The sequence below is a fragment of the Phyllostomus hastatus genome, unplaced genomic scaffold (assembly GCF_019186645.2).
Source record: "Phyllostomus hastatus isolate PE091 unplaced genomic scaffold, TTU_PhHast_1.1 phas_scaffold_1066, whole genome shotgun sequence".
Lineage (NCBI taxonomy): Eukaryota > Metazoa > Chordata > Mammalia > Chiroptera > Phyllostomidae > Phyllostomus > Phyllostomus hastatus.
The window spans coordinates 4,307,648-4,429,543 of record NW_025334004.1 but is presented as its reverse complement, the minus strand read 5'-3'; the positions used below and the strand labels follow the sequence as shown (position 1 = coordinate 4,429,543).

Here is a 121,896-nt window from a genome sequence, read left to right as displayed (position 1 = left end):
CTTACTCTGCCCACACGCCACCATGAAAGGAAATGTTGGGAATTCTAGTTCACCACTAACAGGGGAACCCTAGGTTCAGAGCAGACATGGGAATGCTCGCAATTCTGTGCGTCTTCTGAGTAATTAGATGCTGTTTTTAAAATTCACTTGAAGTGAAGCACAACAAAATGCTTAATGAACAAGTTTTTCTCTGAAACTGCTGGAGAAGGTAAAAGTTTTGTTTAGGGAAGGAGAAGGTGAATGGGGATAGCTTGTTCACAAGGGAAAAAATAAGCTAATGAGAAGAAATCACATCTCGCTAATCTGGAGAACCACGGCTAAGAAGAGAATGGGAGAGGAACGAGAGATTATAGTCCTGGGAAAGAAGCAGGAGAGAGGAGAATGGGGAGTGTTACAGCTGAAAGTTAAGTGGTAAAAGGTTGTGGCCATTAAATATAAACTAGCCCTTGTTCTGTGGGGAAGGAAGAAGGAAGAAAGGTCAGGTTTTTGAGAGGATGCTGCCCCAACCTACAATGGGTGCCTGTGGTGTACTTACAATGCTCTTTCTTCATCTATTTCATGTAGATGTAGATTTCCTGCTAAGTGAGGATTAATTATTGAATTTAAAGAACTCATCCCAAGTCCTCCCATTTTTACTGTCATGGTTCAACTTTTACTTTATAAATAATAGAATTAGTTAATAACACATAACACTTTATTTTATCAAGTTTTAACTATATCTCTTGACTTCCCTTTTTGTAAGATGAGGTATTTTTCAGTCTCTAGCCTTTCCTTAACCTCTTTCTCCCTTTTCTTTTCCAGCTCAAATATTGTCAAAGTTGGAAAGATTTATGTTCTGTTCTTTAACCATAATTACTGATCCAAAAAGCTAAAAAATAATAAATGGCATTTATAATATGCAAAGATTATTTAACCTACATGCAATGAATCATCTAATTACATTTCTGTCACTAGGTAAGTTAATTTGACCTCCGAAAGCAGACACCAAAATAGTGTTAATTATAAAAGATTTATTAGGGCAACATCTGTGAGAGAAAATGGAAGGGGGCAGGGAGAAGTTCAGGGAGCCATCAGATTATGATGCAGGAGAAAGAAGAAAAGTTACGTGGAAGCATCTTAGACCTTAACATCGTTATCAGGAAAATATGGCAAGCTTGGTGGGGAATCCTCGAGCCCAAGTCAGAGGAGTCCTGCCTCTCCTGGGTTGGGGCCTGAATTCATATTCCTGCCACGCTGGGAAGCCTGGCCTCAGTGCAAATGCAATGATGGATGTTGGCAGGTAGCAGACAGGACCCTCAGTCAGTTATAATCCTTGTTGCTGGAGATCTGAGAGGTGCATCTCCTGACCACCCATGTTAGGGTTACAAATTACTATCCTTGAACTACTCAAAGGATAGAAATAGATAGATAGGATAGAGACTACTCTAATTTTCCAGGCCAGTGGATTCTCACTTCTTATAATCTACTGATTATAAAAGAACATGCCACATTTTAATGTTTTATATTTCTGTCCTGTTCTTTAATCTCAACAAACACATTCTGTAAAAGAACCACCCTTGGGCCTGCTGTGTCCTGGTTGATGTCATGTAGGCACAATCACATCATGACCAGATAAACTGTCAAATAGGGAAGAGTGATGCAGAACCAGAAGAAGAAAGTGGTTAGTTGTGAAATCTTAAGCCACATCACCAACCTGGGTCACAACTTTTTTTGGTTAAAGTTGGCTGGAGCAGGCATTATCTCGGGGTTCTCCTGGCTCTAAAGTTCTGTGGGTCTGTGCATTTTTTCTTAAACTGAGATAATCTTCACAGACTCAATCTAGAAAGGTGCAGTGACTGCTTATATTACCTTTGAAACTCTGGCAGATGGTGCATGATGAACTGCTAAGACTAGGTCTGCACCAAGAGAGGACAGAAAATATGTTTAAGAGCTCCATTTCTCTGAAGTCAGTTTTCCTGCCAGCTGATTCACTTGTTGAAAGGATTTCTGTTAGCTTTTGTGGGGCCGGTAAGCATAGCTTTACTGTTCAACAAAATGGTTTCCAAGATCACTTTGGGGACTGGGGAAAGAGGCACTCCTCTCTAACAGAAGGGTGAAATTACCCCAAAGGGCAACTACAACCACTTCCCTGGGCATATTTTTGGTTTGTCTAAAAAAGATTAGATCTCTGAGGTCCCTAAAAACAGACTAAAATATATAAACTTCAGGCCATAAGTCTTCAGTTAAATGGAGGAAATACATATCTAAGACTAAGGACTATCTAAAGATGAAATTATCATTTATGAAGATAATTCAAGCCATCAAAACTTGAAGTTTTGACGGTTAATTGACAAAGGTGAACTCTGAGGTCTTTTTTAAACCCGAGAGTCTATGAATTATTTCTAAATAATTATAAATTTTTGGAAGATAAGTAAAATTATGGACAAAATTTAAAGTTATTATAAACATTACTTTTAGTTCAGTATTTATAGTTGTTTGTCATATGCTAATTTTACACCTTCTTAGCATGTTATGACTTCTTATATATTTCATTATTTTAATATCTAGTAAATTTTAAAATCATTTCATAGACTTCAAAGTCTAATGTTTAGATATAGAGGCTTAGAGTTATATCTTTGTCTTGATACCATAACTGTATTTTACTGCATGTCAAATGTCTACCTGGGAACATAACCTTGATCAGAACATTATACCCAATGTGGGAAAATGGTTTCTGCAAAATAAAACATTCTAGTCTTGAATTTCTAAAATACTTAAGTAAAGATCACTCCCTTCCCTGTTTTTCCTTCTTGAATAAACAAATAAAATGAGCAAAATAAACAAAACAGGGACTTAAGTAAAACAAACATTAAAAAAAATTTAATTCATGAGCTACATTGCAGTATATATGTATGTCTGAATGTGCATAGAAAAGCTATCTGGAAAGGTACAAATCAAATTAGTAACAGTTTACCTGGGGGTGTAGAACTGGGGTAGGGTCAGGGGAATGCACTTATTTTTAAATTCATACACTTCTGCATTGTTTGGAAGTTTACAATGATAATGCACTACTTTTATAATAATCAAAACCATAATGGAAATAAAAAAATAAAAATAGCAACAAAAATGAAAACACACACACATTAGTTTTAAGAGCTACACTAGAGGTATAGAGAATTAAATAACATGGCACACTTTTCCACTAATACTGGTGGTAAACATAAGAAAAGAAATAACATTAGAGAAGCCACTTTTAACAACATCCCAATTTAAAAAGTCCCTTGGGATTAAAGCCCTTCAACAGCAATCCTTCAAGGTGGATATTAAAACTAAAAGCTGGGCTTACCTATTCCTGCAGGATCTATAGGAAAACATGTCAATCTGAAAACTTCAGACAAAAGTAAAAGCTTCACAGAAGTAAGCTGGAATTCTAAAACAGTTAACCAAAGGCCAGAAATTAGGGGTATGAGAACTCTACCCAGTCCAGACCCAAAGCTAAATCACTAGACTAGGGACTTTTACTTTATACATTTGCTTATCTTTCCAATTTCTTAATTGGTCTGCTTTCTATCTCAATGATTATAACCTAAAAATACTGCAGTTCTAATTGGGAAAATTAAAATGGCATCTTCAGTTTAAGTTTATTCTTCCAGTTAAAGAACCAAAGAAACTTGAGACTAATGATTTTCCATTCTTCATTTTTTCCTCATAACTGTTTCTAGCTACTTACTGAACATTTTGGGAGATAATACTGCTGATTTTTCATGGGTCCCTAAAGTCCTGTATTTGAGGAAATCTTTTTTCTCATGTTCTAGTTTTTTTTATTGCAGTCATCAGAGATGACAAACTTTTTATTATGAACTTTGTTCTTCCAACAAAGAGGATTCTTTAGGGTAATCGTTAAATATCCTCAACAAACTTGGAACATCTGTAGCTAGAAGATTCCATCTTTTGTATGTTACATAATTAAGAACATCTATAGCTGGAAGATTCCATCTTTTGTATGCTACATAATTTTGCACCCCTGAAACAGTGTTCCTGACCTAGGAGTCAAAGATTTATGTAGGATTATTCTCACTGCATGAGTGAGTAATATGGGAAATTTGACAAAACTTAATCAGAACATTATTATAAATAGCAGAGATAAAGGGTATATAGTCAAAATGGCGATGCCATTTTTAAGTTACAACAGCTGGAATGTTGCTGTTTCTTAATGAACTATAGTATTTTAATTAAAAAAGTATAAAACAGAAAATGAGTCATCACAATGTATATAAAGTGTTTAACACGATGGCTGGTACACACTGACCATTCACTAAAAAATGACCCTGTAATGAATGGGTTAAAATAATAAACAAAAATATAAGAACCCAAAATAGAAGAAGAGCTTTAAAACTGCTTTCCTAGCGTTATGCAGTTAAATGGAAAGTCGAAGTTCACATAGAGCAGAAAGGAATTCTGCGTTTTCGGGATCTATCTTTTGGGCCTTCTCATAGTATTCAGCAGCTTGCCTCTTTTCTCCCTCCAGCTTGTACACGAACCCCAGGGCACTTAAGCTCTGCACATCTGAAGCATTGTGACTAAGTCTCTTGGTAGCCAGTTTCTTCAGAGCACTTGTCAGTTTGGTACGTAGGGATGACCTGTCTTTGACCTTTAAGGCTTCTAAGTAATGGTGGATGGCAGTATTTTCTGATTTACAGTGAAACTCCTGAAAACGGCCATAGTGGTAGTGGATCTGATGTTTGTGATCATCGGTGATGTTCTCCAGACGGAGGGCTTTCTGGAAAATGTCCTCAGCATTGCTATACTGGCCTCCCTCGGCATACATGTTGGCCAGGTCTGTGTAGGCAAATGCAAACATAGAGTCTCGCTCCACAGCTGCCTTGAAGTGAAATATAGCAGATGCAATCAGCCCGTCGACTTTCAGTTTGTCTTTTCCTTTAGGTCTGTTGCGTGTGGCCTTCTTGATTTGGATCATTTGTGCCCTGTAGCAAAGTCCCATTTGGTGATGCAGGAAAGAAGAGGTTGGTGTCACCTCCAAGGCCTTTTTCAAAAGTTCCAGAGCTTTGTCCCAGGAATTTTTTCTCCTGTAGAATTTGGCTGCATAACGGAGGACATAAGGTTCAGAAGATATCTGGTCCAGGATTTCTTCAATATACTTTTCCCCTTCAGCTTCTGCATGTACATCTTGAAGCTTCAGTGCCAGAAAAACCTTAATGTAGGTGTTATCTGGATTCAGCGTAACAGCCTTCCTCAGAGGGCCCAGAGAAAAGCTCTTTACAGACCCCTCTCTGTCAGAATCATCCAGCCGATACACTGTAATGGCATAGCCGATGTTAAATTCTGGATTGTCTGGTTCCACTTCCAGAGCCTTCTCAAAAGCTGCTTTAGCCTTTTGGTAATACTTTCCCCCAAACTTCAGAAGTGCCCACCCTTTCTCACAGTCAATCTCAGGACACTCCAATTTGTAGTTAAAAGGACTAGACATTTTCTTGCAGACGTCCCCTACCTTGTCTGCATACTTCTGCGCTTCTTGAAGCTGGTCCATGTGGTAATAAACCCAGGCATAATTTCCCCAAGTGACCAGACTTCGTACTTCTTCTTTGTCTGAGTGTTCCCGCTGGATTATTTCTTCTGCTTGCTCCAAGCACTCTAGGGCATCTTTATTTTGGCCTTTTAGGTGTTTCACATAGGCCAGTAAGTTATAAAGAGTGAGTCTGGATTTTGTGGTAAGAAATTCAAGCTGTTGCCCAATTGTATCTTCCACTTCAAACAGATCAATGTCTTCCTTAAGTAAATTCCATGTGAAGTGACATTCTAACTCCAACAGAATGGCCTTCAAGGAGTCCTTAGGAATCTCGCTGTCAAAGATAAAATCCTTTTTAATTTTTGAATAAAGGAAACAACCCACTTTAAAACATTAAATACTGTTCTTTGCTTAATAACCAATTTTATCTTTTATTTGATCTTATAGCTCAACACAGGCTCCTGTAACTTCATACTAGTTTCCTCTGTGTACCATTCTGCCCTAGAATATTTCATTAAATTCTCATTATTTATTGCAAATTTCTGGAGATGACAGCATTTTCTGCATTACAGGATATCTATTCCCTTTTGGCAGTCACTATCCCACAAGGACCGCCTGCTTTTAGAGACAGGAACTTAAATGCTTGATTTACTAGCCTTGAACATTAAGAACAATAAATATATACACAGTCAATAATTATAAAAACTTCATTTCTGTGTTATGAGTAGTGAAGGGAGAGAAAAGAGAGGATAAGAAATAAGATGTACACTGTGGGAGACAGAGAAACTACAGAAATATATTATTTATGAAGAAGAAAGAAAGAGAAAGGGAGGGAGGGAAGCCTGCAGAGAGAAAAGGCACGGAAACAGAAAGGAACAGGTATGTCAAGAGATGGGGGAAAGAATGTTTGAGAGAAAGACAGTAATAGATATAGAGAAAAATGCGGAAAACGCAAAAGAAAAGTTAGTAGGTTTTCATGTGAGTGCCACGTCCTTCTGATGTCTTAGGGTTGAAGACAACAATAAAGGCTGACACCTATTATTTACTTATCATTTCCTTCAATATTCAAGTATCTGTTGAGCGCCCTTTGTGCAAGGCCCAGTGTAAAGCAAACAGTCAATCATAACTCAGCACTTTGATAAAGTTCCATGGAAGTGATCCAGAAAGGGGCCGCAGTCTAGCGGTGTGGCCGTCTGCGGCTGGTACTTGGGGAGGGCCCCTTCTTTTGGTTTTCCTTTGTGGAACAACCTCTCACCCTACTCTGAGTCCATGTGATTTGAGACACTCTGGTCCATGTGAAGGCACAGATATTCCAGCCATCTCTTGGTCCCAGTGATTTATTTGAAGAATGAAAAATAGAACTTTGCTAAAATGGGACTTTGCCGAAATAATCTCTCTCGTAAAAATTTTAAGCCGATATAATCTTGGAGTGGCCATCTTTCCAAACTCTTAGGAAGAGCCTGCCAGAGAAAGAACCTAACTCAGAGGAGAGCAGAGCTTAGACAGGAAAAAAGACAGATGGCTGATGACACCGACTGAATACCCAGATTCAGCCTTGCCTGGATCACCGTATCTACCCTGGGCTTCTATTTACTTAGAAAGCAAGTGATCTCTCTCTCTCTCTTCTTGCTCAAGGCACTTTGAATTGAGTTTCCACTGCAACTGACAAAGTCCTCATTAATATGCCTAGTTGTATTTGTTTGTTTCTTTGGCTAACGGTGATGGTGAGGCAATCAGGAAATAAAGCTGCTATTGGTCGTACTTACAGGTCACAAGAAATGTACAAAAATTACTTAGAGTTACTCTCAAAGAGGGAAATGTTCTCATTATGGGATGAACAGGGTATAGTGTGCATTTCCTTTTCTGCTGCACACAGGACCTCCCCTTGTATGTACAATGTGAATATGTATTTGTATAAATGCTTATGGGAGCCGCAGTCATATTTCTGTGAATGACCATTTATTGATAACCTCATATCGTACACGTGAGGCAGCATTCTAGTTGTAGTGGATATAGCAGTGAGCAAGACAGAAAGAGGTGCTTTCTTCATGGTACCTCCATTCTGGAGGAGACCATGGAACAGAAGGTATTTATGGAAAATAAACATGTATACAAATCAATGGACAACATAATTCCAGATAGTAATAAGTGTTAAGAAGGAAAAAAAATCAGAGAAATGGGATTACATGCTGGGGCTGGTGCGGGTACTTTAGTTATGACTGTCAAGGAGCAGCCCTTGTAAAAAGGAGGTAACTAAGTAAGATCTCAGCAATGGAAAGGAGGCAGTCATGGAAGACCTGAGGGCAGAATGGTCTAAGCCAGTCCTTCTCCACCAGGGTGATCTTGCCTCCCAGGGGGCTTTTGGTCATGTGTAGAGACAATTTTGATTGTCACCACAGAAGAAATGGCTACTATCATCTACAGCACAGGTGGCAAACACAAGGCCTGTGGGCTGAATCCAGCCATCCCCCTTGTTTTATCCTGCCCGGCACCTTGTTTCTACCCAGCAGCAGTGCCGAGTTCCTTGCCCCTAGTTAAGGGGTAGTTACATCTATACAGTCCTAAAATTACATTCAGCCCTTTGAAGGAAACCACCAGGCTGATGTGGTCCCTGGTGAAAATGAGTTTGACACCCCTGATCTACAGGATCAAGGCCAGAGATACTGCTAAATACCCTGCAATGGACAGGTCAGCCCCAGTGACCAAGAATGATCCAGTCCAAAATGTCAATAATGCTGAGGTTAGAAACTGCAGTTTGGGCTGAGGTATCTCAGCAAGTGCAAAGGCTGATGTGGGAACAAATCCAGAGTGTTCGGGGGAATGGAAGAAAGTGCAGCTAAAGCATAAACAAAAAGGAGAGTAGCAGGAGATGAGGAGGTAGTAGTAGGCAGGGGCAGATGATTTAAATTTCACTCTAATTGTAATGGGACACCAATGGAAACAAATTTTTAAGTAGGGAAATGAAAATGTTTGGTTTAGGCTTCAAAAAATCCTTCTGGATGCTCTTTGGAGAATGGATGATAGAGGGCCAAGAGAGGAAGTTGGGAAACTAGTAGGAAAGCTATTTATTCAACAAATTTTTATCGGGAGCCTGCTCTACACAGGGAACTGTTCTAAGTGTTGGGGATACAGCAGTGAACAAAACAGAAAAAAATATACTGACTTTGTGAAGTTCACATTTTCAACAGAGGGTGGGGTGTCCCATAAAAAGACCAAAAAATAAATGATAATATAGAGTATGTGAGATGGTAATATATGTGAAGGAGAAAAATAAAGCAGGAGAGGGAAGTGGGTGGCTGGCAGATTGTCCGGGAGGTAGTTAAAATTTACACAGCATGGCCAGTGGAAATCTCCCTAAAAGAGACATGGAGGTAGCTGTTCAAGGACTCCAAGGAGAGATGATACAAGCTTAGACTCAGGTTGTAGTAGTGGGTTAGTGAGGACTGGATGGTTATATTTTAGAGGCAGAGCTAATGAGTCTTTCTGATGGACTGGGTGTGGTGAGGGCCATGAGGGGAAGAGGGAAGCAAGGATGATTCCTATGCTTTTGACTTCAGGAGCTGAGTGGATAAATCAAGAGGATGATTGGGAATGTCAATTCTGAGATGTCTATTAGATAGTTAAGTGAAAACATCAAGTATGAAGCTGGATACTAATGAGGAAAATTCTGGAGATGAGGAGGAGTGAAGTTAGAACTTGGGACATAAAACTTTGTCATGGGCATGCAGATGAACTTTAAAACCACAAGATCCCAAATGAGATTATGTTAGGAATGAGCACAGACAGAGAAGAATGTCAAAAACTCAGCTGTCAAGCAGAGTAGAAGGACCAGGAAAGAATAATCAGTGAGGGAGCAGGAATGTCATGAAAGCCTGAGGAAGAAAAGGTTCATTTCAAGAAAGAGAAACGAATATGTGTAAAATGTGTAAAATGACTCTAAGAGGTTAGAACAGAAGAGATCACTTTTTTGGCAGGAGTAAAGTTGTGGGGGACCTAGCTAAGTGTTTTTCTGGAATGGTAGGGATGAAAACACGGCTAGAGTTGGGCGAGGGAGTAACGAGAGGTGACAAAGTGGGGAATATGGGCCCCCCTTAACAAGGAATTTTACTATGAGGGGAGTAGAGAAATACCGCTACAGCTGGAGGGAGGCTGGGAGAACTGTAAAAAAATTTAATCATGCTATTTTTAATGCCTCAATCATATACCAATGGGAATGATCTAGTATTGACAGAGACAACAATGCGTCTGGGAGAGGGGGGGATAATTACAAGAAAGGTGGAATAGAAAGCAGAAGTGAAGCTATTTATTGTTTATACTCAAATCTTTATCTCCAGACCCAACTCATAACCATGGTTGCTACGCCCTTCATCATCTGGCCCATGTCTACTTCTCAGGCCTCATTTCATACCACTTTCCTCTCATGCACTGCACTCCAGCCACACCAGCCTTTAAGAGATCTTTATGGTTTATTATTTCTTATGCCAAGTATGTACCTACCTCAGCACAGCTGTACCTTCTTTTTATTCCCTTATTCTATGAACTTTTCCTAAGAGAATTCTAGGGCTTACTTATTCTCCTAATTCTGGTCTTTGGCTCAAATCTCAGCTCTCTGAAGAGGCCTACCCCTGCCTATCTTGGATAAAGCTGCACCGCCACCTTGCCAGTCATCCTCAAGTCTAGCCTATCACATTTTTCTGTTCTTCATAGCACTTATATAAATATTTGCTGGGGGCTGAAAAGGAGGAGAGTGCTTTGAATAAAATAAGAGATTAAATTGAGTTGGACTGAGTCTTTAGGAATTGGAAAGGGGCTATCCTAGTAGCCAAAAGAAACAAAAAATTAGAGGACTGGATTAATTGTATAATTATTAGTAGTGGTTATAAAAATAAAACCATTTCATATTTATAATTGAATGTACTACACTGCAAAACGTTTTTCAACTTTTATAAATACTAAATGTGAACATTAATAGTTGACTTAATATATTATATTTAGTAGACATTTAAATTCATTTATTGTTAATTTCAATTTTTAAATTTTTTCATATTTATTCTCTTTCTGTTTGTGTATGTAAGCACACACATACCATACACACAGGCCCCACATGTTAGTGACTGCAGGCTCTAGACTAGAACTTTCCAATAGAACTTCTACCATGATGGCCATGTCCTTATCTGTGTCATACAATATGGCAGACACTAGTCACACAAAGCCACTGGTCGCTTGAAATGCAGCGAGTACAATGCAGAAAATGAATTTTTAGGTTTATTTACTTGAACTAACTTTAACAGTCACACGACACTGGTGGCTACTGTATGAGACAAGAGACACTGGGCCTTGGGGCTTAATGGATAAAAAGGCCTCATGCCCAACAGGTCAGAATTCTCATTTAATTTGAAATTCTATTTTATTCAAGGTGAAGAGGTAGATATATTTGAAAAGAACTTTATGTCTATGACCTGGGTTCACTGCAAATTCAATACAATGGTATAAAAATATACCATTTATAATACAAGATCTGGCAGAAGTAACACCTGCTTGAGTGTGGTTGATATGGTAATAATATGGGTGTAATAATTTACAGTTTTAATTTGAACATGTCACCTAAAATGTCACATGGTGTGCTTGAGTGCCATACTGTTATGTTACAGAATTATATGCTTATGATTTTGTAATAAAAGATTTTGTAATAAAAAAGGGGGTGTTATTTGTGCAGGATATTAGATACTATCTAGAATCATATGAGTACTCAAAGAAACATAAATAACTAAAGCCACCATTCACTGATGGTTTACTACGTGCTAGGCAGTGTGCCAGCACTTCACATAAATTACATTTTATTTTTATAAAAATCTTTTATTATTTTCACAATTTTATGGCTAAGGACTGGCAGACAGTTTAAATAACATGTCGGGTGGGAGGTGGAATGGGTGGGGTGGAGGGAGTAGAGAGGGGAAAATGGAGACAACTGTACTTGAACAACAATTTTAAAAAGTGAAAAAAAATCCTGAAAACTTGTGAGAAATAATATATGATTGTTATCTGAAAATAAATAACATATCTAAGGTTACACAGTTATAAAGTGGTTGATTCAAAAGCTATGCCTTTCAACCATTATAGTATGCTACCTCTAATATACAAACTGGAGGGTTGGTTTTTATTGTTTTTGTTTTTAAAACCAGTTTGCTTCGAGACAAGATATATCTCATGTATGTAAAGTTTGCTTGCCTCAGGAAGACCCCAAGAGAAAACAGGAAGGGACTTCAGAGCAGCTTAAAGAACAGGTAGACGGTTTGTGTGACTGACCACTGGGAAAAACATACCAGATATTTTAAGGTCTCAGATTAAGAAGGCAATTTCACATATGAGCCCTAGAAGTCGTAACATTCTACTTTGCTGGAAGTGTTTTGAGATGGAGCTACTTCTCACCAGGATGTGCTTCACAGAGTATTTTAGACAGAGACTGGCACAGAGATTTATTTAGGAATAATTAGTGACTCAAACAAGAGAGCTGGGTAATAACATGTTAAAAGTGATCCAAATTAAGTATAAGAATCTTAGTTAACAAAGATATAGGTATCATTATTATTAAAATAAGTAAATTAAAATATTTCCCCCACAATCCAATTAATGACTTTCTATTGTATATGAGAATATTCTTCCAAAGTAGTTATTCTATCTCTAACCTATTCCCTGAATTCTAGACTTATCTAATTTTTTAGTTCACATATTCAGTTAGAAGTCCAATTGGCACCTCACATAAACATATCCAATAAAGAAATTTGGGTCCCTTGAGTCTGTTTCCCTTTCAGCCTTTCCCACCTTGTTGGGCATCTCTTAATTCCACAGGTCAAATACCTTGAGTAATCGTTGATTCCTCTTCTCTCACCCCTTCACCCAAATCCAGTAGGAAGTCCTGTTAATTCTACCACCCATATACATCTCAAATCCACCCACTTTTCTCCATTTCCACTGCTATTTACCGTCTAATCCAAAATTACCTTTCCTTTGCATGGGGGCGAGAATCTGGTCTCCCTGCTTCTACTCTAGGTCCCCATATAGTATTTGTAAACTTTTCAAAATATGAACCAGATGATGTCTTAAAATCTCCAAATGGCTTCCCAGCACCCTTAGATACTCATCCAGGCACGTCCTGCAAGTCCCCAAAGGAGCTAGCCCCGTCTTCCCATCCAACATTTTCTCCTACCAATCTGCCCTCCTCATTCACCATTTTAAACATACTGACCTGCTCCTATCCTGAGCATACCAAATACAAGGACTTTTATACCTATTGTTTTTATTCTGTTTAGAGTGCTCTGGTCCTAAATCTCTGAGCGACTCCTTCTTTCCTGTTACTCAGCTCAAATATTCCCTATTTAAGAGGCTGCCTGATGCAAAGCTACCTAAAACAGACTTCTCCATTCTAGATACCTCTCTTAGGCCATTACACCGTTTTACTTTCCTTATAGCTCTTGCTACTTTCTGAGTTATGTTGATTATTTACTCACTCATCTGTTTGTCTATTTCCTCCATTTAAATGTAAGCCCCATGAGAATAGAGACCTTATTCTGATTTTTTCACCTCTGTGTCCCTACCATCTGTTATTCCAGGCATATGATAGAAGCTCAATAAATACATACATACATAAATAAATAAATAAATAAATATTTGTTGAACGAATGAATGAAGTTATATACTGGTAGCTTCTGGCATGTCCAATCCAGAGGTGTAGGCTTAGCACAAAAAGCACCTGAATTTCAGATGAAGGAATTCCTGACAGTTCTTCCCTTCCTGCTAATGGCTCCAAACCCTTCCCCACTTCAGTCTTCCATCTCCTGCCTGTCTTTTTATCTTGGCACGCTCTCTGTCTGGCTCCATGTTTGGATTTTGAGAATAGATTTTGAACTGTTTCCTGTGGTTCTCAGTGGGAAACAAGGCATGATTCCCCTTGGTGTTTGGCCCTTTTTCTGGTGTAATTGCACCAAAATCCTGGGTAAGACTTACCATGTCCTTACCAGCCTGCCTAGATCCACCACAGAGTAAAATGAACACTGGCCTCCAACCTGAGGGTTTCTACCAGCGCAGCCCAAAGACGATGCAGAGGGCTGCCAGGGGTATCATGACTGTGGACGTGAGGTCTGAAAGGGGCGTTCAGTCAGCCACTGAAGTGCTCTGCCCACTGGCTGGCCATAAGAAGTTTTACTTTTTAAACTCTGTCTACTTAATTTTTTTTACTTTGGAAAGCCAGTAGAGACAGGCTATTATATCTAAAAAAGCTACATTTAACTTTCAGTAATTTTTTTCCCAGGAAGATGCAGTCTTTCGTCATCCTTGGGAGACACTTCCCAATGGGGTCCACCCCTCTACCACCAACACCCTACATATATACATACACGGTGCACCCCCTTTTCCTCCTTGTTTCTTCGGGCCCTTCCTGATACCTCCCTCCCTTCTTACAAATGTTACAGGTTAGGGGCTTATTATTATTGTTGTTGTTGCTGCTATTACTTCTAATAATAGTCAAATACTATTTGCTAAGCAGTCAATTAAGCCTTTCCACAGTCCTAAGAGATGGATGCCATTCATTTTTTACAGATAAACAGATTCACAGATTTTTAAAAACTTTGTCTTGCGTCACCCAACTAGTGGAACAAAGGGTTATTTATTATCTGCTTCAGGAGCTCAAGATCTTAACCTCTCAGTCCTCAGATTATTGAATGCAAATGGCTCATTAACCACGGATGCTAGCCCTGGGGAGAGCAAAAAGGGTGAGAAAAAGGCGCCATCACCGTAACTTAGTAAAGGAGACGGATAAAGAAACCCTCATAAAACAGTGGATTTGGTGGAACAATAAAAATCTGTACATAATCAAAGGTAGCTCACGGAAGGGAAGGACTCAGGCCCAGAAATCAGAAAGGCAAAATGGCAGTAGTGGACAAATATGCAGCCTGGAGCTGCGGCCAAACTGCGTGTGCCAAAATGAGGGAATGGCAGCTGCGGAGTTGGGATGCGGAGCAAGGCAGGGGCCTATGGAGACCTGTGCCACGTAGACACCCCGCAGAACGGCCCTCCGTCACCTCACCGCGGTGGCCGCAGGGAGAGAACAAGCTTCCTGAGCAAGTCGCCTGGACACACGGCCCAAAGCCCGGACCACGGACGCCTAGGACCATCGGGACTCCGGGTAAGGGTCCGTTAGGACACCCTCCCCGACAGGCCTGATTTCAGACGCGCCGGACCTGGAGAGGGCTCCTGGGGAGCATCCCAACCCAGCCGCCTGGCTGCTGCGCTACTTGGTGCGTGGGGCTTGGCCTGGAGACGGGGCGGCAGCACAGCGTCGTCTGGGAAACGGAATAAAAGGAGCACAGCGGGGTGAAACAAAGGCCTGCAAGGAGTTTGGGTGGAGAAGTGGGGAAACCCCTTACCTCATGGTGGCTGGGCTCCGAGGGTCTTCCTGGCTCAGGGCAGTCCGCAGTCCCCTCGGGCTTTCTCCTTGGCCCGGATGCTGCGCTGCTGAGCGAGGGGGGCGGTGGGCGCTGGGCTGCAGAGCTTGTGCGTGTGCGCAGCGGGGCTGATGGGCGGGCTACCCACCAGGTCTGCAGGGCTTGGCTTGTGCCTGGGCGTTTGTCTTTGTTAAAGGCAGGACTGGAGCGGGGAAAAGGAAACTCCAATGTGAATCTGACCCCGAAAAGGCGGAGTCCAGCTCCAGGAAACGGAAACTTGCTGGAAGGGATGAGTGGGAATGTCCCCACCCCCGTTCTGTTGCGGGACTCAGGGGCCGCAGGGGCATCTTTGTAGACCAGTAGGCGGTTTAGAGTTGGATTTGCTGCTGGGCCTCTAGACCTTGGTTTCCCCGAGTCCCCGTGCCACTCAATTAACCTTTTTTTTTTTAAAAAAAAACATTATTTGAATACAATGAGAGGAGATAATTCACTGTTATTTTTGTCGTAAGAGTGGCAGTGATACTCTTTCCAGCTTTATGCATCCTAAGCCGAAACTGAAGTCTCTGCTTCCAGTCTTCCTTCAGTAAACAACATTGTAGTGATGTGCATCTGTGCCATTATTTCCACTGGGTAAATTTAGATAAATTTTTGGGCCAAAATGTATATGTATTTTAAATGTTGGTGGGTACTGCCAAATAGCTTTGTAGAGAGGTTTATACACCCCCACTCACGATTGTGTAGCGTTTGCCTTCTGTGTCCTTGCCTGAAGTGCTTCCTGTAATAGGTTCGTAAAGATGGGGGTGGTATTGGCAACCTAAGCAGAAAATGCCCAATATCCATACACTAAAATTTTTGTCCCTTTTGACTTCAATCACTCATTTAATAAATGTTATTTAAAAACTGCTAAGAGCCACACATTGTTCAGGCACTGTTGATAATGGCAATGAATAGAACAGACAAGGGATCTACCATTGTGTAATTAGACTTCATCTAGTGTGTGAGATGAAGATAAAGAACAAATAGCATTATATGGCAAAAAAAAAAAGCAAAGAGCATAAAGAGTGTAGGAGTTCAGGGTATTTTGCTGCTGTTCATATGTGGGCGAGGGAAAGTTTCACTGAGAAAGTGTGGTTGAGCAAATGAGTGGTGAATGAGTGGATGTGGGGGTGGGGAAGTATGTGCCAGGCAGGGAAACAGTAAGCAGAACAGCCTGGCGGTAGGAGCATAGTTGGCCAGCTCAGATGGTGCGCTTCCAGTGGAGGAAGCATTTCCAGTGGAAATGTTGTAAGATACAAGGTCAGAGAGGCAATGTGTGTGTGGTGGCTTGTAGGCTATTGTAATATTTATCTTAAGTAGGAAACCACATTTTAGAAAAGATACTGAATGGTTTCAGTAGAAAAATAAACCCAGAATTTTCTTCTTACCAAGAATGTAGGAAAATTTAATAGAGTTCCCATGTTTGAAACAATCTCCAGTGTCTGGATCACGTTTTTTCTTCCTTGTTCCTGTTCGTTTCCCTTCCTTTCTATCAGCTGTATGCGGGACAAGAGAAGGTCTCTGCTTGTTAAGGTTTAAATGGATAATGAGTAACAATCATTGGTAAAAATCAAAGGAAAAAACCCCTCCTAGTTGTCTACTTATATGTTTTAGAAATTCAAATTCAGAAAGACAAAAGCCATCTACAAAAATTTTAAAGAAATATGCATTTTCAGTATTGAAGAGAAGCAAAGACCTGACTATTGAGTGGGTGTTGAACATGCTGAAATCACTAGCTGGAATTTTACTATCAATCTTTGTTTTGTCTTTTCACAGACTTTCGGATTGAGTGGGTTCTTGGGCAAACCAATAGTGTATTGTCTTTTGAATTTCTTCTTATGAACATGTAAAATCCAGCAATTAGAGAAAAAGGGAAATGAAAAGTAAAATGTGGTAGCTGATGTAAATCTGCTTGGGAAACTGAAACTTAAGTAACAGGTAGTAACTCTCTGAGTTTCAGAATAAACACTGTTTCAGTAACTCTTCCAGGAGATGGGTGTCAGTCAGAGTTTCTCAGCCTTGGTACTACTGACGTGTGGGCTGGATAACTCTCTCTTGTGGCAAACAGTCCCATGCATTGAAGATGTTTATGCAGTATCCTTGCATATACCCATTAGATGTCAGTAGAACGCTGCAGTATGATCATCAAAATTGTCTCCAGCTGTTGCCAAAAGCAATTTCTTTTTGCCCTGAGGGGCAGAATTCTACTCTTCCTTCATACAAGGCAAGTTGAAAATTGCCCTTATGTATATGCCTAATTTTTAAAAAAATTATTGGTTCACAGCACAGCCTGCAAAAGACAGGAGGTAGACTTCAGTAAGAGAGGAAAAGTTGAATAGAGGTGATGTTGGAAACGGTACTGGAATTCAGGAAAAGGCCTGGATGAAAGAAAGGATGGACATCAAGGAAAATGTCAGCGAAGGCATACCCCCTTCTGTATGGGACTCCAGAGTGGAGGTGTCTATCACATTTGGTCTGTCTGGGGACAAGATACAGAGCTGTGGTCACACACCAAGGGTGGGTAATCCAAGCTGCAGTATATAGGCTAGAGATCCTGAGTCCCAATGCAGTTTCACCTCCAGCAGCATCATGAGATTGGAGACATTGGTGGGCAGAGTGATGATTGCCAAGGAGCTGGAGCCTACGATAGCATGTGGATAGCAATTGTAGCAAAAACCTGGGCTGGGATAACTATCACAGTAGTGAATGGCAGGAGCTGTGGCAAGCCCTGATTGCTGAGCACTTAGAGAAATTCTTGTGTGGAGGGAACTCTAAATAAGGACAACTGAGGTGGTCAGTCATCTACATGGGAGTGACAAGTGCCTAAAATTCAGCTATCCATTTAAAGAGTCCTCTTGGTTATAATGCCTGGATCTCCTCATGTGTAAATCTGGCAATAGTATTTTCAATACCAAAGAGCATCTGTTTTTCTGGATTTGCTGCTTGTTGTTGCTCTCTGCAAGCATCCAGGCTATCCCATACTTTAATTCTACTGAGCTCTGGGAAGTATAGAGGTGTATTGCAGAGTTGTGAAGGATGAGAGAAAGAGATGGTATTAGGTGATAAAACACACTAAGTAACCGTGATCTCTGGAGATTGTCAAACACATATCACACGAATATATTACATAATCTAGAGACTTGTTTTGCATTAATGAACTCTGCTTTCTGGATACAAAGGATGCACAGCAATACCTAGGAAGAGTTGCCTAATAGTCAAGAGAATCAACCAATTGAACAATTATTTACTTTTAATATTTCTGACTCTGGGAGAGTTGATAGTGGTTAGACTTAGCACCACACAGCCTCCTTTCCCAAGCACAAGCATTTTAAGGTATTGTTTTGGTTAAATTTAATAGATGTCTTGTTTTAGTGATAAGAAAGTTGGGAAAGTTATTTCTATATAACTCTATACTTCCCCTCAGTAATATAGATTTTGCTCACTCCAGTTCCTATAAAATTTCAGTAGTAATTCAAAACCCAGCCCAGTATTCCTGAAAATTCCTTGGGGAGTTGTATTCTCATGGATTTAGGGGTCCCCACCAAGGAAACAGCCTAAAAGCTGGTTAATATACAAAAGGATTATCCCCTAGAGCAGGGGTGTATGACCCATGGCCCATGGGCCACGTGCAGCCCAGGATGGCTATGAATACAGCCCAACACAAGATCATAAATTTACTTAAAATATTACTTCATTTTATTACTAAGTTTTATACTAAGTTTTATTACTTAGGTAGGTACATTTTCTATATTAGTGATCACAAACTTGGGACCTGCTCAATGGTTTTAAAAGATTATTGAAAGGGCCACTGAACAATTAGAGTTATTATGTGAGGATTTTCTTGCTTATCTGTGATGGTGGATATCATGAAAATTATGCATGGACCCTTTTTTTTTTTTTTTTTTGCTCATCAGTTTTTGTTAGTGTTTGTGTACTTAATGTGTGGCCCAAGACAATTCTTCTTCCAGTGTGGCCCAGAGACACCAAAAAGTTTGGACACCCCTGCCCTAGAGTCTCTGGAGGAAGTGTGGCTGTGTCGGCGCTAATTTTGTAATAGGATGCATCTGGAAAACTTAAAATATTTTAATAAAATATTATTAAAACCAGAGTTTTAATAATATTAAAACACGTGCCTGCTTGGAGCCAGGGAGATGGGCATGACTCTAACCCGTGATGCAATGTAGCCAGAGGGGCTTCCTGTGCTTGTGAGAGCAGCTTGGAGGTGGCTGCTGCGACTAACAATGACTAACAATGGCAGGTGAGAAAGAGAAGAGACCAGACCAGTGGTAGTGTGGGAGGAGTCAGAAATGGGGTTACAGGGTTACAGGGGAGGTTCCAGGCTGGGATTTAAACAAGCAGGCGGGCCACCATGAGGTTGGGGACAATGCAAGCACAGATTACTGACAGGAACCGGGGGAAGTGAGCTGCAGACTTCTGGTTTTTTCTTCTGTGAGGTGGCACTTTGGACTGGCATGCCCCGAGACTGGCCTAACTGGGCAAAGGGGGGAGGGTAGGACTGTGTTTGTGGGTGTATCTTTGTTTCTAAGGGGAGTGAGATGTAATGGCAGAATTTGACCATTAGTCTAAACCTGTATAACTTTTAATTTAAAAATTCCTTTCCTTTTTACCAAACTCTGACATTGAGAACCACAGTTCCTAGTATGGTGGCGGGCATAAAGAACCTAGAGTAACAAAAGACCCCTCAGGGGCAGAGGGGTGTTTCTGTAACAATTTCAGTCCAACGAAACCTATTTCACACTTCTGACATACAGAACTTTCAGATAATAAATCTGTGTGTTTTTACGCCACCAAGTTTGTGATGATTTGTTATAGCCACAATAGGAAATTAATATATCCTCCCCAAACCCATACAGCAATGAGAAAACAATAACATTGCTTCCTTCTCAAAAAAGATTTTTTAAATTTTATTTTAGAGAAAGGGAGGGAGAGAAACAGCAATGTGTGAGAGAAACATCTATCTGTGGCTCTTCACCTGCCCCCAACCAGGAAACTGGCCCTCAGCCCGGGCCCTGTGCCCTATGGTGTGTGGAATGGCACCCAGCCCACTGAGCCACACCCGTTGGGGCAACATTGCTTTCTTATTTTTCTTTTTAAAAGTATTTTTTGTTGTACATTGACCTTTAACAAAATGTCACAATCAAAGGTGATCGCCATGAATGACTTCTCAGATCATTTAGCAACTGTTGCATATTTTTTGATATAACTATATCAATATCAGCAAATGACTGAATACATAGAGCATCAAATAAACTGGCCCAAAACAAGAGGAAGTGTTTGCAATGTTAACAATGAACCAAATTTCAAGCGTTTTCATGGAGATGGCTGACCTTTAATCTAAACTGTCCTTGTTTTACCGTCTGTGTCTCACTAGATTGTAAACTACATGAGGTTTCAGCAAAATGTCCGGTTTGTTCACCATAGGAAAGCACGATTTTCCACCCCCCAAATATGGGACATTATTTTGACCTAAGGCAGTTGAAAGCAGATATAAGAAAAGCTCTCTCTGCCCATCACTCATCTGCCTAAAAGGAATACATAAGTCATGAAGGTGACCCACCTCTCCCACGAGGAAAGACAAAAGTCTATCACCTGAGACACCCCAGTCACTATGAAAGGAATCTGCATACCAAACCCTCTTAACTAGCGTCTAGCTGTCTTCCAGTAGTTTTCCCCAAATATTTACCCTCCTACAATTTGCCAACCTAGAAACTCAAACTTCTTTTCCTTTGACTTAGTATTTCTTTGAAAATTTCTTGTTCTTTTGTTAAGATGCTATATAAGCCCAAGTTTAACCACATCTTTGAGTTACTCATCACTGGGTATTGCCATGTATATGTGAGATGCACATGTTAATACACTTTTGTTTTCCTCTTGTTTTTCTGCTTTTTGTTAAGTCTAACTATGGGGCTGCAGCCAATGAACCTAAGATGGGTAGAGGAATAATAATTTTTCCTCCCCTATGTCCCCGTAGTATGTTTGGTATCTAGCACTGAAAACCATTCACAAAATGAATTAATCATTTTACTTTATGTATTTTATTTGCTACAAATCTATGTAACAAATTGTTACTTCTACTATGTAACATTCACAGAGGAATGGTTTATGTCTGTCTTCCTCTCTCTCATACACAGAAGCATATATATCCTGTTTCACTATTTTCTGAATACAACTCATACTGGATCAGGTGTGAGTAATTGCTCAAAAAATGCATGTTTCTGGAGGCAGCACACAGAAGAGATGGTTAGTACATGTTAACCTAAAATCAGATGGAATGTGAAACCATTCATATTTCAGCATCTAAGGAACATGTCCCACAGAGTTCTCAGAGGCAGCAGCCAGCTTCAGGGCCCGCTCGTACCACTCCAGGGCTTCGTGCATTTCTCCTTTCAATTTGCAGACAAACCCGAGGATGCTCAAGCTTTCTACGTCTGCTTCATTTCTTCGAAGTTTCTTTAAAACCAGTTTCTCCAAAGCACTGAGACTTCTATTGCTTGTAAATGATGAGTTTTCTTTGTTTATTGCTTTTAAATAATAGATAATAGCATCAGCTTCAGATTTCCTGTGGAATTCATTAAATCGGCCATAGTGGAAATACATATCTTGCAGTTTTTCTTTTTCAATTGATTTCATGCTGAACACTGTTTTATAAGCATCTTCAGCTTTTCTGTAGTTTCCTGCTTCCAGGTACATATCTGCTAAGTGAACATAAGCAATTTCCATGGTTGGCTTTTGTTCCAGAGCAAATTCTAAATGAGATATAGCTAATTTTATTATTCTGTCAATACATTCTCTATCCCGCCCTCTAGGCTGCCTGTTGGTACCTTTCTTCATTTGAAAAACTTGTGATCTATAGCAAAGCCCTATCTGGTGATGCAGGAAGGCAGAGGAGGGTGTTGCCCGCAAAGCCATTTTTAAGAGGTGAAGAGCTTTATCTACAGAGCCTTTTCTTCGGTAAAACTTGGCTGCATATCGATAGACGTAGGTTTGAGAAGACATGCTGGTCAGTGCTTCTTCAATGTACTTCTCTCCCTCAGCTTCTTGTCCAATGTCCTGAAGCTTCAAAGCAAGGAGTGCTTTCATATATGCATCCTCTGGATTTAGCTCGATGGCCCGTTTGAGGGTTTGCAGACAAAATGCCTCACCAGGATGTGGCACTTTGATGAATCCATCCAGACGATAGACAGCAATTGCATACCCAGTGTTGAATTCTGGGTGTTCAGGGTCCACTTCCAGAGCCTTTTCAAAGCAGGCTTTAGCCCGTTCATAGTTCTTTCCTCCACACTTCAGCAAGGCCCATCCTTCCTCACAGTCCATGTGTGGACTCTCCACTGTGTAGCACAAGGGGCTGGCAAACTCCTTGCAAGTGCTTTCCACCTTGTCCAAATACATCTGGGCTTCCTCCAGTTGGCCCATGTGGTAGTACAGCCAGGCGTAGTTGCCCCAGGTAACCAGTCTTCTCACGTGTGCTTGGCCATCCTGTTCTGTCTGGACCAAGTCTTCAGCCTGTTTCAAGCTCTGCAGGGCTTCCTTATTCTGGCCTTTCAGGTGTTGCACATAGGCCAGGAGGTTGTGTACTGACACATTAAACTTTGTGTCTAGGAACTCAATTTCATCGAAGACCCTGTTTTCTAAATCAGCGATTTCAACATCTTCAATGAGAAACTTCCATGTAAAATGGCATCTCAGCTGCTCCAGCCTATCTTTGAGCTGATCTTCCTCAGAAGTCTTACTGTGAAAACACAAGGAAATTTTTTGTGTTAATTGAGGCACCACAAATGGAAATAAGTCAGATAAATCACTTCACATTTATAGGTTAGCCTGGAAAAGGACACAGCTGCCTCATTTTTTCTTTTTCTTTTTTTTTAGAGTTCCTCTATAGTTAACCCTTGAGCAACACAGGTAGAACTTGTAGGCTCACTTATATATATCTGGATTTGTTTCAGTATAGTCAGTCCTTCCTATCAGGGGTTTCACATACAGGGATCCAACCAATTGTGGTTGAACACACCACTGTGTTTGATCTGTGGTTGGTTGAATCCGTGGATATGAGGGCTGACTGTTGACTTTAAGGTTATCGTGAGTTTTCGACTGTGTAGGGGTGGGGGTTGGGGCTGGGCTTCGCATCCCTATCTTCTGCCTGTTCAAGGGTCAACTGTATTTCTAAGACCTGCATGGAGTTTGAATGCAATTTACTTGGCTCCATAGGCTGGCTCCAGCACTTTTTCTCCAAGTAACCTCTTTGTGCCTCAATGTCCTATTTGTAAAATAGGGATAATAATAGTTCTTATGACACTGGGTTTGGTGAGGAATAATAAGCCACATGTGCAAAGCACGTAGCGCACATTACGTGTTATATACTCGTTTCCTGGCCCTGACCAGGTAGCTCCAATGATTACAACATTGGCTGGATACACCAATGTTGCTGGTTCAATCTCTGATCAGGGCACATACAAGAAGCCACCAATGAATGCATAAATAAGTGGAACAGCAAACTGATGTCTCTCTCTCTCTCTCTCTCTCTCTCTCTCTCCCTCTCTCTCCAAATCAATAAATAAATGTTTTAAAACAGAGTTTTCTATTTTCCTACTAATTCAATTTGAACAGAATGCAGGTAGAAGTGCAGCACCTCAGGACCTTAGTCTGCAGATTATTCAAGAAGATAGGACCACTAAAAAGAGATAATTTTGACTAAGTACTTTTCCCACTAATTATTTGAAAATAATCATAATTACACAGAGAGCAAAGGGAACACATAGTTTTAGTGCACACTTCAGCAAGTTTCTTCTAATGATTACATCTTACACAATTATAGTATAATATCAAAGTTAGGAAATTGAAATTGGTATAATATGTGCATAGTTCTATGTCATTTTATCACATGAATGAATCCCGGGAACCACCACCACCATCAAGATACAGAGCTCTCTGATCATCACAGATGTCTCCCTTCTACTGTCCCTTTACAGTCACATCTGTCTTCTCCTTCCCTGTTGAGAAATCCACAACCTCTGATAACCACTAATTTGTTCTTTATTTCTGTAATGTTGTCATTTCAAGAGTGTCACATAGATGGAATCACGTAGTGCATTACATTGGAGATTGTCTTTTTTTCCCTTATCATTGACACTTTAGTTGTTTCCAGTTTGAGCCTGTTATAAATAAATGTTCTATGAATACTTTCTATAGGCTTTTGTCTATACAAACAAACAAACAAAATACATTTTTATTTCTCAGGGGAAAATCACCATGGGTGCAACAGCAAAGTCATATGATATGTGTGTGCTCACATTTTCCAGAAATGGCTAAACTTGGTGGACTTAAAGGGATAGACTGACAGCAATATGGCCATAGTAGGGGACTTGAGCACCCCACTGACCACACTGGATACATCTTCCAGACAAAAAATCAGCAAGAAAACAGGGACCCTAACAACACACTAGATCTCATAGGTTTAACTGATATTTACAGAACATGTCAATCCAAAGCAGCACAATGTACATTTTTTTTCAAGTGCACATGGAACGTTCTCACACAGAGACCACATGTTAGGACACAAATAAGTCTTCATGAATTCAACAAGATTGAAATTATATCCAGCAGCTTCTCCGGTCATAATGGCATGAAACTAGAAATCAAGTATGGAAAAAAAGAACATTCAAACACATTGAGTTGAAATAACATCTTATTAAACAATGAATGGGTTACCAATGAGATCAAAGAACAAGGAAAACATGCCTGGAAACAAAGGAAATGAACACACACACAACAACCCAAAATACACAGGACACAGTAAGAGTAGTCCTCAGAGGGAAGTTCATAGACCTGAAGAAGCAAGAAAAATATAATATAAACAATCTAACCCAACACTTAAAACAACTGGAAAAAGAACAACAAAAGCCATGGGTAAGTAGGAAGGAAATAATAAAAATCAGAGGAAAAATAAATGACATAGAGACAAAAAACAAAAGAAAACATCAATGAAAGTAAGAGCTGGTTCTTTAAAAATATAAACAAGATTGATGAAGCCAGTCTCATCAAGAAACAAAGAGAGAAGACCAGTACATCAAATCAGAAATGAAAGCAGCAATGTAACAACTGACATCACAGAAAGGACTGGACGATAACACTAAAACAATTATATGCCCACAAAATGCACAACGTGGGAAAATGGACAAATTCCTAGCAACATACGATCTTCCAAAAGTCAATCAGGAGAATCAGAAAACCTGAATAGACAGATAATAAGTAATGAAATTGAAGCAGGAGTCAAAAACTCCCAGCAAACAAAAGTCATGGGCCGAATGGCTTCACAGGTGAATTTTATCAAATATTCAAAGAAGAATTAAAACCTTTCCTCAAAAGATTACAAAAAAATTCAGAAGGAGGGAAGACGTCCAAGCTCTTTTTACAAGGCTGGCATTGTCCTAATTCTAAAATCAGATAAAGATACTACAAAGAAAGAAAATCATAGGCCAATACCCTTGATGAGCATAGATGTGAGAGAGAAAAATCAATTGATTGTCTCCCTTCTACGCTGTGACAGGGATGGAACCCACAGCCTTTTTGTGTGCGGGAATGTACAACATGACCAAGTGGGATTTATCAGGGGGCTGCAAGTTTGCTTTAACATTAACAAATTGAAAAATGTAGTACATCACATTAAAAAAAGTAGGATAAAAAATCACATGCCCCTATCAGTACATGCAGAAAACGTATTCAATAAATTCCAGCACCCATTTTTGACAAAACTCTCAGCAAAGTGGGAATAGAAGTATCATACCTCAAAATAATAAAGGTCATGTATGAAAAACTTACAGTAAAATCATCCTTAATGGCCAAAAAATTAAAAGTATTTCCCCTAAGACAAAAAAACAAGACAGACATGTCTCACAACAAAGAAAGGCTCAGGACCAGATGGCTTCACTAGTAAATTCCACCATACATTTTAAGTGTCAGGAGCTCAGATGAGTTGGGAGGGAGAGACAGTTGAACTTCCAGGGGTCAGAGTAGACAATTAAAGCACCCAGCCCAAAATGAAAGTGTTTTGCCTTCAATTGTTACTGTGATGGTATCAATGAGAGTGCACAATGGAGAATATGCCAAATCCCCTGTTCCATCTCCCTACCCCAGCCTCCAGCATGGTACACAGGCTGAAGTTCAGGTAGATCAGCACAGATGTGACTGAGAGGCCTGAACAAAACTTTCTGGCAGTTAATGGACCCTGAAGTCTGAGGAAGGGTGGGGTTAAGTGCTAGGAGTGGAAAAGTACTGGGTTCTGAGCATAGTGGGGTAAAGAGTCTTCAAGTTTTCCCTCTCCTCTCCCCTCTATGGAAGTCTCAGCAGAAGTGTCTGAAGAGTAGCTCTGATCAAGGCCTCAAACAAAGGAGCCAAGGAGTGAGGGTGCCTGTCCTAGGATGCAGAAAAGTGAGAGGCATGTGAAGCCAGAGAGGACCTGCGTCACTGACTAACCTCCCTTCAGACACAGCAGTCCATTGGCTGTGCACCAAGTGTGCTGTGTGAAAGCCTTCCCCTGTGACACCAGTCAGGAGAACCCTTGTAATTTCCTATGGTCGGGCCTAAAATAATTCACATGGGGACTTTCAACCAGGACTTGGACTCTTCTTTAAAAAAAAACACACACCAAAACTCTCCAAAAAATTAAATAGAGAGAACGCTATGCTTTCACACTCACAAATTCTAGGAGGCCAGCATTACTCTGATACCAAATGAAGATAAGAAGCAAATTAAACTATGACCAATTTCTCATACAAATGTTCATGCAAAATCCTCAACAAAACACTGGCACACTGAATTTAACAGCTTAATAAAAGGATTATACACCCTGACCAAATAGGATTTATTCCTGGAATGGAGGAATGGCTTCAATGTATGAAAATCAGTCAGTTTAATATACATTAACAGAATGAATGGAAAAAAACAACATCAGCATCTCAGTTAACGCAGAAAAAGCATTTGACAAAAATTCACTACCCTTTTATAATGCAAGCACTCAAAATACTATAATAGTGTGGCAGGATGGCCCGGACCGCCGCCATCTTAGGTAGACCGCCCTCTTAAGCCGGAGCAGGAATTGTTTTGTCAGCGCGCTAACTTCCGCATTCTGCTTCTGAAATCCGCTTCCCGCCAGAAACAGCGCTCCTCCCCTCTCCAGCTGCCGCCTTTACAGCAAGTATATAAGCAAGCCCCAGATTGGGCTGGGGCCCAGAATTTGGAGACTGCCTCCTCTGGGTGCGCATGCGTGAATAAATCTCCACTTCGTAAACTGAAGCTGAGTTGCTTTTCTGTAACAACAGAGGGAAACTACCACAACATAACAAATGCCATCTATTACAAGTCCACGGCTAGCATCACACTCAGTGGTGAGGGGTTGAAAACTTCTGTAAGATGAGGAACAAGGTAAGGATGTTTGTTTGTGTCACTTTTATTCAACACAGCCCTGGAAGTTCTAGTCAGAGCAATGAGTCAAGAAAAAATATACACATCTACATTGGAATGGAAGAAGTAAGTATATATCTGTTCAAAAACTGTGTGATTTTGTACATGGAGAATCCTAAATATTACACACAAAAACTGTTAGAACTGATAAAAAACTTTTAGCAAAATAGTAGTATACAAAATCACGCAAAAATCACTTGTTTCTATACACTAGCAAGAACTATGTAGAAAGGAAAACAGTTCTATTTACAACAGCATCAGAAAGAATAAAATATTAAGAAATAAACTTTTGTAAGGAGGCAAAGACACTACACTGAACACTACAACACATTACTGAAGAAAATGAAGAAAGATGCAAATAAAAGGAAAGGCAGATGGGAAGATGTAAATTGTTAAGATGTAAATACCACACAAAGCAATCTACACATTCAATGCAATTCCCATAAAAGTTCCAATGATTTTTTTTTTTTTTGCAGAAATAGAAAAATGCATTTTAAAATTAATCTGGAATTTACTCTGGCTGCTGTGGTTCAGTGGATTGAGTGCCAGCCTGCAAACCAAAGGGCCACTGGTTCAATTCCCAGTCCAGGCATATGCCTGGGTTGCAGACCAGATCCCCAGTATGGGGTGAGTGAGAAGCAACTGTACATTGCTGTTTCTCTTCTGCTCTTTCTCCCTTCCTTCCCCTGTCTTTAAAAATAAGTAAATAAATAAAATCTTGAAAAAAAATTAAAATTCACATGGAATCTCAAGGAATCTCAAATAGGCCTAGCAATCTTGAAAAAACAAAACAAAACACAAAGTTGGAGGTCTAACACTTTCTTGATTTCAAAACTTACTACAAGCTATAGTAATCAAAATAGTGTGGAACTGGCATATATACAGGCATATATAGAAGTGGAATGGAAGAGAGAACCCAGAGATACACCTTCACATATGGTTGTATTAGCAGCGAGTGCTACCATAACAAAGTACCATAGACAAGGTGGTCTAACCAAAAGAAATGTCCATTTTCATAGTTGTGGAGACTGGAAATCCTAGATCAAAGTGCCCACTTTGGTTCTGGGTGAGAACTCTCTTTTGGCCTCTGCACATGGCCTTTCCTCCATGGTGCATGGTGTGGGTAAAAGACTGCTCTTCCTATTCTTACAGGGACCCCCAACCCTGTAGGAATAAGGATCTACCCTTATGACCTCACTTAGCCTTTTTTTACAGGCCCTATTTCCAAATCAAGTTACATTGGGATTAGGGCTTCAAAGTAGGGATCGAGGGGATACAATTTAGTCCATAAGAACAGTCAAATGATTTTGGACACATGTGCCAAGACCACTTAATGGAGAGAAAAAATCAGTGTTTCAACAAATGTGTTGGGAAAAGTGGATCTTCACGTGCAGAAGGATGAAATTGGACCCTTACTTCACAGCAAAAGGAACAACAAAAGGCACTCAGAAGCGATCAAAGACCTAAATGTAAGGTCAAAAACTATGAAAATATTAGAAGAAAGCACAGGGGAAAAGCTCCAGGACATTGTATTTGGCAATGATGTCTTGCATATGATACCAAAAGCACAGGCAACAAAAGTAGAAATAGATAAGTTGGACATCCTCAAAACTGAAAACTTTTATGCATCAAAGGACACTATTTATGGAGAAAAAAACTCACAGAATGGGAAAAATTTATTTGCAAATCATGTCTGGTAAGGGATTGATATCCAGACTATATAAGCAGCACTTACAAATCAAGAACAGCAGCAACCAAAAAGAAACACCTGATTTAAAAAAATGGGCAAAGGATGAGAGTGGACAATTTCTCCAAAGAAGAAATTGTCCAAGAAGCACATGAAAAGATGTTTGACATCACCAATCATTAGTGAAATGCAACTCAAAACCACCATACAACACCACTTCACACTCATTAGGATGGCTACTGTTAAAATAAGAAGAGCAGAAAATAAAGTCTTGGTGAGGGTATGGAGACAGTAGAACCCTTGTGCGCGGTGGGGATGTGAAATGGGGCAGTTGCTGTGGAAAATGGTGGTGACTCCTCAGGAAATTAAGCATGCAATTACCATGGGATTCAGTCATTCCAGTCCTGGAAATACACCCAAAATAAGTGACAATAGAAACTCAAACAGGTATCTGAATACTTGTATTCCTAACAGCATTACTCACAATAGACAAAAGGTGGAAGCAACGCAAATGTCCTTCAGTGGATGAATGGACAAACAAAATGCGGTGTATACATACAAGGCAATATTATTCAACCTTCAAAGGCCTCTCACTGGGCATTTTCTGAAACTTCTGCCTCTTCAAAATTTTACCTATTTGAGCACTGAGGGGGAATTTGCAGATCAATATTGATTTTAATGTCTTTCCTTTTTAATCTGCTGATATCAGGAATTACTGGAATGTAGATTCAGTGTGGACAGTATAGAAATTCCCACATTAGGTCCTTTAGCTAAGGAGCATAGGGATGTTCTCCAGTGCAGAACTCCAGCCAAGCCCCTGGGACAGGAGGAAATCAGGGACCCTGCAGACCACCTGGCTGTTGATCTTAAATGCAGTCTCACTGGATTGGCCTCCCATAGCAACTCAGCCATGCAGAGAGGGAGACAGGAAGCCTACAGAAGGCTTGTTTTCTAGGCAGTGAGCTTTCCCACCACATCCCCACAATGTTTCCCCCACACATCTGACGACCTCTCCACTGTGGGTCCCTTGGCTGTGTAGTCCTGCAGCTCCTCCATGGTGAGGAGCCTCTAAAAGCAGTGTCTCTATCCCAACCATCTGGGTCTTGCCTCCTTATGTCAGACAGAGGTGAGTTTGGTGGAAAGTAACATCAGAGATTGGGATCATCTTCTTCTGCAAAATTCCTTTGCCCTTTCCCTCCTCTTCTTAGGCTTTAACATGAGGTAAGCTTCCTCAGGACGATGCTAACAAAAATGAAAATGCCTGAAGTAATAAAACAGTTTATGTGTGTGTATGAATGTGCACACTCAGTGCACACACAAATGCCCAAACAGAAGTGTGAGAAAGCTTGACATCATGGAAACTAAGTCTGTTCAGACAGTAACGATGAACATTTTGTTCAAAAAGTTAGAAAGACAGAGAAGCAAGCAACCCTTACCTCATTGTTGCTGTGAATCAGGCAGCAGTAGCACTGTGCTTGCTTTGCTGGAAGGTCTGCTCTGAGATCTGCAAGCTTGTGTAGGAGATTTTCCAAAGTATTTATGCCCCAGGGCAGGGCTATATAAGGAAGGGAAACAGCAACTAATCAGGAAACTTGTGGGCGTGTCATTGCAAGAACAACTAGGAAACAGAAACTGGAAAGTGAAACTCACCATGGTCACAGTTCCTGCCCCCTGCAGGGACAAACAGAAACAACCATTGTTTTCTTTTGAGGAGAAGATGAGGAACAGTTTTTGTGATACCCGAATTCCTCTCTCAGCTTCTATACCAAGCAGAACTAGAGAGGTCTGGGAGCTAGAAGTTGTCAGCTATGCCCTGTCTGCTGACCCTGGAGCCAGGGACCCCTTGACAATTGGCTGTGTGAACTTGCCAAGGTCATGCTCAGATTTGTGCCTGTGTGCTCATCTGGAAACAGAATTTGCTCATTTTATAGTATACAATTCTGCCAGTCTCTAAACTGGGGCCTTAACCCAGCTTCCCTCCTATTTTCTGAGAGTGAAGTTGTATCTTAATTATTCTGTGCCTTTGCATACCCTTCTGGAGAATCAACGACAATAAGAGGCCCGTAACCTCTTGATTATACTCAGGCACAGAGAAATGCATGTGCTGTCATATTGAGACTTTAAACAAAACGTTAGTCCTGAATGATAGTATTTTCTTATTTTTAATGCTCAGTGTTGTAGTTATATAATGTGTCCTTGTTCAGCAAATGTGGTGGCACATTGTGTAAGAGTGCTGTCCAGCCCTCCAGGTGCCCGTGGCACTGGGGCTTGGATGTCATCTTCTGTACCTGTGGTGTTTGTAGTGAGAGGTGGAGAAAAATAAGTGCTGAGACTGGGATCCTGGGTACAGGTTAGTCTGCTATTTCTGCTGCCTGCCCAGGTCCTCTTTCTCCCTATTTTTGATTGGACATTGCCTCACTCTCCTGATACTTTAGAAAAGTGGAGTTTCCGCAGCAGGTTTGCAACACAAACTAATACTACACCACAGCTGATCTTGTCACAGGGAAGTGCTTATTGCGCGTGGGTCACCGGCCAGCAGTGACCATGGAACGCTGTGGATGGCTCGACGATAACAACACATGCACAGAGACAAGCTAGTTTCTGTGGGGAAGTAGGGACAGAATGGCCACCCCCCCTAGTGGGGAGCTCGCCGATTTATAGTCCATACCTGCTTTTATTGGGCTCATTTTGCATAATAATTCAGGTAAAGTACAGTACTCATTAGGGGAAGTAAGGAACTATAGAAAACAAAGAACTCTGCCGGTCTATTGAGTTGGGGGTCAAAGAGCTGTAAGACTGAGGAACAAACTAACTTCCTCCTAAGACCCTTCTCATTCAACTGAGAGCATTCTAAACAAAGAAGGTTTCACAGTAATTTACATATTCTTTCTTAGGCCTGATCACCCTGGGGAATCCGCACTTCTCAGTACTGAGCTGCACCACCCTGTCATTGTTTCAGGCTTAGGTGGAGCAAGGGAACTAAGGCAACCAAGAGATAAGGAGATTTTCTCCCAGACGATGAGAACTCAGACTTTACCAAAGCCGAGGAGCGAGGGTCCATCACCCCCTTTTGCTGCAGCCCCCCAAGTCCTTCTTTTGGGGGGCCTCCCAAAGTGATCGTGCCAGGCTTAGGTCGTTCCCCCCATGGGGAATCTTACCCGTCTTTGGCTAACCGACCAAGCTTTTTGGGGTTCAGTTATGAATAAAGCAGCAGAAGCAGCATTCCTGCCAGGAAGATAAGCTTTTATCTCCTTGCTGGCTTACAGTTCCAAGGGCGTTCCCTTAGCTTTAGCCTAGGCAGGGGTTTCAGCCTCTGATACCAGTCAGGGCGGTTCCCAACAAGTGCTTATTGAGAGGAGACAATCAGACTTGCCTTTCTGGAAAGCAGACACTGGCTAGTGTTGGACCTGTAGCATACACATGTGGGTACAGTGGTCAGCCATGTTCTTCCACGTGGCCTGAAAACAATAAGAACAAGGGAAGTTTAGCCACAGAGAACACCATCAAGAGATCGAGCTGAACAAATAGAGAATTTGAGACAAAAGATGAAAAGTCCTGATGGCATCTCATGTCCACAGCTTCACCATTAAGAGTCAAAGGAGGAGGACCAAGTGACGTGTCTTGAGGTTTCCAGGTGAGTCCTGAGTTGTATGAAAGCTGATTACCAATGGCTGGACCGGGGGCCATACTGAGGGGCGTGCCTAGTGCTGCAAAAGCCCAGTAAGTGGCCAGGGTTGGGAAGCAGATCTGCCTCAGACCCTAAAGGAGAACTTCAGCTCCTTGGTGCTCATAGTAAAGGCTGGTGGCTGGATTCCAGAGGATGGCACAGAGAAAAAGCACTTGAGGGAGGTAGCCCCATTTTCAGTTAGCCTAATATATGTGGAAGGAACCTAGCATAATATAAATGTATAATATCATATAAGGCACTCCTAATTAAGTGACCAGGATACTGTCACTTTGGGTTTCAGCTTGAAAGAAATAAACAATCCACCTAGATCAGAAATGAGGGAAATATACTAAATATCATGAGAACCCCTGTTTTAAAATTTTTCAAAAAATTTTATTTATTGATTATAGGGAGGCAGATGAAGGTAGAAAGACAGAGAGGTGTCAATTTGCTGTTTCACTCATCTAAGCATTCAATGGTTGATTCTTGTATTTGCCCTTGTTAGGTAGCAGCTAGGAATTAGCAGCCAGAGGGGAAATAAAGGCAGGGCCATTGCCATTATATAACAAAGAACTTTATATAGGAGGCTAGAGGCAATAGAAAGACATGTGTCCCTAATTAACTCAGCAGCCCTGATCTCTGTTTGATAAGACAGCCAGGTGTCCTGATCAGTAGAAGCAAAATAGCACAGGAGGAGGGGAGAATCCTTGAGACTATGCTGAGAATAAGGACTTCTGTAACAACCTTATTAAGATTGTGGGTGCTCTTGACATCCTGTGGGAAGTGCACAGGAGGAAGAGGGGGACCTATGCTGGGAAAGTGAGCATTTGTAAGAATTTCACTAAGACACAGGGCCCTTATTAACTTTGTAGCTGTTCATTATTCTCAAGATATAGAACCAGGAGAGGGAAGGGGAACTGAGAAACTGACTAAAGCATATAACCCTTGAACCCCTAAAGTACGGTATACTTAGGTTAGCTAAGTACCAATGTGTAGCCTCGGATCAAGTGTATAGAACAAACTCATTAACAAACTCACTGACAACTTTATTTCCTCTCTACATGGCATTTAGACTCACTGGGTATTTTGTGCTTGTGTGTGTTTCATAAATAAATCTGCTATCTCATTTCCATTACATGTGTTTGTCTCTCACACAAATTCATGCCTTGTGAGTAAGACAAGAACCGAGGTGTGAGCGTGGGCGTCTCTGTCCCCTCCATTACACCCTGACCAGGGATCAAACCTGCAACCTTGGTGCATTGGGATGACACTCCAACCAACTGAGCTGCTCAGCCAGAGCCCCAGAGAATTTGTTCACCTCTGATCCCTTGGTCAGAAGGTTAAGAGCATGCTTCTGTGGTTTGGCACAGGGAGGCCTGTATTGCTCAGACATGGAAACGCACATTCCAAATCAAATTCTGACTTCATGTAAGGTAGCAGCCAGAAATCAATGGCCAGAGGGGAAATAACGTAGGGTCCCTGTCCAGTGCAATCTAATGAACTTAAAACAGGGGGCTAGGAACAAAAGGAGGACATATCTCATCCACTGACCCAGCAGTCCTGAGCGTGGTCTGATAAGATTGCTAGGAGTTCAGAAAGTCACACACGACACTGTGATAGCACAAGAGGGAAGCTGATGAAATTCTGTGTACATCACTTCCATGGGAAAGAAAGGCTTCGTGACTGTATTAATCCCAAGGTCTGGAAGGGGGAGAAGGGTGTGGAAGTCTAGAAGCTGGCTGAAGTATAAAAAACACTGAACCCCACTAGTCGGCACACTCAGAATACCTATGTGCCCACTGGTAGCCTTTGTTTGAGTGTATAGAATAAACTTATTGACAAACTTACTACCTTAGTACAGTTATATTTTATAATTAAATTTGCTATCTCATTCCACTTACTGTGTTTGCCTGTCATGTGAATTTGTGTCTTGCTAGCAAGTCAAGAACCGAGGAGGAGAAGTCCCTGACTCCGAGTCTCCCTGGTAACATAAACTTTCACTGTGGTTCACAGAACTTGAGTTTAAACATTAGGAACTACCTGGCACATACATAGAAGCACGCAAACAAGAGGTAATGGTGATGGTGATGATGATCTTAAGTCTTCAAGTAAAAGTAAATGCTCTCTTTAAAAAAAGCTACCTATAGTTTGTCATTTACAATAAGAATAAGAAGAGGAACAGCTGCAAGAATATTTCTGTCTTACAAACACTTAATCAGACATAGTACCAGATCTAAAAAGTTTCTGCTCAGTCCCCCTGCCCAGTCCATCTCTCACCTCAGCCCTCACCAATTACAAGTTTCCCCTGAGACATTGTTACTGAGCATACTGGGCTCCTCTGGTGCAGCCCAGTGAATGTCCACCAAGGCATTCTATGAGCAAAGGAGGGTTCTTACTTCCAGCAGTAAGGACAGCACTGGGGATAGCTCTCAAAGCAGTGTTTCCCCGAGTAGACAAGGGGAATCACCTTTCCTGGGACTGGGGACACATATGCATCAGGAGGGACAGGCCACTACATGCCGAGGCTGAGTGATTCCAGCACAGGGGCAGTCTGGTGCTCAGCTTCCAGGATGCGTCCTTGTTCTGGAAGACAGCTCAACAAAGACTGGCAGTTTCACAACTCAGCAACAGCTTTACCCCTACTCTGCTTACCCCGCCCCGAACCAGTCAGGAAGTTCTGCACACAAACTTCTGAATAAATAAAACAGGTTTATCCATGCATTCAGGGAAATGTTCAGGCCACATCACCGCTATGTGCCTCGCCTTCCCCATCTGATTAATAACTGATTAGGGACAGCTATGGGATCTCACCGCTACTTCACACTAGACTCACTGAGGGAAGTTTTTAGAGTAATACCAACGAGGCCCCATCCCAGAGTAATTCAAATCATCTCTGGAAATGGGCCCCCCAACCTCAATGTTGGAAAGAAAGGTGATTTTGAAGTTCATGATGGGTGACATTAGCGCCTTGCTACATGGAACTTGAATACCAATCTCATTTTTTCAACTGTTGGAATGTTTGGATTCTTGGGAAAATCTATAAATAGTGTTGTCTTTTGAATTCCTACTGTAAATATGTAAAACATAGCAATAGAGAAAAAAAAGTGAAACATCCAACTGATTTAAAATCAGCTTGAAACACTGAATATTCAGTAATAATAAGTGGTGCAGGAGATGGGTATCAGTCACAGTTTTTCCTCAGCCTTGGTACCATTGACTTTGGATAACTCTGTTGCGGGAAGCTGTCCTGAGCATTGTATAATGCTTACCACAGCATCACTAAGTATGTCCACTAGATGTCAGGAGCACCCTGTGGGTGCGACCATCAAAACTGTCTCCAGCCCAAGCTGGTGTGGATCAGTTGGTTGGATCATAATCCCTTAAATAAAAAGCTCATGGGTTTGCTTCCCTGCCAGACATGTACATAGGTTGCAGGTTCGTTACCCAGTCAGGGCTCATACAAGAGGCAATTGGTGGATGTTTCTCACATCAGTGTTTCTCTACTTCTCTCTTTCATTTCCTTCCACTTTCACTTAAATCAACAGGCATGACCTCGGGTGAAAAATAAATAAACACTTTCTCCAGATGTTGCCAAATGCACCTTGTTTTTGCCCTGAGTGGCAAAATTCTCCTCTTGTCTCTCACCTCCCCCAGCCCCAGTTGAAAATCCTTGCTACAAATAATACCTTCATGCATATGATGAATTTTATTTTTAATTAGTTTTCACAGCAGAGCCTGCAAGAGATAGCAGATGGATTTCAGGTAGCAGAGGAAAAGTTGAATAGAGATGAAGAGAAGCTGGGATGCCAAGGCAATGCCAGTTCAGTGCTAGCTTTCAAGGCTTGTAAGGACAGGATACTGATCTTTCTTGGGGGGCAATGTTGTAGGCTGCATATGGAAACCCTTTGTGATTGACAGCTTGAGAACCCCAAGGCCTTCCAGGATATCCATGAGCACACCTGCCAGTGTACTGCAGGAGCAGCATCAAGTCCTGGATGACCCAGTGCCTCTTCCAAGTGATGCCTTCCTTGGAGGAGAAGCAGCTCCAGGTGTGCTCCCTTTTCAAAACTTTGCTTCACACCATTTGCTTTTACAACAGACATACATTAGTACTTGTTTGCAAATTGAAAGTTTCAAAGAGAGTTTTCACCTTTGTGAAAAAGGGCAAAAAGAATAATGCTCATTGTTTATTTTGCACAGAGCCTCTCTAGGGGCTGTGCCCTACCCCAGCCACTGAGCTCCTTCCCCAGGAGCTACACTCCGCAGCTCAGCTTGAAACTGCCACAGCTGTGAGTTGTCTGTGAGCCTCTGTGCTTCAGCTCCATTACATTTGCAAAATACCTCCTAAGGTAATTGCCTGTTTGATTTAGGGCATTTTGCCTTACAAAAAGATTTCATAGAAATGCTTTCCTGCTCAATGGGGGTGAAATAAAATACATGTTTCTGAAAGTAGCACACAGAAAATATCGTTAGTACATGTTAAGCTAAAGTCAGACACAATGTGAAAGCAGTGTGTATTTCAGCGTTAAGGAACAGGTCCCACAGAGTTCTCAGAGCCAGCAGCCAGCCTCAGGGCCTGCTCTTACCACTCCAGGGCTTCATGCATTTTTCCTTTCAATTTGCAGACAAACCCGAGGATGCTCAAGCTTTCTACATCTGCTCCATTTCTTCGAAGTTTCCTTAAAACCAACTTCTCCACAGCATTGAGACTTTCATTGCTTGTAAATGATGAGTTTCCTTTGTTTATTGCTTTTAAATAATGGATAACTGCATTGACTTCAGATTTCATGTGAAATTCTTGAAATCGGCCATAGCGGAAATGAATATCTTGGTGTAGATGATCATGAAAGATCCCCATGCTCAACAGCTTCTGAAAAATATCCTCAGCCTTTCTGTGGTGGCCCATTTCTGCATACATCTCAGCCAGGTCGATATACACCGTGTGAAATCTGGGCCTTAACTCCAAAGCCTTTTCAAATTCACAGATAGCCTTCTGAACTAATCTGTGGATATTTTCTTCATCCCTTCCTCTGGGCCTCCAGTTGTTAGCTTTCTTTATTTGAATCATTTGTGCCTTGTAGCAAAGCCCTACCTGGTGATGCACGAAGGCAGAGGAGGGTGTTTTCTCCAAAGCCATTTTTAAGAAGTGAAGAGCTTTATCTACAGAGCCTTTTCTTCGGTAAAACTTGGCTGCATATCGATAGACGTAGGTTTGAAAAGACATGCTGGTCAGTGCTTCTTCAATGTATTTCTCTCCCTCAGCTTCTTGTCCACTATCCTGAAGCTTCACAGCAAGGAGTGCCTTCATATATGCATCCTCTGGATTTAGCGTGATGGCCCGTTTGAGGGTTTGCAGACAAAATGCCTCACCAGGATGTGGCACTTTGATGAATCCATCCAGACGATAGACAGCAATTGCATACCCAGTGTTGAATTCTGGATTTTCAGGGTCCACTTCCAGAGCCTTTTCAAAGCAGGCTTTAGCCCGTTCATAGCTCTTTCCTCCACACTTCAGCAAGGCCCATCCTTCCTCACAGTCCATGTGTGGACTCTCCACTGTGTAGCAGGAGGGGCTGGCAAACTCCTTGCAAGTGCTTTCCACCTTGTCCAAATACATCTGGGCTTCCTCCAGTTGGCCCATGTGGTAGTACAGCCAGGCGTAGTTGCCCCAGGTAACCAGTCTTCTCACGTGTGCTTGGCCATCCTGTTCTGTCTGGACCAAGTCTTCAGCCTGTTTCAAGCTCTGCAGGGCTTCCTTATTCTGGCCTTTCAGGTGTTGCACATAGGCCAGGAGGTTGTGTACTGACACATTAAACTTTGTGTCTAGGAACTCAATTTCATCGAAGACCCTGTTTTCTAAATCAGTCATTTCAGCATCTTTAATTTGCAACTTCCATGTAAAATGGCATCTCAGCTGCTCCAGCCTATCTTTGAGCTGATCTTCCTCAGTATTCTTACTGTGAAAATACAAGCAGATTTTCTGTGTTAAGTGAGGCACTGCCAATGGAAATAAGCCAGATTGATTACTTTACATTTATAGCTTAGCCTAGAAAGGGACACAGCTACATTGATGTTTTTTCTTTCTTTCTCTTTTAGAGTTGCTCTATAGTTAACCCTTGAGCAACATGAATTTATATTGACTATGCCCATTTATATCTACTTGGATTAGTTTCTATATAATCAGTCCTTCCTATCAGGGGTTTCACCTACAAGGTACCAACCAGTTATGGTTTGAAAATACTACTGTGTTTGATCTGTGGTTGGTTGAATCTATGAATACAAAGGGCTGACTGCTGACTTTAAGGTTATAGTGAGTTTTCGACTGTGTGGGGATGGGGGTGGGAGCTGGGCTTGGCATGCCTACCTTTTGTCTTGTTCAAGGATCAACTATATTTCTAAGACCTGCATGGAGTTTGAATGCAATGTGCTTGGCCCCATAGGCTGGCTCCAGCACTTTCTCTCCAAATAACCTCTTCGTGCCTCAATGTCCTATTTGTAAAATAGGGATAATAATAGTTCTTAGGACACCAGGTTTGGTGACGAGTAATAAGCCACATGTGCAAAGCACTTAGAGCACATTATGTGCTATATAAGAGTTTCCTGGCCCTGACCAGGTAGCTCTAATGATTAGAACATTGGCTGGATACACCAAGGTTGCTGGTTCAATCTCTGGTCAGGGCACATACAAAAAGCAATTGATGAATGCATAAATAAGTGAAACAGCAACTCAATGGTGCCCACGCACTCTCTGTCTCTTTTTCTCTCTCTCTCAAAATCAATAAAAACAATTTTTAAAAAAGAGTTTTCTGTTTTCCAACTAATTGAATTTGGACAGAATGCAGGTAAAAGTGTAGTACCTCAGGACCTTAGTCTGCAGATTATTCAGGTAGATAAGACCACTAAAAAGAGATAATTTTGACTAAGTACTTTTTCCACTAATTACTTGAAAACAATCATAATTTCACAGAGAGCAAAGGGAACACATAGTTTTAGTGCACCCTTCAGCAAGTTTCTTCCAATGATTACATCTTACACAACTATAGTACAATATCAAAGTTAGGGAATTGAAATTGGTATAATATGTGCATAGTTCTATGTCATTTCATCACATGAATGAATCCCGGGAACCACCACCACCATCAAGATACAGAGCTCTCTGATCATCACAGATATCTCCCTTCTACTGTCCCTTTACAGTCACATCTGTCTTCTCCTTCCCTGTTGAGAAATCCACAACCTCTGATAACCACTAATTTGTTCTTTATTTCTGTAATACTGTCATTTCAAGAGTGTCACATAGATGGAATCATGTAATACATTACATTGGAGATTGTCTTTTTTCCCTTATCATTGACACTTGAATTGCTCCAAGTTTGGGCCTGTTATAAATAAATGTTCTATGTATACTTTTCTATAGGCTTTTGTCTGTACAAACATACAAACAAAGTACATTTTTATTTCTCAGGGGAAAATGAACAGGGGTGCAACAGCAAAGTCATAGGAAAGGTGTGTGCTCACATTTTCCAGAAATGGCTAAACTTGGTGGACTTAAAGGGAGAGACTGACAGCAATATGGCCATAGTAGGGGACTTGAGCACCCACTGACTACACTGGATACATCTCCCAGACAAAAAATCAGCAAGAATACAGGGATCCTAAACAACACACTAGATTTCATAGATTTAATTGATATTTACAGAACATGTCAATCCAAAGCAGCAGAATGTACATTCCTTTTTTTTTTTTAAAAAAAGATTTTATTTATTTATTTTTAGAGAGAGGGGAAGGGGAAGAAAAAGAGAGCGAAAGAAACATCAATGTATGGTTGCCTCAGGGTGTCCCTCACAGGGGACCAGACCCACAACCAGGAATGTGCTCCGACTGGGAATTGAACCAGCCACCCTTTGCTTCGCAGTGTAGTGCTCAATCCACTGAGCTGTGCCTGCCAGGCAGAATGTACATTGTTTTCAAGTGCACACGGAACATTCTCACACAGAGACCACATGTTAGGACATAAAATAAGTCTTAACGAATTCAACAAGATTGAAATCATATCCAGCAGCTTCTACAGTCATAATGGCATGAAACTAGAAATCAAGTATGGAAGAAAAAATCAAAAACATTTAAACACATTGAGTCGAAATAGCATCTTATTAAACAATGAATGGGTTACCAATGAGATCAACGAAGAAAGAAAACATGCCTGGAAACAAAGGAAATGAACACATACACGACAACCCAAAATACACGGGACACAGTGAGAGCAGTCCTCAGAGGGAAGTTCATAGACCTGAAGAAGCAAGAAAAATATCATATAAACAGTCTAAGCCAACACTTAAAAGAACTGGGAAAACAACAAGAAGAAAAGCCATGGGTAAGTAAAAGGAAGGAAATAATAAAAATCAGAGCAAAAGTAAATGACATAGACACCCAAAAAAACAAAAACAAAACATCAGTGAAAGCAAGAGCTGGTTCTTTAAAAATATAAACAAGATTGATGAACCTTTAGCCAGTCTCATCAAGAAACAAAGAGAGACAACCAGTACATCAAATCAGGAATAAAAACAGCAATGTAACAACTGACATCACAGAAGTAGAAAGCATTGGAAGATAAAACTATAAACAATTGTATGCCCATAAAATGCACAATGTGGGCAAAATGGACAAATTCCTAGCAACATACGATCTTCCAAAAGTCAATCAGGAGAATCAGAAAACCTGAATAGACAGATAATAAGTAATGAAATTGAAGCAGGAGTCAAAAAACTCCCAGCAAACAAAAGTCATGGGCCGAATGGCTTCACAGGTGAACTTTATCAAATGTTCAAAGAAGAATTAAAACCTCTCCTCAAAAGATTCTAAAAAAATTCAAAAGGAGGGAAGACGTCCAAGCTCTTTTTACAAGACTGGCATTGTCCTAATTCTAAAATCAGATAAACATACTACAAAGAAAGAAAATCATAGGCCAAAACCTTTGATGAGCATAGATGTGAGAGAGAAAAATCTATTGATGATCTCCCTTCTACGCTGTGACAGGGATAGAACCCAAAGCCTTTTTGTGTGTGGGAATGTACAACATGACAAGTAGGATTTATCATGGGGCTGCAAGTTTGGTTTCACATTCACAAATCAAAAAATATAGTACATCACATAAAGAAAATGTAACATAAAAAATCACATGCCCCTATCTATAGATGCACAAAACGTATTCAATAAAATCCACAACAAAGAAAGGCTCAGGACCAGATGGCTTCACTAGTAAATTCCACCATACATTTTAAGTGTCAGGAGCTCAGATGAGTTGGGAGGGAGAGACAGTTGAACTTCCAGGGGTCAGAGTAGACAATTAAAGCACCCAGCCCAAAATGAAAGTGTTTTGCCTTTAATTGTGACTGTGATGGTATCAATGAGAGTGCACAATGGAGAATATGCCAAATCCCCTGTTCCATCTCCCTACCCCAGCCTCCAGCATGGTACACAGGCTGAAGTTCAGGTAGATCAGCACAGATGTGACTGAGAGGCCTGAACAAAACTTTCTGGCAGTTAATGGACCCTGAAGTCTGAGGAAGGGTGGGGTTAAGTGCTAGGAGTGGAAAAGTACTGGGTACTGACCATAGTGGGGTAAAGAGTCTTCAAGTTTTCCCTCTCCTCTCCCCTCTATGGAAGTCTCAGCAGAAGTGTCTGAAGAGTAGCTCTGATCAAGGCCTCAAACAAAGGAGCCAAGGAATGAGGGTGCCTGTCCTAGGATGCAGAAAAGTGAGAGGCATGTCAAACCAGAGAGGACCTGCATCACTGACTAACCTCCCTTCAGACACAGCAGTCCATTGGCTGTGCACCAAGTGTGCTATGTGAAAAGCAGCCTTCCCCTGTGACACCAGTCAGGAGAACCCTTGCAATTTCCTATGGTCGGGCCTAAAATAATTCACATGGGGATTTTCAACCAGGACTTGGACTCTTCTTTAAAAAAAAACACACACCAAAACTCTCCAAAAAATTAAATAGAGAGAACGCTATGCTTTCACACTCACAAATTCTAGGAGGCCAGCATTACTCTGATACCAAGGCCAAATGAAGATAATAAGAAACAAATTAACCTACGACCAATTTCTCATACAAATGTTCATGCAAAATCTTCAACAAAATACTGGCACACTGAATTTAACAGCTTAAGAAAAGGATTTTACACCCTGACCAAGTAGGATTTATTCCTGGAATGGAGGAATGGCTTCAATGTATGAAAATCAGTCAGTTTAATATACCCCATTAACAGAATGAATGAAAAAAATCAATATCAGCACCTCAGTTAATGTAGAAAAAGCATTTGAGAAAAATTCACTACCCTTTCATAATGCAAGCACTCAAAATACTATAATAGAAGGAAACTACCACAACATAATTAATGCCATCTATTGCAAGTCCACAGCAAGCATCACACTCATTGGTGAGGGGTTGAAAGCTTCTCCTGTAAGGTGAGGAACAAGGTAAGGATGTTTGTTTGTGTCACTTTTATTCAACACAGCCTTCAAGTCCTAATCAGAGCAATTAGTCAAGAAAAAATATGTGCATCTACACTGGAAAGGAAGAAGTAAATATATATCAGTCCAAAAACAGTGTGATTTTGTACATGGACAATCCTAAACATTACACACAAAAACGGTTAGAACTGATAAAAAACTTATAGCAAAACTTTATACAAAATCAGCACGCCAAAATCACTTTTGTTTCTGTACACTAGCAAGAACCATCTAGAAAGGAAAACAGTTCCATTTACAACAGCATCAGAAAGAATAACATATTAAGAAATAAACTTTTGTAAGGAGGCAAAGACATACACTGAACACTACAACACATTACTGAAGAAAATGAAGATGCAAATAAAAGAAAAGGCAGATGGGAAGATGTAAATTGTTAAGAGGTAAATACCACACAAAGCAATCTACACATTCAATGCAATTCCCATAAAAGTTCCAATGATTTTTTTTTTTTGCAGAAATAGAAAAATGCATTTTAAAATTAATCTGGAATTTACTCTGGCTGCTGTGGTTCAGTGGATTGAGTGCCACCCTGCAAACCAAAGGGTCTCTGGTTCAATTCCCAGTCCGGGCACATGCCTGGGTTGCAGGTCAGGTCCCCATGTGAGGTGAGTGAGAAGCAACTGAACATTGCTGTTTCTCTTCCACTCTTTCTCCCTCCCTTCCCCAGTCTCTAAAAATAAATAAATAAATAAATAAATAAATAAATAAATAAATAAACAAATACATAAAATTTTGAAAAAATTTCACTTGGAATCTCAAGGAATCTCAAATAGACCAAGCCATCTTGAAAAAAACAAAGTTGGAGGTCTAACACTTTCTTGATTTCAAAACTTACTGCAAGTTTTAGTAATCAAAATAGTGTGGCACTGGCATATAGACAGACATATATAGAAGTAGAATGGAAGAGAGAACCCAGAAATACACCTTCACATATGGTTGTATTAGCAGCAAGTGCTACCATAACAAAGTACCACAGACAAGATGGCATAACTAAAACAAATTTCCATTTTCATAGTTCTGGAGACTGGAAATCCTGGATTAAAGTGCCCACTTTGGTTCTGGGTGACAACTCTCTTTCTGGCCTCTGCACATGGCCTTTCCTCCATGGTGCATGGTGTGGGTAAAAGACTGCTCTTCCTCTTCTTACAGGGACACCAACCCTGTAGGAATAAGGATCTACCCTTATGACTTCACTTAGCCTTTTTTTACAGGCCCTATTTTCAAGTCCAGTTACATTGGGATTAGGGCTTCAAAATAGGGATGGGGGGGATACAGTTTAGTCCATAAGAACAGTCAAATGATTTTTGACACATGTGCCAAGACCACTTAATGAAGAGAAAAAATCAGTGTTTCGACAAATGTGTTGGAAAAAGTTTGGATATTCACATGGAAAAGAATGAAGTTGGACTGTAACAGGACATAAATGAGCGATAGCCACTCCCAGATAGCAGTCGCCTCAAGGTCACGCGCCAACCTCCGCACTCTCCCTCTGGTCTCAAGGTCTCGAGCTAACCCCCAAATCCTGCTTCTGTAAGCCCAGGCTTCCCACCAACGACTGCGCTCCTACCCACTCCTCCTTCCACCTTTGCAGCAGGAATATAAGCAAGCCCCCTCCTGAGCTCGGGGCCCAGAATTTGGAGACTTCCTCCTCTGGGTCCGCATGCATGAATAAAACTGCACTTCTCAAACCCTGACGCTGTCTGAGTCACTTTCCTGTAACATTTTGGTTCCCTGAGTAGGAAACAACTCACACGAGCAGGCTGTTGCCTCCAGGAAAGGCGGCTATGGGGAGGCTGGTGGGGCCCTGAGGTGATGAGGAGGTGCGTGTCCTGGTGATTTCGAGTCCTGAACATCCCAGGCTCCTTGGGCTCGGCTCCCGGACCACTCCTTGACCCAGGGCTGGTGGGGTGTGAATTGGTGAAATCTGGGAAGGTACCTATCTGGTAAGTGACTGGGGACCTGTGCCGGAGACCAAGCCATCCTTGTGGTGGAAAGAGGGACTGATCACCCCTCAGGCCAGAATGCCCAGGTAGGGTTCCCACTGTTCAGGCAGGTGGAACGTGATAATCTCTGTGTGTCTGTGTCGATGATTGTGCCTGTTGCTCCCCTGGCAAAAGCCTACGGAGTGTGAGTGAGCTCTAACCTGCAGTTCCTTGGTCTGTCATACGGCAGAACAGCTGGGAGTTTAACCCGAATTCTATCTGGGCAGCCTTAGCTAAGACACACCCAAGTCCCTCATGACATGGGAAGCCAGCCTGGTGACCCAAGAGTGCCTTCCCTTGTCTGTCAGCGCTGATTAGGAGAATTCATCATGGGGGGCATGTCTCTGCCATGAGACCAGATCTGAAAGAGCAAGTCTCTGCCATTGGTGTTGTTTCTGATCAGAAACCCTCTGTACTTGAAGACTTGTTTAAGGTCACCTGTAAGACCTAGGAAAGGTCGCTGTAACCGGTTGGCGAGAATGCCTTTGACATTCGGGACCCAGGAAGAGTCATTTGGGGCTGATGAGTGCTTCAGGCAGAGGCAAAGCAGCATGTCTCTGCCAAGAGACCGGGCCTGAAGGAGCATGTCTCTGCGAGGCACCAATGGACGCATTGGTGCAAGAGAATGCTTCTACGTGTGTTGTTCTGGAACTCTGTGTTTTGGAATTTGCTCTGTACCTGGTCTGAAAAGGAAATTGAGGATTCCAGGGAAGGTTGAAACTTCACAGTCTGTAGGAAAGTAAATGGGAAAGTATAAAAGATATAAATGAAGAATGTGTATGAAAGAAAGATTAGAAAGTTTGTGAATGTTGCAGAAGGTCTGTGGGAAACTGTAAAGATAAATAGAAAAGTGAAAGTTTTAGGAAGGAATTATGTAGTGAAAGTTAGTGATGGAATGTATAAGGCATGGAAATGCTCAGTATTGGACATCAGAATGGCGCAGCTAACTGTCTTGAAAGTTTGTTTTCATTTGAAAGTTGAAACTGGGTTTGTAATATCATCAAAGATGTACAATTTACAGGTATGGAGGACCTGTCAAATTCCCATTGTTGAATGTCATTGCAGGAAAGACCTTGCAACTAAATGTCTTCCCAAAAGACAGTCTCACAGGCACAGAGACTGGTTTGGAGGTTATTGTGTGAATTAAATCTGTGTGTCCTTCTGTTTTCTTAGGACGTATGCCTATGACTTCATTACCTGAGTGATTGGTTGGAATATAAGCCCCACTTAAGGAGCCCATTTTTTCATCATCGCCCCCTGAAACTCAACAGTTTGGCTGAACTAACTGGTTGGGTTGGTGAGCAGCTCGGACAATCTGTGGGCTTCACTTTAGAACTGATTTTCCCTTTTCTGTCTTGATGGCTTGGACAAAAAGGGTTCAAATATCTGAAAGGAGAGATATCCTAATATATTCCCCTCAGCCTGAGTGAAGTATAATGGGCCACAGGAGATTTGGATAGGTATAGCATGCCTTGTACACCTTCCTCCAGATAAGCCATTCTTTACTTAAGTTCCTGCCTTTGTCATTTAGTGGTTATGATTTAATTGTGCCTTCCAACTCTTTCCAAATCTGTCATCTTCAGAATATGACCAGGATGCCAACGGTCCAGTAATGCCAGCCTTTGGACACCAAGCCTGTGACTTCCTGGTGACAGCCAACTGACCAGGATTCTGTAAGGTCCTTCCCATTGCAGGAAGGACCCCATCTGTGCTGACCGCCGCCCCCCCCTTCAAGGAACCCCTGACCCACGGGTAGGTAGGACAACGTCCATGTCCAGCCAGAAGTAGTTACAAGAAGATGAGACCTTCGTCCATTGTCGTTTAAAAGAATTTAAAGTGGGTATATATCTGAAATGAGAGATTGTTACAGGGTGCAGCCAAGATGGGGGATCCCAAATGGGCATTTAAAATGGGGTCCAGAACTCAAGGCATCCAGGAGATTTTAAGATGTCTTCACCCCTTCCCCCACAGGTGTGAGTTGGGGGAAGGGACACATGGAGCAAGAACATGCAGGGCTGTTTTGTACAGCAACAGCTTACAGCTAATCCATGGCATAGTCATTTGACATACCTATAGCCTTTGGCTGGTCACTTAGATATGCTGAATAGCTGTGGCCATGCTCTGGGCCAGGGAGATGGAAAGAGACGACCCCCCACCCAAGATGTGACTGGGGGGCAGGTCCCCTGAGTTATAGTGCCTGTGTGGGAGCTCAAAGAAGACTGGCTCCATGTGGCACCTTCCAGCCAACCCATTTTCACCTTTGAATGGGAAGACCCACACACTGCGGTCAAGACTCCATTGACCTGGACTAAACTGCCTCAGAGGTTAAAGACCTCCCCAACCTTATTTAGGGAAAACCTAGCAGGACACCTGAAGCCCCTTGCCAAGGGGGGCCGGACCTGACGATTCTGTAGTACATGGATGACCTCCTCCTGGTGGCCCCATCCCAGGAACAGTGCTGGGAGGGAATGCATATGCTTCTGAAGTGCCTGGCTGAACTATTTTACTGAAGTCAAGCCTAGCCGAGGGTTAAAATACCTCCTGGTAATTGTGTGTACCTTCTCTGGATGGGTTGAAGCTTTCCCCACCAAGATGTAGAAAAGCCAGGAAGTCACCCCAGCCCTCCTGAGAGAGGTCATCCCAAGGTACAGATTGCCTCTAACCATTGGAAGTGACAACGGGTCGGCCTTTGTCTCACAAATCGTCTAAGAAACAGCCAAGCTTCTGAAGATCTCGTGGAAGCTACACACCGCCTATCGACCCCAGAGCTCTGGGAAGGTAGAACGGATGGACCGGACTCTCAAAGAAATCTTAGCTAAATTTTACCAGGAAACTGGACTGCCCTGGATGGACTTGCTACTGATAGCTTTGCTTAGAGTTAGAAACACCTCTAACCCCTCAGGATATACTCAATACAAGTTAGTTTTGGGGAGACCTCCCCCAATTCTCAGTATACAAAAGGGGGGACTCCAGTTGCAAGGTGAATTAGGACAGACAAAATATCTTCACAAGCTTGGGGAAAACATTAGAAAAATAAACGGGGACTGTTTGGGCCAGGGTCCCCTACCCCGAGGGGGGCCAGCACACTCCTTTAAACCAGGAAGTAGTATATAGGTAAAAGATTAGAAAAAGAACCACTCCAACCTGTGTGGACGAGGCCACATTTGGTGTTACTAACCACCCCGACTGCCCTTAAAGTTGCAGGAGTCACCCCTTGGATCCACTATAGCCAGGCCAAAGCAGCAGCAGATCCTGAGGGCCCGAGGATTAGGCCTGCACCTAGAATACCCACGCTGAGGCTCCGGAGGACGCCAACCAGTAGAGAAGACACCAAGGAATGGACCATTGTTCTTTGGGGTACCTGATTTTGATTGTCACCTTTGCAGGAGTATTGGGAATTGGACTAGTGACTGTGGCCCCTGTAGAATGGAATCCTGTGGAGCGAATCACCCCAGGAGTAGTTTATCTCTGTTTGGTCTCTGCATTTGGATTTATTGTATGCTTCGCTTGACCAATGCAGCCCCTGTCTCAGCCCCAGCCTGCAAATGCAATACCCCTGGACGCAGGATTATGCTCAGCGGTGGGGTGGTCTCTTACTATCTCCGAGGGTCAGCTTTGAGCTCCTCCACTGACATGCCATTAGGTTGCGTTCAGCCACAGAAATCCCTCTGCACTTGGGGAGGGAAGGTATACCGGACTGGAGTGATATCCAGGACCATAGGATACCAGACACGAAGATGTCAGGCATATGAGACCCTGCATCCTCCGGACCTTAGTCCAGCACCTGGGGGCCACGGTGACTCGTAGGGCAGCTGCCAAAGTGTTAGCTCTCCAGTGGTACCAACACCAGTATCAGCAGTTTCAACCTTCCCCAGCACCTCAGCCGTATAGCCAGGTATATGGTGATGCTAAAGGGGTAAAAGCACCTTATAGCATCAAAAAAGGGGACTGTGACAGCACATAGCTGAGCAGTAGCCATTCTTAGATAGGAGCTGGACAGCAGCCATTCTCAAACAGCAGCTATTCCCAGAAAGCAGTTATCTCAAGATCATACACTAACCCCTGCTTTCAGCAGCTGCCCTCCTTCCCCCTCCTCCTTCTGCCTTTGTAACAAGAATATAAGCCAGCCTCAGCCTGAGCTCAGGGCCCAGAATTTGGAATGTCTCCTCTGGGTCCACATGTGTGAAAAAACTCCCCTTCACAAACCCCGAAGCCGTTTGAGTCCTCTTTTCTGTAACACCCCCACACATCTGACAACCTCTCCACTGTGGTCTCTTGGGTGTGCAGTCCTGCAGCTCCTCCATGGCCAGGAGCCTCTAAAATCAGTGTCTCTATCCTGACCAACTGGGCCTTTGCCTCCTCATGTCAGACAGAGGTGAGTTTGGTGGAAAGTAACATCAGAGATTGGGATCATCTTCTCCTGCAAAATAACTTTGCCCTTTCCCTCCTCTTCTTAGGCTTTAACATGAGGTAAGCTTCCGCAGGACGAAGCTAACAAAAATGAAAATGCCTGAAGTAATAAAACAGTTTATGTGTGTGTATGAATGTGCACACTCAGTGCACACACAAATGCCCAAACAGAAGTGTGAGAAAGCTTGACATCATGGAAACTAAGTCTGTTCAGACAGTAACGATGAACATTCTGTTCAAAAAGTTAGAAAGACAGAGAAGCAAGCAACCCTTACCTCATTGTTGCTGTGAATCAAGCAGCAGTTGCACTGTGCTTGCTTTGCTGGATGGACCTCTCTGAGATCTGCCAGCCTGCCTTGTAGATTTTCAGATAAACTTAAGCCCCAGGACAGGGATATATAAAGGAGGGAAACAGAAACTAATTAGGAAAACTTTGGGCGGGTCATTACAAGAACAACTTAGAAATCAAGGTGGAAAACAAAACTGGAAAGTGAAACTTACCAGAGGTGGGGTTCCTGCTCACTGCATGGACAAACTGAAACAATGTTTTCTTTTGAGGAGATGATGGTGAAGAACAGTTTTCATGATAGGCATATTGCTCTCACAGCATCTATTCCAAGCAGGTTATAGAAGCCTGGGAGCTAGGAGATGCCAGTTATGCCCAATCTGCTGACCCTGGAGCCAGGGACCCTGTGACAATTGGCTGTGTGAACTTGCCAAGGTCATGCTCAGATCTGTGCCTGTGTGCTCACCTGATGCGTGGGTCACTGGCCAGCAGTGATCAGGGAACAATGCGGATGGCTCGACGAAAACATGTGAGAAAAAACATGCACAGAGACAAACTAGTTTCTGTGGAGAAGTAGGAACGAAATGGCCACCCCCCCTAGTGGGGAGCACTCCGATTCACCATTCATACCTGCTTTTATTAGGCTCATTTTGCATAATAATTCAGGTAAAGCACAGTACTCATTAGGGGGAAGTAAGGAACCATAGAAAACAAGGAAGTCTGAGGGTCTATTTTGAGTCGGTGTCAAACAGCTGTAAGACTTTGAGGAACAAACTAACTTCCTCCTTGGACCCTTCTCATTCAATGAAGAGCATTCTAAACAAAGCAGGCTTCACAGGATTTTACATATTCTTTCTTAGGCCTGATCAACCGGGTAATCCGCCCTTTTCAGCACAGAGCTGCACCACCCTGTCATTGTTTCAGGCTTAGGTGGAGCATGGGAACTAAGGCAACCAAGAGATAAGGGGATTTTCTCCCAGATGATGAGGACTCAGGCTATGTCAAAGCCGAGGAGCGAGGATCCATCACCCCCTTTTGCTGCAGTCCCCAAAGTCCTTCTTTTGGGGGGCCTCCCAAGTGATCGTGCCTGTCTAAGGTTGTTTCTCCCTTGGGGAATCTTACCCGTCTTTGGCTAATTGACCAAGCTTTGGGGTTCAGTTATGAATGAAGCAAAGGAACAGCACTCCTGCCAGGGAGATAAGCTTCTGTCTCCTTGTTGGCTTATGGTTCCAAGGACGTTCCCTTAGTCTTAGCCTAGGTGGGGGTTTCATCTTCTGATACCAGTCAGGGTGGTTCCCAACACACATCTGGAAACAGAATTTGCTCATTTTATGGTATACAATTCTGCCAGTCTCTAAACTGGAGACTTAAGCCAACTTTGATCCCATTTTCTCAGAGTGAAGCTATGTCTTCTTAATCATTCTGTGCCTTTGCACAGAATGGAGATTCAATGACAATAAGAGGCCCATAACCTATTCCTGAGTATAATGAGGGACAGAGAAATGTATGTGCTCCCATCTGGAGACTTGAAACAAAAAATTAGACTTGCTTTTCTGGAAGGCTGACACTGGCAAGTGTTGGACCTGTAGCACCTTGATTGGGAATCAGCCCACAATATTGATTCATCAGGCGATGCTGAGACAAACGGAGCTGTTCAGCCAGGGACCCAGGAGAATTTCTTGATCTCTGATCCCTGTGCAGAGGCAAAAAGCAAGGTGCTGTTGTTTGCCAGAGGGAGTCCTCTATTGCTCTAATATGCATTCCCACATTCTGAGTGAAATTGTAACTTAATGTTAGGTAGAAGCCAGGAAAGAGTGGCCAGAGGGGAAATAAAGCAGGGTGTGGCATTCACAGAATCACATGCATAACTGTGATGGCACAAGAGGAGGGGGCCCTTCAAATTCTGTGTGCGTCACTCCCATGGGAGAGAATGCTCTGCAACTGTAAGAAAGGTCTGGAAGGTGGAGAAGGAAGTGGAAACCTAGAAGATGACTAAGGTATATAACCCCAGAACCCCAATAGTTGGAGCACTCAGATTAGCTGAGTGCCCACTTGTAGCCTCGGTTAAGGGTATAGAATAAATTCACTAACAAACTTACTACCTGAATTCTGCTATATTTTATAAGTACACTTGCTATTTCATTCCACATGATGTGTCTGTTTCTCTCTTGAATTCATTTCTTGCTAGCAAGGCAAGAGCTGAGGCCAGGAAGCCCCTGACTCGGGTTTCTCTGGTAACATTAACATTAACATCAACTCTAATTGACAGAGCTTGAGTTTAATCATTAGGAACTCCCTGGCACATATAAGCATGCAAATAAGAGGTGATCAGATGATGATGATGATGATGATGATGATTTTAATTCTTCAAGTGAAAGTAATATTTTCTTTAAAAATAAAGGTCTCTATACTTTGTCTCTTAAAAAAAGGAACAGAGGAGGAATGGAAGAAGAGCAAGGATATTTTTTGCCTTAGAAACGCTTAATCGAACTCACTGCTAGATCTAAGAAATTTCTGCTCAGTCCCCCTGCCCAGTCCATCTCTCATCTCAGCCCTCACCAGTTACAAGTTTCCCCTGAGACATTGTTACTGAGCATACTGGGCTCCTCTGGTGCAGCCCAGTGAATGTCCACCAAGGCAGTCTATGAGCAAAGGAGGGTTCTTACTTCCAGCAGTAAGGACAGCACTGGGGATAGCTCTCAAAGCAGTGTTTCCCCGAGTAGACAAGGGGAATCACTGTTCCTGGGACTGGGGACACATATGCATCAGGAGGGACAGGCCACTACATGCCGAGGCTGAGTGATTCCAGCACAGGGGCAGTCTGGTGCTCAGCTTCCAGGATGCATCCTTGTTCTGGAAGACAGCTCAACAAAGACTGGCAGTTTCACAACTCAGCAACAGCTTTACCCCTACTCTGCTTACCCTGTCCCGAACCAGTCAGGAAGTTTGAACACAAATTTCTGAATAAATAAAACAGTTTTATCCATGTATTCTGGTAAATGTTCAGGCCACATCACCGCTATGTGCCTCACCTCCCCTATCTGATTGGAACAGGCTGTGGGATCTTACCATTCCTGCACAGGAGAATTATCTGGGTGTAGGGGGAGGTTTAGAGTAGTGCTAACTAGGCCCAATCTCTGACCAATTGGAATCATCTCTTGAAATCGGCCCCACAACCTCAATGTTGGAAAGAAACCCTCAGGTGATTTTGAAGTACATGATGGCAGACACCAGGGCCTTGCTGATTCCTGGTGTCTATTGTGTGAGGGAGATTCCCTGCGTGAGTGATTGAGACTCAATTCCTGGACATGCTTCCCTTTCTCTGAGGCCCAGGTCCGGTATCTCCACCACTCTTCCTCCTTTCCCGAGGTGCACAGTGTCTCTTTCATATCCATGGGTTGGGGTGGGAAAAGAATGGAATCCTGAGTGTTCTCACCCCTACGTACAAAGTTTGCACTTAGCTTTGTGGTTATTCCCAAATATTTCCCATCATATCCATGTAGAAACACCAGACTTAAAAACACCAGACGTCCCTCCTTATGAATCATCTGATGATTTTCATATCTTCTCATGGGTCTCAAGGGTCCACTCAGCCCATCTTGACCCACAGTTGGGCTCACTGAAATATACCCAAGCACTGAGTGAATTTTCATCAGTACTTCTATATTTCAGGCATATTTTGAAGCATTAATAGACTTAAGAGAAGTTGCAGGAAGAGTCTGCCCTCAAATCCAGCCCCACAAGAGTGACAACTTATATAATTACTGCACAACATCAAAATCAGGAAAATGTCATTACTGCTGTGTGTATATGTTACAGATGAAATTGATCCTAAGTTTATAGTATAAATTCAAGTTTATAACATTTTTACTTAAGGTAATTAATCTCACATCTGTGTATCATTTCTCCCAAACTGAATATCTCTTTTGTTTTTTTATGATTAATACGATAAAACTTTAATCTGAATTTCTCTTTTGTGATACCAACATTCACATGATCTACTCCAGCACACACTAAGAAAACTCTCAAAATAACAAAATCAACCAAACACTTTCAAAATCATTGCTGAGTAGAATTTAAGATTTTTGCTACTTTTTTTTTTTTCAGTGGGGGCTCCTAAATTAATATGCTTCTAGAGATTTTGAGTCAAATTATAATATATGAAAAATCAGCCTCAATACTTCCTCTCTGTATGGTTTTATCCTCTATCCCATATACATTTTCATTTATTTGTTTGATCAATTTATTTGTTTTGATTTAGTATTTAGATATTGTTTTGATCCATCCTAACATTTTATTATGAACATTGTAAAACAGAAGTGGAGAGAATTTCACAACAAACACTAATATACTCACCAACTAGACTCTACAATAACATTTTACTATTTTCCTTTATCATATATCTAGTCATCCATCAACTTCTCTATCTATCCTTGAACTCATTTTTTTGTTGATACTTAAGAAGGCAGTCAGTATAATTAATCGATAAAATATTTCAGCATGCATAATGTCATGACTTTAGTCACACCTTGTTTACAAGGAAAAGACAATAGTCCTGCTCTAGTAGATTTCTACCAGTTCAATCCAGTGACCCTGAGGGTTGGGGTCAGGGCGTTTTGCTATCATAAATATGTGAGTGAGGGAAGGTTTCAGTAAGAAAGTGTCAACTGAGCAAAGATCTGGACAAGGTGAAGGAGTGAACATGCAGATACGGGGCTAAGGAAGAGGGTTCCCTGTGGGGAAAGAGGAAGTCGAAGGCCTGGGGGTGGGAGCAGGCTGGCCTGTGCAGACAGTGTGGTTGGGTGAGGAGAGCAAGGCCGAGGCACAAGGTTTCAGGTCAGGAAGCCTCCTGGACGAGGTAGGCTATTGTGGTCCCCGTCACAATGTTTACATTGAGAGGGAAGACACATTTTAGAAAAGGTAATGAAGAGCTTGTTCTGGTAGAAAAACAAATCCAGAGTTGTCTCCTTCCTTGCTAAGGAGGTAGAAACATTTAAAAGAACGGCAGTGTTTGGAACAGTCTCCAGTGTCTGGGTCATGTTTTGTCTTCCTCATTCCTACTTCTTTCCCCTCCTTTCTCAGCTGTGTCTGGGCCAAGAGACAGGCTTTGATGATTAAGGTCTAAATGGAGAACAGGTAACAATCAATGGTAAAAATTAGGTGGAAAGAAACCCCTCCTGGCTCTCTACTTACATTGTTCAGAAATTCAAAGTTGCAAAGAAAATGGACATCTATGAAAATGAGAGGAAAATGCACTCTCAGGACTGAGAAGAAAGACCTGGCTGTTTTGTGGGTTTTGATCATGTTGCAATTCCTACATGGATCTGAACACCAATCATCTTTTCTCTGACTGTTGGATTGGATAGATTCTTGGGAAAATCAACAGTATATATTATCTTTTGAAGTTTTACAATAAACATGTAAAACAGAGCAAGTAGAGAACAATAAAAACAAAAGATGCACAAGGCAAGTGATTTAAAACCAGCTTGGAACACTGAATCTTCAGTAATAATAAGTGGTGCAGGAGATGGGTATCAGTCCCAGTTTCTCCTCAGCCTTGGTACCATTAACTTTGGATAACTCCTTTGTCCTGAGCATTGTAAATGCTTATCCAGCATCATTAAGTATGTCCACTAGGTCTCAGCAGCACACTGTGGCTGTGACCATGAAAACTGTCCAGCCCAGGCTCCTTGGATCAGTTGGTTGGAGCATCATCCCTTAAATAAATAGGTCATGGGTTCACTTCCCTGCCAGGCACATACCTTGGTTGCAGTTTTCTTACCCAGTCAGGGCTCGTGCATGAGGCAACTGCTGGATATTTCTCTCTCACATCAATGTTTCTCTACTTCTCTCTTTCACTTCCTTCCATTTTGACAAAAACCAATGTGCATGACCTCAGGTGAAAACAAATAAACTCTCCCCAGATGTTGACAAATGCACCTTGTTTTTGCCCTGAGTGGCAAAATTCTCCTCTTGTCTCTCACTTCCCCCCTAACACCACTTCAAAATCCCTGCTACAAATAATACCCTCATGTATATGACGATTTTATTTTTAATTAGTTTTCACAACAGAGCCTGTAAGAGATAGCAGATGGATTTCAGGTAGCAGAGGAAAAATTGAATAGAGATGAAGAGAAGCTGGGGATGCCAAGGCAATGCCCATTCAGTGCTAGCTTTCAAGGCTTGTAAGGACAGGATACTGATCTTTCTTGGAGGGCAGTGATGTAGGCTGCATATGGAAACCCTTTGTGATTGACAGCTTGAGGACCCCAAGGCCTCCCAGGATATCCATGAGCACACCTGCCAGTGTACTGCAGGAGCAGCATCAAGCCCTGGATTTCCCCCTGGCTCATGTGGCTCAGTGGATTGAGCACCAGCCTGCGAACTGAAAGGTCCCTGATTCAGTTCCCACTCAGGGCACATGTCTGGGTTGCAGGCCAGGTCCCCACTTGGGGACATGACAGAGTTAACTGGTCAAAATATCTCCTGTTCTTTCTTCCTCCCTTCCTACCTCTCTAAAAATAAATAAATAAAATCTTAAAAGAAAAAAGGTGTGGATGACCCAGCTCCTCCTCCAAGATGCCCTGCTGAGGTGTTCTGCCAGCAAAATGCAGAAGTACTGATTGGAGAATTGATTTGGACCCTAGCTCCTGGGGTCCGCCATTATTATGGAAGAGATACAAGACATTCATTCAGACTACTGAGTCTGTGGAGGAAAAGGGACAGCATGGCTTTTTCTCTCGAGGGGAGCAAAAGCTGTGGCCTCTGCCATGACAGGCCCTTATTGGGTTTCTCAGCACATAAAGTGATGGTCCTCATTTACTATGCACAGGTTTGCTTCAGGTGGTTACGTTTTACAGAAAAGAAAGGAGCCAATGCCACTATTCACATTACAGAGGAAGGATATTTGCAAATGAAAAGGGAAAAGTGGTGGAACCAGTTACACTCCACACTGGAAAGTTTTAGCTTGGATTTTAGGAAGTTACAGTAAGCACTTGCTGTCTCAATTCAGGGTGAGGGAGTTTTAGCAAAAGCAAGTCTCAAAGCAGCTTAGGTACTTTGCAGGCCTGATTGCCCCATGGGGCATGGGTCTTGTGCATCGGACTTTGCTTTCCACTGGGAGCTGGGCTCATGCCACGCAGAACGGCCTCCTACAGAGAATCACATGCCTTTCAATTTTTGCTTGTTGTTGCCACTGTTTATAGACATCCCCCTTATTGGAGACCTCCATCCCAATATCGAAGTGGTGCTTCTCAGTCCAAACACCATTTCTTTGAGCCAAACAATGAATCAAGGAGGTATAGCAGATGTTAAGGATTCCTTAGCTCAGGAGGTGCTTTGCCCAGGCTATTGCTGCAAATGAAGAAGACACTGGTATAATTCTGGAAGGGTTATAACATCTCTGACCATATCAAGAGTTTTGCTTCTGTTGCTGACTCCCGTGAGGGTGGGTTTGTGTACATTTTAGGACCCTGTGGGTCTCTGCAGTGAAGTGTCCTGAGAGTCTGGGAGTTCCTGCTTCCCCTTTGTTTCCCATGGTTTATCTGCATGCAAATGTGGGACCGCCCAGTCTGCCAGCTGCTGCCTTGCTGGCCAGCTGCAGCCTTGTGTGCTCTGTTCCACAATCAGCCACCTGGCTGGGTCCACCAGTCGCCACCTTGTCTGCCCCGGTCCCCTAGCCGCTGCCTTTCTGTGAGTTCCCTCTGCTCCAGTTGCCCTCTCCGCCCCTCCTACTGGTCTGGATGAATGTGTCTTCTTTAACTCCTTGGTTGTCAGACTTCCATACAGTTGGGTTTTCTATCAGTTCTGGTTGTTTTTTGTTTTTAAATTGTTGTTGTCCTTCTTTTGGTTGTGGGAGGAGGCACAGTGCGTCTACCTGCGCCTTCATCTTGGCTGGAAGTAACTATTCACCTTTGATTTGGGGTTTGTATTTTCTGTGAATCCAAACGTACAAATTAAGTGGCTGTGGTCTCATATGTGCCTCTTAATGGCACACATTGCCATCTAGCAAAGTACTTAACCCAGGAGGCTAAAAGCAAAGGAAGACATATCTCACCCTTGGACCCACTAGTCCTGAGTCTGGTTCATTTGATAAGACTGCCAGGCATTCCCAACAACACCAGCAAAACTATAACCCTGCAAGGTTGGGGGGCCTTGGAAGTCTGTGTATATCATCGCACCTAGCTAGGAAAAGGAGAACCTTAAGATTGTGTGTTCATTCCAAAGCCTGGAAGGGAGAGAGCGAGGAGGTCCACAGTGAATCCCACCAGATAGCTCTCATTATTGCCTTCGTCTTGTCACCAATGCAAAATGAATAAATGGAGCCTGGAGCAAGATAAGGATTCAGGCTAACATATCCCACACATACCGACATTTGGGTAGTAATGTTGCCCTGGGAAAGCTGGCACCACCTCTACTGTCAATGAACATGTGATTTCCTCACCCCCATCCCACCAACTATGTAAGTCCTCAGAACAAAGGACTTGCTCTCTTGGCCCTTTTGCCACATGTGGGGCCCCTGGACACCCAGCCTCTGGCCACCCTGCTCTTGACACCCTTGCTGTTGCTTTCCCATTAGAACATAGCACTGATATACTTTGCTTGCATGCTAATAGGCTTGATGATTTATAATTCTTTACTGCATTGTCAAGAAGAACCAAGTTTCTGGTAGTTTCTCCCATAACATTTGATATTAAAGCTTTTCTCCAGCTAGTGCTCAGCTGGTTATTCAGGATGCATTCTCCACAATTTCATTGTAATTCCAGTTTGGCGCTGGGAGGAGGTTAGAGTGGCTTCCACTTCCTCCTACACCATCTTGGTTCTGGTCTAGCTCCATCATTATGCAACACATGAATGTACATGATTTAACGTCTGTCTCCTCACTAGACTGTAAGTTGCATGAGGCTTGATGAAAATGTCTGCTTCATTTACTGGTGGGGATCAACCTATGCCACTCCAAAGCATTCCACATTGATGTGAGGATTATTTTGAGTGGAAGGCAGTTGAGGAGAAGCAGATACAGGTATCCCTACTTTTCAGAAGTTCTCTTCATGCCTCTTCACTGTTAGGAGGTCATAGGTTAGTACCTGTTTTTGCTAAATAAAATTTCAAAAAGGATTATTGCCTTTGTGAAAAAAGACAAAAAGAATGGTGTTCATTGTTTTGCATAGAGCCTTTATACAGGCAGTGATGGGGGGCTCAAATGTTGGAAAAATTTTAGTTTCGTGTAATAGCTAGGAAGCTTAGTAATCAATGTATATAAAAAGCTACTGTTTCAGGAACTGAAGGTATGACCCACCTGGACTACAGGAGACCATGAGCACTTCCACCTTTGTGCCTCAGGAGGTCTCAAGCAATCAAGATGGAATCTGAGCCATTGTACTCCAGGGTGAGTTGCCCACCACCCAGGACACAAAGACCACCACCCAGGGCACAGATGAAAGGATGTTGCAGCTTTTTATCTGATTACCTTTTCCCTGGAATTCCAATCCCCTTTTCCACACTCTTCTTCCTTCATAAAAAGGGTCGGTTGAAAATTCAAAACAGTTTGTTAAGGTACAAATCTGCCTTCCTCTCAGATTGCCGGCCGTTTGAATAAAGAGCCCATAAAGATTCAATCCCTGTCTCTGCTTACTGGGTCTCCTAGGTGACAGGGAGCAGAAACTCCAGTTTTTCTGGTATCAGCAGAGCACAACCCCAGCTGCTAAGCTCCTTCCCCAGTAGTTATGCTCACCGGCTCAGCATGAAACTGCCATGGGTTTGAACTGTGTCAGTGAGGCTCTGTGCTCCATTTCATTTACAAAATGTCCCCTAAGGTAATTATGTCTTTTCTTCAAAGCATTTCACTTACAAAAGATTTCATAGAAATGCTTTACATTTGGAAGGGGGTGGGGGAAACTACAGAGGAAGAGCTCTGCTACCTCCCTATCTGCTTAAAAAGCAGGGCACAATCTCCTACAGGTGTTCTTCCTCCCTCTTCTATCCAGACAGAGGGTCATCTCCTGAAACACCTCCAAGTCTTAATCAGCCCAGAGTCACTATCAAAGGAATCTGCATAACAAACCTTGGCAATTAGCAGCTATCTTCAGGTATTTTTCCCCATATATTTACCTTCTTACCTTCCCCCATGTTACACACTAAAACTTTTTTCCCTTTATCTTATCACTTCTCTAACACTTTATTGTTCTTTTACTAAGCTGCAATATAAGCCCACAGGGTAGTGTCATGTGTATGTGAAATACATGTTAATACAATTTTGTTTGTTTTTCTCTTGTTAATGTGTCTCTCCCTAGTCTAGTTTACGGGGACCTCAGTCAACAAACCTATGGGTAGAGGAGAAATAAATTCCTTATATCACCATAGTATGTTTGGTATCTAGCACAGAAAACTATTTGTTGACAAAATGAATCAATCATTTTATGCAAATGCAGTGTTTTATTTGCAGCAATTTGACTTAACAAGCCATTATTTCTACTGCATAACATTCACATGAAATAGTTTATGTTTCTCTTCCTCTCTGTCTTTCACACAGAGACATATATAATCTGTTACACTATTTTCTGACTACAAGTAATATTTGATCAGGTGTGAGTAATTGCTGAAAAATAATATGATTCTGAAAGCAGCACACAGAAAAGATGGTTAGTGCACAATAACCTAAAATCAGATGGAATGTGAAAGCAGTGTGTATTTCAGCGTCTAAGGAACACGTCCCACAGAGTTCTCAGAGCCAGCAGCCAGCCTCAGGGCCCGCTCATAGCACCCCAGAGCTTCATGCATTTCTCCTTTCAATTTGTAGACAAACCCAAGGATGCTCAAGCTTTCTACGTCTGCTCCATTTCTCCGAAATTTCTTTAAAATCAATTTCTCCAAAGCACTGAGACTATTTTCTCTTGAAAATGTTGACTTTTCTATTTTTATTGCTTTTAAATAATGGATTACTGCATTGACTTCAGATTTCATATGAAATTCTTGAAATTGGCCATACTCGAAATGAATATATTGCTGTATATGATCACCAAAGATCTCTATGCTCAGCAGTGTCTGAAAAGTGTCTTCAGCCACTCTGTGCTGGCCCACTTCTGCATACATCTTGGCCAAATCAATATACACCTGGTGAAATATGGGCCTTAACTCTATAGCCTTTTTAAATTCACAGATAGCCTTCTGAACTAATCTATGGATATTTTCTTTATCTCTTTCTTTGGGCTTCCAGTGGTTAGCTTTCTTTATTTGAATCATTTGTGTCTTGTAGCAAAGCCCTACCTGGTGATGCAGGAAGGCAGAGGAGGGTGTTTTCTTCAAAGCCATTTTTAAGAAGTGAAGAGCTTTATCTACAGAGCCTTTTCTTCGGTAAAACTTGCCCGCATATCGAAAGACATAGCTTTGAGAGGATGTGCTGTGCAATGCTTCTTCAATGTACTTCTCTCCCTCAGCCTCTTGACCTACACCCTGCAGTGTGAGAGCAAGGAGAGCTTTAATATATGCATCCTCTGGATTTAGCCTGATGGCCCGTTTTAGCGTATGTAGGGTTTGGGATTGTTTGCTGAACACATCCAGACGAGAGACAGCGATTGCATACCCAGTGTTGAATTCTGGATTTTCAGGGTCCACTTCCAGAGCCTTTTCAAAGCAAGCTTTTGCTCGTTCATAATTTTGTATTCCACACTTCAGGAAGGCCCATCCTTCCTCACAGTTCATTTGTGGACTCTCCACTGTGTAGCACAAGGAGCTGGCAAACTCCTTGCAAATGCTTTCCACCTTGTCCAAATACATCTGGGCTTCTTCCAGTCTGCCCATGTGGTAACACAGCCAGGCGAAATTGCCCCAGGTAACCAGTCTTCTCACGTGTGCTTGGTCATCCTGTTCTGTCTGGACCAAGTCTTCAGCCTGTTTCAAGCTCTGCAGGGCTTCCTTATTCTGGCCTTTCAGGTGTTGCACATAGGCCAGCAGGTTGTGTACTGACACATTAAATTTTGTGTCTAGAAACTCAATTTCTTCCAAGACCCTGTTTTCTAAATCAGTGGTTTCAACATCTTCAATGAGCAACTTCCATGTAAAATGGCATCTCAGCTGCTCCAGTCTATCTTTGAGCTGATCTTCCTCAGAATTCTTACTGTGAAAACACAAGCATATTTTCTTTGTTAGGTGAGGCAATGTCAATGGAGAGAAGCCAGATAAATCACTTCAGATTAAGAGGTTAGCCTAGAAAAGGACACAGCTGCCTCATTTTTTCTTTTTCTTTTTTTTTTAGAGTTCCTCTATAGTTAACCCTTGAGCAACACAGGTAGGAACTTGTAGGCTCACTCATATATATCTGGATTTGTTTCAGTATAGTCAGTCCTTCCTATCAGGGGTTTCACATGCAAGGATCCAACCAATTGTACTTGAACACACCACTGTGTTTGATCTGTGGTTGGTTGAATCTGTGGATATGAAAGGCTGACTGTAGACTTTAAAGTTACAGTGAGTTTTCAACTGTGTGGGGATGGGGGTGGGGGCTGGGCTTGGCATTCCTAACTTCCTCCCTGTTCAAGGGTCAACTGTATTTCTAAGACCTGCATGAAGTTTGAATGCAATGTGCTTGGCCCCATAGGCTGGCTCCAGCACTTTCTCCCCAAATAACCTCTTTCTGCCTCAATGTCCTATTTGAAAAATAGAGATAATAATAGTTCTTATGACACTGGGTTTGGTGAGGAATAATAAGCCACATGTGCAAAGCACTTAGAGCACATTATGTGCTATATAAGAGTCTCCTGGCCCTGTGTGGGTAGATCAGATGGTTAGAACATTGGCTGGATACACCAATGTTGCTGGTTCAATCTCTGGTCAGGGCACATACAAGAAGCAAACGATGAATGCATAAATGAATGGAACAGCAAACTGATGTCTCTCTCTCTCTCCAAATCAATAAATAAATGTTTTAAAACAGAGTTTTCTATTTTCCTACTAATTCAATTTGGACAGAATGCAGGTAGAAATGCAGCACCTCAGGACCTTAGTCTGCAGATTATTCAAGAAGATAAGACCATTAAAAAGAGATAATTTTGACTAAGTACTTTTCCCACTAATTATTTGAAAATAATCATAATTTCACAGAGAGCAAAAGGAACACATAGTTTTAGTGCACCCTTCAGCAAGTTTCTTCCAATGATTACATCTTACACAACTATAGTACAATATCAAAGTTAGGGAATTGAAATTGGTATAATATGTGCATAGTTCTATGTCATTTCATCACATGAATGAATCCCGGGAACCACCACCACCATCAAGATACAGAGCTCTCTGATCATCACAGATATTTCCCTTCTACTGTCCCTTTACAGTCACATCTGTCTCCTCCTTCCCTGTTGAGAAATCCACAACCTCTGATAACCACTAATTTGTTCTTTATTTCTGTAATATTGTCATTTCAAGAGTGTCACATAGATGGAAACATACAGTACATGACATTGGAGATTGTGTTTTTTCCCTTATCATTGACACTTGAGTTGTTTCAAGTTTGGGCTTGTTACAAATAAATGTTCTATGTATACTTTTCTATAGGCTTTTGTCTGTACAAACATACAAACAAAGTACATTTTTATTTCTCAGGAGAAAATGACCAGGAGTGCAACAGCAAAGTCATGTGAAAGGTGTGTGCTCACATTTTCCAGAAATGGCTAAACTTGGTGGACTTAAAGGGATAGACTGACAGCAATATGGCCATAGTAGGGGACTTGAGCACCCACTGACTACACTGGATACATCTCCCAGACAAAAAATCAGCAAGAATACAGAGATCCTAAACAACACACCCAATCTCATGGATTTAATTGATATTTACAGAACATGTCAATCCAAAGCAGCAGAATGTACATTCCTTTCTTTTATTATGATATTATTCATTTATTTTTAGAGAGAGGAGAAGGGAAAGAAAAAGAGAATGAGAAAAACATCAATGTAATGCTGCCTCATGGGTGTCCCTCACGGGGGACCTGGCGCATAGCCCAGGAATGTGCCCTGACTGGGAATTGAACCAGTGACCCTTTGCTTTGCAGTCTGGTGCTCAATCCACTGAGCCACACCAGCCAGGCAGAATGTACATTTTTTTCAAGTGCACATGGACCATTCTGACACAGAGACCACATATTAGGACACAAAATAAGTCTTCACGAATTCAAGAAGACTGGCATCATATCCAGCAGCTTCTCCAGTCATAATGGCATGAAACTAGAAATCAAGTATGGAAAAAAATAAAAAACATTTAAACACATTGAGTCGAAATAGCATCTTATTAAACAATGAATGGATTACCAATGAGATTAAAGAAGAAAGAAAACATGCCTGGAAACAAAGGAAATGAACACACACACAACAACCCAAAATGCACGGGACACGGTGAGGACAGTCCTCAGAGGGAAGTTCATAGACCTGAAGAAGCAAGAAAAATATCAAATAAACAATATAACCCAACACTTAAAAGAACTGGAAAAACAACAAGAAAAGCCAAGGGTAAGTAAAAGGAAGGAAATAATAAAAATCAGAGAAAAAAATAAATGACATAGAGTCAAAAACAAAAGATCAATGAAAGCAAGAGCTGGTTCTTTAAAAATATAAACAAGATTGCTGAAGCCAGTCTCATCAAGAAATAAAGAGAGACAACCAGTACATCAAATCAAAAATGAAAGCAGCAACATAACAACTTACATCACAGAAATAGAAAGGATTTGATGATAAAATTATAAACAATTATATGCCCATAAAATGCACAATGTGGGCAAAATGGACAAATTCCTAGAAACATGTGGTCTTCCTAAAGTCAATCAGGAGAATCAGAAAACCTGAATAGACAGATAATAAGTAATGAAATTGAAGCAGGAGTCAAAAAACTCCCAGCAAACAAAAGTCATGAGCTGAATGGCTTCACGGGTGAATTTTGCCAACTGTTCAAAAAAGAATTAAAACCTCTCCTCAAAAGATTCCCCCAAAATTCAAGAGGATGGAAGACTTCCAAGACCTTTTTACAAGGCTGGCATATCCTAATTCTAAAATCAGATAAACATACTACAAAGATAGAAAATCATAGGCCAATACCCTTGATGAGCATAGATGTGAGAGAGAAAAATCTATTGATGATCTCCCTTCTACGCTGTGACAGTGATGGAACCCACAGCCTTTTCGTGTGCGGGAATGTACAACATGACCAAGTGGGATTTATCATGGGGCTGCAAGTTTGGTTTCACATTCACAAATCAAAAAATATAGTACATCACATAAAGAAAATGTAACATAAAAAATCACATGCCCCTATCTATAGATGCACAAAACGTATTCAATAAAATCCACAACAAAGAAAGGCTCAGGACCAGATGGCTTCACTAGTAAATTCCACCATACATTTTAAGTGTCAGGAGCTCAGATGAGTTGGGAGGGAGAGACAGTTGAACTTCCAGGGGTCAGAGTAGACAATTAAAGCACCCAGCCCAAAATGAAAGTGTTTTGCCTTTAATTGTGACTGTGATGGTATCAATGAGAGTGCACAATGGAGAATATGCCAAATCCCCTGTTCCATCTCCCTACCCCCAGCCTCCAGCATGGTACACAGGCTGAAGTTCAGGTAGATCAGCACAGATGTGACTGAGAGGCCTGAACAAAACTTTCTGGCAGTTAATGGACCCTGAAGTCTGAGGAAGGGTGGGGTTAAGTGCTAGGAGTGGAAAAGTACTGGGTACTGACCATAGTGGGGTAAAGAGTCTTCAAGTTTTCCCTCTCCTCTCCCCTCTATGGAAATCTCAGCAGAGGTGTCTGAAGAGTAGCTCTGATCAAGGCCTCAAACAAAGGAGCCAAGGAATGAGGGTGCCTGTCCTAGGATGCAGAAAAGTGAGAGGCATGTCAAACCAGAGAGGACCTGCATCACTGACTAACCTCCCTTCAGACACAGCAGTCCATTGGCTGTGCACCAAGTGTGCTATGTGAAAGGCAGCCTTCCCCTGTGACACCAGTCAGGAGAACCCTTGTAATTTCCTATGGTCGGGCCTAAAATAATTCACATGGGGATTTTCAACCAGGACTTGGACTCTTCTTTAAAAAAAAAAACCAAACAAAACCAAACATCTCCAAAAAATTAAATAGAGAGAACACTATGCTTTCACACTCACAAATTCTAGGAGGCCAGCATTACTCTGATACCAAAGCCAAATGAAGATAATAAGAAACAAATTAAACTAAGACCAATTTCTCGTACAAATGTTCATGCAAAATCTTCAACAAAATACTGGCACACTGAATTTAACAGCTTAAGAAAAGGATTTTACACCCTGACCAAGTAGGGTTTATTCCTGGGATGGAGGAATGGTTTCAATGTATGAAAATCAGTCAGTTTAACATACCACATTAACAGAATGAACAGAAAAAAATCCACATCATCATCTCAGTTAATATAGAAAAAACATTTGAGAAAAATTCACTACCCTTTCATAATGTAAGCACTCAAAATACTATAATAGAAGGAAACTACCACAACATAATAAATGCCATCTATTGCAAGTCCACAGCAAGCATCACACTCAGTGGTGAGGGGTTGAAAGCTTCTCCTGTAAGATCAGGAACAAGGTAAGGATGTTTGTTTGTGTCACTTTTATTCAACACAGCCCTGGAAGTCCTAATCAGAGCAATTAGTCAAGAAAAAATACACGCATCTACACTGGAAAGGAAGAAGTAAATATATATCTGTTCAAAAACAGTGTGATTTTGTACATGGACAATCCTAAATATTACACACAAAAACTGTTAGAACTGATAAAAACTTTTAGCAAAATGGTAGTATACAAAATCAGCACGCCAAAATCACTTTTGTTTCTATACACTAGCAAGAATCATCTAGAAAGGAAAACAATTCCATTTACAACAGCATCAGAAAGAATAACATATTAAGAAATAAACTTTTGTAAGGAGGCAAAGACATACACTGAACACTACTACTACACATTACTGAAGAAAATGAAGAAAGACACAAATAAAAGGAAAGGCATCCTGTGTATAAGGATGGGAAGACTTAAATTGTTAAGACATAAATGTGGCTCTGGCTAGCGTAGCTCAGTGGATTGAGTGCAGGCTGCGAACCAAAGTGTTGCAGGTTCGATTCCCAGCCAGAGTACCTTCCTGGGTTGCAGGCCATAACTCCCAGTAACCGCACATTGATGTTTTTTTTCTCTCTCTCTATCTCCCTCCCTTCCCTCTCTAAAAAGAAATAAATAAAATCTTAAAAAAAAAAGATGTAAATGTGACAGAACATAGCTGAGCAGTAGCCATTGTTAGGTAGGAGCTGACCAGCAGCCATTCCCAGACAGCAGCCTTTCCCAGATAAGCAGTTGTCTCAAGGTCATACTCTAACCTTCGCTTTCTGCTTCTGTATGCTTGCTTTTAGCAGTTGTTTAACACCCCCCTCCTTTTTGCCTTGTAACAAGAATATAAGCAAACTCCAGCTTAAGCTCAGTGCCCAGAATTTGGAATTTATCTCCTCTGGGTCTGCATGCATGTATAAACCCCACTTCGCAAACCCCGAGGCCGTCTGAGTCGTACTTTCCATAACATTTAGGTTCCCTGACTGGGAAATGACTCACGTGAGCAGGCTGTTGCCTCCAGTGAAGGCGGCCTTGGGGTAGCTGGTGGGGCCCAGCGGTGATAAGGAGGTGTGTGTGCCCCGGTGATTTCGGGTCCTGAATATCCGGGGCTCTGCAGGCTCGGCCCCGGACTGCTCTTTGACCCTAGCTGGTGGGATTCGAACCGGTAGAATCTGGGAAGGTGCCAATCAGATAAGTGCCCCGGGGACCAGGAGCCCAAGACCATGCCCACCCTTTGTGGTGGAAGGAGGGACTGATCGCCCCTCAGGCCAGAAGGCCCAGGTAGGGTTTCCAAAGTTCGGGCGATGGGAACGTGATAATCTCTGGGTGTCTGTGTCGATGATTGTGCCTGTTGCTCCCCTGGCAAAAGCCTACAGAGTGGGAGTGAGACCTAACCTGCAGTTCCTTGGTCTGTCATACGGCAGAACAGCTGGGAGTTTAACCCGAATTCTATCTGGGCAGCCTTAGCTAAGACACACCCAAGTCCCTCATGACATGGGAAGCCAGCCTGGTGACCCAAGAGTCCCTTCCCCTGTCTGTCAGCACTGATTAGGAGAATTCATCATGGGGGGCATGTCTCTGCCATGAGACCAGATCTGAAAGAGCAAGTCTCTGCCATTGGTGTTGTTTCTGATCAGAAACCCTCTGTACTTGAAGACCTGTTTAAGGTCACCTGTAAGACCTAGGAAAGGTCACTGTAACTGGTTGGCGAGAATGCCTTTGCCACTGGGGACCCAGGAAGGGTCATTTGGGGCTCATGAGTGCCTCAGCCAGAGGTAAAGCAGCATGTCTCTGCCAAGAGACCGGGCCTGAAGGAGCATGTCTCTGCGAGGCACCAATGGACGCATTGGTGCAAGAGAATGCTTCTACGTGTGTTGTTCTGGAACTCTGTGTTTTGGAATTTGCTCTGTGTCTGGTCTGAAAAGGAAATTGAGGATTCCAGGGAAGGTTGAAACTTCACAGTCTGTAGGAAAGTAAATGGGAAAGTATAAAAGATATAAATGAAGAATGTGTATGAAAGAAAGATTAGAAAGTTTGTGAATGTTGCAGAAGGTCTGTGGGAAACTGTAAAGATAAATAGAAAAGTGAAAGTTTTAGGAAGGAATTATGTAGTGAAAGTTAGTGATGGAATGTATAAGGCATGGAAATGCTCAGTATTGGACATCAGAATGGCGCAGCTAACTGTCTTGAAAGTTTGTTTTCATTTGAAAGTTGAAACTGGGTTTGTAATATCATCAAAGATGTACAATTTACAGGTATGGAGGACCTGTCAAATTCCCATTGTTGAATGTCATTGCAGGAAAGACCTTGCAACTAAATGTCTTCCCAAAAGACAGTCTCACAGGCACAGAGACTGGTTTGGAGGTTATTGTGTGAATTAAATCTGTGTGTCCTTCTGTTTTCTTAGGACGTATGCCTATGACTTCATTACCTGAGTGATTGGTTGGAATATAAGCCCCACTTAAGGAGCCCATTTTTCATCATCGCCCCCTGAAACTCAACAGTTTGGCTGAACTAACTGGTTGGGTTGGTGAGCAGCTCGGACAATCTGTGGGCTTCACTTTAGAACTGATTTTCCCTTTTCTGTCTTGATGGCTTGGACAGAAAGGGTTCAGATATCTGAAAGGAGAGATATCCTAATATATTCCCCTCAGCCTGAGTGAAGTATAATGGGCCACAAGAGATTTGGATAGGTGTAGCATGCCTTGGTATACCTTCCTCCAGATAAGCCATTTTTTACTTAAGTTCCTGCCTTTGTCATTTAGTGGTTATGATTTAATCATGCCTTCCAACTCTTTCCAAATCTGTCATCTCCAGAATACGACCAGGATGCCAATGGTCCAGTAATACCAGTCTTTGGACACCAAGCCTGCAACTCCCTGGTGACAGCCAACTGACCAGGATTCTGTAAGGTCCTTCCCGTTACAGGAAGGACTCCCTCCGTGCTGAAAAACACCCCCCCCCCCCCCCCGCTGTTTCAGGTAGACCCCATGGGTAGGTAGGACGAGGTCCATGTCCAGCCAGAAGTAGTTACAAGAAGATGAGACCTTCGTCCATTGTCCTTTAAAAAAGTTTAAAGTGGGTGTGTATCTGAAATGAGAGATTGTTACAGGGTGCAGCCAAGATGGGGGACTCCAAATGGGCATTTAAAGTGGGGTCCAGAACTCAAGGCATCCAGGAGATTTTAAGATGTCTTCACCCCTTCCCCCACAGGTGTGAGTTGGGGGAAGGGACACACGGAGCAAGAACATGCGGGGCTGTTTTGTACATCAACAGCTTTACAGCTAATCCATGGCATAGTCATTTGACATGCTTATAGCCTTTGGCTGGTCACTTAGATATGCTGAATAGCTGTGGCCATGCTCCGGGCCAGGGAGATAAAAAAAAAAAGACTCCCCCGACCCAAGATGTGACTGGGAGGCAGGTCCCCCAAGTTACAGCACCTGCGTGGGAGCTCGGAGAAGATTGGCTTCATGACATGGGGCCACACCTGCCCAGACCCATGATAGCAACCAGATGGGAGCGGGTACCAGCCAGTCCAGGATCTGTGGGCTGTTAATGAAGCAGCCATCACCCTCCACCCGGTCATTTCAAACCCGTACACCTTCCTGAGCCAGCTTCCCCCAATAGCAACATGGTTTACCTGTCTTGATCTGAAGGATGCCTTTTCTTGCATTCCTGTGGCACCTTCCAGCCAACCCATTTTTGCCTTCGAATGGAAAGATCCACACACAGTGGTCAAGACTTAGTTAACCTGGACTAGACTGCCCCAGGGGTTTAAGAACTCCCCAACCTTATTTGGGGAAGCCCTAGCAGGGGACCTGAAGCCCCTTGCTGGGGGGGGCCAGACCTGACAATTCTGCAGTACATGGATGACCTCCTCCTGGTGGCCCCATCCCAGGAACGGTGCTGGGAGGGAATGCATATGCTTCTGAAGTGCCTGGCTGAACTATTTTACTGAAGTCAAGCCTAGCCGAGGGTTAAAATACCTCCTGGTAATTGTGTGTACCTTCTCTGGATGGGTTGAAGCTTTCCCCACCAAGATGTAGAAAAACCGGGAAGTCACCCCAGCCCTCCTGAGAGAGGTCATCCCAGGGTACAGATTGCCTCTAACCATTGGAAGTGACAATGGGTCGGCCTTTGTCTCACAAATCGTCCAAGAAACGGCCAAGCTTCTGAACATCATGAGGAAGCTACACACCGCCTATCGACCCCAGAGCTCTGGGAAGGTAGAACGGATGGACCGGACTTTTAAAGAAACTTTAGCTAAATTTCACCAGGAAACCAGACTGCCCTGGATGGGCTTGCTACTGCTAGCTTTCCTTAGAGTTAGAAACGCCCCTAACCCCTCAGGATATACTCCATATAAACTAGTTTTTGGGAGACATCCCCCAGTTCTCGGCACACGAAAGGGGGGACTCCAGTTGCAAGGTGAATTAGGTCAGACAAAATATCTCCAGAAGCTAGGGGAAACTTTAGAGAAGATACCGGGGAATGGACCTTTCCTCCGCAGGGTTCCTGACTGTAATGGACATCTTCACAGGAGTGTTGGGAATTGGACTAGTGACTGTGACCCCGGCAGAATGAAGTTCCGGGGAACAAGTTGCCCTAGGAGTAGTTTATCTCTCTTTAGTCTCTGTAATTGGATATATTGTATGCTTTGTTTGACAAATGCAGGGTCTATCTCAGCCCCAGTCTGCAAATGTAGTGCCCCCATGTGTAGGATTAGGCTTGGCGGCGGAGTGATGACCTACCCGCTTCCAGCTGTAGCTTTCACCTCCTCCACCTCCACCCCATCAGGTTGCATTTGGCCACAGCCCCAATTCCTCTGTACTTGGGGAGAGAAATTATACCAGACTGGAATAACAAAAGGAACTATAGGATACCAGTCCCAAAAGTGGCAGGGACATGGATTCCCTGGCCAACAAGTATGTTGGAACTATTACCGCCAGCTGAGTACAATGAGCCAGGCAGTGTTTGAACAGGCTAAGAAAGAGGCTGCAAGAGAAATAGCAAACCAGCTGGCCCAAGAAGCAGTCATCTACAAAGGGGCTAACCTCACGGCTTTTCAGGAGGCCCGGTGGATGGTGAGCCCAGCAGTCCAAGTTCAGTACATGGTCCACACCATGTATGCAGCATACCAGAAAGTTACTAACTCCACAAAAGAATGCTGGGTATGTTTGCCTATAAAAGAAAAAGGGTTTCTGGATGTTCCAGTGCCCCCAAGCTGGAACAGGGCTCGTAAGACCATAGACACTCGTCCTACCGTGATCCAAGGACCCGTAGCTACCATTGTCTTCCTAGATGCTGAGGGGATGAACTTAACCTGTTTGGTGGCAATCCAGACCACAGAGCCAAGGAACGATGTGGGAACGCTCAACCCCCGGCTCTGCTCTGGTCAACGTAATATTCCCAACAACAGCAGCCTTTGTACTGAACCTGGAATCTTCCTTCTCTGTGAGAAGGCAGCTTACAAGTGCCTGCCCCAGAATTAGACCAGGATCTGCATTGAAGTCTCCCTAGCCCCTACATCAGTATCCGGACCCCTAACGAGATGAGAAAGCTGCTGCAACCTAAAGTGAAGTAAGCCTCCCGGCATAAGAGAAAAGTAGGGGCCGCCATAGCTATAGGGGCAAATCTTGCAGTGGGGGTTGGGGCAGGACTCAGGGCAATGGGATTGTCTGCATCCACTTACTACAAGCTGTCAGCTCAGCTGAGTGAAGATATGGACAACGTAGCCCATTCCCTGACCACCTGCAGCAGCAGATAAACTCCTTGGCTGAGTTAACCCTTCAGAATCAGAGAGCTTTAGACCTCATTACTCCAGAGAAAGGTGGAACATGTATGTTCCTAGGAGAAGAATGTTACTATTTTGTCAAGCAATCGGTATAGTAGCAAAAAAGGTTAACATCAAAGGAGAACATTAGAATTCAGGCCCAAGAGCTAGAGGATTAGAATTTTGGATTCAATCCACAGACGTGGCTAACATGGATATTGCTTGTTCTAGGGCCCATCCTCATAATTCTCCTAGGCATAACTCTGAGGCCCTGCATCCTCTGGACCTTGGTCCAACACCTGGAGGCCACAGTGACTCAAAAAGCAGCCGCCAAAGTGTTAGTCCTCCAGCAGTACCAATACCAGTATCAGCAGTTACAAGCTTCCCTATGATGTCAGTCACACAGCCAGGCGTTTAGTGATGCTGAAAGGATAAAAGCACCTTATAGCATCAAGGGGGGATTGTGACAGGACATAGCTGAGCAGTAGCCATTCTTAGGTAGGAGCTGACCAGCAGCCGTTCCCAGACAGTAGCCTTTCCCAGATAAGCAGTTATCTCAAGGTCATACACTAACCTTCGCTTTCTGCTTCTGTATTCTTGCTTTTAGCAGTTCCCCCCTCCCCTTTTTGCCTTGTAACAAGAATATAAGCAAACTCCAGCTTAAGCTCAGTGCCCAGATTTGGAATTTATCTCCTCTGGGTCTGCATGCATGAATAAACCCCACTTTGCAAACTCCGAGGCCGTCTGAGTCGTTTTTTCTGGAACATAAATACCATGCAAAGCAATCTATACATTCAGTGCAATTCCCATCAAAGTTCCAATGATTTTTTTGCAGAAATAGAAAAATGCATTTTAAAATTAATCTGGAATCTTCCCTGGCTGGTGTGGTTCAGTGGATTGAGTGCCAGCCTGCAAACCAAAGTGTCGCTGGTTTGATTCCCAGGCCGGACATATGCCTGGGTTGCAGGCCAGGTCCCCAGTGTGGAGTGAGTGAGAAGCAACTGTACATTGCTGTTTCTCTTCTGCTCTTTCTCCCTTCCTTCCCCTGTCTTTAAAAATAAATAAATAAATAAATTAAATCTTGAAAAAAAATTAAAATTCACATGGAATCTCAAGGAATCTCAAATAGGCCTAGCAATCTTGAAAAAAACAAAACAAAACACACAGTTGGAGGTCTAACACTTTCTTGATTTCAAAACTTACTACAAGCTATAGTAATCAAAAGAGTGTGGAACTGGCATATATACAGGCATATATAGAAGTGGAATGGAAGAGAGAACCCAGAGATACACCTTCACATATGGTTGTATTAACAGCGAGTGCTACCATAACAAAGTACCATAGACAAGGTGGTCTAACCAAAAGAAATGTCCATTTTCATAGTTGTGGAGACTGGAAATCCTAGATCAAAGTGCCCACTTTGGTTCTGGGTGAGAACTCTCTTTTGGCCTCTGCACATGGCCTTTCCTCCATGGTGCATGGTGTGGGTAAAAGACTGCTCTTCCTATTCTTACAGGGACCCCAACCCTGTAGGAATAAGGATCTACCCTTATGACCTCACTTAGCCTTTTTTACAGGCCCTATTTCCAAATCAAGTTACATTGGGATTAGGGCTTCAAAGTAGGGATCGAGGGGATACAATTTAGTCCATAAGAACAGTCAAATGATTTTGGACACATGTGCCAAGACCACTTAATGGAGAGAAAAAATCAGTGTTTCAACAAATGTGTTGGGAAAAGTGGATCTTCACGTGCAGAAGGATGAAGTTGGACCCTTACTTCACAGCAAAAGGAACAACAAAAGGCACTCAGAAGCGATCAAAGACCTAAATGTAAGGTCAAAAACTATGAAAATATTAGAAGAAAGCACAGGGGAAAAAGCTCCAGGACATTGTATTTGGCAATGATGTCTTGCATATGATACCAAAAGCACAGGCAACAAAAGTAGAAATAGATAAGTTGGACATCCTCAAAACTGAAAACTTTTATGCATCAAAGGACACTATTTATGGAGAGAAAAAACTCACAGAATGGGAAAATTTATTTGCAAATCATGTCTGGTAAGGGATTGATATCCAGACTATATAAGCAGCACTTACAAATCAAGAACAACAGCAACCATAAAGAAACACCTGATTTAAAAAAATGGGCAAAGGATGAGAGTGGACAATTTCTCCAAAGAAGATGTACAAATGGCCAAGGAGCACATGAAAAGATGTTTGACATCACCAATCATTAGTGAAATGCAACTCAAAACCACCACACAACACCACTTCACACTCATTAGGATGGCTACTGTTAAAATAAGAAGAGCAGAAAGTAAAGTCTTGGTGAGGGTATGGAGACAGTAGAACCCTTGTGCGCAGTGGGAATGTGAAATGGGGCAGTTGCTGTGGAAAATGGTGGTGACTCCTCAGGAAATTAAGCATGCAATTACCATGGGATTCAGTCATTCCAGTCCTGGAAATACACCCAAAATAAGTGACAATAGAAACTCAAACAGGTATCTGAATACTTGTATTCCTAACAGCATTACTCACAATAGACAAAAGGTGGAAGCAACGCAAATGTCCTTCAGTGGATGAATGGACAAACAAAATGCGGTATATACATACAAGGCAATATTATTCAACCTTCAAAGGCCTCTCACTGGGCATTTTCTGAAACTTCTGCCTCTTCAAAATTTTACCTATTTGAGCACTGAGGGGGAATTTGCAGATCAATATTGATTTTAATGTCTTTCCTTTTTAATCTGCTGATATCAGGAATTACTGGAATGTAGATTCAGTGTGGACAGTATAGAAATTCCCACATTAGGTCCTTTAGCTAAGGAGCATAGGGATGTTCTCCAGTGCAGAACTCCAGCCAAGCCCCTGGGACAGGAGGAAATCAGGGACCCTGCAGACCACCTGGCTGCTGATCTTAAATGCAGTCTCACTGGATTGGCCTCCCATAGCAGCTCAGCCATGCAGAGAGGGAGACAGGAAGCCTACAGAAGGCTTGTTTTCTAGGCAGTGAGCTTTCCCACCACATCCCCACAATGTTTCCCCCACACATCTGACGACCTCTCCACTGTGGGTCCCTTGGCTGTGTAGTCCTGCAGCTCCTCCATGGTGAGGAGCCTCTAAAAGCAGTGTCTCTATCCCGACCAACTGGACCTTGCCTCCTTATGTCAGACAGAGGTGAGTTTGGTGGAAAGTAACATCAGAGATTGGGATCATCTTCTCCCGCAAAATAACTTTGCCCTTTCCCTCCTCTTCTTAGGCTTTAACATGAGGTAAGCTTCCTCAGGACGAAGCTAACAAAAATGAAAATGCCTGAAGTAATAAAACCGTTTGTGTGTGTGTAGGAATGTGCACACTCAGTGCACACACAAATGCCCAAACAGAAGTGTGAGAAAGCTTGACATCATGGAAACTAAGTCTGTTCAGACAGTAACGATGAACATTTTGTTCAAAAAGTTAGAAAGACAGAGAAGCAAGCAACCCTTACCTCATTGTTGCTGTGAATCAGGCAGCAGTTGCACTGTGCTTACTTTGCTGGATGGGCTTCTCTGAGATCTGCCAGCCTGCCTTGTAGATTTTTCAGATAACCTTAAGCCCAAGAACAGGGATATATAAAGGAGGGAAACAGAAACTAATTAGGAAAACTTTGGGCGGGTCATTGCAAGAAAAACTTAGAAACGAAGGTGGAAAAAAACATTGTAAAATGGAACTAACCATAGTCGGTGTTCCTGCTCCCTTCAGGGGCAAACTGAAACAAAGTTTTGTTTTTTTTTTTTGAGGAGAAGATGGTGAATAATAGTTTTGGTGATAGGTAAATCCCTCTCTCAGTGTCTGTACCAAGCAAGGTTATAGAAGCCTGGGAGCTAGGAGATGCCAGTGATGCCCAGTCTGCTGACCCTGGAGCCAAGGACCCTGTGACAATTGGCTGTGTGAACTTGCCAAGGTCATGCTCAGGTCTGTGCCTGTGTGCTTATCTGGAAACAGAATTTGCTCATTTTATGGTATACAATTCTGCCAGTCTCTAAACTGGAGCCTTAAGCCAACTTTGATCCCATTTTCTCAGAGCGAAGCTATGTCTTCTTAATCATTCTGTGCCTTTGCATACCCTTCTGGAGATTCAATGACAATAAGAGGCCCATAACCTATTCCTTAGTATAATGAGGGACAGAGAAATGTATGTGCTCCCATCTGGAGACTTGAAACAAAAAATTAGACTTGCTTTTCTGGAAGGCTGACACTGGCAAGTGTTGGACCTGTAGCACCTTGATTGGGAATCAGCCCACAATATTGATTCATCAGGCGATGCTGAGACAAACGGAGCTGTTCAGCCAGGGACCCAGGAGAATTTCTTGATCTCTGATCCCTGTGCAGAGGCAAAAAGCAAGGTGCTGTTGTTTGCCAGAGGGAATCCTCTATTGCTCTAATATGCATTCCCACATTCTGAGTGAAATTGTAACTTAATGTTAGGTAGAAGCCAGGAAAGAGTGGCCAGAGGGGAAATAAAGCAGGGTGTGGCATTCACAGAATCACATGCATAACTGTGATGGCACAAGAGGAGGGGGCCCTTCAAATTTTGTGTGCGTCACTCCCATGGGAGAGAATGCTCTGCAACTGTAAGAAAGGTCTGGAAGGTGGAGAAGGAAGTGGAAACCTAGAAGATGACTAAGGTATATAACCCCAGAACCCCAATAGTTGGAGCACTCAGATTAGCTGAGTGCCCACTTGTAGCCTCGGTTAAGGGTATAGAATAAATTCACTAACAAACTTACTACCTGAATTCTGCTATATTTTATAAGTACACTTGCTATTTCATTCCACATGATGTGTCTGTTTCTCTCTTGAATTCATTTCTTGCTAGCAAGGCAAGAGCTGAGGCCAGGAAGCCCCTGACTCGGGTTTCTCTGGTAACATTAACATTAACATTAACTCTAATTGACAGAGCTTGAGTTTAATCATTAGGAACTCCCTGGCACATATAAGCATGCAAATAAGAGGTGATCAGATGATGATGATGATGATGATGATGATGATTTTAATTCTTCAAGTGAAAGTAATATTTTCTTTAAAAATAAAGGTCTCTATACTTTGTCTCTTAAAAAAAGGAACAGAGGAGGAATGGAAGAAGAGCAAGGATATTTTTGCCTTAGAAACGCTTAATCGAACTCACTGCTAGATCTAAGAAATTTCTGCTCAGTCCCCCTGCCCAGTCCATCTCTCATCTCAGCCCTCACCAGTTACAAGTTTCCCCTGAGACATTGTTACTGAGCATACTGGGCTCCTCTGGTGCAGCCCAGTGAATGTCCACCAAGGCAGTCTATGAGCAAAGGAGGGTTCTTACTTCCAGCAGTAAGGACAGCACTGGGGATAGCTCTCAAAGCAGTGTTTCCCCGAGTAGACAAGGGGAATCACCTTTCCTGGGACTGGGGACACATATGCATCAGGAGGGACAGGCCACTACATGCCGAGGCTGAGTGATTCCAGCACAGGGGCAGTCTGGTGCTCAGCTTCCAGGATGCGTCCTTGTTCTGGAAGACAGCTCAACAAAGACTGGCAGTTTCACAACTCAGCAACAGCTTTACCCTTGCTCTGCTTACCCCACCCCAAACCAGTCAGAAAGTTCTGCACACAAATTTCTGAATAAATAAAACAGGTTTATCCATGCATTCAGGGGAATGTTCAGGCTGTAAACAAATGCTGAAATTAATGAGTTAGAAACTTTCCTTTTTGGCAACAAGGTGTCTTTGGAATTCTAGGGGACAAAAGCAGTTGGGGTTGTAATTTTCCAATGCATTAGAGGGAAGGCAGAGAGACAAAGCATTTCTCTTGTTATTGCTACAAACTGGCAGTCATCTTGGTTCCATGGGGCTCTGCCTCAGGTGGATTGGAACTTTGGAATCCCTTCCAGTGCATCTTTGGGATAAGCACACTTGTGAGTGACAGAAGACAGATAAGCATTACAGAGAGAGAGAGAGAAAAAAAAAGACTGTGTGTGTGTGTATTTACAGTTAGGGAAAAAAACCAAGAAATTTTTAGAAAATAAAAATGAGCACAGGGCTGAAGCAAGTCCCAGAAGTATGGCTAGGTCCCACTTCCCGAGTGACTCACCAGTAATGATACACCACATCACTGCTATGTTCCTCACCTCCCCCATCTGACTGGAGCAGGCTGGGGGATCTCACCACTCCTGCACAGGAGAATTATCTGGGTGTAGGGGGAGGTTTAGAGTAGTGCTAACTAGGCCCAATCTCTGACCAATTGGAATCATCTCTGGAAATGGGCCCCACAACCTCAATGTTGGAAAGAAACCCTCAGGTGATTTTGAAGTACATGATGGCAGACACCAGGGCCTTGCTGATTCCTGGTGTCTATTGTGTGAGGGAGATTCCCTGCGTGAGTGATTGGGACTCAATTCCTGGACATGCTTCCCTTTCTCTGAGGCCCAGGTCCGGTATCTCCACCACTCTTCCTCCTTTCCTGAGCTGCACAGTGTCTCTTTCATATCCATGGGTTGGGTGGGAAAAGAATGGAATCCTGAGTGTTCTCACCCCTATAAAAAAAGTTTGCACTTAGCTTTGTGGTTATTCCCAAATATTTCCCATCATATCCATGTAGAAACACCAGACTTAAAAACACCAGACGTCCCTCCTTATGAATCGTCTGATGATTTTCATATCTTCTCATGGGTCTCAAGGGTCCATCTTGACCCACAGTTGGGCTCACTGAAATATACCCAAGCACTGAGTGAATTTTCATCAGTACTACTTCTATATTTCAGGCATATTTTGGAGCAGAAGTAGATTTAAGGGAAGTTGCAGGAAGAGTCTTGTGTACTTTTCACTTCCCCCAATGCGGCCCTGGCAAGAATCACAACTTATATAACTATTGCAGAATATCACAATCAGGAAAATGACATTGGTACTTGGTGTATATTTGAAAGATAAACTTGATCATGACTTCAGGTACAAACCCAAGTTTACCATATTTTTATTAACCTAATTATCTCATATCTGTGTATCATTTCTTCCAAACTGAATTTCTCTTTTGTAAGTGATACCAGTGTTAATACCATCTATTCCACTATACTAACAACAGTCTCAAAATAACAAAACCACAAAACACCTTCAAAATGATTGCTGTGTAGAGTTTACGATTTTTTTGGGAGGGTGTGTGTTGGTAAAAGTTACATTCTTTTAGAGATTTAGAGTCCAATTATAGTTCATGAAAAGTCAGCTGCAATGCTTCCTCTCTGTATGTTTTTATCATCTAGCCTATATATATTTTGGTATATTTGCTTTATTTATTTATCTTCTTTGATTTAGTTTTTAGATATTGTTTTGACATTGTCAGCCTAACATTTTATTTTTTTAAGTATATTTTATTGATATGCTATTACTCTTGTCCCATCTTTTCTCCCCTCTCTTCCTCTCTGCCCTGCACACCCCTGCCCCCAGCATTACACCCCACTTGTTTGTGTCCATGGGTCATGCATATAAGTTCTTTGGCTTCTCCATTTCCCATACTATTCTTAACACCCCCCTGTCTATTTTGTACCTACCAATTATGCTTCTTATTCCCTGTACCTTTTCCTCCTTTCTTTCCTCAGCCCTCCCCACTGAAATCTTCCATGTGATCTCCATTTCTGTGATTTTGTGTTCTAATTGTTTGCTTAGTTTGTTTTTGTTCTTTAGGTTTAGTTGTTGATAGTTGTGAGTTTGTTGTTATTTTACTGTTCATATTTTTTAATCTTCTTTTTCTTTGTAAGTCCCTTTCACATTTCATATAATAGGGGCTTAGTGATGATAAACTCCTTTAACTTGAGCTTATCTGGAAAGCACTTTATCTGCCCTTCCATTCTAAATGATAGCCTTCCTGGATAGAGTAATCTTAGATGTAGGTCCTTGCCTTTCATTACTTTGAATACTTCTTTCCAGCCCCTTCTTGCCTGCAAGATTTCTTTTGAGAAATCAGCTGTTACTCTAGTGGGAACTGCTTTGTAGGTAACTCTCTCCTCTACTCTTACTGCTTTTAAGATTCTCTCCTTATCTTTAATCTTGGCTAATGTAATGATGATGTGCCTTGGCATGTTCCTCCTTGGGTCCAACTTCTTTGGGATTCTCTGAGCTTCCTGGACTTGCATGTCTGTTTCCTTCACAAGATTGGGAAAATTTCCTTCATTATTTGTTCAAATAAGTTTTCAATTTCTTGTTCTTCCTCTTCTCTTTGTGGCACACTTATGATTCAGATGTTGGAATGTTCAAAGTTGTCCCAGAGGTTCCTAAAGCCTCTCCTCATTTTATTCTGAATTCTTATTTCTTCACTCTGTTCTGGTTGAATGTTTATTTCTTCCTTCTGTTCCAAATCATTACTTTGAGTTCTGGTTTCCTCCCCTTCCCTGTTGGTTCCCTGTATATGTTGCTTCATTTCATTTTGCATAGCCTTCACTTATTCCTGTATTTTCTGTCCATACTCAATCATTTCCATCAGCATCCTGATTACCAGTATTTTGAACTCTGCATCTGATAGGTTGGCCATCTCCTCATCACTTAGTTCTTTTTCTGGTGTTTTGATCTGTTCTTTCATTTGGGTCATCTTTCTTTGTCTTGGTGTACCTGTTAAATTGTGAAGGATAGAGCCTTAGGTATTCCCCAGGGCAGGGCAATATAATTTGCTGCATTATGGCACTGTGTGTGGGAGAGAGTTCAGAGAAGACACAATGCTGCTTGCTCAGTTCTTGGCCTGCTTTCAGTCACTTCCCCTGCTACCCACAAGTGAATTGAGCCTTTCCGGTGCTGATTCCCAGGTGGGTGGGCTTGTGTATGTTCTAGGACCCCATGGATCGCCTCCAGCAGACTCTCCTATGGGACTGGGAGTTTCTCCCACCACTGCAACCCCACACGTTTTTAAACCCATGGGTTGCACAGTGTCTTGCTCCCCAGATGTTCCTCCTAGGTTATCTGCACATGAATGTGGGACCACCTGGTCTGCTAGCTGCCACCTTGCCTTGTGACTTCTCTGCCCTGTCTGCCTGTCTCTGTCCCACCTACCAGTCTGGATGAATGATCCTTCTTTAACTCCTTGGTTGTTGGACTTCCATGGAATTGTGATTTTCTGGCAGTTCTGGTTGTTTTTTTTGTTTTTAAATTGGCCGTTGTCCTTCTTTTGGTTGTGCAAGGAAGTGGAACATGTCTACCTATGCCTCCCTCTTGGTTGGAAGTATACCTTTCCTCATTTTTTAAAAATTCTTTTTTTCTCTTTGCTGTTTTGCCTAGGTGCTTTTTTATTCCTTGTTTTTCAAACCACTGATTCAGCCCTCTCTTTCGTGTAACCTAATTTTTATTCCTTCCAGAGTATTATTTATTTCAGATATTGCATGCTTTATTTCTGACTAGTCTTTTCATCTGTTTGTTTCTATGTCTTTTTCATATTGTTGAATAGACTTATAATCATTACTCTGAATTTCTATCTGACAAATTGCTTGCTTCCATTTCATCTAGTCCTTCTGGAGAATTCTCTTGTTCTTGCATGTGGGATCTGTTTCTTTGTCTTTGCATTTTGGCTTCTTTTCTGTATTTGTTTCTATGTATTAGTTATATCTGCAAAGACTGTCGTGTAGGTCCTTGTCAGATGCTGCCTATGACTGGCCCTAGGAAAACTGTTTGGAACTCTCAGCAATCTACAGCTTGTGGCTCCCTCTGCTGGGCCTGGGCATGCAGAAAGAACCAGACTTCACACCAAAGCTGGTTTACATGTGCAGCAGGCCAGGTGGAGGGTGGGTGTCAGCTAAAAATCTCAGACCTCCCAGAGATCTACCTTAGTTGTTAAACTGAGTATTGATATAGCCTCAAACTGTAATCAGCAGCATGACTTAAGCTTCACAGGGTAGAGCAGAGTAATTCTTCCAGGTGGGGCTGTAGCTTCCCCTTGTGCTGATGCCACTTGGAAGGTAATGCTCCGCCCATGATGGATTCTGCAGTATGGAGGATGACTCAGCACAGGGATCCTGCTGTCTGTTCCTTCAGTTCTCTCCCCAGAACCACTAAACATAGTCTCCTCAAGTGATTCTAGTTCACTCTGCGGTCCCTCTGCTGGAGCCCAGGTTAAGTGGCTGCAAATGAAATGTTGTGTGTTGGTGCTTTAAGAGGCTGTGTCTTCAGTAGTCTTTCCCTGGCAGACAGCAACCCCACTTCTTTTCACAGCTAGAAGTTATCTGGGCTCCTTTTCTGGCTCTGGTGCTCTAGCCTGGAGTGCCCATCTTGAGGTTCAGACCCCACAGGTCTCAGGGGGAACCCCCAGCCATTGAAATAGATCTCTGGGGCTTCAGCTGCCAGCTGTGGGAGTCCAACCAGCTCTCTGGTGCCTCCTTCTCACTCTCTACTAGTCACATTGCTGTCAAATGGTTTCTTCCGTCTGTCCTTGGTTATAAGGCTTCTCTCCAGCTAGAGTTTGGTTGGTTATTCAGGATGATTTCTCTGCAACTTCATTGTAATTCCAGATTGTTGCTGGGAGGGTAGTGTAGTTTCCACTTATTCCTCCACCATCTTGGATCTCCTCTATCTCTCCTAACAGGCAACACGTGAGTTGTACATGATTTACTGTCAGTTCTGTCATTAGATGTAAGTTGCATAGGTTTGAAGAAAATGTCTGAAATGTCAGGTTTACTCCCTGAAGGGGAGCAAAATGTGCCACTTCAAAGTATGCCACATTGGCATGTGTATTATTTTAAGCTGTAGGCAACTGAGGAGAAGCAGATGTAGGTATTGGCGTTTTTTAAAAGATCCCCACTCTTCAAAAGTTTGCATCATGCCCCTTCATTTTTTTGAAAGACATACATTCTTACCTGTTTTTCTAATAGAAACTTTCCAAAAAGTTTTTCTTTTTCACTTTGTGAAAAAAAAGGCAAAAAGAATAATGCTCATTGTTTATTTTGCACAGAGCCTCTCTAGAGGCTGTGCCCTACCCCAGCCACTGAGCTCCTTCCCCAGGAGCTACACTCCGCAGCTCAGCGGGAAACTGCCGTGGCTGTGAGCTGTGTCCGTGAGCCTCTGTCCCCTAGCGCAATTTCATTTGCAAAATGACCCCTAAGGTCATTATGTCTTTTCTTCATATCATTTCACTTACAAAAGATTTCATAGAAATGCTTTACTTCTGGAATGGGTAGAGGGAACTACAGAAGATGAGCTCTGCTACCTCCCTATCTGCCTAAAAAGCAGGGCACAATCTCCTACAGGTGTTCCTCCTCCCTCTTCTATCCAGACAGAGGGTCATCTCCTGAAACACCTCCAGATCTCCATCAAAGGAATCTGCACAACAAACCTTGGCAATTAGCAGCTATCTTCAGGTAGTTTTCCCCATATATATACCTCCCTACATTTCTCCACCTACATACCCAAACTTCTTTTCCCTTATCTTATCACTTCTGTAAATGTTTATTGTTCTTTTGTTAAGATGCTATATATGCCCAAGTTTTAAATACCTAGTTAGTCATCACTAGGTAGTGCCTTGTGTGTGGGGGGGCTGCAAAGGTTAATAAACTTTTGTTTGTTTTTCTCTGGTTAATCACTCTTTTCCCAGTCTAATTTGTGGGACCTCACTCAAGACACCTAAGATGGGTAGAGGAAAAATAAATTCCTTATATCACCATAATATGTTTGGGATCTAGGACTGAAAACTATTTGTTGACAAAATGAATGATTTTACTTTAGGCAGGTACAGTGTTTCACTTGCAGCAGATCGACTTAACAAACTGTTATTTCTACTACATAACATTGCCATGAAATGGTTTATGTCTCTCTTCCTCTCTGACACAGAGACATATATAATCTGTTTCACTGTTTTCTGAACACAAGTAATATTTGATCAGGTGTGAGTATTGTTAAAAATTACATGATTCTGAAAGCAGCATAGAAAAGATGGTAAGTACAGGTTAACCTAAAATGAGATGAAATGTAAAAGTGGTCCATATTTGACCACCTAAGGGTCACATCCCACACAGTTCTTTCTCAGTAGCCAGACTCTGGGCCCGCAGGGTACACTCCATGGCTTTTTTCGTTTCTCCTTGAAATTTGTAGATCAACCCAAGGATTCTCAACTTTAGTGTGTTTTCTCCATTTCTTTGACAGCTCTTTAAAACCAATTTCTTCAAAGCAGTGAAACTTTTCTTGCTTGTAAATGATGAGGTTTCTATTTCTATTACATTTAAATAATGGCTAATTGCATTGAGTTCAGATTTCATGTGAAATTCTTGAAATCGGCCATAGGAGAAATGAATCTGTTGCTGTAGATAATCATCATTGACCCCCATGCTCAACAGTTTCTCAAAAGTGTCCTCAGCCACTCTGTGGTGGCCCAGTTCTGCATACATCTCAGCTAGCTCAATATACAGCTGATGAAATGTGGGCTGTAGCTTCAAAGCCTTTTCAAATTCCCATATAGCCATCCGAACCAATCTGTGAACATTTTCTTTATCTCTTCCTCTGGGCCTCCAGTTGTTAGCTTTCTTTATTTGAATCATTTGTGTTTTGTAGCAAAGCCCTACCTGGTGATGCAGGAAGGCAGAGGAGGGTGTTGCCTGCAAAGTCATTTTTAAGAACCGAAGAGCTTTCTCTAAGGAGTCTTTTCTTCTGTAAAACTTGGCCACGAATCGAAAGACACAGGTGTGGGAAGATGTGCTGAACAGCACTTCTTTGATGTACTTCTCTCCATCAGCTTTTCGTCCTGTATTTGGAAGCATCATAGCAAGGAAAGCTTTAATATAAGCATCCTCTGGATTTAGCCTGAGGGCCTGTTTTAGGGTGTGTAGGGTCTGAGATGGTTTCTTGGAGCCATCCAGACGATAGGCAGCAATTGCATACCCAGCATTGAATTCTGGGTGTTCAGGGTCCACTTCCAGAGCTTTCTCAAAGCAGGCTTTAGCCCGTTCATAGTTCTTTCCTCCACACTTCAGCAAGGCCCATCCTTCCTCACAGTCCATGTGTGGACTCTCCACTGTGTAGCAGGAGGGGCTGGCAAACTCCTTGCAAATGCTTTCCACCTTGTCCAAATACATCTGGGCTTCTTCCAGTCTGCCCATGTAGTAGTACAGCCAGGCATAGTTGCCCCAGGTAACCAGTCTTCTTACGTGTGCTTGATCATCCTGTTCTTTCTGTATCAAGTCTTCAGCTTGTTTCAAGCTCTGCAGGGCTTCCTTATTCTGGCCTTTCAGGTGTTTCATATAGGACAGTAGGTTGTGCATCACCACACTACATTCTGTGTCTAGGAACTCAATTTCATCGAAGACCCTGTTTTCTAAATCAGTCATTTCAGCATCTTTAATTTGCAACTTCCATGTAAAATGGCATCTCAGCTGCTCCAGCCTATCTTTGAGCTGATCTTCCTCAGTATTCTTACTGTGAAAATACAAGCAGATTTTCTGTGTTAAGTGAGGCACTGCCAATGGAAATAAGCCAGATTGATTACTTTACATTTATAGCTTAGCCTAGAAAGGGACACAGCTACATTGATGTTTTTTCTTTCTTTCTCTTTTAGAGTTGCTCTATAGTTAACCCTTGAGCAACATGAGTTTGTATTGACTATGCCCATTTATATCTACTTGGATTAGTTTCTATATAATCAGTCCTTCCTATCAGGGGTTTCACCTACAAGGTACCAACCAGTTGTGGTTTGAAAATACTACTGTGTTTGATCTGTGGTTGGTTGAATCTATGAATACAAAGGGCTGACTGCTGACTTTAAGGTTATAGTGAGTTTTCAACTGTGTGGGGATGGGGGTGGGAGCTGGGCTTGGCATCCCTACCTTCTGCCTTATTCAAGGGTCAACTGTATTTCTAAGACCTGTATGGAGTTTGAATGCAATTTGCTTGGTCCCACCCGCTGGCTCCAGCACTTTTTCTCCAAGTAACCTCTTTGTGCTTCAATGTCTTATTTATAAAATAGGGATAGTAATAGTTCTTATGACACTGGGTTTAGTGAGGAGTAATAAGCCACATGTGCAAAGTACTTAGAGCACATTATGTGCTAAATAAGAGTTTCCTGGCCCTGACCAGGTAGTTCAATTGGTTAGAACATTGGCTGGATACACCAATGTTGCTGGTTCAATCTCTGGTCAGGGCACATACAAGAAGCCACCAATGAATGCATAAATAAGTGGAACAACAAACTGATCTCTCTCTCTCTTAAAATCAAGAAATAATTTTTTAAAAAGGTTTTTCTTTTTTCCTGTTAATATAATTTCGACAGAGCTCAGGTACAAATGTGGAACTTCAGAACCTTAGTCTGCAGATTATGAAAGAAAATAAGACCATGTAAAAGAGATAATGTTGATCAATTATTTTTTCCATATATTATTTGGACTTAATTATAGAGTCATAGAAAGCAAAGGGAGCACAGTTTCAGTGCTCCCTTCACCAAGTTTCTCCCCATGATCACATGCTACACAATTATAGTATGATATCAAATTTGGAAATTGAAATTGGTAGAATGTGTGTATAGTTCTATATCATTTTATCACATGAATAAATACCGGGAACCAGCACATCTATGAAGATACAGAGCTCTCTGATCACCACAAACATCTCCCTTATATTATCCCTTTACAGTCACTCTGTCTCCTCCATCTCTCCAAAGAATTCTGTAACTCTCATAAACACTACAATTTGTTTGCCATTTCCCTCACTTTTTAGACTTTAACATGAGGTAAGCTTCCTCAGGGTGATGCTAACAAAAATGAAAACACCTGAATTAATATAACAGTTTCTGTGTGTGTTGAATGTGCACAAACACACCTCAGTGCACACGCAGAGGCCCAAACAGAAGAATGAGGAAAGTTGACATCATTGAAATGAAGTCTGTTCAGATAGTAATGATTAACATTTGCTTTTCAGAACCTTAGGCAGAAAGGCAGAGAAGCAGGAAACACCTACCTCATTGCTGCTATGAACCAGGGTGCAGGTGCACTATGGTTGCTTTGGTGGATGGGCTGCTCTGAGATCTGCAAGCTTGTGCTGGAGATTTTCCAATGCATTTATGCCTCAGGGCAGGGATATATAAGGAAGGGAAACAGCAACTAATCAGGTAACCTGTGGGTGTGTCATTGCAAGGACAACTCAGAAACCAAGGTGGAAAACCGCAACTGGAAAGTGAAACTGACCACAGTCAGAATTCATGCCCTTTGCCAGGACAAAATGAAACTGAAAGAGTGATTGCTGCCTTTAGTTTCGAAAATTATTGTGGAGAAGATGGTGAAGAACAGTTTTCATGATATGTGAATTCCATCTCACAGTCTATACCCAGCCTATGGAAGCCTGGGAGCTAGGAGATGCCAGTCATGCCCAGTCTGCTGACCCTGGAGCCAGGGACCCTGTGACAATCGGCTGTGTGAACTTGCCAAGGTCATGCTCAGATCTGTGCCTGTGTGCTCATCTGGAAACAGAATTTGCTCATTTTATGGTATACAATTCTGCCAGTCTCTAAACTGGAGCCTTAAGCCAACTTCGCTCCTATTTTCTCAGAGCGAAGCTATGTCTTCCTAATCATTCTGTGCCTTTGCACACCCTTCTGGAGAATCAATGACAATAAGAGGCCCACAATCTCCTTCTCAGTATACTGAGGGACAGAGAAATGCATGTGCTACCATCTTGAGACTTTAAACAAAACATGTTAGTCCCCAATGATAATATTTTCTTATTTTTAATGGTCTCTATTGTAGTTATGTAATGTGTCCTTGTTCAGCAGATGTGGTTGGCGCAGTGTGTTAGAGCTCTGTCCAGTCCTCTGGGTGCCCATGGCACCTGGGCTTGGTCTCCATCAACCTGGGCAGTGTTATCTTCTGTACCCGTGGTGTTTGTAGTGAGAGGTGGAGAAAAATAGGTGCTAAGACTGCGATTCTGGGTACAGGTGCGTCTCCTATTACTGCTGCCTGCCCAGGTCCTCTTTCTCCCTATTTTTGATTGGAAATTGCTTCACTCTCCTGATACTATAGAAAAGTGAAGATTCCCCAGCAGGTTTGCAACACAAGCTAATACTAAACCACAGCTGATCTTGTCACAGGGAAGTGCTTATTGAGAGGGGACAATCAGATTTGCCTTTCTGGAAAGCAGACACTGGCTAGTGTTGGACCTGTAGCATACACATGTGTGTACAGTGGTCAGCCACGTTCTTCCATGTGGCCTGAAAACAATAAGAACAAGGGAAGTTTAGCCACAGAGAACACCATCAAGAGATTGAGCTGAACATATAGAGAATTTGAGACAAAAGATGGAAAGTTCTGATGGCATCTCATGTCCACAGCTTCACCATTAATGTTACAGGGTGCAGCCAAGAGGGGGGGGACCCCAAATGGGCATTTGAAATGGGGTCCAGAACTTAAGGTGTCCAGGAGATTTTAAGATGTCTCCATCCCCCCACCCAGTGTGTGGGTTGGGGGAAGGGACAAATGGAGCAAGGCCATTGAGAGCTGTTTTGCATAGCAACAGCCTTGCAGCTACCCTCTGGCATGGTCATTTAACATATCTATAGCCTTTGGCTGGTCGCTTAGATATGTTAAAAAGGCGTGATCATCTCTGAGCCAGGGGAATGGAAATATCTTCCCCACCAACACGTGACTGGGGGCAGATCCCCCAAGCTACAGCGCCTGCCTGGGAGCTCGGAGAAGATTGGCTCCAGGACATGGGGCCACACCTGCCCAGACTCAAGATGGCAGCCCAGTAAAGCTGGAAGGATACGAGTTCCGGCATGTGAAGCCGAGTGTGGGAGGAGTCGGAAATGAGGCTGCAGAGGAAGATTGGCCGCGGGGATTTAAAACCCAGACTTGGTGGCCATTGAGGAGAGAACCACACGGCTTTAGCAGAGTGAGGACTCTCCCTTCCCGCAGCCCTGAAGGAGAACCATGTGGCTGTGGAGGTGCAGAGAGGATCACGGCCATTGAAAAGAGAACCATGCGTAGCCCTGAGAAGGAGAGCCATGAACAGCCCTGAGAAGGAGAGCCATGTGCAGCCCTGAGAAGGAGAACCGTGTGGCCATTTGAAGAGAGAACCACGTGGCTTTAGCAGAGTGGAGACTCCTGCATCCCAGAGAGGGAGAACCACACAGCCTTGACAGAGTGGAAACTCCCGTGGCTCTGGGAGAGAGGACCACGTGCCTGTGCCAGAGTGGGGACCCCCGCAGCTTTAGAAGGGGGAACCACCACCTGGTTTTAGCAGAGATCCCGGCAACTCAGCTGAGGGTGCCGGGTACCCAGGGAGGTCTCCCAGTCGAGATGGAAGACTAACTAAGAACCAGAGGACTGCCTGAGCCATGGACTTCTATTTCCTTTCCTGAGATACGGTACTCTGGACTGGGCAAAGGGGGAAGGAAGGAAGGACTGTGTCTGTTTGTGGGTGTTTTAAGGGACTTTGGGATTTTGATGAAGACATTAGGTCACTACTTGAAGTCTGTACAGCATTAAATAAACATTTCCTTTCCTTTTCACGAATCTCTGGCATTGAGAGACGTCTTTCCTCTGGCGGTGGACATGACAGACCTGGGGGCCTTTTAAATAATAGTATATCGTCCCAGGCCCCCCCCCCCCCCCGTCTGTTCTGTAACATTAAGAGTCAAAGAAGGAGGACCAAGTGACGTGTCTTGAGGTTTCCAGGGAGTCCTGAATTGTATGAAAGCAGATTACCAATGACTGGACCTGGGGCCATACTGAGGGGCATGCCTAGTGCTGCAAAAGCCCAGTAAGTGGCCAGGGTTGGAAAGCAGATCTGCCTCAGACCCTAAAAGAAAACTTCTGATGCGTGCCCACCTGTGTGCTTGTCAACACACTAGAAAAACATACACAGAGATAACCAGGTCCTGTGGGGAAGTAGGAAACAATCAGACTTCCCTTACCTCTCTGTAGTGGGGAGAGGCTTTTTAATGGTTTCGTTTGCATAAGAATTCAGGTAAAGCTCATTACTCATTGCTAGGAAGTAAGGATGAAACAATAGATAACAAGGAAGTCTGAGGGCGTATTTTGAGTCAGGGTCAAAGAGCTATAAAACTTTGAGGAACAAACTTACTTTTTTCTTGGACCCTTATCATTCAACTGAGAGCATTCTAAACAAAGCAGGCTTCACAGAATTTTACATATTCTTTCTTAGGCCTGATCACTTGGGGAACCTGCCCTTTTCAGCACAGAGCTGCACCACCCTGTCATTGTTTTAGGCTTAGGTGGAGCAAGGGAACTAAGGCAACCAAGAGATAAGGAGATTTTCTCCCAGATGAAGAGGACTCAGGCTACATCAAAGCTGAGGAGCGAGGGTCCATCACTCCCTTTTGCTGTAGCCCCCAAAGTCCTTTCTTGGGGGCCTCCCACATGATCGTGCCTGTCTTAGCTCGTTCCCCCCTTGGGGAATCTTACCCATCATTGGCTAACTGACCAAGCATTGGGGTTCAGTTATGAATGAAGGAGCAGAAGCAGCACTCCTGCCAGGGAGATAAGCTCTTTTGTGTCCTTCCTGGCTTAAGGTCCAAGGCCACTCCCTCAGCCTTAGCCTTGGTGGGGGTTACAGCTTCTGATACCAAGCAGGGCGGTCCCCAACAAACTTTAGCTCCTTGGTGCTCATACTAAAGGCTGATGGCTGGATTCCAGAGGATGGCACAGGAAAAAAGCACTTGAGAAAAGCAGCCCCATCTTCAGTTAGCCTCATATATGTGGAAGGAATCTAGGATAATATAAATCTATAATATCATATAAGGCACTCCCAATTAAGTGACCAGGATACTGTCCCTTTGGGTTTCAGCTTGAAAGAAATAAACAATCCACCTAGACCAGGAATGAAGGGAATACGCCAAGTATGAGGAACACCTGCAAGAATATTCTTGTCTCAGAAACACTTAATCGAACTCACTGCTAGATCTAAGAAATTTCTGCTCAGTCCCCCTGCCCAGTCCATCTCTCATCTCAGCCCTCACCAGTTACAAGTTTCCCCTGAGACATTGTTACTGAGCATACTGGGCTCCTCTGGTGCAGCCCAGTGAATGTCCACCAAGGCACTCTATGAGCAAAGGGGGGTTCTTACTTCCAGCAGTAAGGACAGCACTGGGGATAGCCCCCAAAGCAGTGTTTCCCCGAGTAGACAAGGGGAATCACCTTTCCTGGGACTGGGGACACATATGCATCAGGAGGGACAGGCCACTACATGCCAAGGCTGAGTGATTCCAGCACAGGGGCAGTCTGGTGCTCAGCTTCCAGGATGCGTCCTTGTTCTGGAAGACAGCTCAACAAAGACTGGCAGTTTCACAACTCAGCAACAGCTTTACCCCTACTCTGTTTACCCCACCCCAAACCAGTCAGAAAGTTCTGCACACAAACTTCTGAATAAATAAAACAGGTTTATCCATGCATTCAGGGAAATGTTCAGGCCACATCATCGCTATGTGCCTTGCCTTCCCCATCTGATTAATAACTGATTAGGGACAGCTATGGGATCTCACCGCTACTTCACACTAGACTCACTGAGGGAAGCTTTTAGAGTAATACCAACGAGGCCCCATCCCAGAGTAATTCAAATCATCTCTGGAAATGGGCCCCCCAACCTCAATGTTGGAAAGAAAGGTGATTTTGAAGTTCATGATGGGTGACATTAGCGCCTTGCTACATGGAACTTGAATACCAATCTCATTTTTTCAACTGTTGGAATGTTTGGATTCTTGGGAAAATCTATAAATAGTGTTGTCTTTTGAATTCCTACTGTAAATATGTAAAACATAGCAATAGAGAAAAAAAGTGAAACATCCAACTGATTTAAAATCAGCTTGAAACACTGAATATTCAGTAATAATAAGTGGTGCAGGAGATGGGTATCAGTCACAGTTTTTCCTCAGCCTTGGTACCATTGACTTTGGATAACTCTGTTGCGGGAAGCTGTCCTGAGCATTGTATAATGCTTACCACAGCATCACTAAGTATGTCCACTAGATGTCAGGAGCACCCTGTGGGTGCGACCATCAAAACTGTCTCCAGCCCAAGCTGGTGTGGATCAGTTGGTTGGATCATAATCCCTTAAATAAAAAGCTCATGGGTTTGCTTCCCTGCCAGACATGTACATAGGTTGCAGGTTCGTTACCCAGTCAGGGCTCATACAAGAGGCAATTGGTGGATGTTTCTCACATCAGTGTTTCTCTACTTCTCTCTTTCATTTCCTTCCACTTTCACTTAAATCAACAGGCATGACCTCGGGTGAAAAATAAATAAACACTTTCTCCAGATGTTGCCAAATGCACCTTGTTTTTGCCCTGAGTGGCAAAATTCTCCTCTTGTCTCTCACCTCCCCCAGCCCCAGTTGAAAATCCTTGCTACAAATAATACCTTCATGCATATGATGAATTTTATTTTTAATTAGTTTTCACAGCAGAGCCTGCAAGAGATAGCAGATGGATTTCAGGTAGCAGAGGAAAACTTGAATAGAGATGAAGAGAAGTTGGGGATGCCAAGGCAATGCCAGTTCAGTGCTAGCTTTCAAGGCTTGTAAGGACAGGATACTGATCTGCAGCTCAGCTGAAACTGCCACAGCTCTGAGTTGTCTGTGAGCCTCTGTGCTTCAGCTCCATTAATTTGCAAAATATCTCCTAAGGTAATTGCCTGTTTGATTTAGGGCATTTTGCCTTACAAAAGATTTCATAGAAATGCTTTCCTGCTAGATGGGGGTGAAAATAAAATACTTGTTTCTGAAAGTGGCACACAGAAAAGATGGTTAGTGCACGTTAAGCTAAAGTCAGACAGAATGTGAAAGCAGTGTGTATTTCAGCGTCTAAGGAACATGTCCCACAGAGTTCTCAGAGCCAGCAGCCAGCCTCAGGGCCCGCTCATAGCACCCCAGGGCTTCATGCATTTTTCCTTTCAATTTGTAGACAAACTTGAGGATGCTCAAGCTTTCTACATCTGCTCCATTTCTTCAAAGTTTCCTTAAAACCAAATTCTTCAGAGCATTGAGACTTTTATTGCTTGTAAATGATGAGTTTCCTTTGTTTATTGCTTTTAAATAATGGATAACTGCATTGACTTCAGATTTCATGTGAAATTCTTGAAATCGGCCATAGCGGAAATGAATATCTTGGTGTAGATGATCATGAAAGATCCCCATGCTCAACAGCTTCTGAAAAATATCCTCAGCCTTTCTGTGGTGGCCCATTTCTGCATACATCTCAGCCAGGTCGATATACACCATGTGAAATCTGGGCCTTAACTCCAAAGCCTTTTCAAATTCACGGATAGCCTTCTGAACTAATCTGTGGATATTTTCTTCATCCCTTCCTCTGTGCTTCCAATTGTTAGCTTTCTTTATTTGAATCATTTGTGCCTTGTAGCAAAGCCCTACCTGGTGATGCACGAAGGCAGAGCAGGGTGTTTTCTCCAAAGCCATTTTTAAGAAGTGAAGAGCTCTATCTACAGAGCCTTTTCTTCGGTAAAACTTGGCTGCATATTGATAGACATAGGTTTGAAAAGACATGCTGGTCAGTGCTTCTTCAATGTACTTCTCTCCCTCAGCTTCTTGTCCACTATCCTGAAGCTTCACAGCAAGGAGTGCCTTCATATATGCATCCTCTGGATTTAGCTCGATAGCCCGTTTGAAGGTTTGCAGACAAAATGCCTCACCAGGATGTTTTCATGCACCAAAATGCATCACCAGGATGTGATCCTTTGATGAACCCATCCAGACGGTAGACAGCAATTGCATACACAGTGTTGAATTCTCGGTGTTCAGGGTCCACTTCCAGAGCCTTTTCAAAGCAGGCTTTAGCCCGTTCATAGTTCTTTCCTCCACACTTCAGCAAGGCCCATCCTTCCTCACAGTCCATGTGTGGACTCTCCACTGTGTAGCAGGAGGGGCTGGCAAACTTCTTGCAAATGCTTTCCACCTTGTCCAAATACACCTGGGCTTCTTCCAGTTGGCCCATGTGGTAACACAGCCAGGCATAGTTGCCCCAGGTAACCAGTCTTCTCACGTGTGCTTGGTCATCCTGTTCTGTCTGGACCAAGTCTTCAGCCTGTTTCAAGCTCTGCAGGGCTTCCTTATTCTGGCCTTTCAGGTGTTTCACATAGGCCCATAGGTTGTGTATTGGCACATTAAATTTTGTGTCTAGGAACTCGATTTCTTCCAAGACCCTATTTTCTAAATCAGTCATTTCAGTATCTTCAATTTGCAACTCCCATGTAAAGTGACATCTGAGTTGAACAAGTCTGTCTCCAATGAGATTCCCTTTTAATTCAGCACTGTAAAAATAGATAATAATCATTTTTCAGCAGCATTTGATCCAGTGGAAATTGAAGCAGAACTTTGAATAGTCAAATACTATCCCCAAGTATTTTTGATTTATTATCTGCCTCCTTTCAGTGCTCTATGATTGTGTCTTAGGGCAGAGAGCAGGTTGTCTTAGGGCAGAAAGCAGGTTGACATAAAAACCTCAAGGAAATGCTACTTCATGTTTCCAACATGCAAATTATGAGAAAGTAGCATAAAAGAGATTAGTTCTTCTCATGGCAAATTATTTTAGCACCATCCCCAACACTGCAAAACCCTTCCTCTTGTCCTTTTTCAACATTGTAGAGCACCATTAACATTATTAGAAAAAATGTGGAGAAAGGGTTCACAGAAGGATAGGTTATTTACTCATCTTTTCCATATTCTCAATATATAAATATGGTAAACATTCTGAGCAAAATATGAGAGCCCAATATTCTTTTGAAGGACAGGTTTCATGAATGCTTAAGCTGGGGTGGAGAGTGTGGTACTGGGCTGATGTCTATGCCTGAATGAACTTAACCAGTTCCAGAGAGATTGAAAAATAGGAGGAACCACTTCATAGCAACAAACACTGTATATGCACAAGTCCGAAGTAGGGGGATGAGCGACTTTGCATGAGGTCAGATGTGCTTATGCAAGGAAGTGGTAAGTCCTATCTTTGGAATTCAGTGAGCTTTATGACAGGTAACCCTATAGCATAGTTACTAATAGGTATTCAAACTCTCAACAATCACAGTGGTCTTAGCCACCAGTGGGGAGAGGAGAGTAATAATGAGTCAGTGGGATGAGGCATTTTCTTTCCAGTATGTCATCCTCTTGTGAAATAGAGCTGAAGTTCTATCCCCCCTCCAAGAACATGAGAGGAGAGAAATAAATGTCTCTACTACTTGAAAAAGTCATCCTCACATCTTATGTAGGTATATTTGCATCTGTGTCTTCAACCGATTACCTTATATCTCATATTTAATGTCTATTCCACCCATCAGTCCCAGGGAAAGATCCCAAGTGGAACCTTATGAGCTTTTTTTATTCCAATGGATAGAAATTTTTATATAAATCTTACCATCCTGATTCATAATATCTGACCATAATCTAATAAAAAAACAGGCTATGAAACATCCCCTTTTGAAAATGAGAGAAAAAAGTCCAGGTGAGTAGAAGATTCTCAGCCTTACTCCACAAATATGGCTGGCAGCTTAGTATAGCTCCCTCATTTCCCCACAAGTCTTGACTTCAGAAACTCCCCACAATGCCATGCCATCTTCCCCAGGCCTCAGAGGTGATGTCTCATCTGAATCTGTTTTTGCTTAAAGCCGTAACTGAGGGGTTGACCACTCAAGTGAGAACATGCAGTGACCTTCCTTTTCACCACCTAACTGTGGTCAAGAAATATTACCCAGTGAAGCCTGTGTGTATATGTGTGCGCATGTGTCGTGTTGGAGGGGATGAGTTAGGGGTGCATGAAATCTATATAGTTCCTAAGAACGCTCACTGAAAACACTCACTGTCTTCAAAGGAGATAAAATCAGGAAGAGCTTTGAACCCAAATATTCCACTTCTGCCCACTGTAGTCCATGGTATGATGAGGACAGACACTGTGCCAGGAAGCTCATTCACACAAAGTAACATGGCCCAAGGAAGTTGCTACAATATTTATATATGAACCAACCAGGTTTTCTTTTTTTATTAATTTATTTTCAATTATAACTGACATAAAGCATATTAGTTTCAGGTGTGTAACATAGTGACTCAACATTTATATACCTTATGAAGTGGTCACCACAAAATGTCTAGTAATCAACTTGTCACCATACAGTTATGGCGTTATTGACTCTATTCCATATGCTGTATATTATATCCCCATGACTTAAACATGTACCCCAATCTCTGCATCTCTGTCCAGCCAGAGCCTTTGTGAAGTTCAGAGAGGCCCTTCTTCTTCTGGGCGATCCAATTAGGGCTAGGGCGCCAGGTATTAATGGGTAGAAGTTATACTGGATTTCAGCCCTCACTTGGATTACAGGACTTCAAGTGCACAGACTGCACAACTTCAAGTGCACAACTTGAACAACCTTACAGGGCTGCCCTGGAACTTTCCAGAAGATAATTATTATTTTTCCTTGTAGGTGGTTGTTCATCAGCCTGTGTCATCTTTTACCTAGTTCAGGGCTTGGGCCCTGGAAAGACTATGGAGTAGAATGTCATCACAGAATTATCTCTACACTTTAAAATAGGAATGTTGAGAACCTGAAGTCCTCCTGTTACCTAGTGAGCACATGGAGTGTACTGTCATTGGTAGTAAAATTATTATTATCAAATTACAAGTATGTGCATGTATGTGGGGGACCCCAAAAACCCTAGAATTTATTTAAAAATTGTGTATTTATTCTCACATGTTCAAACTTGAGTCACCTTCAAAGTACTCTCCATTTGATGCGATACAATTATTGAGACATTATTCCACTGCTCAGAACAATTTTTGCACTCATTGATTTTGATACCTTTTAGTGCTTTTGCTGTTTTTTGTTTCACCTCTTCCACATTGGCAAAATGTTTCCCTTTGAGGACTTTTTTCATTCAGGGAAACAAATAAAAAAGGAAGGGTGGGACATGGAAGCCATGCCATTTTTGGTCAAAAGCTGCTGAATGCTCATAAATCACCTATCATGAAATGGACAAATGTGTTGAAAAAGTCTTTAAAAAAATTCACTGAAGCCAAATGCAGCCTCTTACAACAACACCAGCTAGTACACTGATATGGTTGGGTTCCTAGAGCACTCACCTACTGGGGAAAGCCTGTGCTACAAGGGGCCTGCCCTCCAGAAGATAATTCCATTTTGGAGGGGGGAACCTCCTCATATGTGGCAGATACACATTTTAATATGGGTTTTATTCAGTGTAGGATAGTGCAAAACCCCCTTAGGCTGTCTTATGTCAGGAGGTTCTACAAACATAACTACAGGCCACTGCAAAATGACTTAGAGAGCCTCACTCCTAGGACTGGGGGAAAGGCTTGTTTTCTGTCAGCCCTACAGATACAGACATCGCTAACACCAGTTTATGACCAGCAGTTAGTTATGTTCAAAAGAGAGACTTGGAGACTCTTGTGGTGAACTCCATTGCAATCCTCACTTGCAGTCTTTCCACGGGACAGGTATTGCTGTGCAGTGAAGAAGGAATCCCGAAGGAGGGTACCCTTTTCCTGCAAGCTCTTCCTGTCCCACTGACTGCAATGGCAGATGGGATGACTGTAGCAGGTGAGAAGACTTTGGATCAGAAAATACATTCTACAGTTTTCCAGTTCAAACCAAACCAGGAAAGAAAGGAACATGGAGTCTTTGGAACTAGCACATCACAACCCCGATAAGATTTCTTATCTTCTAATGTCTAGTAGAGGGGCTAAATGGCTTCTCAAATTTTAGCTTGCATCGTGACCACCTGGAAGACTTATAACATACAGATTGAGATCCTCTCTTCCCCCTACCCCTGAATTTGAGACCTGAGAATCTACATTTAAAACAAATTCCCAGGTTATGTGGATGCTCATGATTAGGGGACCACACCTGGAAGACAGTTGGTTTAGTGAAGAGCAAATTTCATAGTGATCACAATTGCATAGTTTCATAGTAATCAAGAGACTTTGCATCAATAAGACAAGTCCTAGAGGAGAAGATAGGGAGGAAAATTTCAGATATTCCATGCAGCATCATTTTCACTGATACATCCCCTAGAGCAAGGGATATAAAGGAAAGGATAAACAAATGGGATTTCATCAAATTAAAAAGCTTCTGCACGGCTGAAGGAAACATCAGCAAAATGGAAAGGGAACCAACCATATGGGAAAACATATTTTCCAATAATACCTCAGGCAAGGTTGATCTCCAAAATATATAAAAAACTCACACAACTCCACTCCAGGAAGACAAACACCAAATGAAAAAATGGACAAAGGACCTGAACAGACACTTCTCCAAGGAAGACATACAGAGGGCCCAGAGACATATGAAAGGATACTCAACATCACTAGCCATCAGAGAGATGCAAATTAAAACCATAATGAGATACCACTTCACACCTGTCAGAATGGCTATGATAACCAAATCAACAAACAAGTGCTGGCAAGGTTGTGGAGAAAAGGGAACCCTAGTGCACTGCTGGTGGGAATGTAGACTAGTGCAGCCACTGTGGAAAACTGTATGGAATTTCCTCAGAAAACTAAAAATGGAACTGCCTTTTGACCCAGAAATTCCACTGCTGGGACTATACCCTAAGAATCCTGAAACACCTATTTAAAAGAACCTATGCACCCCAATGTTCATAGTAGTACAATTTACAATAGCCAAGTGCTGGAAGCAACCTAAGTGCCCATCAGTAAATGAGTGGATCAAAAAACTGTGGTACATTTACATGATGGAATACTACACAGCAGAAAGAGGGAAGGCATTCCTACCCTTTGTGAGAGCATGGATGGATCTGGAAAGCATTATGCTAAGTGAAATAAGCCAGGTGGTGAAAGACAAATACCATATGATCTCACCTGTAAGTGGAACCTAATCAACAAAATAAACAAGCAAGCAAAATATAACCAAAGACATTGAAATAAAGAACAAAGTGACAGTAAACAGAGGGAGGTGGGAGGGGATAATGGGGAAGGGGGAAGGAGGAAGGGCCATCAAGGAACATGGATAAAGCACACATGGACAAAGCCAAGGAGGGGTAGGATCGAGGGTGGGAGGTGGGGGTGGCTGGGGTGGGGGGAGGGTAGTTGTCAGGGGGAAAGGGAGATAACTATACCTGAACAACAACAAAAACATTTTTTTAAAAAAGAACAGAAAAATGGCCGTCTTATAAATAGCTTCTTCTCCTTGCCACTTGAAGATAATCAGTGTTGCCTGAAAGGATCTAAATGCTGACTGGTCCCCATGCCTGTCCCTGCATAGGCCCAGGCCTCTGTTACCTGGTGAACATGGATTCTGTCAGTGTCTCCTGGGAAATAGTCACTGCATTTACCGAGTGCTACACAAATGACTGTTTTGGAGTCAAAATAGCTTTCTCATTGATTCTCCTAAAAGCACTGCTGCTCTTGCTGAGCAAGCTTGATAATGGGACAGTAAGGAAATGTGTCTCTGTGCATCTAGTCCGTCTCCCCTCTCTGGATCCCCCTTCCTACATTCTTTCCTGTGCTGTGTGCTCATGGAAATGGATGGTATGGATTTCATTAATGGGGCCTCTTTCATTGTTGACTTCCTTTTGGGTTTGGCACACTGGCAGGCATCAGCCAGAAGTTAGAGCACAGGAGGAGGTGAAGTTCGGGGTCTTAATTCCCACTGTGCCAGGCTTTGGGTTGTCAGTGGTTGAGTTTTACACCAAAAACTTCTTGAGAAGCTCTTCCCTACAGGAATAGCTGAGGGTCTCAACAGGTCTGGTGACTGCTTGCTCCCTCCCCCTGCCCTTGCTGGCCTAGAGGTGTTAACACCGTTGGGAGGCCCTGGGTTCAGCACCATCTTCTACTGATTTTCCACTCTGTCTTAAACAGCCCTCTTACTAAACTCTCCTCATTACCAGGTTATTAGGGGTGCCTGTCAGAGTCAGAGGCATGAGTGAATCAGCTCCCTTGGCAGGGGGCCTAAGAACTGGCCCTTTAGGAAAGTTGAGGAATGTCAAAAGACACAGAAACAAGATCATCAAGGCAGAGAAAGTTACCTCATGGTGCCACAAGGCCTCAGTCGCTGGGTTCAGGAGGGGAGGAGGCTGCTCTGAGATTTGGTCCATGCAGCTCTAAAGCTTCTCAGATAAGCATGGTATTTAGATATGGCAGCTATACCCAGGAGATTTTGCTCACCCTGAAGGCCCAATAAGATCAGCAGGTTTTCTATCTGGGTGAAAATGAATCTTAGAAAGAGGGGCTGTCTCTGCTTTGATTGCCAGTACATGCTCAGCTTTGGCAGCTGGGAGGATGCTTGTGAGAAGCTGTTTTGATATGCAAATTCCCTACAGGGGCAATGTGGCATAGAGCACAGAGACTACCTGGACCTTATGATAACTTAAGTGTTGTAGAAAGATCAGCGGGGGGACAGAGATCCAGATTTTTGTGTAACACGTCCAATTCTTGTCTAATTTGTAATGGTCAACAATGTACCCACTGATATGATTCTGGGGACATCTACAATGAAAACTACTTGGGCCAGAGTGAGTGGCTTATGACTAAAGGAACAATCTAGAGAGCCACTGTCAACTTGTGGGGACTGAGAGGTGCCTCATGTCATGACTCTGACTGTGTAACTGCTAAGGTAGCACGGTCTGTTGGGGGTTTTGATCCAGGGCAACCTAGATGATCCTACCTTAGGTCTCAAGTCAGGGAGCCGTGGACATGCCCACACCCAGAGGCTGGCATCCAGCCTTTCCCAAGGAGGGACTGACCTGTGCAGGGGGAAAAGAGACTTTAAAAGGGTCATGTCTGGTCAGTTATTGCCTTCTAGTCCTGTATCATTTGGAAAGCTGCTAGCAGGCTAATCGAGTTTTTAGGTGAAAATATTTTCTGTGAGACACCAGCACAAACCCCGTTCTGAAAGAAAGGGATGGAAGAGTAAATAAGTGCTGAAATGAAGGATGGGAGGGCTGTTGCCTCTCACAGGAGAATGGCCTGTGTATCAGGGAAACAGAGCAAGTGTTCTTCCCATGATAAGTGTGAACTTGGCAACAGTCCTGATTCTGTAGGACTCTGGTCCAGCTGATTAGGTATTTAGAATCTCGCCCAGTGTGTCTTTGACATAAACAGACCCATGAACCACACAGGGCAGAGAAGCATTAAGGAGAGAGGCAACAGTCAACAAGTCTGTAAATGTGTGTGTGTGTGTGTGTGTGTGTGTGTGTGTTTACAAATAGAAAAGAGCAATGAAAACTAGAAAGAGCAATTAATTTCTAATGCACAGCGTTCCTACCTGAGGAAATGAGCCTTAACTACTGAACTATGAGTTCAATATCCGGATTCAAGGACCAGCTCTGTGTTTAACTGACAAGCTGGGTGAATTTGATTTAACTTAAACTCTATTAGTTGCCTTAACAGTTAAATAGATAGGTTGGCCTTGGACAGTAGTTTGCAACCCTGGCTGCAAACTGGAAAATTCCCTGAGAATCTTTAAATGCATGTATGCCAAAGCTAATCTCTAGTTGAATGAATCAGAATTTTTAGGAGTAAGGCTCAAGCATTGGAATTATCAGTTAATAAAAAATGAACAAACAGAAACCCCAAGGTAATTTTATTGTGCAATCATGGTTTAAAAGCACCGAGCTAGATTTTTGCTACTAAGAGTATGTTCTGTACACCAGTAGCATCAGCATCAATTAAGGCTTATCAGATATGCAGAATGTTAAGCCCCTCCATGCACCTACTAAATTAGAGTCTTTCCCTTAACAAGATGTTCAGGTGATTCGTTGGTATGTTGAAGTTTGAGAGGTGCCTTCTTAGCTGATTCCTAGGTCCCTTTCAGGTTTGAATGCTATGGAGGGTGGACAGGGACTGATTCCTACTACATACCTGTCTTTCTATGAGGCTCTGAATCTGTAACTTCATTTCTCTGTTTCTGGTGTCCCTGTGTGCACCTTAATAATCCACATAATGTGTTAAAGGATGTAGCTCAGTGTTTTTACCTCTACTTGGAGGGTCTGATGTTTGCTTTTGAGATTACTCATGTTTGTAAATATGTGCTAATCATCCACAGAGAAAATATTCAGCCACCAAAAACTACTCTTCTCTGAAAACTTCAGTAATTTTCATACCATCTCAGGGGTCTTGGTAGCTATCTTTGGCCCACCATTATTGGCATTTTTGACTGATTCCCATGTTTTTCAGTTCTAACTGAATTTTCATGATTTTATGATTACAAATAAGAGTCCTTATCTGCGAGCACGCCATCAGCTGAGGCTATGTTGAGACCCTGAAGTGGCGAGAGAGTGGAGAATGGATTAACAGGTGGAGCATGGGTCATTTTTAGGGCAATGAAACCCTTCTTATGTTAGTGTAATGGTGGGTACATGATGTTACATGCAATACAAAGGTGAACCCTAAAGTGAACTATGGGTTTCAGTAATAACGTATTAATAGTGGGTATTCAGTAGAAACAAATACACCACAGAATGCAAGATGTTACTCATAGCGGAAACTGCAGGATGGGTGACAGTGTGGAGCAGGTGATATATAGAGCTCTACTTTCTCTGCATTGTTTCCAGAAGCCTAAAAGTACTCTAAAAGCTTATTAAGCAGAAGAAAAAAAGACTTGCAATAAGTTTGGGTGACTATTGCAAAGGAGGGAGGGTGACTATGGCAACAGGGAGATGGCTTTGATCATAAATCCTGCAAATGTCTCAAAGATTAGTCAGAAAAAGGGTTTTCTTTTCTATGGAGGTGTAAACAAGGATTGAAAGAAGTGGGTGTGGGCAAGGAGGGCAATGGGTGGCAGATCCACCAGCTGAGCAGGAAATATTTCTCCTGGTCCTCAGCCAGTTTTGAGGGGGATTGTTTGGCATTCCAGTGTGTGTTTAATCTGAGTGGTCATCCAGCTTGCAGAATCTGGTGGGGGTGGGGGGAGTGGGGATGAGAGAAATTCGGTGAAGTTAAGTTTACAGACATTTTCTTCACATTGGTCAGTGTGAACAAATCATTCATCTACTTATTCATGAGACACAGAACAGGAATTTGGAGGGTCTGTGTTTGGATTTGTCATAGGTAAGTAAGGAGGAGGGCATGACCAGACTTGTCTAAGTAATAGGGGGAAGGGTATTCTTAGCAGTTCAACAAATGGGCACAAGAGAAACTGAAACAGGCATGTGGATTACAACAGGTCCTGAAGCCACACCAGCAGGGCCAGGCAGGCTGCAGGCAGAGAGAGGGAGGCAGGACCTGGGGCACAGGTTTTCAGCATGGTCCATAGGTAAATGCTTTAGTGATCCCATGCTAAGGCTGGATTAGTCAATTCCAACCACAAACAAATAGGGTTTTGGTTAGTTCCACTGGGATCTTATTTAAGGGGAGCGCAGAGGAAAGTCTCTGGGAGGTTGGGAGAGACTGTTGATCACAAGGGATTTTGGGGAAGTCATCTCAGGAACTTCCATTTGCTTGTGACTCTGCAGGCTGTTGTCTAGGGCATGCACTTACTCGAGGGGCCAATGTTAGTGTAAGGCCTTTACGGCCCTCCTCTGGCTGCTTGGCCAAACAAAAAGGAAACCTAGGCAGCAACACCATGGATTAGCTAAACAAAACGCTCCACATTTACAGTAGGGGGAGGGTGGGTAAATATTTTGACCATAGCTGTTTTCCTGGAGCACAAGGCTCAGAGGAAGTTCAACATTGTCAACATCCTTCTAAACTGTCAGGTGTTTGGTTCTGCCTCTTCAAAGACCTCTGGCCTCTCTGGGCTTCGTGTGTTTGTGGAGACAGGAAACACTACACTAGGGTTATGAAGCCTCAGAGAATATTATCGTCATTATGACGTCAACAAATTCATTCTGTCGCGTTTGAGCACCAGCCAAAAGGGATTAGATCTGCCAGTGATTTATCGACACTGCCTGATAAGCCTCCATGATCCGGTTGCCTCTGAGAGGCATAGTTTTCTTTGTGAACTGTGTCTATGTGTGTAATTAAAACTATTTTCTTGTGAATCTGTCTCTTATCATGTTTGATTCATGTCCCTAGCCATTGAATCTAGGAGGGTAGAAGTAAAAAGACTTTTTCTCCTATACTATGTAAAAGCCCAAGCTCTCTCCACTCCTTTGAGTTACTCACTACTGGGTTCTCCCACTACACGTTAATAAACTTCAGCTGACTTTTCTGTTACTAACCCTTCTTTGTCAGTTTAATTTTCAGGGCCCTGGGCTGAGAACCTGGTAATGAAGCAGGACAGAAAGAAATTAGGGGAAAATCCTGACAAGTGCAATGGGGAAATAGGAGCGGGCATTACAGGGCCAATAAGCTGCTAGGTTCTCTTGCTTGAGTCCCCACCTCCACCATGATCAAAGGGAAACAGCTGATAGCAAGAAAAGTTCTGCCATGGTCACAGAGGTCAATGATTGCAAGGACTGGCTAAAACCAGATCAATCCAAGATGGAGGAAAAACTGATCAGAGAATCAACTCTGAAGCTCATTATACTATCATTATAATGAAAACTGACACTGTTACAGAACAAACAAGGGGGGTCTGGGACAATATACTATTATTGAAAAAAAGCCCCCAGGTCCGTACCGTCCGCCGCCAGAGGAAAGACGTCTCTCAATGCCAGAGATTTGTGAAAAGGAAAGGAGATGTTTATTTAATGCTATACAAACTTAAAGTAGTGACCTAATGTCTTTATCAAAAATCCTTAAGTCCCTTTTAAAACCACAAACAGACACAGTCCTTCCTTCCTTCCCCCTTTGCCCAGTCCAGAGTACCGTATCTCAGGAAAGGAAATAGTCCATGGCTCAGGCAGTCCTCTGGTTCTTCCCAGTTAGTACTCCATCTCGACTGGGAGACCTCCCTGGGTTCCCGGCACCCTCCTCTGAGTCACCGGGATCTCTGCTAAAACCAGGTGGTGGTTCCCCCTTCTAAAGCTGCGGGGGTCCCCACTCTGGCAAAGGCACGTGGTCCTCTCTCCCAAGGCTACGGGAGTCTCCACTCTGTCCAGGCCACATGGTTCTCCCTCTCTCAGGGCTGCGGGAAGGGAGAGTCCCCACTCTGTCCAGGTCATGTGGTTCTCTCTTCAATGGCTGCTGTGTCTGGGTTTAAATCCTCACGCCAATCTTCCTCTGCAGCCCCATTTCTGACTCCTCCCACACTTGGGCACACTTGCCCTCAATCTGCTGTCTTCTCCAGCTTTTCTGGTCACCATCGTGGGTCTGGGCATGTGTGACCCCATGTCCTGGAGCCAATCTTCTCCGAGCCCCCACGCAGGCACTGTAACTTGGGGGACCTGCCCCCCAGTCACATCTTGGGGGGAGGTCCCTTTCCATCCCCCTGGCCTTGAGCATGGCCATAGCTATTTAGCATATTTAAGTGACCAGCCAAAGGCTATAGGTATGCTAAATGACCATGCCATGGATTAGCTGCAAAGCTGCCCTGCATGTTCTTGCTCTGTGTGCCCTTTCCCCCAGCTCATACCTGTGGGGGAAGGGGTGAAGACTCTTAAAATCTCCTGGACACCTTGAGTTCTGGACCCCATTTCAAATGCCTGTTTGGGATCCCGCCTCTTGGCTGCATCCTGTAACAACACCACAGGTACAAGGGGGGTGAGGTGAGGTGAACACCATGACACTTCCTGAACAAACCATTTTAAGAACTAGGACGCTCCCAACCAGAAGACAGAGACAGAATTGGTGCCGCAAAGTTAAAAAACCGGGAACATGGAAAACCCAGGAACTGACTGACCACACACGCAACTGACATGTGCATTTGTCTGTGTCCACTCCCATGCACACTTTCACTTCTCCAGCAGTGCCCTGTGAGACTCGCAACCATGTGGGCAGCGGGTGCTGGCAGCCCGTCTTGAACTCAACCCCTGATCCTCTCTCCAGCAACCCGTGTCCCAGCTTCTTCTGTTTCCTCTACCTGAATAAAACTTGCTTGTTCTCCCTCTGATTTCATTCTCAGAATCTTTCCTGGGCAAGCCAAGAGCCTAAAGGTTGTCTCATATGCGAAAGGTCTCAGGCCATCCTGGGGCAGGGCCAGTCTCTGACACGGAACCGGTTTGGTGACAGGAGGGTAGAGGAAAATAACTTTTTCTCCCTTATACTATAATAAATCTTACTGATGATTATTGCTACATGCTGAGTCTGTCAGTCTTTTCAGCAAATGAGCAAACCTGAGAGTGGACTTGAATCCCCTTACCCCCATGTTAGAACAATCCTGACTCATGAAATATGCTGAAGCATTGTTTGGGAAAGGGAAGGATGAACACACAAGGGATGACAAAACTTTGATGCCTGGTGGCTCTGGAGTCACTCGTGGTATGTATGCAACAGCAGTTGAGCTACTGTCTGTTGGTAAGAGGTTTCAGTTACCCGTGGGGTTTGAAACTGAGGTATCTAACCACAAGAGAGTTGGCTTGAGGATTCAATCTCTGGCTGCTTTTGGCCCAGCTGGTTAGAGGGAGGGGAAAATCTTGCAGCCAAGGAAATGCCTTTGGTTTTTATTCTCTCCTTCCAGTGGGAGGAGAAAGGGCTGAAACATTTCTAAAGGTGAGCTTTGGATGGACCAAAAATATCAAAAGTTTGTCTTGTTCTTTCTTCCAAGCAGGAGAAAAAAAAGGGTTAATCAGCTAGGCGGATGGAGGGGAATTTTTTCTAGTCATTTCTTCAGCTGGTGGCTGCCACTGCTGTAATAGCTTCCCCCTTCTTCGTGCCAACCCTTGCATTCCAGTCCAGGTCTCCCCAGCCCTCCAATGTTAACTCTGTAAGGTGGAATTTACTGGGAGGGCTTTCAGTAAATATGCAATGGGAAATCAAAAAAGGAGATGATTTCATATGTGGTGGCTATTCCATTGGTGTTATAGTAGGTAGGTAGTTAGATATTAATGAAAGAGAAGGGAGCCAAACATCTAATCAAGCTGGATTAATTAGGAAGGGGCAGCTTCACAGTTACTGCAGGCATCAAGCGGACAGGAAAGACCAGTTTCCAATCTCCCCAGGGAACAACCTGTTTGAAGGCCTGGATTACTGGGGGGAGGGATGAACAGCTGGGAGGAAATTCTTCTGCTGAGACCTGCACAGTAGAAGCCAGATGAGGAGGAAAAACTATGGGGTATGTGCAGTAGGAGCCAAAATGGTGACCCTAAGGGAAGGAGTCTAACCTAGGAAAATCTGGGAAAACAACTGGACAGGATCAGGGCAGGAAACCCAGGCAGATCCAGGAGAGGGATTGGACATGAGGTGGGTGCAGCACAAGCCTGCAAAATTAGGAAGAAGATTGGTTAGTTTGAAAGGAAGTTTACCTCTTCCCAAACCCCAGAAGATATAATCAAAGTTTAACAAAGACCCCCATGGTGGCACCCTGGCGCACATGCTTGTTCTCTCTCCCCTTGGCAGGTGCCTGGGCCCGGGTGTGACAGCTGCCTGGCAAGATCTCAGCCAGGGCACCCTTACCCCTTGTGGTGGACATGCACATGGGGAAATGAGGCACAGAGACATTCTACATTTCTGGGCCCTAGCCATCCTTAACCTGATGAGCTTGGGTGCAGGCTTGCAGGGCAGAGACTGGACTTCTTCCCCAGCAGTGACAGACCTTAGCCACCTGGTTGTGGATGAGACACTGTGGTAGCCTCTTCAGGAGCATTTATGCCCTGTGTGCCCCTCCAATAAATCTTGCTAATACACCTCACATTCTCCAATGTGTAAGTCCCCAGAAATTCTTTTCTCGAAACTTTGCATGAAAACCCGTTTCCAGACAAGTTTGGCAGACCTTCCTAGGTCCCAGCCCACATCTGACAACACTGGGATATATGATGAGATTAATAAAAACTGTCATATGCTTACAATTTTAGAAATGCTAGTGGGATCTCCTCAGTCAGGAACAACTGCCGTAATAAAAGGAAAATGTGTTAGTGGGACACCAGTTTCTCCCTTTTTGCTGCTTATGCAGGGGTTGGAATTCAAAGTTTTCGAGTACTGAAAACAGAGGAAGTCTTGTAATATGTGATTTTTGCTATGATGCTCACCTTTGACAGCCCCTGGAAAAAGGGAGACCACCTAAAAAGAGAGGCAATCACCAGATGGAGAAAGCAGGTTTTCGTTGCTAATGAGCCCTTGTGAGATCAGATGTCTGAGACTTGGAGGCTGGTGATTTTCCGGGCTGATGTATGGTATGTATTTTTGAGTGAGTCAATTAGAATTCTAAGACTGACAAGACAGAAGGCTTAGGAAAGCCTTCTTAGACCATGGCGGGCTGGCCCAGCCTTGTCCAGGCTTTGCTGCTGCATCAAGAACAGCTGACTCTTGCCCTGACCAGTGTGGCTCAGTTTGTTGCGTATGGTACCACAAAGCAAAAGGTCGCAGTTTCGATTCCCATCAGGGCACATGCCTGGGTTTCAGGTTCAGTTCCTGGTCAGGGTGCCTACAACAGGAAATCAATCAATGTTTTTCTCTCACATTGATGTTTTTCTCCCTCTCTTTCTCACTTTCTTCCCCTCTCTCTAAAAATAAATAAATAAACTCTTAAAAAGAAAGAAAAAGAAAAGCATCTGACTGTTGAAATCTGGAACTTACAGATCCTAACTGCCTGGACTGGACTCGAGGTTAAAACCTGGGGCTGACGGCTGCTGGGCTGTGTTAGCCTTAGTTTTTGCTGTGCTGACCTGAGAGCGGTCTCCGTGAAGAGAACCCAGACTCTGGGGCCTTTGCACAACAGCACACCCCTCTGTGGGGCCCTAATTCATAAAAACATCATGGATGCCAGCGTGACTGTCTGGGTCATGATCAAATGCCTACAGGAAAAGACATTGCTCTGTCCTGGCTGACGTAGCTCAGTGGATTGAGCACGGGCTACGAACCAAAGCGTCGCAGGTTTGATTTCCAGTCAGGGTACATGCCTGGGTTGCAGGCCATGACCCCCAGCAACCGCACACTGATGTTTCTCTCTCTCTCTCTTTCTCCCTCCCTTCCCTCTAAAAATAAAAATAAACAAATAACATCTTAAAAAAAAGACATTGCTCTGACTGACCATCTGAAATATAGCAGCAGATCATCTCTCTATTTTTTATTATAGAGGAAGAAAAAAATCTTTTTCCTCTATCCATCTGAGGTTCTTGGATGGAGCCTGCAAATTAGACTGACAAAGAAACAAATTAATAACAGAAAAACAAAGAAGTTCAATGACATGTGCCTCATGCGTATCCATGGAGGCACCCAGTGATGAGTATTTCAAAGGCATGGTTAGAACTTGGGCTTATATAGCATTTTATCAAAAGGACAATATGCTTGTTGAAAAGAAGTGAGACAAAGGGAGGAGGCTTTGAGTTTTTAGGGGCTACAAATTGTGGGAAGGTAAGCATACGGAGGAAACCAATGGTAGATGAGAACTGGGAAGATAGGGTTTGTGTATATTCTTTTTGGTGCCGTCTTGTCTCTGGTAATAAGACTGTTATCCCTTCCTGGTCCAGGAACTAGGCAGGGGAGGGCACATTTACATGGGGAATTGATCTTCTGCCTTCAGTCAGATAGGGAGGGCAAACAGCTCATCCTGTGTCTGATTTTTCTCAGTTGCTTTCAGCTCAACATGGGCCTCGTGGTACAGAGGCTAGCTGCATTTCTTACTGGTGATTCTTGTTGAAAGCTGTGAGCTGGGAGAGGACAAATTACAGGGAGTATGACCCGCTTCTCCCACCCCTGACAGATTAAGCCATGGACCTCGTCCAGGTCCTCTCACTGCTATTGACTTCTTCTTTTCAAATTTCTACGTCGTCGTGGTCTGTGAGAATGGAATGATAGCTCGACTGCATGTCTCTTGCCTTTGTCCTAGTGTACACATCTTAGTAAGGCATGTGGTCTGATTGTTAAATGCAAGTGACCCCAGAAAACAGTTGCTCATTTCTAGACTCACCATATAAATGGTCAGGACAAAGTGGTGGGGAGTGATATAAACCCATTTTGAAAGTTTTAAAAACTGCAGGCTTTGGGTCATTCCTAAACATGATGCCTCTTTTTGGTTAAGTTGTATAAAATATTTTTCTGTGAAAACATTTTTTTCCCTCTTGCATATAACCTGGGTCTGGGAGAAAGAGAATAGGGGATAATTGAGAAAGAATGAAAAGTTATAGTTGTTGAACAAGACACTTTGAATTGTTCTCGGAAGCTGTCCTTCCCTTCTGGGGGGAATCCCCCCATTCCACCTTTCCAAACTGTGCTAGAGTGCTTGGAATTCAGACTGCTGAGCACAGGGGGCAGGAGGGCAGTGGGGGGTGGGGCAGCCCCTGAACTTTTCACCCAGAAAAGCTCAGATATCATCTTCACTCATGACACATATGAACTGGTGGTTGGTATCAGGGTTAAGCAAATGTTTGGAACTAACTGTCAGGCAGTTCCTCTAAAACCAACTACTCAACCGAATTTTTTTGGACTGGACTGAAAGCCCTCCAGTGGAAGGCCACACCCGGAGAACCTATTAACCTGTACTACCCAACTAAAGTATGTTTTGCTTGGAATACCTAAACAACTAAATTCTGTTTCCAGGGGCACCATATATGTTTTCTGAGATTGTACTTCTTATGTATGCATACGATGATAATGCTTCAGCCCTGGGAGGCAGCCAGGTCATAGCCAGAGTTATGCTATGCCGTCAGGTAAAAAGGATAGTACAGAAATTCAGGGAGGAAGTGACTTGGGCTTCCAACATAAACCTTAATAATTAGTAGGATGACTAAATTCAGGATCTCTAAATGGCATAGCTGAGGCCCATACTGTAAGATCTCATCCTGACATGGGAGATCCTACTGACAATACTTTGGCTTTAAATACACCTTGGCTAAGGGACCAAGGGGATGGACTGTGCAGAAAAGCATTAGGCTGGAGGCCATGATTTTTAGAAAGGCCAGTTTGCAAGATTGGCTCTTAGTTGGCATCTGGGAACTTGGATTTTTGGAGTGTTCCCACCATTCCCTAACCAATAAGCATGGTTATTGTTTATGCAAATGATATAGTTAATGCTGATACCTGCTAAGCCTAGGTGTCCTTATGTAACTAACTAGTCCCCAGTGGAACCATTGGCCATGAAGTCTCTAACAAGCTTCGTAAGAGTTGTTCCAATTTGATGCTGGAAGAATCAAGAAGATCCTGTATGATTCTCCCAGTATGATTCTACTGGGAGAGACTCTGGGAAACTCATGCCTTGTTTTCTTTATCCTTGGACCTGTGCTTTTTCCCTGTGCTGATTTTGCTTTGTATCGTTTTGTTGTCAATCTTAGCCATGAGTATAGCTCTACTAAGGCCTGTGAGTCCTTGCAGTGAAACCTACCAGACCCAGAGATTGTCTTGGGGACTCCTGATGTGACTTCTTAGACTTTGCACTGGAAAAAACAATGCAAAAGCTATTCAGCCATGCACCTCCATGTGGAGGTGTGAAGGGGAGCGAAGACGGGCAAAGACTGGCCAAGTGTGGATCTCTCTCCAGCCTACCCAGTTTCCTGTGAGGATTTTCCTTTGTAAGACTCTCCTTCCCCAGATGGCTGTTCCTAGATTCCCAAACCATGGGGACACTGGCTAGGAACACAGCACCATTCTTGGGCATACTTGGGATAAGAGTCTATTTCCTGGCAGATGCCAGTTGCAAGTATATTCTCACATAATTTAGTAGAGACAAAGAAGCAGGAACATCCAAACTCTTCTCTCTTAATCTCAAATTGGAAGTCAATGTTTCTCTATAATCACTGTGTGTATGTGTGTGTCACCATACTCAGCATGAAGTGCAGGGGACTATGAAATGGTGTTTAGCAGGGTGGCAATTGCCAAGATATTCCTGGGTGCACAACAACCCTGGTCTACAGCGGCAGCTGCTGACAGGGCACTGGGCTTGGGTGAGGTTCCTGAGCTGCAGTGAGAGTCATAGCCCCCACAGCCCTAGGATGGGCTAGCTACAGAGTGAGAGTGTTGTTAGTTCCAAGGACGAGCTAATGTGGACATGTTGAGAATAGCATGGCATGGCTGTAGCAATTACCCGCCTTCCCCCTCAGCTCTAAACAGAGACCTTGGGGAATTAACATCACTCTTAGTCACACATGCAAACCACACAGTCACTTCTATCGTGAGTTGAAATTATGAAATTTATTGTAGTATCACTATCACCAATATATATTTATTGTAGTATCACTATCAAAAATATACATATTACTCATACATGGCTGAAATCAAGAACAACAAGTAAAGAATACTTTAGGGTTGATCAAAAACTAGTCTTCTAGGCGGCCCAGAAGGTTAAATAGTAATGGGATGAAAGATGTGCGATTCTGTTGGTAGGTAATCTCGAGCTATGACCCTTGGCAAGAAAGGGCAGAAATGGGGAATTTCTGGTGAACTGAGTGCAAACTGAGAATTAATCACTTTTTGTGGGTTTGAAGCTCTGCTTCTAGTAGTCATTTCTTATAAGACCTGCAGACTACACAACTGTGTGTGGCTGGTACGGAACTGGTGAGACAGGCATGAGGAAAGAGCTCTCTAACAATGTACCTTAAAGCCTCATATAAGCAAGACCACCTAGTCAGCAAGCTCAGACTGGGGAACGCCTGCCTTCCCATCCTTCTTCCCCTCATGGCAGTTACAGGCTTCTCCCTCTCCTCTCCTTTCCCCCCTCTCTGTTTCAGCTCCGGGGTCAGGGAGCTCACTGAGAGGGAAGCCATCTGTACCCTGGCTCACTTCTGCATGGCCGTCTTCAAGCTCCGATGCTGGCAGGAAAAAACTGCTTATGCCTGAAGGGCTGTTCTTCAACAGGCGGCCCAGTTCCCTCTCAAAGCACTCGGCTGCTTGCTGCAGGTCTCCATTCATCTTGTGAGTTAATCCTTGGAGATACCAAGAATTTGGTGCATTTTGCGGAAGCTGATTTTCGGCTCCATTCTGTGGCTGGTACTTCACTTTTTCCTTCTCAGTCGATTTTGTGTTTATGGGCAGAACATTTAAATGAGGTAGGACAGAAGTGTCTTCAGACTTCCCCTGATACTCCTGAAAGTTGGAATAGCCCTGATAGAATTGTTTCCTCGAAGCCTCAGGGAAAGCTGTCTCAAGACATTCTTCTGTTTCCAGCTCAGTGAGGTCAGAATATGCATATATAGGATTTAGTCCCTTTTCAGTAGCTTTATTTGAATACTTCCTAGCATATTTCCTCAGTTCTTCAATCTTCTCTCTATTCCTATCAGCTTCGGAGTCCTCTGCGCTCTGAATTTGTTTCTCTTTCGCTCTATAGCAGCTTGCAATCTGCTGATCGATGTAGCCATTGTTTGGCAAGGATACAAGCGCCTTTTGAAACAATTCAATAGCTTTGTCTAGATCACCTTTTTTTTTGTAAAATTTGGCTGCACTGAGAAGGACATCAGTTTGGCAAGGGGCTTTCTCCAGGGCCTCTACCACCAATGGCTCCCCTTCGGCTTCTTTATTTATCTTTTGAAATTTCAGGGCCAAGAGAACTTTGACATACTGATTGTCAGGACTGAGCTCAATGGCCTGCTTGAGAACACTGACACAGAACTGCTTTGGTGGTTTCTCATCCAGGCGGTACATTGCGATTGCCAGCCCAGCAGAGAATTCTGGGTTGTTGGGTTTCTTTTCTAGAGCCTTTTCAAAATACACCTTAGCCTTTTCATTTTGTTTCCCTCCACACCTTAGCAGGGTCCACCCTTCTTCACAGTCAAGCTCAGGACACTCAATACTGTAAGGATTGGAATACTTCTTGCACACCTGTTTGACCTTGTCTGCATAAACCTGAGCTTCTGAGAGCCTGCCCATGTGGTAGTAGACCCAGGCGTAGTTTCCCCAGGTGACCAGACTTCGGATTTCTGCTTGGTCAGCATGCTCTTGCTGAATGGACTCTTCAGCTTTCTGTAAGCATTCCAGCGCTGTCTCATTTTGACCACGTAGGTGTTTGATGTAGGCCAACAAGTTGTACATGGTAGATTTGAACTCAGGGTTTAAAAATTCAATCTGGTTACGCACTCTATCTTCTAGATCAGATGAAACACTTTCTTCCTTAAGTAAGTCCCACGTGAAATGGCATTTCAGCTGTGGAAGGATTTTCTCCAGCGAGCTCTTGCTGACCTCACTGTGGAAAAAATAAACATGGTCACTGTGATGAGCACCTGCCAAGCATTAAACCCTGTGATGCAAATAAAGGTTAATTGTGTGTGTCAACTTGAATGGGCCATGGGATGCCCAGATATCTAGTTAAACATCAGTTCTGGGATATCTGTGTTCCCAGAAGAGATCAGCATTTGAGTTGGTGGACTGAGTAAAGCTGATTGCCCCCTACAGCATCCAATCTGTTGAGGGCCTGAGGGTGGGGAATGGGGGTGGGATACAGAGAAAGGGTGAATTTGTTCTCTCTGAGTGGCTGGTTGAACTGGAACATTGGTTTTTTCCTTCACTCTGACTGGAATTTACACTATTGGCACTACTGGTTCTCAGGTTTTTGGACTCAAACTGGAACTACACCACTGCAGCTTGCAGACAGTGGACCATGGCATGTCTCAGCCTCCATAATCATATGAGCCAAATACTCATAATGATAAATATCTCTCTGTAGCTCATTTACATAAATATATATACTAGCATTATTGAGGATTTTTACTGGAAAAAGTAAGGGCAGTATTTTAAAAAGCAGGTAAAAATGAATGTTTCCAAATTAAGTAGAAATGACACAAAAGGGTGTTAAAATTCTCAAAGAGGAAAACCAAAATGTCCAATTGTAGAAAGCCTCTTCTTCCCTTGCAGGAAGTGAACATAAAGCTGAAGATCCAGCTTGGTTTCCCTGCTGAAAATGTACAAAATCACTTAGAAATATTCATTGAAGTCACTCTCTATGAGCCCATTCCTTGTTGTAGGAGACTGCTCTGCGAGGCGTGGGCCCAGCTCCCATTGAGAGATGCACAGGACCCACGGATAGGTTCTACCATGGGGAATCAGGCCTGCAATGTACCTAGGCCACTGTGAGTCTTGCTTTTTGCTAAAACTCCCTCACGCTGAACTGAGGACATTTACTGCAAAGCAACTTCCTAAAAACCATGCTAAATCTTCCAAGGATGAGTGTAACTGGTCCAACCACTTTTGCCTTTTCACTTGCAAATATCCCTCCTCTGTGATGTGATTAACGGCATTGGCTCCTTTGTTTATTGTAAAAGGTAACCACCTAAAGCAAACCTGTGCATAGTAAATGAGGACCTTCTTATAATGTGCCCAGGAAGACAATAAATGCTCATTGGAGCAAGGGCTGAAGCTTTTGCTCCTCTTGAGAGAAAAGCCATGCTGTCCCTTTTCCTCCACCGTGCTTGGTAGTCTGTGTGAATGTCTCATTTCATCCATAATGGCGCAGACACTGCAGGCCGGTGACTGCATCACTTGTATTCAATACCTGCCTACTTTTGGAGAATCCAAGATGGCAGCCATATAGCATGCAGCTCCACTCATCTGCTCGCAGACACGGACTAGACTTGAAGTCAGAATTCAGAGAGGAGAGGGAGTGAAAGTGTCCATGAGTGAGAGTGTGCAGAGGAGAGCACTAGGCGTGTGCGGGAGTACGCAGGAACCCACCAGCCTGTGGTGGGAGCCTGGGGCAGCTGGCCCCAGGCTTTCCAGGTGGCCTGCCACTGCTGCCCAGCCCAGCACTGCTGGGTGTGCAGAGTCGGGTCGCTCAGCGTCCAAAACTACCAGGGTGGCAAGAGAAGGCCTGGGAGGTGCAGGCTTCAGAAACAGCATGTCATGGACAGGCAGGCCTGAGGCAAAAGACCTCTGGAGGAAGCAGGGACATCACACTTTCACTGCCTTGTGTTAAAAGAGTCAGAGAAACTTTATCTAAAATTGTCAGAGGCCCTGTAAGGAGCTGGCCAATCCTGACTGTGAGACACTGTGATTTTTAGGGAGAGGGAGTGTGTGGAGAATAGGGTCCCCAGGGACCTGCACTACATCATGGGCACCATAGAGATGCTCTTTTACAGAGGGGGCTGAGAGGTACCCTAGGCTTGGCAGGGGCTGAGTGTGCAGGCCAGTGCACCTGGGCAGCCAGTGCACCCGGGCAGGATGCAACAGCTTTGCTAATCAAAAATCTCAGAGGCAGAAAAACACTGAGGGGGATGACCTGAGCCAACACAGCTAGCAAGCAAAGGGCAGCACAGAGTGGAGAATTTGGGTGAACCTACTGTGGGAGAGTGGCCCGGTGTCTTGGATCTGGAGGGCAGGATCTGAATGAGATTTGCTCCTATCAGCCAGAGCCTTACACAGATAGGCAAACCCAATCCCCACCTGTGGGATTACAGGCTCTGCAGAGTGGTGAGGTTCAGGCCCAGGAGTTTTCTGCTGTGTACATTTCCTCAGGGGAAAGAAGGGAAAGGCCTTGCATCAGCACTGCAAGCTACACAGCTCCCCAGCCCAATTTACTAAACCCAGCAGAGCAGAGAAGATAGAGACAAGCACAAGAAGATGCTATATTCTCTCCTGCAAAGCTGTTTAAGATTCATTTCATATCCTTCAAGTTTGGGCATAATAAAACACCAGGTTTTACAATATAGTTTATTTCAAATCTCATATATTGCTCTTCCCTTCTCTTACTCCACACTACCTCCTTCCTCCTCCTTTGTATATATTTTTAAAATTCCATTTTCTCTCTTGTTATCACTGTTTCTAATCTGCACTATTACTATTGCTCCCCCTTCTAGCCTTTCAAAATCATTTGTGATTGTCATTAGGTCACATTCCTTTTCCCGTTCTTGAAATGCCCTTATTGTCTCTCCACCTTTATCAATCTTTGTTCATAGGTAGTGGATAAGGAGCTTGTTGTTATTGTTACAGTTCTTCAATCTTATTTCTAGACTGTGACTCTCTTTGCATTTTAAATCTCAAATTTCACTGTTCCCCTCTGCTACACCATTTTGCCTTCCTCCTGCCCTTCCCTTTTTTTGTTTTAAATATTAATTATTCCTTCTTAGCCAGATTTTCATCCTTTATTCCTTCTCCCTTTATCCTCTCAAACTAACTTTTCTTTCCTCTAGACATCTCTGAAGCTCTTCTTTCTGTCCTTGTGCCCTCTTATTCCCATTCCAAATATATAAATCTTAACTTGTTGGTTGTTGATATCTCTCTGGTAGAGACTTTTCTGCAGTTATGGCCATATTATTTTATGTATATATACATATTTTTTTGTTGTAGTTGTCTGTTTTTTCTTTTACTGGATATATACAGATATACATATTTTCTTTAAATTTTGATTTTAACCTAGTACTACACACTTCTCCTCTCTTATACCGCCTTCCCTTCTCCCTTTTTAATTACAAAGTAAATTTTATTTTCTTTCCTGCTTTGCCTTGTCTCTATTTCCTACTCTTATTATTGCCCCTCCCTCTGCCCTTGCAAAATCTCTTTTATTTCAGTTAGTTATCTCACATTCATTTTTCCTTTTCTATAATAGTCTTAATCTCTTTATACCTTTATTAATATTGGTGCATTGGCTGTTGATAGTGTAATTGTGGGCAGGGGATATCTTTGTGGGTGTGGGTCTGTTTCCTGAGCTGTTTTTTTTTTTTTAAGTAGACTCTTTTTAAAAGACTTTATTTATTTATTTTTAGAGAGGGAAGGGAGGGAGAAAGAGAGAGAGACAAACATCAATGTGTGGTTGCTGGGGGCTGTGGCCTGCAACCCAGGCACGTGCCCTGATTGGGAATCGAACCTGCGATGCTTTGGTTCACAGCCTGCGCTCAATCCACCGAGCTACACCAGCCAGGGCAGCTGTTTGGTTTTTGTTCTGGCAGCACCTGTTCAGCAGTATACAAGACATGGAGGGCGGAATGACCCTCAGTCAGACAGCCAGAAGGAAAAACCCACCAAAGAATGACACAACAGCAACCAAAACCCAATTACAACCACATAAAAGGCATGAAGGTCAGTGCAAGAGCACCAAGGGCAGGTGATCAGGAGATTGCACCACTGAGACTCACAGGTCTCCTACCACAGAAGAGCACACCACAAAGACAGGGAGTCAAAGCAGATAAACCTACCAAGCAGGAAAACAACAACAACAACAAGAAGAGTTATATAAAATAGGGAGACAAAGAACCCCCAATTGAAAGAAAAGGAAAAATCCCCAGAAAGACTACCACACAAAATTGAGGCAACCCAACTATCAGACACAGAATTCAAAATAATGGTTATAAGGACTGTCACTGAGCTTAGTGAGAACTTCAAAGAATTCCACAGAAGTTGCAAGGAACTTACTGCAAACTACACCAGCATAAAAAGGCACATAGAAACTATCAATAAGAGATAGGAGGAAATGAAAAATACAATATTTGAAATGAAGAACACAGTAGAAGGAATTAAAAACAGGTTAGATGAAGCACAGGATTGAATCACTGAGCTGAAGGACAAGGTAGAAAAAATTCCCAGACAGAGCCAAAAAATGAAAAAAGACTCAAAAAGAATGAAGAGGGAATAAGAGATCTGCAGGGCAACATGAAATGTAATAATATCCGTATAACAGGCATATTGGAAGAAGAGGAGGAGCAAGGGATAGAAAATGTGCTTGAAAAAGTACTGATAGACAACTTCCCTAACTTGATGAGAGAAAAAGTGAGGCAAGACCAGGCAGTACAGAGGATCCCAATCAAGATGAATTCAAAGAGGCCCACTCCAAGACATGTCATTTTTAAAATAACAAAATTCAAAGACAGAGAGAATCTTAAGGGCAGCAAGGGAGAAATAGCCAGTAACATACGAGGGAGCCCCAATAAGGCTAGAAGCTGACTTCTCAACAGAAACATTGTAAGTCAGAAGGGAATGGCAAGAAATATTCCACGTAATGGAAAGCAAAGGCCTGCAACCAAGACTACTCTACCCAGCAAGGCTCTCAATTAAAATGGAAGGTGAAATAAGGAGTTTTCCAGACAAAAGAAGGCTGAAAGAATACACCTCCCCCAATCAACATTGCAAGATATGCTAAAGGAGCTGCTTTAAAAAGATGAAGGAAAAAATGAGAGAGAGAGAGGAACATAGGTACAAAGGGGAAAATGGCAATGAATTAGTACCTACTAATGATAGCCTTAAATGTAAATGGACTAAATGTTTTGATCCAAAGACAAGGGTAGCCCTGGCTGGTGTGACTCAGTGAACTGAGCATGGGCTGTGAACCAAAGGGTCACCAGTTCAATTCCCAGTCAGGGCACATGCCTGGGTTGCAGGCCAGATCCCCAGTAAGGGCCACATGAGAAACCACACATTGATGTTTTTCTCCCTCTCTTTCTCCCTCTCTTCCCCTTTCTCTAAAAATAATTAAATAAAATCTTAAACAAAAAAATAGAAACATTATAAAAAAAGGCATAGGGTAGCTGAATGGATAAGAAAACATGATCTGCATATATGCAACCACGAGACCCACCTCAGAACAAAAGACCTACACAGAATAAAAGTGAAGGGTTGGAAAAAATATTCCAAACAAATGGAAAGGAAAAAAAAAAGTTGGGGTAGCAATACTTATAACAGACAACATACACTTCAAAACAAAAGCCATAAAAAGAGACACGGAAGGACACTTCATTATACTTAAGGGAAGACTCCATCAAGAAGACATAAACATTGTAAACATATATGCACCCATCATAGGAGCACCCAAATGCATAAGAAAATCTTGGAGGACTTTAAGAAAGATATAGAGAGCAACATACTTATAGTAGGGGATTTTAACACCCCATTGTCAACAATGGACAGATATTCTGAACAAAGAATCAACAAGGCTATTGTGGAACTGAACTACATCTGAGATCATGGACTTAACTGATACGTGCAGAATCTTTCATTCCAAAGAAGGAAAATATGCATTCTATTCAAACGTGTATGAAACATTTTCAAAGATGGACCACATGATCGGACACAAAACAAGCCTCAACAAATTCAAGAAAATTGAAGTCATATCAAGCATTTTCTCAGATCACAATGGTTTGAAACTATAAACCAACCTCAAGAAAAAAAATCAAAACATTCAAATTCATGGAGACTAAATAACATGCTATTAAACAATGAATGAGTTAACAAAGAGATCCAAGAAGAAATCAAAATTTCTAAAAACAAATGAAAATGAACACACAAGAGACCCAAACCTATGGGACACAGCAAAGGTAGTCCTGAGAGGGAACTTCATAGCAATACAAGACAACCTAAAAAAGATAGAAATATTTCAAATAAATAACCTAACCCTACAACTACAAGAACTAGAGGAACAACAACAGACAAAGCCCAGAGAGTAGAAGGAAGGAAATAATCCAGATCAGAGAGGAATTAAGTGACATAGAGACTAAAAGAACAATTAAAAAGATCAATAAATCCAGGAGCTTGTTCTTTGAAAAGATAAACTATATCGACAAGCCTTTAGCCAGACTCATCAAGAAAAAACAAGAGAGGATCCAAAGCAGTAAAATGAGAAATGAAAGAGGAGAAATTACAACTTATACCACAGAAATATAAAGGACTCTAAGGAATTACTACGAACAACTATATGCCAAGGAATTTAAAACCTGAGTGAAATGGACAAATTTCTAGAAATTTAATATTCCAAAACTAAATGAGGAAGAAGCAGAAAGCCTGAACAGACTGATAACAGCTGGTGAAATTGAAGCAGTAATAAAAAAACTCCCAGCACAGAAAAGCCCTGGACCAGACAGTTTTTACAAAACATTTTACAAAATGTTTTACAAAATATTTAAGGAAGAACTAACTCCTGTCCTTCTCAGACAATTCCAAAAAATCCAAGGAAAAAGACTCCCAAACTCTTTTTATGAGGCCAGCATCTTAATCCCAAAACCAGATAAAGACACAACACCAGATAAAGACACAACAAAGAAAGAACACTACAGGCCAATATCACTGATGAATGTAGATACTAAAATCCTCAACAAAATTTGGCAAACCATATCCAACAATACATTGAAAAGATCATACACCATGATCAAGTGGGATTCATCCCAGGGATGTGAGGATGGTACAACATTTGCAAATCAATAAATGTACTCCATCACATAAACAAAAGAAAAGGCAAAAATCACATGACCATGTCAATAGATGCTGAAAAAGCATTTGATAAAGTACAGCACTCATTTATGATAAAAACACTCAGCAAAGTGGGAGTAAAGGGAGCATGCCTCCACATAATAAAGGCCATATATATGAAAAACCTACAGCCAACATCATTCTTAACAGGCAAAAACTAAAAGCTTTCCCACTGAGATCAGGAACAAGACAAGGATGTTAACTTTCACCACTTCTATTCAATATAGTATTGGAAGTCCTAGCCACAGCCATCAGACAATAAAAAGAAATAAAAGGCATCCAAATTGGGAAGGAGGAAGTAAAACTGTCATTTTTAAAAAAGATTTTATTTATTTACTATTAGAGAGAGGGGAAGGGAGGGAGAAAGAGGGGAAATTAAACATCAATGTGCAGTTGCCTCTTGTGTACCCTCTACTGAGGACCTGTCCTGCAAGCCAGGCATATACCCTGACTGGGAATCAAACGAGCAACATTT

General features: G+C 42.7%; 6 protein-coding genes and 1 pseudogene across 10 annotated transcripts in view; all 7 read right to left on the bottom strand.

Moving 5' to 3' along the window:
• Positions 1 to 2,832: 2,832 nt before the first annotated feature.
• Positions 2,833 to 15,174, bottom strand: IFIT5 (interferon induced protein with tetratricopeptide repeats 5). The gene is made up of 2 exons (XM_045854420.1): positions 14,929 to 15,174; positions 2,833 to 5,840 (listed from the first exon to the last, which is right to left on the bottom strand). Exons 1-2 carry the CDS (start codon positions 14,931 to 14,933, stop codon positions 4,397 to 4,399), a joined length of 1,449 nt encoding a protein of 482 aa, XP_045710376.1. The 5' UTR covers positions 14,934 to 15,174; the 3' UTR covers positions 2,833 to 4,396.
• Positions 15,175 to 21,015: 5,841 nt separating this feature from the next.
• Positions 21,016 to 30,732, bottom strand: LOC123829095 (interferon-induced protein with tetratricopeptide repeats 1-like). The gene is made up of 2 exons (XM_045854624.1): positions 30,583 to 30,732; positions 21,016 to 22,732 (listed from the first exon to the last, which is right to left on the bottom strand). The coding sequence occupies exons 1-2, from the start codon at positions 30,585 to 30,587 to the stop codon at positions 21,301 to 21,303; spliced, it is 1,437 nt and encodes a 478-aa protein (XP_045710580.1). The 5' UTR covers positions 30,588 to 30,732; the 3' UTR covers positions 21,016 to 21,300.
• A 1,728-nt stretch (positions 30,733 to 32,460) lies between these two features.
• LOC123828655 (interferon-induced protein with tetratricopeptide repeats 1-like) lies at positions 32,461 to 50,609 on the bottom strand. 3 transcript variants are annotated; one of them, XM_045853718.1, is made up of 4 exons: positions 50,242 to 50,609; positions 50,016 to 50,115; positions 37,400 to 38,770; positions 32,461 to 32,604 (listed from the first exon to the last, which is right to left on the bottom strand). In XM_045853718.1, exons 2-4 carry the CDS (start codon positions 50,018 to 50,020, stop codon positions 32,493 to 32,495), a joined length of 1,488 nt encoding a protein of 495 aa, XP_045709674.1. In that variant the 5' UTR covers positions 50,021 to 50,115; positions 50,242 to 50,609; the 3' UTR covers positions 32,461 to 32,492. The 3 variants fall into 3 exon arrangements, with proteins under 3 accessions (XP_045709674.1, XP_045709675.1, XP_045709676.1); XM_045853719.1 differs by lacking the exon at positions 50,016 to 50,115; XM_045853720.1 differs by lacking the exon at positions 32,461 to 32,604 and having other exon boundaries at positions 36,851 to 38,770.
• Positions 50,610 to 60,437: 9,828 nt separating this feature from the next.
• On the bottom strand, positions 60,438 to 75,987 carry LOC123828849 (interferon-induced protein with tetratricopeptide repeats 1-like). The gene is made up of 2 exons (XM_045854244.1): positions 75,901 to 75,987; positions 60,438 to 62,141 (listed from the first exon to the last, which is right to left on the bottom strand). The coding sequence occupies exons 1-2, from the start codon at positions 75,903 to 75,905 to the stop codon at positions 60,725 to 60,727; spliced, it is 1,422 nt and encodes a 473-aa protein (XP_045710200.1). The 5' UTR covers positions 75,906 to 75,987; the 3' UTR covers positions 60,438 to 60,724.
• Positions 75,988 to 83,775: 7,788 nt separating this feature from the next.
• Positions 83,776 to 87,444, bottom strand: LOC123828923 (interferon-induced protein with tetratricopeptide repeats 1-like). Its single transcript, XM_045854398.1, has 2 exons — positions 87,332 to 87,444; positions 83,776 to 85,798 (listed from the first exon to the last, which is right to left on the bottom strand). Exons 1-2 carry the CDS (start codon positions 87,430 to 87,432, stop codon positions 84,391 to 84,393), a joined length of 1,509 nt encoding a protein of 502 aa, XP_045710354.1. The 5' UTR covers positions 87,433 to 87,444; the 3' UTR covers positions 83,776 to 84,390.
• A 5,740-nt stretch (positions 87,445 to 93,184) lies between these two features.
• On the bottom strand, positions 93,185 to 94,574 carry LOC123828969 (annotated as a pseudogene).
• Positions 94,575 to 112,438: 17,864 nt separating this feature from the next.
• Positions 112,439 to 121,896, bottom strand: part of IFIT3 (interferon induced protein with tetratricopeptide repeats 3) — an 18,840-nt gene continuing 9,382 nt past the window's right edge. For all 3 annotated transcript variants that reach the window (XM_045854123.1, XM_045854124.1, XM_045854122.1), the window contains exon 2: positions 112,439 to 114,441. In XM_045854123.1, coding sequence (XP_045710079.1) covers positions 112,887 to 114,441 — 1,555 coding nt within the window. In that variant the 3' untranslated portion in view covers positions 112,439 to 112,886. The remainder of the gene's footprint in view (positions 114,442 to 121,896) is intronic.

Excerpts from the sequence above, each read along its gene's own strand:
- LOC123828655 (XM_045853718.1), bottom strand. Across the intron at positions 32,605-37,399 it reads ATGCATGAAGCCCTGGAGTG|GCCACGTGGAAGAACATGGC; the intron begins GTAAGAGCAGGC and ends TATTGTTTTCAG.
- LOC123828923 (XM_045854398.1), bottom strand. The coding sequence starts at position 87,432 with ATGCATTGGAAAATCTCCAGCACAAGCTTGCAGATCTCAGAGCAGCCC. Across the intron at positions 85,799-87,331 it reads TGGTTCATAGCAGCAATGAG|TAAGAATACTGAGGAAGATC; the intron begins GTAGGTGTTTCC and ends GTATTTTCACAG.